Genomic DNA, 144179 nt, shown 5'->3' on the forward strand with positions numbered 1-144179 from the left:
CAACCCTCCTAATGACCCTCCTAGGCTTTAAAGCCTTGGTCATTTGGGATTCATCAAGGTCAACTCTAGGGGTGACTCCCCTTGTGACCTTGGTGATGATCTTCTTAGCCCTAGGTCTTGTTCCATAATTGAATGGAACATTATGATAAGCGGGCTTGACCACTTGAGACTTAGGTTTGTGACCCAAACCTCTCATGTCCTTGGGCTTTGATTTTTGACCCTTAGACCCTAGAGTTGACTTCTCCAAATTCTTAAGAGCCTTTTCTAAAGTGTCAAGTCTTGACCTCAAGACTTGATTTTCCTTCTTTAATACCTCAAGCTTTAATTTTCAATTTTTCTTTGAGGTATTCCTAGGCATATGTCTAGTTGTTTTGGGATTCCTATCTAGGTTTTCCTTAACCTTAGATGAGTTAACTCTAGGGTTGGCATTTCTAGCATTGTCCTTATCTAGGCTAACATGTTTGGCACATAAGCACATGTATCGGTTTCTATGGTTATCATGCTTATCATTATTGACAATTGCAATAAAACTACTAGCATGTGTCTTATTAGAATTGCAAGAATGTGCCTTAAAGGATACCTTAGGGTTTGCCTTAGCTCCCCCCATAGATGTGCTTGGTCTCTTGTCCTTGTGAGGTTGCCTCCCCCTTGGACATTGACTCCTATAATGTCCCCTTTGCTTGCATTGGAAGCACACCACGTGCTCCTTGCCCTTGCGTATCGGGACTCCGGCTTCCTTGACTTTTGGTGCCGGTGGAGTCTTCCTAATCCTCTTTGGACATTTACTTTTGTAATGTCCATATTCCCTACACTCAAAGCACATTATATGTAATTTACTTGAAATTAAGTTGCTTGAGTTACCTAGGGTTGAGGATGGATATAAGCTCTCTCCTTCATCCCTTCCGGAGGTAGAGGCTTCTTCTTCTTGCTCCAGTCTTGAAGAAGAACTCTCCTCCTCTTCTTCCTTAGATGTTGAGTAGCCCTCAACTTCCAATTCCATACCTCCATGATGTGAGCTACTTGGCTCACTTGACTCCTCTTCATGACTTGAATTGGAGCTCTCCTCATGGAACTTAGCCAAGTTGTTCCACAACTCCTTGGCATCGTTGTATCTACCTATCTTACACAAGATATCATTAGGTAATGAAAATTCAAAGATTTTCGTTACCTCGTTGTTGATTATGGATTGGTGGATTTGTTCCTTCGTCGACTTCTTCTTCTCGAGAGGTTCTCCTTCTTTATCCACCGGAGGAATAAAACCTACTTGTACACAATTCCAATTTACTAGGTTAGTCATAAGAAAATATTTCATTCTTACCTTCCAAAATGCGAAGTCATCGCGATCGTAGAAGGGTGGAATCGTGACGTCTTCTCCAAGTTGATCCATTCTCTAGCTCGTGCTCCCCCGGATGTTAATCCGACGAAGAGCGACCTCGCTCTGATACCACTTGTTAGGACCTTCGGACGCGGCTAGAGAGGGAGGGTGTGAATAGCCGACCCCAAATTCACGTTTCTTCCTACAATTTTAGTTAGCGCAGCGGAAATAAAAGATAGAAATGAAACAGAAGAATATCAAACCTCAAACGCGACGATATAACGAGGTTCGGAGATGATACTCCTACTCCTCGGCGTGTCCGTAAGGTGGACGAATCCTATCAATCCGTCGGTGGATGAGACCCCAGAAAACCGGCTAATAAAAACTCCTTCTGGGTGGAGAAACCTCGCCATAATCTCTCTTGCAACAGCAAGATAGGAGTACAATGATAAAGCAAGAAGCCAAGAACAATATGAATGTAAAAACACTAGTTTCCTTGCCTTCTCATCGACTGGTGATGAAGCAACCACTTCACTGATGCCAACAACAGCAGCAACTGATCAGTTGAAGTCCAGCCGAGGGAAGCTCACACGAAGCTTCAGCAGTGGAGAGCTCAGCAAAGCTCAGATCGCAGGAGCAAGAAGAAGTTAGCAGCTTGTAGAGGCCCTCCACCTCTTGATTTATATGAACCTGCGAAGAAGACAAAGAAGAAGAGAATCTGCCGCGTTGTGACTCAGCGGCTGACCGATCAAAGCTATGGCCCGATCGGTCCAGAGATCGATGCGTGGACCGATCAGGGCTAGCCGATCGGTCCCTGCATCGATCCCAACTCTCACAGGGTTGGTTGCCGAGCCCCGATCGGTCCGTGGGACCGATCAAAGATAGGATCGGTCCACGCACCGATCCCTATTATTTTCTCGAATCCCATCGCTTCCGACGGTCACCGCACCGATCGATAACCCATAGAAAGTCGTCAGTTACTGATCGGTCACGAGACCGATCAGATAACTAAGGTATCACTGGATCGGTTGACAGACCGATCCAGACAGCCAAAGTATCACTAGATCGGTCAACAGACCGATCCAATGCCTCTGTTGGTTTTAGAGCTTCCCAGCCCTAAACCTTAAAGCCTTTCTAGTCTAGAGAACGAGCTACCGAGCTCTCTCTGACCTAGTCCGGAGAACGAGCTACCGAGCCCTCTCTGACTCCATCGTCCGGGTCAGAGAACGAGCTACCGAGCCCTCTCTGACCTAGTCTGGAGAACGAGCTGCCGAGCCCTCTCCGACTTCGTCCGGTCCAGAGAACGAGCTACCGAGCCCTCTCTGACCTAGTCCGGAGAACGGGCTACCGAGCCCTCTCTGACCTAGTCCGGAGAACGAGCTACCGAGCCCTCTCCGACTTCGTCCGGTCCAGAGAACAAGTTACCGAGCCCTCTCTGACCTAATCCGAAGAACAAGCTACCGAGCCCTCTCCGACTCCATCCAGTCCAGAAAACGAGCTACCGAGCCCTCTCCGACCTCCCATGCCAAGCTTCCATACTTGGACTTTTCCCCGTGCCAAGCTCCCTGCTTGGACTTTTCCCGTGCCAAGCTCCCTGCTTGGACTTTTCCGTGCCAAGTCTCCATACTTGGACTTTTCCCGTGCCAAGCTCCCTGCTTGGACTTTTCCGTGCCAAGTCTCCATACTTGGACTTTTCCCGAATCAGGTCAACCCAAGTCGGGTCAACCAGGTCAACCTTGACCAAAGGTTGCACCCACAATCCCCCAAGTTCCTATTCTTGTCAAACATCAAAATACAACTTCTCTATTCTTGTCAAACATCAAAATATACCTCGAGTCAGGTCAACTCGAGTCGGGTCACCCAGGTCAACCTTGACCTAAGGTTGCACCAACAGTAGGTACCTCTAAAGGAGCCATCGGGGTCTGAGAGTCCGACGCGCCTGCAGTATCCTGAGTCTGTCCCTAACTGACAGGCTCAACCCCAGTAGGCATCTCTGGCAAGTCCAGAGATCCCAAGGTCCTCGTACGTGGCCGTCCAGCACCACATCTCGCAGCTATTCGTGTAGATCTCCTCATATCTATTAAGTTATATCACAGATATTACTACAAGTATAACAATTACAAAATAACATCATACCTATTTGCTAACTGGAGATGTTCCGTCGTTGTCCAGTCCCCAATTGACCTTAAAATTCCGAACGAGAAAATCGACCGAAACCCATACAAATCTAAAAATAAGTACCTAAGTTTTCTAGCAAACTTGGGCTAACCCAAAAATCCAAAACACCCAAAAGCAGGTATTCATAACCTCGCTCTGATACCAAATAAATTAGTATCAGATAAATCTCGAAAAGCTGTAACACGAAAATCAAACAAGTATCGCCAACCTGGGTCTGATACCAAATAAATTGTCATGCCCTGGGGGAGTCCCTGTCCGAAGAAATTTTGGCAGCATCTCCCCTGTACGGCTGACAATCTGAAACTGTCTACAATGCCCTCTAGGCCACATATACCTCGGCCAACACGGCCGGAACAATAACAATAATATAAGGCAATCACCCACGCAGTTAATAGTTAATAAACTAGAACAGTGATAAGAGGACTCAAAAACAACTCTACTCAACTACACCCATAAAGCACAAACCCGATGCCCTACTCCACTACACCCATAAAGCTCAAATCCGACGATAAAATCAACTCACCTCTTCTGCCGTCTAAGCAGACATGTAGTAAAACAAATCCAAATAAAACTCATAGACAATATCCATAAAGTAAACTAATACAAGTCCATATGTCAAAAGCAAAATAAGTCTAATAAAGAAGAACCAAAAGACCAACAAACGTCCTCGTGGACTGCAGGGGACTAGCGACTGGAATTCTCCGTACAGCATCAATTTGAAAATAGCAACGGAGGAGGGTGTGAGTCTATCACTCAGCGGGTAACAACTGATATGCATAATAAAGGAAATAACAACCAGCACTAATCATGCGTACAGTCTCCTGATACAAGAAGGATAAATGCAACTGAGATAAGCAGGAGAAAACTGTACTAACCAGGACCAGGGTATAAGTATAATAGGGTCGTCAGACCGAGAAGTATCAAAATCCTGTATGCATGTCAATCATATGCATCCTTATAAATGCAGCAAGTAAATGCCGTAAACACAAGCAATAAATGCATCATGCATATGATGTCAATGTCATGGTCACCCCTGACGCCAGTCAGCCATCTCACACACAATGGTGAGACCGAGTGGGTAGGGCTGTGACAACCATGCACTCTGCCATCACTGCTCCTGATGAGTGACCAAGTGGACGGGATGCTGTCGGAGTACACCTATCCTGCTACCCCAAATCATAAATGGGGGAGCTCAATGCTCTCATCTTCCGGTACACAATGACGGAGAGGAATCTCTGCCGGCTACCACGCTACGTCACACTGCCCATGAGCAGACCAACGGAGCCAAACAAAATCCAACCGTCTGCCGGCTACCACGTTGCTACACTAGACCAGCGGAGCCAAACAGAGCAGAACTGTCTGCCGGCTACCACGCTGAGTCACCAGACCAACAGAGCCAAACAGCAGAACTGCCACACACCTGTCTGATATACCACTAACCCATGAGTGGTGGTGTGTGCAGATACATGTAACTGGCGATGTGCTCGACAATAATAGAGCAGACTATCGCACAGCATGCAATCATGCGAGATGATGCATGACACTAAACATGGCAATATCCTGAACAATATAGCAATATCCGTATATAAATATAAAATGTGTACCATAGGACAATGAACCAAATCAAAGGTACACAGATCAGATAAGGTATCAAAAAAAAACCCTAGGTCATGAACATAATAAATAACATGGTTGTGTCACTACCTCTATAATCATGTATACTAACATGATGTGCATAACAAATAAACAAACAAGCATGTAACAGATCGGGTAGTGATCAACCGAAGCAAATAAGAAACACAATCATTGCTATTTATTAAAAATATTACTATGCATATCAAATGACATAAAGTCAAAGTACCCACCTCCAATAGAAAAGTCCAATCTGGTCTAAATACGACGTCAAGATACTCGTCTCGCGTCAAAGTCCTGTGTCACCAATATAAATATATTTTATTTAGCTATAATTTACATAAATAACTAAATAAAATTCTTAAGAACTATTTAGGGCAAAACCCTAAACCAACCTCCTCGACCTGCCTAAATTAAATCCAAATCATACCTAATTCAATCCATACCTCTAATCAAGCTATACATGATCATCTAACTACAAAACATATCAAATCCCTACCCCCTTACCTCGATTCGCAGTCGTGCTTTGTATCAGAATCCAAGGTTTGTTGCTAGAATACTTCACAACAAAGCCTTCCTCTCCCTCACAGCCCCTGAATGTTGATGCACAGTACACAACACCCTGCTGCAAATCCTTCCCTACGGTTCAGTTCAAGGTGAAGTCAAGATAGAGATCACAAATGCAACAACAATAACCTAATCTTACCTCAACAGGGACCTAGGACACAGAGGAAAGGCTCGGCAGAACCTGGTGGTCGGTGATAGTGAGGTACAGAGGTGAGGCGGCGGCTGTAACCCAAAACTAGGGCATGGCACAGTAAGGGAAGAGAGAAGAGATGTCCAGCGATGGGCAGAGAGCGCACAGCGGGTTACGATCGGCTCTCGTCGCTAGGACAGAGGGAAGGGGCTCTGCCCGACGATCGACGCTAGGGCTCGGGCACAGAGGAGGAAACACTTCGGTGAGGCGTCTGCGGTAGGGCGCCGACACTAAAGATCACCACTGCAAGGGGTGAGGGGCGACGATGGCTAGCTATGGCACAGCGGTGGCAATAAGAAGAGGATGAGGAATGAGAGGTAGGCTCAGGGGAGGAAGAAGGAGAAGAGAAGAGATGGGCACGGCTTTAATCGCGAGGCAAAATGGAACCGTCGCGGCACCGGTTAGGGTACGCGAGGAGAAGGCGCAGGCGGGCTCGGCACGCGGGGGGGTGGGGGGGGGGGGGAAGAAGCACGGGGAAAAGAAATAAAAAACAAAAAAAAAAGAGAAGAGGAAATATAAATAATTAAACATTTCCTCGTTAAACGGGGTAGCCTAAACAAACTTTTCCGGACCCCGTTTTTATCCCCGTTAACTCGTCCATACGAGCTCCGAAAAATTCTCGAAAAATTTACAAAAATTTCAGAAAATTCCCTTATTATTATCTACCCTTTTTCAGTATTTTACATTCGAGGTACTATTTCATTTTATACTTTCACTGCGGATCTATTGATAGATACTAGTAGTTCACATTCATTCATATCTCGGGTATTTCTGGGGAAAATCGGGAGACTGCTTACTCGTCGGACTCATGGGTTGACAGTATCTCTACCATCTGGTGAGATACTAGGTATCAGTCTAGAAGTCAAGGGATGTCCTTTAGACTTCAATGGTCAGACTTTTATAGTGGATCTATAGGTATTAGAAATTGTAGAATTTGATATTATATTGGACATGGATTGGCTGGCCATGAACCACGCCACAGTCGATTGCAGAGTGAGAGTAGTCGCATTCCGACCTCCCAGACTCCCATCATGGGTATTCATTGGGATCGGGGGTGATGGGATAGCAGTTATATCAGCAATGCAAGCGAGGAGATTATTGGCACAGGGTTGTCAGGGATATTTGCTGTCCATGGTTAAAGCTGATTCGGATGCATTACCATGGCTCTCGGATGTTCCTATTGTTCGAGAATTTCCAGATGTGTTCCCTGACGAGCTCCCCGGTTTGTCTCCTAACAAGCAAGTCGAGTTTATGATTGAGTTGGTTCCGAGAATTGCACCGGTATCCAAGACCCCTTATCGCATGGCACCAAAGGAGTTAGAGGAGCTGAAGGTTTAGTTGCAGGAGCTGTTGGACAGAGGATTTATCCATCCCAATGTTTCTCTGTGGGGAGCGCCAATACTCTTCGTTAGGAAGAAGGATGGGTCACTGAGATCATGTATTGATTACCGACAGCTGAATGCGATGACTGTTAAGAACAAATACCCATTGCCACGTATAGAGGATTTATTTGATTAGCTGAAGGATACCTGTGTATATTCTAAGATCGATTTGCGCTCAGGTTATCATCAACTGAGGGTTAGGGGTGCAGATATTCCGAAGACAGCATTTCGCACTCGTTATGGTCACTACGAGTTCTTGGTAATGCCATTTGGGCTTACCAATGCTCCAGCTGTGTTCATGGATCTGATGAACAGGGTGTTCCTTGAGTACCTAGATCAGTTTGTCATTGTGTTCATTGACGATATTTTGATATATTTCCGATCTGAGGAGGAACATAGGCGACATCTTCGCATAGTTTTGGAGACGCTACGGCGAGAACACCTCTATGCGAAGTTTAGCAAATGAACATTCTGGCTACCTTCGGTGGGTTTTCTTGGACACGTGGTATCCAGCAGAGGTATATCAGTCAATCCATAGAAGATTGAGGTCATCACCAGCTGGGAACAGCCGAGAACAGTATAGGAGATAAGTAGCTTCTTGGGATTAGCTGGGTATTATCGGAGGTTCGTCGAAGGTTTTTCCAGTATAGCCTTACGTTTGACACTATTAACCCGAAAGGGAGAGAAGTTTAGCTGGATAGAATCTTGTGAGCAGAGCTTCTAGGAGCTCAAGCGGAGGCTCAGTACAGCACCAGTGTTAGTACTTCCCTCTAGCATGGATGGGTGTGTACTTTTCACAGATGCGTCATACCAGGGATTAGGGGCAGTACTTATGCAGGACGAGCGAGTGGTGTTATATGCCTCATGTCAGCTGAAAGATCATGAGAGGAATTATCTGGTCCATGATTTGGCGTTGGCAACTATCATTTTCGCGCTGAAAATTTGGCGACATCATTTATATGGGATCACCTTTGAGATTTACACAAATCATAAGAACCTCAAGTATTTGTTTACCCAGAAGGAACTGAATCTATGACAGAGAAGATGGATGGAATTCTTGAAAGACTATGACTGCACAATTAACTATCACCCAGGGAAAATCAATGTGGTGGTCGATGCTTTGAGCAGGAAATCCCATGGAGTTTTGGCGTGCCACCGAGTTATGGTTACAGAATTGATGCAGAGCTTCTCTAAGTTGGGGTTGATAGAGCAGGCACAGATAGAGCGAGGCTTGTTAGTCACCATGGTTGCTCAGTCACCTATAGTGGAGCGTATCAAAGAGGCTCAGGCTATAGATCAGCATCTACAGTTTTTACGTAGCAGAGTTATCTCAGGACAACAAACAGAGTTTACCTTTGATGATAGTGGGATTCTATATTTCCATGGAAGATTATGTGTCCCCGAGTCGCATCCTATTCAGGAGGACTTATTATGGGAGGCACATCGATCTAGATTTGCGATTCATCCAGGAGGTACTCGCATGTACAGGGATTTGAAACGATCATACTAGTGGAATGGTATGAAGAAGGACATTGCGATATTTGTAGCACAATATTTGGTTTTCAGTATATAAAGGTGTAGCATCAGAGACCAGCTGGGTTATTCTAGAAGATAGAAATACCAGAATGGAAATGGGAGCATATCACGATGGACTTTGTGGTAGGGCTACCTCAGACCCGGAAGGGACATGATGTGATTTGGGTAATCGTTGATCGGTTAACCAAATCTGCACACTTTTTATCGATCCGTCAGACGGATTCGTTGGATCGATTGGCAGAGTTATACTGCAGAGATATCATCAGATTTCATGGTATACCTCTGAGTATTATATCAGATAGGGATCCACGATTTACCTCTCGATTTTGCCGGAGTCTCCAGCAGGCCATGGGTACGGAACTCCATTTTAGTACAGCGTTCCACCCTCAGACCAATGGGCAGTCGGAGCTTACTATCCAGACATTAGAGGATCTACTGAGATCTTGTGTTATGGATTTCGGTGATGGCTGGGAAGATCATTTGCACTTGGTGGAGTTTTCATATAATAACAGTTACCACTCAGCGATTCAGATGGCACCATTTGAGGCATTGTATGGCAGAGCATGTAGATCTCCTACTTTATGGGAAGAGGTTGGAGAATCATCAGTCTTGGGCACGCAATGTATTCAGCGAGATATAGAGTTGGTTGGCACCATCAGACGCAGAATGTCAGAAGCCTAGGACCGACAGAAAAGCTATGCAGATCAGAGACAGAGACCTTTGGAGTTTTCTGTGGATGATCATGTGTTCCTGCGAGTGTCTCCTACCAAGGGGGTTAGGAGATTTGGATTGAAAGGGAAGTTAGCTCCTCGTTACATCGGACCCTTTCAGACACTTGAGAGAATTGGTGAGGTAGCTTATTGATTGGCGCCGCCACCATCACTTGTCGGGGTGTATGATGTATTTCACATATCTATGTTGAGGAAGTGCGTGCCACACCCTACGCATATTTTGACAGATGTATCGATCTTCCTTCAGCCAGATGTAACATATGAGGAGGTTCCAGTACGAATATTGGATCGCAAGGAACGCCAGCTGCGGAATAAGAGCACCCGATTGGTCAAGGTTGGATGGGAGCATCATTTAGATGATGAGGCAACCTAGGAGCTGGAGGATGAGATCCGAGCGCGATACCCACATTTGTTTAATGAAGGTATGTAAAGTTATTTTATAAATGATAATGATTTTGCATGCTGTTTATCGTTTAATGCATTTATGTCATAAATTTGGGGACCAAATTTTTATTAGAGAGGGAGAATGTGAGATACGACAAAATAAATAATAAATGATTATAGGTGAATAACCTAAAATAATTTATGGGAATTTTTAGACATTTTTATGGATTTATTTGGAGGTCATATGACAGTGTTTAAGGGGATAAATTGTTAAGCTTAGGATGATAATAGGAATTACCATTTGAGGAGGATTAACTAAGGAGTATTGATAACACACTTAACTTAACCCTAGTCTTATAAGAAGCTACAGTACCGCAAGCCCTAAAACTCGCCCCACTCTCCTTCGCATCCACTCTGCTCGAAATCGCCGCTTCCTCTCGAGCTCACCCTATCCGCCGACGGCCTCAGCACCGACGCACACCGCGACCGATCCTCGGCGCCTGGTTGCGAGACGAGTCTTCAGTCCTCTCCACGCCTGATCGGAGGTCTCGTCTGTGGCATTCTCCTTCGAAACACCACTCCATGCAAAGAGTCCTCGGGCAGGTGAGCAAATCTGAGCTTGGTGGATACTGGAGACTGAATCGCCTGTCCCAGAGCTCGACGCTGGTTGAGGATTTGCATTCCAAGGAGATACCTCTTCTTCCCGAGCCTTAGAGCCCAGCCAATTTTTTCGTCTGGTTTCTCTCCGTCGCGATGGTGATTCTTGGCAGTGAGGTAGGTTGAGCGACACACTGTGAGGAGCTCGGCCAAGATTCTCCAGCAGCAAACCAACATCAGCGGACATCCCCAGCAGATGATTTTCGGCTGTGGGTCATTGGGTAAGCCATATTCAGTTTCGGATGTAGACCTGAAGTTCAAGTTATTAGGTTTCGGTAGGGGTTATGTGTTGATTGGGTGTGATTGTGTTGTTGGTAGCTCTATGAGAGCTCGAATCTGTGAATCTGCAGCATCGGGCAGCATCGGTGTGCTAGTGTCGGCGATCTCACCTTCCAGCAGGTAAAGCTGTAGATTTTCGAATTCCTAGTGTAGTTGAATACGTAATTATGCATTGGTATTTAGGGGACAAATGCGTGATTTGGGAATTCTAATTGTCATAGTGTGTGCTGGAATTGTGTGATCTGAAGATGTAAATTAGGGTTTGGGGTTGGTTTTGGAGTGGATCATTGTGGGTCTATTTGAATAATGAATGAACCCGAATTAGAATGCATGTTTTGAGTGTTGGCTTAGTTATTCAGTTCTGTATGTATATGGTTAAAAATTGATACGTTGATGTAGGACATTAATCGAGACGGAAGTCGGGACAAAGTTGACACTGGATTCAGCCTACACCTAGAGGCGAGTACTTCTTGACTTATTTCTTTAGCTATCGACCTTAGTGCATGAGTATTTATGGATTTCAGTAGACGCTTATCTTGACTCCACTCGTATTACTTCTTGTGCTTGATACCTTGTCCACTCAATCTTTGAGATGCTCAAATTCGTATCTATACAGTCTCTTGTTGTTATCCTTGATAATTAGCATATACTAGACACCATGTTACCTGTTTGGACTACTGTTTATTTATGCCTCGTATTGAGCATACAGCTTCATGTAGCATTCCTGTTATTTGTTATATATATATATATGATGACTGTTGCATTGTTAGCATCATGTCATTGCATGCATTGCCGACGACCTTGGTTCCCTTGTGGTTGAAACGGGCATTGGCCTGGGCCGCATGCTTGGCCACTCATGGGTAGTGGTAGAATGGAGCGTGTCGCATGTCCTGTCGTACCCCCCACTCATACACTCATTGGGTAGTGATAGCTGGAGTCGGGGGTAGCAGGGACCTCCGTCGCAGACGTGGCTATTCGGCTACTATGTAACTGTCCCCTCGGCCACTCGAGAGTAGTGGTAGCTGGAGTGGTGTATAGTCTATCATTGACCCGGCCTCTCGTCCATACTGGGGTCATGGTACTTGAGGGGTGGGCGGGAGTGACCATTCGTGCATACGCTATTTTTCTGTTATATTTGCTTATGCTGTTATATGCTTACTTATACAGTTCTGTTATCACATGCCTGTTATATATGCTTGGACACTTATCACCTTGTCAGTATACCTTCCTGTGATCTTGGTAGTATAGAGCAGTACTATAGCAGTTTATGTTACCTCTGACCCTACACTACTAGCCTAGGATATGGTATCAGGTATGGATTTATATACATTATTTATACAGTAGTATCTTCTATTTATCTTCCCGAGACTGTATCCTGTTGTATTCCAGGCTATTTATGTTACTCATGCATTATCTATTCTTTACTCACTGAGTCTTTATACTCACCACCTCGTACACTAGTAATTCCACCCTGTAGCCGGTAGTTGACGCCAGTACACTTGGAGGAGGATCCCGACTGCCGACCCCACGTCACTTCCAAGGATGGAGTTCTGCTTTTGTTTATCATTTTGGTTGTGAGTTGAATTTATGAACTTGGTATTGTAATAACCTATTTGTGGACTTGATGTTACTTTGTGATTGGTTTTGCTTTGTCGTGGAGTCAAGCCGGGCCGACCCGCGGTGAGTTCTTTTTGGTATTTTGTATTTGTTATCTACTTTCCGCTGTGTTTGAGTTTCCAGCCGTGTGGGCTACATATTATTTGTGTGGTTGTGGTTTATTCCAGCCGTGTTGGCTGTGTTTTGCATTTGTTTATCTGTTGGCTATGTATATTAGTTTTATATGTCACTGCTATAGGGGAGGTGTTGTCCAATTTTCGTCAGACAACCTTACTCTCGGGGCGTGACACTTGGTGTGATCTCCAGTCATGTGTCTGGAATATCCACTATCCAATATCCACTTTGTTTCCTCATCGAAACCTTCGGAAACGAGTGCAAACTTGTGGCTAGACTCGGGTTCAGACCCGTCTTCTGATTCACTCTCCGATTCTAGTTCGTACGCTATCAGTGCAAGATAGTTGGAGTGCTTCAATTCTTCACCGTCTGAGTCTTCCCTTGACGATTTGTCGCAAGTCACTTTCAGGGCTTTCTTCTTCTTAAGACTCGGGCAGTCGGTCTTATAGTGCCCCTTCTTGTTGCATCCAAAGCATGTAACGTTCTTGTTGTTAGAGTTAGAGGTGGAGTTGATCTTCTACAGGTCCTTGTTGGTGAAGTTCTTCTTTCTCCTGATGAACATCTTCCTTACCAAGTTCACCAGGTATTCTTCATCCTCTGAGTCTGGGTTAGACTCAACTTCAGGTTCCGGCTTGGTCCTGGATTTTTCTTTCAATGTTCCTGTAATAAGAGCAATACCTTTCTCAGTTTTTGGCATTAGTCTGTACGTGTAGCTCTAATTCACAAAAGAGTTCATCTAATTTTAATTTAGACAAATTCCTCGAAATCTTATAGGCATCCACAATGGATGTCCACAGTGCATTCTGAGGAAATGCGTTTAGAGCATACCTAATTATATCCCGGTTCTCCATCTGGTGGACGAATGTGTGAAGTCCGTTGATGATATCTTTTATCCTCACGTATAGTTGATTGGCAGTCTCACCTTCATGCATTTTTATATTAAATAGTTTATTCAAGTATAAATCTCTCTTTATTACCTTTGCGTCGTTGGTTCCCTCATGTAATTCTATGAGCTTGTCCCATAGTTTTTTAGCATTTTTGTGTGGGCTGGCGCGGTTTAGCTCTTCCTTGGTTAACCTGCACTGGATTGTGTTAAGGAATTTGAAATCAATCTGAGCCTTTTTCTTCATTTCTGGATTCTAATTCTCCGGGTCCATTGGAATTCCAGCATTGTCGACGGGCACCTTGTATCCTTTGGTGACATTAAACCATTAGTCATAGTCAGTTTTAAGGTACACCTCCATCCGCTTCTTTCACTATAGAATGTTGTCCCCGTTGAAGAGTGGGGGGCGTATGATGATGTACCCTTCAAGTTGTTCCATTTGAGTGCTAAAAGGATAAACTAAAGAAGGTACCAAGATTTAGGTCTTAGATTAGCAGAGTTTGAGATATATATATATATATATTAAAAAAATATAGAAGAATTTGAGAGGTGTTGCACCAATCTCAAATTAAAACCAAATGAAAAAATTATCTGAATAGGTAAAGTTTTACCAATTCAAATAGAATGCAAAAAAACAAAGAAATATAAAAATGATTCCCTCGGCTTGATTAGTGGTTGCACCAAATCAAAGCAAAATCGGCTCTGATACCACTTGTTAGATCGATACACACGTCAGAGAGGGGTGAATCACGTGATTTTTAAAAACTTGTTTTCTCATTTTTAAAATCACGAGTACACGCAGCGGAAAAAGAAAATAGATGAACAAAAATAAAATAGAGAGAACACAAGCGATTTACTTGGTTCGGAGCCTCTGATGACTCCTACTCCAAGACTCAGGTCTTACGGACCTATCGATAGGTAATCCACTAAAGACCTCTTTCGGTACCTCCGAAAGAGGGAATCGAGTACAAGAATAGGGACAATGTAACAGCCTATACTTCCCTTTTAAAGTAGTAGAATTAAGAATGCAACACTAATAAAAAAGTTACCAACAAAATGGAGAGCTCAATGTGTTGCTATCGATCTATTAAAGATGATTCGGACGTCCTGGAAGCATAGCTCAAAGGTAGATAGACTTTCTAGAGTAACAGCAGGAAGCAGAAGCAGTTAGATGCTCAATCGAATGCGTAGTAGCTCGTATGTGTGTTCTGTGTTGAAGTTTTCAGTGAGCAGGCTTATAAAGAGCATGGAAGGCGCTTTCTATAGTCATCGAAGGCACCTCCAACCTGAAAAACTCGATCCCGAACAGACCGGCACTTATCCACAACAAAGTCCAAATTTCATCCTGTGGAAGGTGCCTTCTATGAATAGTATGAATGCACCTTCCATCAAGCTTGAAGGCACCTTTGGATATTGTTCATCTGAAGGCAATTTTGTTCCTTTATCCTGCAAAACCACGTTAGTCCAATAAATAAAATAATAACCTACAAGATAAATGCTAGCACAATAATAATGAGCAGTATGAATTAGTTCTTGTCTTCCTAAGATCAGGAACTAGTCAAGGTCTCAGATTAAGGATCCAAAATGGACCTACCCTAAATCGACGCCTACTATCCCTCAATCGGGATGCATCCTCACAAGGTCACTCTCCTCCAGTGACTTACCTTAACTTACCAACTTGTTAGTTGTCCAGTCCACAGACCCAACTAGACTTCCTTGCCAGATATCTGATCATCTCATTGACCTATCTGGATTTCACACTAGCTATCCAGTCGACTCGTTGACTAGCTAAACTCGCATTAGCTATCCGTTCGGCCTGTCAACCTAGATGAACTTCGTACTAGCTATCCGGTCAGCCCGTTGACCTAGCTGAACTTCTTACTAGATATCCGGTTGGCCCATTAACCTATTTGGTTAATCTCCTGCACACTTGGTAAGATGGTTAGATCACAACAATACATACTTAACTTACTTATCATTCACCAAAATCTAAGTTAGACCGTTAGTGCAAACTGCACCAACAATAAGTGAGCATGCTCTCATGACCAACGACCTCTCGGTCGATGTTCCAGACTCTCGCCCCAGCGTGAGTTATAAGTGAGCATGCTCTCACGACCAACGACCTCTCGATCGGCTTCCCAGACTCTCACTCCAGTGCGAGTTATAGGCGACCATACTCTCATGACCAACGACCTCTCGGTCAATATTCCAGACTCTCACAATAGCGCGAGTTATAAGTAAGCATGCTCTCACAACCAATGATCTCTCGGTCAGCGTTCAGACCCTTGCCCTAGCGCGAGTTATAAATGAGCATGCTCTCATGACCAACGACCTCTCAGTCGACTTTCTAGACTCTCGCCCCAGCGTGAGTTATAAGTGAGCATGTTCTCACGAACAACGATCTCTCGGTCGACTTTCCAGACTCTTGCCCCAACGTGAGTTATAAGTGAGCATGCTCTCACGACCAATGACCTCTTAGTCGACTTTCTAGACTCTCACCCCAACGTGAGTTATAAGTGAGCATACTCTCACGACCAACGACCTCTCGGTCGACTTTCCAGACTCTCACCCCAGCACGAGTTATAAGTGAGCTTGCTCTCGTGACCAATGACCTCTTAGTTGGCTTTCCATATTCTTGCCCCAATGCGAGTTATAAGCCAACATGCCCTCGTAACCAACGACCTCTCAGTCGGGCTACTGACTTCCACCTCGGGGAAAGGTATGATCCAGCACTGCTCTTGCGAACACTTGTCAACAACCTAAGCATTGGATTGTCTTCATCTAGTCCAACATCACCGAGCCAATGGCAATACTATGACTCACCACCTTCACTAGGTCGATAGTAGCACGGTGACAAGGATATCAATTTTGGCAAAGATAATCAGCTACACTCTAGTTCCTTGTACGCAGGTGGAGTCACAAGTGTGCTAGGGTCTAGTCAGTCAGACTCGAGCCTCCTTCGACTAGACTTGGAGGGGAAGCTTGTGATACGATGCATAAAGGTGGGGCTCGATAAGGCCAGGCAGTCAAAAGTCAAGGGGGTGTGGCAGTCAAGGGTAGTCAATAGTTAAGGAGACGTGGCAGTCAACAGTCAGGAAAAAAGGGAGTTAGATTATCTCATGGCATCAGCCGCATAATTCCTGGTCGAGCATAGGCAAGGCAGGTCCCCCAGATCTGAGACCTAAGATGGAGCTTATACTAGTACCTAACCTACCCCCGACTGATCGGACTTTCCCAGCACAGGTCTGGTACTTTCACTAAGATAACTCCCGGTCGGCCCTTTAGCAATCAAGGCCTGAAAGATGGCTTCCTCGCTATAGCTCGTCCTCCTCATCATGACTTAAGCCGGGTGGTACATCTGAACAATCATTCCGAGTTGTTTGTAGCTAAACTAAGGCGGGACGGAAAGCGCTAAGTGACAATAATGTCAGGGAATCGTAACCTCCTGTCAGGGAGTAACTGTCATACGTCAGGAAATATTCCAGTGGTCTGCTATCATATGTGAACGGAATCTTCCTTCCACCAATAAGAGGTCACCGTACATCCTCTCTCACCTAACAGGTCTTAACACTCGACATTCTCTAACAACATGCAAGTTCTAAAGGTACGCAGCATCATATAAAAAGGGAGGTCCTCTTCCTTAGCCAGATACGTGCACATTCGCACTCATCTTCTACAATTTTTTTTCTTTGTATACTGTTCTTCTGGGGGAAAAGTATCTGACTTGAGCATCGGAGGGCCTGCACCGAGGACTTTTTCTTTGATTTCTGGTCTCTAACGCTCTGTGTGCTTGTCTGAGTGTGCGTAGAGCCTAAGTACTGCCAATTTCATCACCACTATCCCTGAGTTCCACGTGGGGGTCCATTTTCCGGTGCACATACGCTAGGTGTGTCAAAATCACCTCTCCGTCAACACTAGCACCATCTAAGTCGGCCTTCGTCTGACTCAAATTTCGGACAGAATCAATTGTCATTGTGTATGATACAATCAAAGCATACTATCTTCGTTGGAATTTAAAAGGAAGTCTTGGATCAAAATGGGCTAATGACATTCTTGGAATAAGTACTTTATGGCCTGCATTACTTCTAATAAGAATTTATCCTTCCAAAACATAATTTCTGAGCCTCGTCATGATCAATCTAGTATCATTGTATAATCCAAGTGAATGATCAATGTTCTACAACAGCATAACCGGAGTTCCAACCTTCAAGTTTAACTCATGATTCGGTACTCCAAAACATTTTATTCGATTTAAGAATTCAAAGGTATGCACATCATGGAGTAAATCAACATTTCTATTCAAGTAGCATGTCAAATCAAAACTTAAATACAACCTTCCCTTGGAATGGTTTAGAGATATCATGTATTCATTTATAGATTGAACGATATTTAGAGTCAGTGCCAAAATAGCCCTCTAAATATGCAGTCGCATATTGTTGCCTAAAGATAGAAACGTACTCTTAACTATTGTTGTATAAGATCATTGCAATCTTTCAGAAAAAGTTCATTAGGAATGTCGATTGTCGTATAACCATCATTTGGTTCTCTAATTTTTCCATCTCATAATCTAGCAATCCAATCTAAAAATTGCTTCATTTTAGCACATTCTTCATCAGGACCTGAATTCTGTAGTCGCATGTTTTTGTCAATTTCAAAATTATGCAATGTCTCCATAGATACGATAAGTTTAGATTTTATAATAAGCTCTGCAAGAGAACTCTCTTGTTTGATATTGTATGTTGATTTTGTAGGTCCCATGAAGGTCGGCTAGCAGGGGTGAATAGCCCTACAGTAAAAGTTAGTACTTTCTCTTGTTTCTAAACTTAGAAAGGATAAACACACATTAGGTAATTAAAAGCAATAACATAAAAGGAAAGTAAAAAACTCAAGGTTTACTTGGTTACAACCTGTGTGGTTGTTAATCCAAGACAAGTGCAAGCTTATTAAACAGAACTCCTTCGATGAAGGCAGACTAGCCTCTTACAAGCGTTGAAAGCACTAGTAACTAAACATAAGATTATAGATGTTTAAAATAAGTGTGTTCTACAAACTTCAAAGACCATGGCTCTATTTATAGCCCACTGGTCACAACTAGTCGTTTGCTAGTGTGGCAGCTCCTGAGCACCTGGACCTGGTATGGGCACCTGGACATAGTTCGAGCGCTTGGACCTACTTCAGACGCCTGGACCTGATCTGAGCGTCTAGGCCTGGTCTGGATGCCTGGACTTGGTCGCCTCAATCCACTCCGCAACGACTCTTCGTCAACTGTTTATCAGTTCCTAGGCGCTTGGACCCGGTCTGGGCACCTAGAGTCTTGCTAACGTGAACTCCAATCTAATCCTCGCTACAACGGCTTGAACAACTGGCCGTTACTGCTCCGGGCGGCTAGACCTAGTTCGAGCGCTTAGACACGGTCAACTCCAAAGTTGACCATTTTCTTGTCCGGTTGCTTGGGTGATTCTATTGCCATCCAGAGTTGAGCTCAATCGAATCCAACTTCAGCCTTCTCCTCGAGCAGCCTTCCTCCCCGACTTCTCATCCATTAAAAGCATCGTGCGTGTCCTTCTCATCCACCAATGTACTTTCCGTAGCTCCTCGCTCCTCGAATGCACTGAGTTCATCGACTCACTTCCCGTATCATTCTTCTTGCTAACTGTGTCTTCCGCTCGACTTCTTATGTTCCTAACTCTATGCACATTTAGACACAAGGCATCAAACTGCAGAGTCTAATTTAACTAGGTTGATCATATCAAAACTCACCTGGAATACTTACAATCTCTCCCTTTTTTATGTGTATTAACCTAAGTTAAATTAGAGTTAAAACAAAACAATAAAACATTTATTGACATTTATAACAAGACATACATTTGCATAAATTAAAAAAAATAAATAAAATAAATTTTCAATTCAAAATTGCAATAAATTCAATGACCTCCCGTAACTTAATCCTTAATTTTCTCTCCTTCTGATCACACCAAAAAATCAAGAAAAATACGAAGAATATTGATATATTTCTCTCCTTTTCTCTCCTTAATTGTTGGGGTTTGAAACAGAATTTCAGTAATTTATTTTTTTACAAAAAATAATTTTTGTAGACATAATTTTTAATCAATTAATCCAACAATTTAGGAAAAATAATTTAAAAAATATTTAAAAGTGTCAAACAAAATCCTAAAAATATTTGTCAATGACAACCATAAGCATTTGAAGACATAGAAAAAATTTCATATATAGAATATTTTTATTTTAATCATATTAAATATTTTTAAATAGATAGAGTTATTTTCGAAACTAAATTTTTACAAATAATTTTCTGGTCTTAAAAATTTGGCTAAATTTTTCTACAAATTTCTAATACAATGGTAAGTTTTTGAAAAAAAATAGATTTTTTTTAAAATTAATCTCTAAAAAAAAATTACATTCTACTTTTTTGATAAAAATTATATATTTGTCAAAAAAAATTTAATCTAATAGAAAGCAAACTTCATTATCACAAAAAATTAATATTTTCAAAACATTTTATTGTTAAATTTTTTTTAAAAGAAAAATCTAAATAATAATAATAATAGTCAAAGAAATTTTAAAAAAATTCTATTAGTAGATAACATCTGTATTTTTCATAGGAAAAAAATTTAACACAAAATATGAAAAGGAAGCATGTGAAATAATTAATTTTATAAATAATGTTAAAAATTAAAACAAAATTAATTTAAAACATGCATAAAAATTAATTTTAATCAAACTAAACCTAATTTAGGCACTCAAAATAGGTTACTACCTACTGAATTTATCAAATAATTTATTGGAATATATTTTATAACTACCACTATGCTATCTTAAATACCAACTAAGTCCTCCATTATTTCTAGAATATGAAATTCGTGAGAAATTGGAATTTAAGAATGCAGGGTCCTTTTTTAAAAATTTGATTTTCTCTTTTAGTTTTGTTTTTTCATCCTTAACTTTTTTAAAATTTTCTACTAAGGAAGCATAGTTCTTTTTTGACTCTAAATATTTTGACCTAGTTTTACATAACTATTTACTTAACATTTTTATACACTTGTATAGTTGATCGGAAGGAAAGTTACGTACTTCACTTACCATGTCGAACTTGTAGGTAGATGTTCTTCCTTCATCATTTCTCGCTTCTAAAGTGGCTTCATTGTCTTCAAGCAAGTATTCAGCTATTAGTATTGTTCCTGCAATCTCTTCAGTCTCAGAGTCTTCTGAAGACGAATCAATATCCATCGAGGAGTCGAATTCTGCTTCTTTTGGTTCTTTGTGAAGTTCCAAGAACTTTTCCAAAGTTCTTTGGCAAATTCTTAGGCGCCAATTCTTTCGAGTTCTTGAGCAGGTAGCACCCTCAGAAGATGGAACTTGGCCTTACTATTCACAATAAATTCATCGTGCTACTTGTTAATCCAATAATGCTCCTTGAGTTCTTTTTCATATTTACTTTTGGATACTTCAAACCCATATTTAATTGTTAATAAAATATTGAAATCAGTTTTAAAAAAATACCTCTATACATCGCTTCCAAAATGTGAACTCTCCCTCGAACACTGGTGGATAAACACTAGATCCAGTCATCTTTCTTTTGCTTTAGTTGGAGGTTAGTCCTTCTAAAGTGGTTGGGCTTTGATACCAATTGTAGGTCCCGTGAAAGTTAGTTAAAGGGGGGTGAATATCCCTGTAATAAAAGTTATCACTTTCTCTTGCTTCTAAACTTAGCAAGGACAAACACACATTAGATAATTAAAAATAATAACATAAAAGGAAAGTAAGAGACTCAAAGTTTACTTGGTTACAACATGGGTGATTGTTAATACAAGGCAAATGTAAGTTTACTAAACAGAACTCCTTCGATAAAGGTGGAGTAGCTTCTTACAAGCGTTGAAAGTACTAGAAACTAAACAGAAGATTTACATACGCTTAAAATGAGTGTGTTCTATAAACTTCAAAGATCAAGGCTCTATTTATAGCTCACTGATTACAACTAACCGTTTACTAACGTGGCAGCTCCTAAGTGCTTGGACTAGGTCTTTGCGCCTAGACTTGGTCGCCTAATGTCGTGACTGCAAACGCATGGTTATCATCAAGTAATAAAATTTATAAATGTCGATCCCACGAGGACTGAGGATTAAGCGCTAGTCGGTTCTGTACTTCGAGTTTGACTAGACAAGATCGATAAGTGTTTGTCTGGAGATTTTCAACTAATACCGTAAAGTAAAAGGAAGAAAAACGAGGAAGTCTTTAATTCAGAAAGTGTTCTAGGTCATTGGTTTGCTGTAATGGTGGATATTATGCTATGAATTCGTCCTTCCCTAGTTCTCTACTTATATGTTTGTAGGACAACCTAAGTCACTACCGAATCCCACCCCATGACGATGTATCAGAATACTCTCCATGTATGTCATCAAGTGAAAAAGTAATTTAGAGCGTCCAGATTTTCAGTAGAGTACCTCCTGTCACAAGGTCTCCCCCGGGTATACGTCTCTAGATTACATAGGTCACTTGCGTAGCATATGATTAGGGAAAGCCCATTACATCAAGTGAAAAACTAATCCATACATAGAATTATTCTCCCCTAGGAGGATATGACTCATATAGAAGGATAGTTACTTTAGATACTCAACTTTGAAACAAACATCCTAAAGCCATACTGAGGTATATTAGATCAGACACTCAAACGAGACAATAATTTATGCATCTATTTAATGAAAGTTCATATTCATGCTCAACTCTAGACACACAGCAATGTATCTAGTACAGAATTCAGATCTATGCATATAGAAATGCAATCTAGATATACAAATCCAAGTCCATAAAAGGTAATCTTCTTACAAGCATTTTATTAAATAGAATAAGTACATACAAACTTCATCAAACTAGGGAATTGACAATTCAATAGAGTTTATAACATCCAGACATTACAATTTCTACCTACGTCCTAGAATAGTAAAGATCTACTCCATAACAGATAGAAATGCAATCCAAAGACTCAAATATATAAAAATTTCCAAATCTCTAAAGAGGGAGTAGAAACTTATCCTTGATGTCAAGTGAAGCCTTTTGATGCGAATCTTGGAATGTCGATGAGGATGGAGCAGTAGAATGACCTCGAATCATCCAAATGACGACTTCAGATGTAGGGATTTGACCTAGATGGTCTCCTCCCATCCACCAAGCTTTCCCCTTAGGAAGGAGATGAAGTGCCCCTTTTATAAGGGTGATGCATGGGGTGGCCATGCCTCTAGTCACGACCAAACCGTCTCTTGGCTACCTGGTCGTGCCTAGAGGCACGGCCAGAGCCAAGTTAGCTCTAGCTCAAATAGCTTGGTCGTGTCGAGAGGCACGGCCAAAGCTCTCCTTTGGCTACTTAGTCGTGCTTTTTGGCACAGCTCAAGCAGAGGTTGCCCTGTTTTACCTTCATGGTCGTGCCATTTGGCACGGCGTATTCTTCAAAACTGAAAATCTGGAGACGTGGCCATGCTTCAAGGTGCAACCAAACCCATTCTAGCTCTGGAATGTGGCATGGGCAAGCTCTCTGGTCGTGCCTTTTAGCACGGCCAGAGCCATCCCTGCTCTGGATCTCTTCCTTAGTCGTGTCATTTGGCATGGCAGTCTTCCTTTCTTGTTCGTTCACTGTGCCCAATGGCATGGCCATCCCCTCCGAGCCATGCCTCAAGGCATGGCCAAGTCAAATTTGGTTCCTTAATGGTTGTTGCTTGCTCCTTTGCCTCGGGCACTCCATTCCTCGGCTTTTCTCTCCATGGGTAGACAAAGCTAGGTCCCGATCTTCATCAAATGATCTTCCTTTGCGCCTTTAGAATCCTTTTCCCACTCCAGACTGCTCCTGAAAATGAAAATAGACTCCGAACATATCTCTGAATGCAAGATAGTAATTATGCTGAAATTAATATGATACAGGGTGCAAAAGCATAGTGTTAGGATCTTCGGATGGCTAGAGAGGGGGGGTGTGAATAGCCTCCTCTAAAAGCTTAAAGAATTTCTTCCTACAAGTCGTTAGCGCAGCGGAAATATGCAAACGAAAATATAATACAAGAAAAAGAGACAAACACCACTAACACCAGTATGTACGAGGTTCGGGGATAACTTGCCCCTACTCCTCGGCGTGTCCGTAAGGTGGACGATCCCTTGATCTTTCGATAGATCACACCCCGGATAAATTCTGGCTAAAGATTTCCTCCTTCTCGGTGGAGTAACCTCTCCACAAAGTCTCAGAAGATATGTAAATAAAGCATAAGACTTACAATGATCAGTGGCTAAAGAGAATGAAGAATATGCTCACAGCCACGCGAAGACGACAGTGAAAGCAGAGCGCAAGAAGGAAGCAGCTTCTCAGCCAAGAGCTCAAAGCTTAGCACACTCGCTTGATCGACAGAGAGTTTTTCTCTTTTTTTTTCGAACATCTCTACATCCTTCTTCTTATGCATCTGCTTTTCCACTGCGTTCAGCCTGTACCGAATCGCTGTCAACCTGCACCGAATCGCTGCTGCAAGCTAATGCGTCGCCAATCACTCTTCCTCCTCATCTGGTTCTCTGAACTCACACCAATAGAACCCATGGTCTTCACAGGTGTCTCTGAGCTCGAACCAATAAGCAGGAGTCAAGCTGATTGCCAGCTGATCGCAGCCAGATCGCAGCCAGTAAACGTTGATGCTCCAATTGCACCATTTGCAGTGAAACACAGTAGAAAGAACACTTTGTCTTATTCTTCTGATGGAGCTTGATTTGAATTTAAGCATTGGCATGATACCTGCAACCTGCAGATTTAAAAAGCTCACAGCAGATGGTTAAATCAGACGAATTAGAAGTTGCAGAGAAACAGCAGAAACTACAGACATTATTGTGGATCGGTCAGCAGACTGATCCACAGACTTTTTGACCGATCAGGCTACAGCCTGATCGGTCCAGGAGGGCTCTGATCGGTCTGTGGACCGATCAGGCTATAGGTGGATCGGTCCACAGACTGATCCCCCTATCCTTTCTCCCGAACTCCGTTGCCTCCTGATCGATCTACAGACCGATCAGTAATTCTCGGTGAGTTCACAGAGAGTTACTGATTGGTTACTAATCGGTCTGGTGACCGATCAGATAACCATAGTATCACTGGATCGGTCAACAGACCAATCCAATGCCTATGTAGGTTTAGAGCTTCCCAGCCCTAAACCCTAAAGCCTTCCTGGTCTAGAGAACGAGCTACCGAGCCCTCTCTGACCTAGTATGGAGAACGAGCTACCGAGCCCTCTCCGACTCCGACCGGTCCAGAGAACGAGCTACCGTGCCCTCTCTGACCTAGTCCGGAGAACGAGCTACCGAGCCCTCTCCGACTTCGTCCGGTCCAGAGAACGAGCTACCGAGCCCTCTCTGACCTAGTCCCGAGAACGAGCTACCGAGCCCTCTCCGACTTCGTCCGGTCCATAGAACAAGCTACCGAGCCCTCTCCGACTTCGCGTGCCAAGTTTCCATACTTGGACTTTTCCCTTCCACCTGATCAACCTTGATCAGTAATCAATCTGAGTTTAATTAATATATGATACAAACTTAAATCAGTGTCAACATCAAAACAACAGCCAGGTCAGACTGTATCAACAATCTCCCCCTTTTTGTTGTTTGACAACACGATTTAAGTTTAGATCAGAAATGCTCATATTTCCATAATTTTAGGGGAATCAAGATCCTCCCCCTAAGACGGATACAACACTATGTAAGGAAGTCAATAATCCTCAAGGTTATCCTCTCCCCTAAAATCAAAACTTCATTCATCTCTAAACTTAGTCATCTTCTCCCCCTTTGTCAAACACCGAAAAGGTGCGAATTAGGTAATAAGACTTAAAGGACTCCCCCTTAACCCATACTGTCTCTTTCTTAATCCACATAGAATTCCCTCTAAGTGTATTATCGGACAGTAAATAAGAGACAATCAAGATATGACATATGAAAAGCATATAAATAGCCAATAAGAACTGAAACATAAAGAGAAGCAAGTAATAGAAAAACGAGTAGCATAAATATATGAAAACAGCTAATATCCAGGTCAGACACAAGTATCTATCAAACAGTATCCGAAACATAGGCAATCAAAATGACCAACATAAAACAAGGTGTATCAATCAACATCCTCAATATGAGGAGCATCATCATCATCAGCTGGAGGAATGAGTCCCTGAGGCGGCATGCTGCTGCTCGAGGGTGGATAGCACGAGTAATACTGCGGAGGTGGGTAGCTGGCCATCCATCCCAGAAGCACCTGCTGCATCACCAAATGCTGACTGCGTAGATCATCGTAATGCTGGTCAATCCGAACGCGCAGCCCATGGAGCTCAGCAGCCAGCAGCTCATCGTGCTGATCGATGCAGCTCTCCAGCTCAGCGATCTGCCAGCGCAGATCAGGATCTGCCTCTCCATACTCAGCAGCTGCAGGAGGAGGAGCAGCAATAGGAGAAGCATCAACCTGTCGTGGAGGTGCCCGTGGTAACTCACCCAGTGCTCTCCCATCCTTCCAACGAACCGCCCCATACTGTCCTATGATGCCAGACTTGGAAAATCCACGTTTTCCAAGTCTGCAGTCCTGCCTCACCATCTTGACTATCCTTCCCTTGGAGACATCAATCTGTAGGGTCTCGAGTCAATCCATAATTATATGCACATAAGGCATATAAACGGTGAAGCTGTTAGGCTCACTATAGGAGATGATAGACGAATAAATGCTCGACATGATGTCAAAATCAAGACGCCGACGCAATCCATAAAGCATCAGGCAGTGATATGGTCGGATCTCTGACAAGGGTTTAGATGTGATTGGCAGAAGGTAATTTGTGACAATCTTAAAGAGAATGTAATCTGGGGCAGATAGTCTCAGGGCTGCAAAGGTAGGAAAATCAACATCTAACTCATCTTGTCCACCCGGTCTAGGATGTCTGAAGAAATACTCATAAATGGAGTTAGATGAGACATCAAAGGGAGAAGGTAAGGGGTCTGGTAAATCAGGATATATGGAAAAGACATTTCCTGAACACCTCCGGCAAGCTAGATAATCAAAGAAGGCCGAGAAAGGGAAATCAATAGTTTGCTTAGTAACTCTAGTTCTATAATTAACATCATTAGTTTGATGAAGATTATTATAAAACTCAGATACTAAGTCGTAATTGATGTCCCGTTCTAAATAGACTAGAGAATCAAGTTTGTAATAGGCAAGTATTTCTGACACAGATGGACAAAATTCATCCATGAATTTTTGATCCACAGACCTACAAGGAAGCAGTTTGAAGGTTCTTTGTTGAAAAGCTTGTTCAAAGTGATGGTTTGGAAATCTTCCAGAAACGGATGGTTGAGGTCGGGAGGGAGCCTTAGATTTAGATTTCTCAGTTGACGACTTAGAGGTTCCCTCACTAACTTGTTTCTTCTTAAAGGTTAAAAATGTGACACGAACGGGGCAAATAGGTGAGCACGGAAGCCACCAACAACCGAGAACCAAGCCAAATTACAAAGATACGGTGAGAAATGAAAATGAAGTGCCAAAATGAGTAGAGCTCGGGGAGAATGAAGTTACCTTGGTGTCATTTATGTATCTTTCGGATAAAGGAGAGAAGAGTTGAGGCGTAGGAGGGTGTCGGCTAGGGCTTCGGCGTGCAATGGGAAGAGAAAGGATCGAGAAGAGTTAAGAGGGATGAGTGATCGATCCAGGTGCTGATATGATCAGACGGCTGTCCGATCAGGAGAGATCCTGAACGATCAGGGAACCTCCTGATTGGTCAGGGAATACCATGATCGGTCGGTGGACCGATCAGGGAACCTCCTGATCGGTCCCTGAACCGATCAGTAAACAAACAGAGAGTTTTGGATCGGTCGACAGACCGATCCAGCCTCTCCTGATCGGGCTGTAGACCGATTAGTGTCTGACAAATTGAAGATTCTCCATTCAGTAACTGAAATTCGTAGAAGTTTTCTATCGAAAATTCTGAAGATTCAGAACTCAAGAAGTTCAGAAACTTCCAAATTCAGAACCTAGAACCTGAAGAATCTACAAACATAAATATTTCCGAAAGATGAGCTCTTACGGTCTGAAATTGTTCAGAACCGGAAGGTTCCAAACATTAAAAAACTCAGACCAACTTCAAACGCATAGAGTTCAGACGTTTTGAACTTTAAGGTTTCAAAACCAGAAAAACTTCTGAAACTATGATCTATAGTGAACCAAGGTATTAATCAAGACTCAGGCTATTTATTACCTGGTTCAAAACACATCCTTGCTATGATCAGTTTCGAGTTTGTTAAAATATATCCAAATTGCTATCATTACTTCAACAACTTGTCCTATTTTCAATCAAAATCATGAAAGGTATTGATCAAAGGTATCAATCAACACATCAACCAAAGTTAGATAATTTCTAGGTAAAGGTCCAACCAAGTTTCCTTGGTTGGAATATATGAGTAAGATCTAGGAACCAGATACACATGAATTATGTAATGGTCTTCCCCATACTCGATTTATGTCTCTTCAACCTAATTATTCAAGGGATGCATGATACATTTTAAATAATTTGGCTGATCCTAGCATCTCGCCCCATTTCTAGCAAACAAAAATAATTTTTAAACCTTATAGTTTGTGTGAGATGTCCCCAAGTTGTCCAAATTAATTTCCCAATTTATCTTGTCATTTTAATTGTCCTTATTGATCATGATGAAGTCCTAATGGCCTATTGAGCCAAACACATTCCCAATTCTCTCCTTAAATGACTAAATACATTTTCCGGAAGGGGTTTGGTGAAAATATCGGCTAGTTTTGATTTTGACTCAACATATGTGAGCGCAATGTCTCACCTAGCTACGTGATCTCTAATGAAGTGATGACGCACTTCAATGTGTTTGGTCCTTGAATGATGGACTGGATTTTTTTTTAGGTTTATTGTGCTGATGTTGTCACACAACACTTGCACTCCCTTATACGAAAGCCCATAATCTTCTAGGGTGTGGATCATCCACAATAATTGTGATACACTCTCTCCCATGGTAATGTATTCAGCCTCGGTCGTGGAGAGAGCAACGCAATGTTGCTTCCGACTTGACCAACTAACCAATGATGAACCTAAAAATTGGCAACCCCCACTAGTGCTTTTCCGATCCAATTTGCACCCAGCATAATCGGAGTCGGTATAACCTATCAAATCAAAAGACTCAGTACGAGGGTACCAGAGACCTACTCTAATTGTGCCCTTAAGGTATCTCAGGATTCTCTTAACTGTAATTAAATGAGATTCCTTGGCACATACTTGATATCTAGCGCACATGCCCACAGCGAAAAGTATGTCCGGTCGACTAGCTGTGAGATATAGAAGACCACCGATCATGCTTCTATATTGTGTTAGATCAACTGGTTTTCCATTCTCATCATTGTAAAGGCGAGTGTTTGTCGCCATTGGAGTGGATACTTCCTTAGAGTCACTCATTTTGAATTTCTTGAGCATCTCTTGAGTGTATTTTGTCTGATAGACATAAATGTCATCTCGAGTTTGTTTGATTTCAAGTCCAAGAAAGAATGTCAATTCTCCCACCAGACTCATCTCAAACTCACTTTCCATGTGAGTGATAAATTTATTCAAATAACCTTTATTATTTGAGCCACAAATTATGTCATCGACATACACCTGGGCTACAAATATGTTTTCATCATCTCTATGCAGAAATAATGTTGGATCTATTTGACCTCTTACAAAACCCTTTTCTAGTAAGTAAATTGACAACCTTTCGTACCAAGCTCGAGGTGCTTGTTTAAGCCCATAAAGAGCTTTCTTGAGCTTGTACACGTGGTTTGGAGCTTCGGTATTCACAAACCCCGGTGGTTGTTCAACAAAGACCTCTTCTTTAATGAAACCATTTAAGAAGGCCGATTTAACATCCATTTGATAGAGCTTGAAGCCTCTATGTGCAGCAAAAGCTAGCATTAAACGAATGGACTCTAATCGGGCCACGGGAGCATAAGTCTCATCATAATCGAGGCCTTCGACTTGACTATAGCCCTTGGCTACAAGTCTTGCCTTGTTTCTTACGACTTCTCCCTTTTGGTTTAACTTATTTTTGAAGACTCATTTGGTTCCAATAATGGTGGTCTTCTTAGGTCTAGGAACTAAGTCCCACACTTGGCTCCTTTCAAATTGACCTAACTCATCTTGCATAGCTATGATCCAGTCAGGATCGTGCAATGCCTCACCAACTAATTTTGGTTCGATTTCTGAGATCAAGGCGACCTTATTAGACTCATTTCTAAAGAATGATCTAGTCCTAACCCCTTGTTGGATGTCTCCAACAATCTGGTCTTAGGGATGACTAGACGCTATCCTAGATTGCCTTGGTGTTGGCGGTGTCTCATGAGTGGTCTCACTAGGCACAGGCAAGGACTCAGTATCAGACAAGAGATCAGCCTGAGCCCTTTGTTGCCTTTGCTCATCATTATTGGAGTCAACTTCGACTCTTTCTATGTTTTGATCATTCAAACTTAGACTTCTAAGTTCAAATTGAATTTCTCCTACATCCCTCGATTGATCATTTGATTTAGGGATTTCTTCAAATGCTACGTCCGAGGACTCTTCAATCAATTTAGTCCTATTGTTGTAGACTCGATAGGCTTTGCTGATGAGAGAGTACCCGACCAGTATCCCTTTATCAGCCTTAGCCGTGAACTTTCCAAGATAATCCTTGGTGTTCAAGATAAACACCTTACAACCAAACATCCTAAGATGTTTAATTGTAGGGGGTTTCCCAAACCAAAGTTCATGGGGAGTCTTTCCTAAAAACCTATGTATCAAGACTCGGTTTTGCACATAGCAAGCTGTATTTACAGCTTCAGCCCATAAGTAGCTCGGTAGTGAGTACTCATTGAGCATGCTTCGTGCAGCCTCTTGCAAGACTCAGTTCTTTCTCTCCACAACCCCATTTTGCTGTGGGGTCCTTGGAGTAGAGAACTCATGCCTATATCCTTTTTCTTGACAAAATTCTAAAAATCTATGGTTTTGAAATTCTCCACCATGATCACTTCTAATTGTTTTAATTGTTGTTGATTTTTCATTTTCAGTTCTTCTACAAAAAGAAACAAAAATATCTATGGTTTGATCCTTATTTTTCAAAAAGAAAGTCCATGTATATCTAGTAAAATCATTAATGATCACTAAGCAGTATCTACTTCCATTCAATGAAATGATATTACTGCAATCAAATAAATCCATATGCAATAAATCTAAAGCAGTAGATGTACTTACAACGCTTTTACCTTTATGAGACGCTTTTGTTTGCTTACCCTTTTGACATGCATCACATAATTTTGTCTTTTGGTACTTGATGCTTGGTAGGCCTCGCACTAATCCTTTGTTGGCCAGCTTTCGAATATTCTTCATGTTCACATGGGCCAACCTCCTATGCCAAAGCCATGATTCTTCTTCTTTTGACATGAAACACTTAGCAGAGGCATTAGTAGCACTTTTAAAAGATACTTGATAAATGTTATCCACCCTTGTGCCTACTAGTACCGTGTCAAGTGTGTCAATGTGTTTGACCAGACATTGACTTGAATGAAACTCAATTGTGTAACCCGTATCACACAATTGGCTGACACTTACGAGATTAAAGGTCATCCCCTTGACTAGAAGGGCATTCTTGATTTGGAGACATTCGGATATATGAATGTCTCCAACTCCTATAACCTTAAGGCTACCATTATTACCAAACGACACATTACCTCTATTTTTATTTTGAAGGGTAGTAAAGAGTGACTTGTCCCCGGTCATGTGCTTGGAGCATCCACTATCAACAAACCAAGTTGATAGATGCTCCCCCTTGACCAATGCCTACAAGACATGAAAGATAGACATTTTAGGTACCCAAATCTTGGGACCTAATGTATCTACAATGAAAGACCTAGGAACCCATGCCTTGGTCACAACCTTCCTAGTCTCATGAACCCTAGAAGCATGTGATCTATGAAATTGGGTTCTAGACATTAGCGAAATGAAACTAGACTCCTTAGGTTGATATCCTAACCCAGCCTTGTTGTAGACCGCCCTTTGGGCATTTAGAATCATATCTAAGGTCTTAGAGCTAGTTGAGAATTTTTCAAGCATTTTCTTGAGTTTCTCAACTTCACCCTCTAAGGCTTTGTTTTCATCCTCAAGGGCCTCTTGATCAAGGTCATCAACCTCATCTTCCCTAAGGGCCCTCAAGTGCTCTACTTCATCTTTTAATGATTTAATTTGAGTTTTTGATTTCTTAAGTAAAGTAGATAAATGTGCAATGGTTTTATAACATTTTTCTAAATGAGGAGAAGTTACCTCTTCATCATCCGAAGATGATGAAGTCGCGGCTGAGGTATCACTCGTGTCACCATCACTCCCGGAATCCGGTTCCTCCCTTGCCATGAATGCTAATTGACGTGTGCTTTTCTCCTTCTTCTCTTCCTCCGACGAGCTTGAGGAGGATTCATCCCAAGTAGCTTTGAGAGCTTTCTTCTTCTTGACCCTTTCCTCCTTCTTCTTGAGTTTTGGACACTCACTCCGATAGTGTCCTTTCTTGCTACACTCAAAACAAGTGACATTAGTTTTATCAACATTTTGATCGATAGATTTACCTTTCCCTTTGTATCTCCGGCTCCTTCTCATGATTCTCCTTACAAAGTTGGTCATCTCGCTTGATGATGATCCACCTTCATCATCGGACTCGGAGGAGGATGAGGATGAAGGAATCTCTTTTTCCTTCTTCTTTGCTTTCTTCCTTCTTCCATCTTTGCTCTTTTCTCCTGCAACTAAGGCAATACCTTTCTCTTTTTAACCCTTGTTAGCAAATTCATAGAGTTCCATTTCACAAAAAAAATCATCTAATTTAACAATTGAAAGGTCCTTGGAGACCTTGTAGGCATCTACCATAGATGACCACAAGGCATTCCTCGGAAAGGCTTTGAGAGCATACCTTATAAGATCGCGATTCTCTACGCGTTCATCTACGGAATGAAGACCATTGATAATTTCTTTGAACCTTCCGTGTAGTTCACTTACCGTCTCGTTCTCCTTCATGGTGAGGTTTTGTAATTGATTTAAGAATAAATCTCTCTTGGCGATCCGAGAGTCTCGAGTTCCTTCTTGGAGCTCGATGAGCTTGTTCCACAAGTCTTTTGCGCTCATGAATAGACCTACCTTGATGAGTTGATCCTTGGCTATCCCACATTGTAGAGTGACCACTGCCTTGGCATCGGCTTGTCCTTTGCGAGTTTGCTCGGCGGACCACCTTGATGAGTCTAGTTCCTTACTTTCTTCGTCCTTCGGAGGTGTAAACCCTTCCTTGACGGAGAACCACATTGAGATGTCGGTCTTGAGATAATATTCCATGCGGCTCTTCCAATATTGAAAGTCTGCTCCGTCGAAGTAGGGTGGACGATTGGTGCTAAACCCTTCCTTCATAGCCATCTTCTTGCTCTTTAGGGTGTTAATCCGGATGAAGAGAACCTTGCTCTGATACCACTTGTTAGGATCTTCGGATGGCTAGAGAGGGGGGGTGTGAATAGCCTCCTCTAAAAGCTTAAAGAATTTCTTCCTACAAGTCGTTAGCGCAGCGGAAATATGCAAACGAAAATATAATACAAGAAAAAGAGACAAACACCACTAACACCAGTATGTACGAGGTTCGGGAATAACTTGCCCCTACTCCTCGGCGTGTCCGTAAGGTGGACGATCCCTTGATCTTTCGGTAGATCACACCCCGGATAAATTCCGACTAAAGATTTCCTCCTTCTCGGTGGAGTAACCTCTCCACAAAGTCTCAGAAGATATGTAAATAAAGCACAAGACTTACAATGATCAGTGGCTAAAGAGAATAAAGAATATGCTCACAGCCACGCGAAGACGACAGTGAAAGCAGAGCGCAAGAAGGAAGCAGCTTCTCAGCCAAGAGCTCAAAGCTTAGCACACTCGCTTGATCGACAGAGAGTTTTTCTCTCTTTTTTTCGAACATCTCTACATCCTTCTTCTTATGCCTCTGCTTTTCCACTGCGTTCAGCCTGTACCGAATCGCTGTCAACCTGCACCGAATCACTGCTGCAAGCTAAGGCGTCACCAATCACTCTTCCTCCTCATATGGTTCTCTGAACTCACACCAATAGAACCCATGGTCTTCACAGGTGTCTCTGAGCTCGAACCAATAAGCAGGAGTCAAGCTGATTGCCAGCTGATCGCAGCCAGATCGTAGCCAGTAAACGTTGATGCTCTAATTGCACCATTTGCAGCGAAACACAGTAGAAAGAACACTTTGTCTTATTCTTCTGATGGAGCTTGATTTGAATTTAAGCATTGGCATGATACCTGCAACCTGCAGATTTAAAAAGCTCACAGCAGATGGTTAAATCAGACGAATCAGAAGTTGCAGAGAAACAACAGAAACTACAGACATTATTGTGGATCGGTCAGCAGACCGATCCACAGCCTGATCAGCCCAAGAGGGCTTTGATCGGTCTGTGGACCGATCAGGCTATAGGTGGATCGGTCCACAGACCGATCCCCCTATCCTTTCTCCCGAACTTCGTTGCCTCCTGATCGATCTACAGACTGATCAGTAATTCTCGGTGAGTTCACGGAGAGTTACTGATTGGTTACTGATCGGTCTGGTGACCGATCAGATAACCATAGTATCACTGGATCGGTCAACAGACCGATCTAATGCCTATGTAGGTTTAGAGCTTCCCAACCCTAAACCCTAAAGCCTTCCTGGTCTAGAGAACGAGCTACCGAGCCCTCTCTGACCTAGTCCGGAGAACGAGCTACCGAGCCCTCTCCGACTCCGTCCGGTCCAGAGAACGAGCTACCGAGCCCTCTCTGACCTAGTCTGGAGAACGAGCTACCGAGCCCTCTCCGACTTCGTCCGGTCCAGAGAACGAGCTACCGAGCCCTCTCCGACTTCGTCCGGTCCAGAGAATGAGCTACCGAGCCCTCTCCGACTTCGCGTGCCAAGTTTCCATACTTGGACTTTTCCCTTCCACCTGATCAACCTTGATCAGTAATCAATCTGAGTTTAATTTATATCTGATACAAACTTAAATCAGTGTCAACATCAAAACAACAGCCAGGTCAAACTGTATCAACACATAGATCATAGACAATGAATATAAGAAGATGTGTGTTAAACCCTACAAAATAACATATATAATCTATGCACATCACACCCCCAGACTTAAACTTTTGCTTGTCCTTAAGCAAACTCTGCAATCTAGATTCATGACTTAAAATGTGTATACCTAATGATTTTATCCATTTCTATCAAACTAGAAAAATCAATGAGCATAATCAAGAATGGTCTAAAATAAAGTACTTGATTGTTATCAAATAAAATTCTACAATCTAGAAACATATGTAGGAATAAGTACATCATAATCCTTGGTGAATCAACTTAACTCTATCAAACAATATCAATAATGAACATGATCATAAATAGATTTAATCTTGGCCTATAAATAAGTTCTCCGTGCTCAGTGCAGATCGTGGCCTAAATTCCTCAAGTATTAACTCTTAATCCTAGTCAAGTCGTCATTAAACCATCTTTTCTTTTCATTCCCAACAGAAGCACTGCTTGGTTTATCTATCCTAAATCTACCCAAGGTCTAAAGAATGTGCTTGATATCAAGAGAAACCTAGTGTTCATTTCCCCAGTAACCTAACTCGGTTTCAAAGGGGCAAACAACTAGTTTCTACTCACGACAACAAATTTTTCAATCCCTTATTTCATAAATTTTTTTTCAATTACACATTTGTAAAGATGCAATTGGTGGGATTTACATTTTTCCAAATAATTTTTAATGATTCGAGCACCAATCTAATGACCAAGATGTAGTTAAGAAATCCCCATGAAAATTCAAGTACTCATCAAGTCTAATGAATCATGACTATTTTCAACTATCAAAATAAGGCAAGGTGTATAGAGATCCTCAAGCTAGACTATAACTAAATTCTTTCAATGGAAAACAATGCTCATGTCTTGCTATTAATGATAGAGAAAAGTAGATCACCAAACATACTAGCACTCATATCCTAACAACATGAATCTAAACTATAAACATGCGAAAAATTTTGTCATCAAACTAATGCCATGCTCATTTTATTTTACTAGAGATAGAAAAATAGATCACTAAATATACTAGCACTGAGAGGTGTAACTCATGAAATTTAAATAATAAATGTGCTAGTAGTTTACTCATGGACAAGTCAGCAGTAATGGTATGGATAGTGTAACTCAAAATGCCTCAAAACTTGAGAGAAAACTAATCTAAGAAAATAAAGTGCAACAATTTATCATCAAAATCTAAACTATAACCCAACCCAACGTATATGCATCTAAGTATGCATCCCCCCAAACTTAAATTTTTCATTAGCCCAATGAAAACAAAGTCAAATATGAAAGAGAGTTAAGGTTAAAGGAGATACCAAATGAGACGTGTCGTGTTAATTGGTCAATCATGTTCTGAAATTACTCCAGTATCCTCAAGCCTCCTAAACAATGTATCTTGAAAAAGAAGTATAGACAAGAAAAACTAAGTAAAGGGATAGGGTTAAGAAAACATAAAAGAAAATAAACTAAAATAATAACAAAAAAAAAGAAACTTGGGTTGCCTCCCAAGAAGTGCTTGTTTAAGGTCATTAGCTCGACCACCTCAATAAACTCATCGAAATCTCTCTCTTGGAGGGGTAAGATATTTCAACACTCACCTACCAAGGGCTCTTATTATGGAGAGAGCTTTTATGACAGGAGATAAAAAGTGAAGTATTGTTCTCTCCATCTTTGTCTCCTTAAAAGTTCTTTTAGGTGATCGAAGACAGTTCAGAATGAGTTTCCAAATTTTGACCCAAGAGAAATTTGTACATGCAAAAGAAAAACATACCTCCCATAAGCATGCGATATAAGAAAGAACTAGAACCATATTAAATTTGACAAAAATGAATGAAAAAATGAATCACATCCTACAAAATTGATTATAGGTACTTTTATGAATTTTTCTAAAAGATCACTAAAAATAATAACCTTACATTGCTGAGAGATACCTAAAAGTGCTAAACAAGTATATGTGACTTCTTCTGAATCAATTGATAGTTCTAGCTCTGGCTCAGGAGGTAGTATTATAACTAAAGTTTGTGATTCTTGAGACTCTGCCATCTCGGCATAAGTCCCTACACATTAATCCATAACATGTTCAACTCTCATACACTCAAAGGGTTGTGTGGACAAAAGAGGTGATTCTTGAGATACTGCTTCCAAAACATAGCTCCCTACACTTCCTTCCATATCACTAACATCATCACATACATTGCTGAACAATGCACAAAGATCAATATCATCTATAGGAGAATCAACAACATCACTTGCAGTCTTGAATTGATCTACCTCATCACAATCATCATCTAAAAATTCTATTCCACTACAATGCCCTATAAACCCAGGAGGTAGATCTGAAAACTTACTGACTACTGCATTATCATTACATTCCTCATCTAAAGAGTTCTCATCTTTATGCACATCAAGAAATCTACACTCAACCCTATTAAAATAATATAATTTGCCAAAGTCTTTGTTTTCATTGGCCCCCACTAGCCTTTGTGGAAAAGGAATTCTTAATGGGGGTCCTGAAAAGGAATGATCAATCTTTTCCTAAAATTTCCTTTGAGCTTGTGGTAGAGGTTCAACTTGTTTGTCTAGTGATGGTGTGAACAACCATTGAGGAAAAGGTACTTATGGCCTTTGGGCACTTTCTGGAGTAATGAAACTGAGATTTTTGTGGTCTTCTATTGTCTTCTCCTCAATTCTATATAAGTCTTTTTTTAGAAGTTCTTCATGATTCTTGTCACCTCTCAACTTAATATCATTACACTATTCACTAGACCTTGTCTGAGTAGGAGGGGGTCATGTTTGAACCATTTTGAAACTATACTATCAATCTTTGTCTCCAACTATTCGAACCCCTCATTCTGTGACTTGTGATTTTAAAAATTCTTGAATGGTTGAATTACATTTTGTTTGATAGACTCTTTTACCTTCATGGCTTGCACATTTGGAATTATCAGGAGAGAATCCATCAAACTATTATCTGACTATTCTTGGAGGTTCAATATCACTTGATCAATTAATGTATATGCTTCATCCACACTTTTGCTCATAAAAGAGCCTCCAGCTGATGAATCCAATAAAGATTTATTTGAGAAAGAAATCCCCATATAGAATATGTGCAATTGTAGCCACCTTTCTAAACCATGATGAGGGCACTGCCTTAGTAAACTTTTGAATCTCTCCCATGCTTCAAATAGTGATTCTCCATCTGCTTGAGAAAAATGCATTTCCTCATATACATTGTTCTACTTGAAAGGAAAAAATAATTTAGAAATTACTGCTCCAATTGTTCCCAATTTGTAATGCTTTGAGGATGGAGAGAATAAAACCAAGTCTTCAACCTATCCTTGATACTAAAAGGAAATGTATCAACCAAATGGCATCCGTTAAGATACCCTCACAATTTACCGTATCACAATGCTCCAAGAATATCTCAAGGTGCAGATATGGTCTTTTCGTTACTTCTCCTCCAAATTTGTGAACCCTGTATGATGTGGATGATACCTTCTCATCTTTCTTCTCCTCCTTGGATGTTGAGCACATGTCAATATCTAATTAGTCCTTCCCTTGGACCAATGAACCCTTCTCCTTGGGTTCCTCCACTCCTTGGAGTTGTGTAGTATCTTCATGGAGCGCAATCACCTTACTCCAAAGCTTATGAGCACTCTTGTACTCACCTACATTTAATACCACATTAGGAGGTAATAAATTAATTAAAATTCTAGTTACCTCCTAGTTTGCCTCTAATTGCTACCTTTGCTCCTCAGTCTAATAGCGAGGCCGGAGACGTTTTCCCTTCTTATCGGTTGGAGTCTTAAATAGCTCTTCCAATGTCATCAAATGGTTCCAATCCATTTAGAATCATGTCTCCAAGCACAACTTTCAATAGCCAAAGTCTTCACTCTCATATGGAGGTGAGATCGGGACGTCCCATCCGAGAGGTCCCTTCGACTCCATCTTCTTCTCTAGCGGTTGCTCCTTTGGCGATTAGTTGAACAAAGAGCGATCAACCTCTGATACCACTTGTTAGGACCTTGAAGCCACTAGGGGAGGGGGTGAATAGCTTGTCACCCAAATCGTCACTTCCTACGCTTATTAGTGTATAGCAAAAATACAAAACAAAACTAATAGAAAGCTAAACCTAGAGGCAATAACCAAGATAATCAAAACTCTAACACGTTTATGTAACGTGGTTCGGAAATCACTTAGTCATACTCCATGGATGTCCATAAGGTGGACGATCTCAATCCGTCAGTGGATGATTCCCCGAAGAACTTCCGGCTAGCTCGCATAGCTCCTTGTGGGTGGAGAAACCTCACCAGAACTCACACAAGAGCACTTAGAGACTCTAATTAGAGTTAACTACTACTAATTTTGTCAACCTTTTCCAAGCATCCCAAGCTCCATTAAATAGATCTCGGATGGAAACATCCAAGCAATGTTTCTACCACCAATCGACTGTCATACTTAACAGTCGACTGGCTTTCATGGATTTCGACCGTTACATGCTAACGACTCGATACCAGTCGATTGATGAAAACACCAGTCGACTGCTACAATAATGCTACAATAATGCTATAGTAATGCTACAGTAACATTGAAATTTTACCCTGAGTACAGTCTCTCATGCACTCGTCCTTTCCCGCGCAACTTAGACTTAGCCTTATACCTCCTCCAATAGTCTCACGTTCCTTGGATGCCTCCCTATCCTTCATGCCTTGATTTTTGGAGCTTCCATCAGTCTTATCATTGTTGTCAGGTCTTCCTTTGCCAAGAGACCGTGCCTCGTGGATTTCATCCATTGTCAAGTCATACTTGGACTTACGCTACCAAGACTACATGTTTGGACTTACACCACCAAGACTCTCCATTAGACTTTCCTCCTTTGCCAAGATCATACTTAGACTCTCCTTGTTGTACTTATATCCTGTACACTCACAATACATATCAAATACAACAATAAATATAACTTAAATATTTGCCCAAACATCAAAACCTAGGGTACCAAGATTGCTCCAACAAACTTCGCTACCACCAACCTTAAACTCCGTCTCTACCAAACATCCTGGTCCATTCTCTCTCCAATGAAGCTCTCTCTGTGGACCTCTCCACTAAATTGAACATCTTCGTCGAGATCTTTTTTTGGCACTCTTGTAATCCTTATCTTTATTTGGTTCGATCTTATTTTATAGGTTTTTACAAAATGAATAGAATTGAACGCACCATCTTTAAAGGTCTCCCACATTGTTTAATATTTTGCATCCTAGACCACTAGTGTCTCCTTTTCAAATGAAATTTTGATCACTTCCTCCTACAACAGGTTGGATTGCATTTTAGTTTTGACAATTGTTTGATTTAAGTACCAATGGATAGCTAGATAGATTGACTTTGATACCATAGGCAAAAGTCATGTTTTTTCCTTTATTTCATAGTATATGTGTAGTATTGAAAAGACACTAGAGGAGGGTGAATAGCATTCATCACTTTTTCAAAAATCATAAGAATAAGAAACAAAAAATAAATGATGGAAAGAAGCGCTAACACAAGTAGTTTTACCTAGTTCAGAGTCTTCAACGACTTATACTCCAAGGCTCATACTCGCTGAATACTTTCATTGGGCAATCACTATAAGCTCAAAAATATTACAAGAATTTAAGTACAATGTAATAAACTAAAATGTACCAACAACAAGTAGAGTCTAAGCTTTAGTATCGATTGTCGGAGCAGCCTTTCAATGTTGTGCAAAGCTTCTTGGAGCAGCGCGTGAGAATAAAAGTCAAAATAATTGATGTTGTGAAGCTTCTTGGAGTAGTGTGTGACAACAATGCCTTTATATAGGACCTCTCTGGGTGCCTAGAAATTAGAGTCACCCCCGAGCACCTAGAGTGTGCTGACATAGCTACACCTAATCAAAAGTTTATCCCTCAAACTTTATCTACCTCCGAGTGCCATCTGGGCGCTTGGACCACTAACGTGGGTTAGCCAACTAGTGAGCATCACCTTAGGCCATAGTCTAAGTGTCTATCCACTTATCCGAGCCCTCGAACCCTAGGACTCGTCCGAGCGCCTAGATATTCCTTTTCCAGTAATTGATTTTCTACAACACAAGGTTAGCACAACAAGCAATAATATGTAAAGTGGAGTAATTTTTTATAGTCTCCAGACTGTCCAGCCCTGATTTTGAGTTTTACTGAAACTCTAAGTCGGACCAACACATATTGTTCCCTCAATCAGAAATGCATCCTCATTGGATCTCTCCTCCAGTTGTTTACCTCTACTTACCATTTGTGAACTTAGTTGATCTTGATCTCTTGACCCACTAGGTCTTCTTGCTATATGCTCCACCTGGACTTCAGTCAATCATTTGGTTCTCCCTGACTCAACTGGACTTCATGCCAATTGTCTAGTCTTCTCTGACTCAACTAGACTTCTTTCTAATTGTCTGGTCCTCCTGACTTGACTGGACTTCAGCTTGGTGTTTGGTCCCTATATTAAGTCTTTCAGTCCTGCACACTTGATAATAAGATTAGACAACACAACTTCTAACTTAATCTATTTATCATTCATTAAAGCTTGAGTTAGATCATTAATGCTAACTACACCAACAATATGATCTCATGATATTTATTTTTTGTTTAATAAACATTTATATTTATTTGACGAGTGTCTTTATAACTATTTCTAGAGGAAGTCTTTATTAGAGTTTTGGAGGGATCATCCTTTTGTAAGTAGTTCTTCCCACTCGATTTTAATTATTAACATTCTTCTTTGTTTAATTAGGTATTTTTGAGAGATCTAATCATGAATAGTTGAGGCATACGGCATATGGCATATTTTTCTGAGGTTTCAGCATTTCATTATAGCACAGTATAGCAGATCAATTGTAGAATCAGTGATGAATAGACTGACCATTATAACTTGCTAATTACCTACATTTTTACTTCTCAATTGATCAAAGAGAGTATGTAATCTGATCAATCAATGTCACCAACAAAATATCATATTTTTTAAAGTCTTATACTTTTTGATGAATGAAACCTAAATTCTTCTCTTCGTTTTTGATGTGAAATCTTACCAGTTTATCTTCTTGACATTAAATGAAAGAACAATAGCATACATAGCACCTTTTAGTTTTTTTCGATATGTCTACATACTTCTGGTATTTACTCCTAAACCACATCGAGACTTTGACTTCTTTGTGATGAATAAACTATGATTCCTTTCCATAGCCTTCTATTGTTGATTTTTATAGCCAAAAAGTGATGGTTTTGGTCATGGTTTTAGATAATTATCATAAAATTTTATATTTTTAAATCATAAAATTGCTACAGACATGATTGAATTAATAACTTTGTATTATTTATTTATAGTCAAATTTGAGAAAGGTGAGTCATAGAGATATTTGTGTTGATACTAAATGTAAACTACTTTATTAGTCTGCTGATGAATTAGTTATTGCAGAAGGTTGAATTGTATCCACAAATCCAAATATAAAAGTGCATCACGTTATTCATGGTGGATCATGTTGGAAAGTTTGGGTTGATAAGGTTTTAGTGGAAAAGATAGACCTAATTTGACCAAATGATGAAATGCAGTTTCTCGATAACACAATAGGAAGCATGGTTGCATGTTTATCTAAATTTATAGTATTGTATAATTGATACATATGCTACTGATTTGTGTGGATTGGATATTTAATTATTGTTATCTAATAGTTAGTTTGTTAGAGATTTTACATCTTGTTTTGGATCTTCAGACCTTGTTTTGGTATAATGAACAATAATGACTTTTATTAATTTTGTGTGAATTAGATTTGCACTAAATTTGTTGTAAAATTTTGATTTATTATTTCCATCAATGAAATTAATTTTTTAATATAACTAGGACCATTAATAGCGCACATTTGTACACTGTGGATTAGAATATTAACTGTATGCATTTGCATGCTAGGGAAAATACATTTCATAGCGCACAACACACGTCGTGGAAAATATTATATGTGGCACGCAACACACATTGCGAATATTATTTTTCGCGAGGTGCGTTACACGCTGTGGATAATATTTTTCACAGTACACAAAGTACGCTATCAATAATCTAGAACTTTTAACAACTTTTAATTGAGCAAGTAGCATCACGGTTTACTGTGAGGAGACATCTTAAATAACACATGCCCCCACAACTCGGAGGAACGTAAAAAATATGATCGATTGAAAATCTATATTTTCTAGGAACAAATTCTCATGTATCTTTTTTCCAAACAAACTTCATTAGAAATTCAACATATGTTAATTCTCTTGCCTTCTTATTAGTTTCCATCCAAGTAAGAAGCATGCTCTGGTTAACAATAGGTCAATCTAGAACAGTATGGATTTCATCCAAATCTTAAAAAATAATACTTTATTCATTCAGAAGATGAAAGCTCAGATCCTCAGACAGCTCAACAGATGATCTCTATATTGAATATCAACTCCAAAAATTCTCAACGCAGACTCACACGGGGAAATATATTTGCAATCGTAGTATATATTAACTTCATCCACACGACCACGCGATTGTACCCTTTATTTATATAATTGAACAAACATTTTATAGCACAAGATTGGTTGCACCATTCAACATTCATATGAGCTTCGTACCAAATTAACAAATAACGTTTATGGGAAACAACAAATCTGTTATCAAGATTAACAACATTTTTTAGAATTGTTCGCCCATTATCTCTACGTCTATGACTTCGGTATCCTTCCTCATCAATTAATGTCACTTCAATAAACATTTTAGGAAAATATTTTGTGCAATATAATGACTGATCTCGTCCGGAAGCTGAGTCAGACGGACCGCCGGGTGAGGTGGCGAGAATGTTGACGAAGTCGCGACGTCCCGGAGGGGGGTGTGCTGAGATGGCTCCCGTGTTGACCAAGTATTCGAAAGTCCTCTGGTCAACGTTACCTGCAGCCAGCGACCGGGTTGACCCGGCCCCCGATACCTCGATGCTCGAGGCAGATCCAACGAATATATGAGTACAAGACTAAGCCATAAAATAATAAAATGCAGAGAGAATATGGACGGAAAACGTACCCTAGCCCAGGGGGGCGCCCTCGGATGGGACGCGGCTCGAGTTGTCAAAACCCGAAGAGTAGCTAACTCTGATCAGGCTGTAGAGCTGGATCTGACGACGAAGAGCTGAACGCGGCACAGGCACGAAAGACGAGCTACAGACCGGGATAAGACACTGGCACGCAGGCCGGGACGCTGGGTCGGCATGCAGGCCTGGACGCTGGGTCGGCATGCAGGCCGGGACGCTGGGTCGGCACGCAGGCCGGGACGCTGTATCGGCACGTAGGCCGGGACGCTGGGTCGGCACGCAGGCCGGGACGCTGTATCGGCACGCAGGCCAGAACCCGACACATATATAGGAGCCGCGCTAGGGTGGAATACAGTATACGAGCAAGATCGGCACAAGGTCCGAACACAATAACAGCATACAAACCGGGCACACAAACATGGCACACTGCTCGAAGGCATACGATGACGAGATAGCTGCCCCGTTTAAGCGTCGGAGTCTGAAAGACGGCGACAACTAGCCATAGCACGGAGGGGGCAGCGATTGCAACGTGAAGGCTCAGACTGTGGGGGTGAACAGTAGTGCCGACAACGTCTCCAAACGCTGCGACGTCGACACGGAGAAGGAGAAAGGGCTGCCGGCGCTCGCGATGGGGGTCATGGTGCGCATGGGGAGCGGAGAGGAGACGGTGGCTGGAAACCGCGGTCGGCGAGAGAGGAAGGAGGAGTTGCCGGCTTGGTAGCGGCGAACGAACGAAGCTGAGGAAGAAGGGAGGGGCTGGTGGCGTTCCCTATGGCGGCTCCGGCGAGCTGAGGCGTCTCCGGCGAGAGGAGAGGAGGCAGAGGGAAGGTGGCTCTGCGGCGGCTCCGGCGAGAGGAGAGGAGGCAGAGGGAAGGTGGTTCTGCGGCGGCTCCGGCGAGAGGAGGAGGATGAGAAGGAGAGGGAGCGGCGGCATCACTCCCCTGGTCCCTGTTCCGGGCAGCGGCCGGGAGAACTCGAAGGAGGAGACGGCTTCGTCGTTGGCGAGGGAGAGAAGCAGACGAGATGTTACTGGGCGTTGTCTATGCCATCGGCGATAAGAGGGAGATAGGGAGAGAGATAAAGGAAGAGTGGTGGCCGGAAGCCGGCGCCGGCGAGGCGCTCATCCGAAAGAGGAAGGAAAAGAAGTTTGCGGCCGAAAACAAAAACGCGAGCCCCCCCTTCTCTCCGGGTGAACAGTACCCTAAAAGGGACTGCTACAGTAAAATCCCTAGACTGCCCCTGCCTCCCTTTTCTAATTCCTCCTCTACCCCTCATATTATATCTGTATCACAAGCCTCCCCCTCAAGTCTAGTCGAAGGAGGCGCAAGTCCGACTGACTAGACCCATCCGAACAAAAAACAGAATCGCTACTGAACGCAGAGTCATATCTCAGGTCTGTCATATAACGTCGAACGAGTAGCTGAGACAATGTTAAGCATGTGACTCAAACAGAATCGAGCGAGCGACGAGAAATAATTCGAAATGCACGACAAGCAAACGGTCGATCAGATGCTGAGGGAGATCGAGAGATATTGCGAAGACGCTTGGACGAGGCCGAGAAGAGCGATCGAGCGATCAAGCGATTGCTGAGCGAGGCGAAAGGCGATGGAAGAGCGATGTTGAATGCACGACCGAAAAAATGTCATCCAAATAAATCATGACCAAGACGAGTAAAAGCCGTAAGTGCGACCGGGAAGGTACCTGCTGAGCGACGATAAATCACAACCGAGAAATAGAGGGACGGATAGATGAGCGAAGTCGTGAGCGCGATCAGGGAGGTGTCGACCGAGCAATAGTAAATTGCGACCTGGTAATAAAGAAAATGGTGGATATGCAAAATCGTGAGCACGACCGAGCCTGTGCCGACCTAGCGACAATAGGTCACGACCTAGCGAAAAAATATTGACCGAGCAACAGCAATGAGCGGAAACGTGAGCTGAGTACCGAGCAGAGCGACAAGTGAGCAGTTAGTGTCGAGCGAGTAACAGCGGTGAGTAAAAACATGAGCTGAGAGTGCCGAGCAGAGCGACAAGTGAATCAAGTGTAATGAGTGCCGGGCAAAACGACGAGTGAGGAGTGAGTATGATGAGCAGAGCGACGAGTAAGCGATGAGTGCCGACCCAGCCACAGCGGTGGGCGAAGCGCTAAGGATGAGTGCCGAACAGAGCGACGAAGCGTGCACGATGAGTGCCGAGCAGAGCGGCGAAGTGTGTACAATGAGTGCCGAGCAGAGCGACGAAGTGTGTACAATGAGTGCCGAGCAGAGCGATGAGTGAAGCAATGAATGCCGACTGAGCAACAGCGATGAGCGGAACATGGGAGTCGAGTGTCGTGCAGAGCAGCGAGCAGAGTGAGTATAATGGGTGCCGGGCAGAGCGGCAAGTGAGCAGAGCGAGTGCGGTGAATGTCAGGCAGAGCTGCGAGCAGAGCGATGAGTGCCGACCGAAAGGTCGTTGGGCGTGAGAACAGAACTCACTTATAACTCGCACTGGGGCGAGAGTCTGGAGGCGTGAGAGCATAGTTCACTTATAACTCGCATCGGGGTGAGAGTCTGGGACCCTGACCGGGAGGTGCTCTGGAGGTCTGACCAGTACTCGATCTGGAGACTTGACCCAGAAACAATCTGCAGGCCTGACAAAGAAGCAATTTGGAGGTCTGACCCAGCCTTGATCTGAAGGCCTGACCTAGAAACAATCTGAGGGCCTGACAAAGAAGCAGCTTGGAGGCCTGACCAGGAATTGATCTGAAGGTCTGACCAGGACTTGGTCTATAAGCCTGACAGGGAATTTGTCTGAAAGCCTGACCGGGGATTGGTCTGGAAGACAATGGGAATTAGTCTGATTGCCTAACCGAGAGATCGTTAGTGATACTCTAATCCAAGACCGGGGGTAATACTCTGGTCCGAGACCGGTGGTAATAGCTCAACCCCGAACGGGGGAGGATAAGCCTGGAAGCCCATAACAGCGAAACCTGTAGCAATATAAAGGGATAGAACCTTTATCATACCTTATCACAAAGTGATGTCAACCGACTGAGGATCCGTCTCGGTCCCTCAACTCCCAAATACCCGGGGAGCAAGGGGAGAAGAGAATAATCTGATCCATAACCGTCAGAAGTCTGGGACTACCAACCTGAAAGGTCGTTGGGCGTGAGAACAGAGCTCACTTTTAATTCTTGTATGGGAGCCGACCTGAAAGGTCGTTGGGCGTGAGAGCAGAGCTCACTTATAACTCGCCCTGAGGCGAGAGTCTGGGGCTACCGACCTGAAAGGTCGTTGGGCGTGAGAACAGAGCTCACTTTTAATTCTCGCATGGGAGCCGACCTGAAAGGTCGTTGGGCGTGAGAGCAGAGCTCACTTATAACTCGCCCTGAGGCGAGAGTCTGGGACTACCGACCTAAAAGGTCGTTGGGCGTGAGAACAGAGCTCACTTTTAATTCTCGCATGGGAGCCGACCTGAAAGGTCGTTGGGCGTGAGAGCAGAGCTCACTTATAACTCGCCCTGAGGCGAGAGTCTGGGGCTATCGACCTGAAAGGTAGTTGGGTGTGAGAACAGAGCTCACTTTTAATTCTCGCATGGGAGACGACCTGAAAGGTCGTTGGGCGTGAGAGCAGAGCTCACTTATAACTCGCCCTGAGGCGAGAGTCTGGGTGAGGATAAGCCTTGAAGCCCATAGAAACGAAACCTGTAGCAATATAAGGGGACAGAACCTTTATCATACCTGATCACAAAGTGATGTCAACCGACTGATGATCCGTCTCGGTCCCTCAACTCCCAAATACCCGGGGAGCAAGGGGAGAAGAGAATAATCTGAGCCATGACCGTCAGAAGTCTGGGACTACCGACCTGAAAGGTCGTTGGGCGTGAGAACAGAGCTCACTTTTAATTCTCGCATGGGAGCCGACCTGAAAGGTCGTTGGGCGTGAGAGCAGAGCTCACTTATAACTCGCACTGAGGCGAGAGTCTGGGACTACCGACCTGAAAGGTCGTTGGGCGTGAGAACAGAGCTCACTTTTAATTCTCGCATGGGAGCCGACCTGAAAGGTCATTGGGCGTGAGAGCAGAGCTCACTTATAACTCGCCATGAGGCGAGAGTCTGGGACTACCGACCTAAAAGGTCGTTGGGCGTGAGAACAGAACTCACTTTTAATTCTCGCATGGGAGCCGACCTGAAAGGTCGTTGGGCGTGAGAGCATAGCTCACTTATAACTCGCCCTGAGGCGAGAGTCTGGGGTTACCGACCTGAAAGGTCGTTGGGTGTGAGAACAGAACTCACTTTTAATTCTCGCATGGGAGCCGACCTGAAAGGTCGTTGGGCGTGAGAGCAGAGCTCACTTATAACTCGCCCTGAGGTGAGAGTCTGGGACTACCGACCTAAAAGGTCATTGGGCGTGAGAACAGAGCTCACTTTTAATTCTCGCATGGGAGCCGACCTGAAAGGTCGTTGGGCGTGAGAGCAGAGCTCACTTATAACTCGCACTGAGGCGAGAGTCTGGGATACTCCGGTCCGAGACCGGTGGCGATGGCGCTGGTCTGAGACTAGTAATGATACTCCGGTCCGAGACCGGTGGCGATGGCGCTGGTCCGAGACCAGTAATGATACTCCGGTCCGAGACCGGTGGCGATGGCGCCGGTCCGAGATCGGTGGCGATGGCGCTGGTCCGAGACCAGTAATAATACTCCGGTCCGAGACCAGTGGCGAAAACTCGACCCCGAACGGGGGAGATAAGAAATCTGATAAGCTGGTCTGAGACCAGTGAAAACCGCTCACCCCCGAACGGGGGAGGATAAGCCTTGAAGCTAGTAAAAGCGAAGCATGTAGCAGCATGAGGAAATAAAGCTTATGTCATACCTGATAGCGGTGTGGTGCCAACTGACTGCGGATTTGTCTCGATCCCTCAACTCCCGAATACCCGTGGAGCGAGGGGAGAAGATGATAATATGAGCCCTGACCGCCAAAGAGAATGAAACCCATGGCAATATAGGGGAGCAGAGTTCATAAAAGTAAAGGTAAGCATAGCACCGTGGGTGAAGGAAGACGAGCCTGTATACATAAGAAGATGCAAAACAGGTGGAGAATATAGAGCATATAATAGCAATAAGGTGAAATGCCTATAACAGTAAGAGGATGCAGAGCCTCATGGTGAAGGGTGCAGAGCCTGTAGCAGTAAAAGGATGCAGAGCCTCATGGTGAAGGGTGCAGAGCCTGTAGCACACATGATTGAGGAACTGGGCCCTTGGCCCCTGATCGGAGAGTAAGGTCCCTAGCCTGTAATCAAAGAGCGAGGCCCCTAGATCCTGATCAGGAAGTGGTACTGCAAGTCTATGATCGGGGAGCTGTGTCCCAAGTATATGAGTGGGAAGCTATGTCCCAAGTGTATGAGCGGGGAGCTGGGCCCCTAGTGTTCGATCAGAAATTGAAGGCTCTAGTCTTTGATCAAGGAACTAGGCTCTTACTCTTTTATCAGGGAAATATAGCAATTCCTATAATCGTAAAAAGAGAGCAGAGCTTGTAATCGTACCTGATTGGGAAGCTATGTCAACCGGCTAAGGGTTTGTCTCGGTCCCTTAACTCCCGAATACCCGTGGAGTCAGGGAAAAAACATAACGGAAAAACTAACCTGCAGCCAGCTAAAACTCCACTTGATCCCTCGACTCCCGAATACCGGTGGAGTGAGGATAGAAAATAATACGTGCATCGAGATCCTCCGGGATTATGATAATAGCAGAGAACCTCCCGACGTCATCCATCTTCACGTTCCAGAACAGGCTGTTGTGTTCCCACAGACGGCGCCAAATTTGATCCCGTCCGGAAGCTGAGTCAGACGGACTGCCGGGTGAGGTGGCGAGAATGTTGACGAAGTCGCGACGTCCCGGAGGGGGGTGTGCTGAGATGGCTCCCGTGTTGACCAAGTATTCGAAAGTCCTCTGGTCAACGCTACCTGCAGCCAGCGACCGGATTGACCCGGCCCCCGATACCTCGATGCTCGAGGCAGATCCAACGAATATATGAGTACAAGACTAAGCCATAAAATAATAAAATGCAGAGAGAATATGGACGGAAAACGTACCCTAGCCCAGGGGGGCGCCCTCGGATGGGACGCGGCTCGAGTTGTCACGACCCGGAAGAGTAGTTAACTCTGATCAGGCTGTAGAGCTGGATCTGACGACGAAGAGCTGAACGCGACACAGGCACGAAAGACGAGCTACAGACCGGGATAAGACACCGGCACGCAGGCCGGGACGCTGGGTCGGCATACAGGCCGGGACGCTAGGTCGGCACGCAGGCCGGGACGCTGGATAGGCACGCAGGCCGGGATGCTGGGTCGGTACGTAGGCCGGGACGCTGGGTCGGCACGCAGGCCGAGACGCTGGATCGGCACGTAGGCCGGGATGCTAGGTCGGCACGCAGGCCGGGACGCTGGGTCGGCACGCAGGCCGGGACGCTGGGTCTGCACGCAGGCCGGGACGCTGTATCGGCACGCAGGCCGGGACGCTGTATCGGCACGCAGGCCGGAACCCGACACATATATAGGAGCCGCGCTAGGGTGGAATACAGTATACGAGCAAGATCGGCACAAGGTCAGAACACAATATCAGCATACAGACCGGGCACACAAACATGGCACACAGCTCGAAGGCATACGACGACGAGATAGCTGCCCCGTATAAGCGTCGGAGTCTGAAAGACGGCGACAACTAGCCATAGCACGGAGGGGGCAGCGATTGCAATGTGAAGGCTCAGACTGTGGGGGTGAACAGTAGTGCCGCCAACGGCTCCGAACACTGCGACGTCGACACGGAGAAGGAGAAAGGGTTGCCGGCGCTCGCGATGGGGGTCATGGTGCGCACGGGGAGCAGAGAGGAGACGGCGGCTGGAAATCGCGGTCGGCGAGAGAGGAAGGAGGAGTTGCTGGCTTGGTAGCGGCGCACGAACGAAGCTGAGGAAGAAGGGAGGGGCTGGTGGCGTTCCCTATGGCGGCTCCGGCGAGCTGAGGCGTCTCCGGCGAGAGGAGAGGAGGCAGAGGGAAGGTGGCTCTGCGGCGGCTCCGGCGAGAGGAGAGGAGGCAGAGGGAAGGTGGTTCTGCGGCGGCTCCGGCGAGAGGAGGAGGATGAGAAGGAGAGGGAGCGGCGGCATCACTCCCCTGGTCCCTGTTCCGGGCAGCGGCCGGGAGAACTCGAAGGAGGAGACGGCTTCGTCGTTGGCGAGGGAGAGAAGCAGACGAGATGTTACTGGGCATTGTCTATGCCATCGGCGATAAGAGGGAGATAGGGAGAGAGATAAAGGAAGAGTGGTGGCCGGAAGCCGGCGCCGGCGAGGCGCTCATCCGAAAGAGGAAGGAAAAGAAGTTTGCGGCCGAAAACAAAAACGCGAGCCCCCCCTTCTTTCCGGTTGAACAGTACCCTAAAAAGGACTGCTATAGTAAAATCCCTAGAATGCCCCTGCCTCCCTTTTCTAATTCCTCCTCTACCCCTCATATTATATCCGTATCAATGATCATCAGACATGGACGGAGAATTCTTTCTTGACTCGCCGCATTGACCGTGCATCATTAGATCCCGTACGACACCGTAATAAATAGGATCATCTTTTTCATCTAGAATTTTGGCAGAAATGATACAATCAATTACCTCTGCTGCTGAATATTTGTCATCTTTACATAGCAAAGGCAAAATGTGGGCATGTGGTAATCCTCACTTTTGGAACTCCACCGTTTATTAAGAAAAAAATTATTATATTTACTAAAAATATTAATTTGCTAAAATTCAAAATAGTAGTACCTCACATATAATTGCAAAAAAAAAAAAAACCTACTTTAACAATTCCAAAGATTTTATTCTTTCGGAGATCTTTAATCAAGGCATCCAACTTTATTATAAAGATTCTGTAGATAATATTCGGAGGGTCTTCAGCAATAAATCTCACCTATGGTACTGATATGGTGAAGATATGCAGAATTCAACTCATTGATGCAACCTCAAAGACTCATCGAAATCTCCCACAATTAATGCAGCAACCTCTGAAGCAGAAGGAAGACTATATCTTCTTCTGTCCCTACCTCTTTTACCAATCATCTTTAATTTCACATGGAATCATCCTTCTAAATATTGTTTTCATCCAACATAACCTTTGAATCAGAAACTCTCCAAATGCAGACAGGATAAATATGACCAATTTCCGTAAAACTTTACTCCAACAATCATTGCATAAATCCGAAAACTCCCAACCTATAAGGTAGACAAAATAAAATCAACTATAAGTATAATATAAATTTATAGAAATGTATCGGATTCCCTTATCCAACGAAACATAAAGTAAAATAACAATGAAACATAGAGTAAAATATTAATTAGACCTCATTATTTCCAGAAACTTTATAGTCCTAAAACAGTCTTTAGTCGAAATTTCTTCCAAGATTGTTTGAGCAGATGACGTTGAAATAATGTTAATTGAATTTGGGATCTTGCAATCGACAGTAACCCTTAAAATGAATGTTGTATTAATATTTACTTTTATATATATATATAATGATTAAATATTAATAAAAAATTGAATAATTGAAATTACCTATTACTAAATTCCATGATTTCATCCAAATTCTCATTTACTTTGTTGATAGGAATTTGGAAAAAAAAAAATATTAATAATATATCTATTTTTAATAATCAAACATTTAAAGCTTGTGTAAGCATGTTTACATATTATTAGGTCTATTTATAAAAACTAAAATCACAAATAAATATTCACTTTGGTTGATAGATATTTGAAAAGAAAGTATTAATGTTATATTTATTTTTAATAATCAAACATCCAAAGTTTGTGTAAGCATATGATAGGTATTTGAAAAGAAAGTATTAATGATATATCTATTTTTAATAATTAAACATTTAAAGTTTTGTAAGCATATTTATAGATTATTAGGTTTATTTATAGAAAATAAAGTCACAAATAAATATTTATTTTGTTGATAGAAATTTGTAAAGACGGCATTAATGATATATCTATTTTAAATAATCAAACATTTAAAACTTTTTATAAAATTTCTCTTTTCATAAAAACTGAATTTAGGTTAGAAATTTCTACTTTTAGCAAATAACTCTATTTTTATTTTAGGCAGGGAATTTCTACTTTTATATATATACATAGAGTACTTCACCCATAAAATCTTTTGCTCTACACATTTAAAGAATGATAATAATCAGTTATGCATCTACTTTTTCCAAGTATGTCATAATATCATTGACAAAGTCTCCCCACAAAGCACATAATAGCCAACTATTCCTAAAAATAGTAAGATGTCAGTTTATTAAATACAATAATAAAAAAACTAAAAATAAAGTTAAACACACTTATTATGAATCTTCTAAGACAAAATCAATTGCTTTATAACACGGCCACCAAATTCTCTACTTTGTGGTGAGTCTCATACAACTATTTTACCAATGGCATCTTGAAAACAAAAACAAAAAATCATAATTAAGCTATAAGAAAAAATGTTAGATCAATTATTTATGAAACACAAAAATAAATTAACATACCAAAAAGTATGGTCTCATCAATATTTGTGTTCTTTAGTTCACTATAAGACTTGAATTTATACGTCATAGACGGAAATGTATCATCAAAAACTTTGCATGCATGAGTTTTTACGATAAAATTAATCTCATATTTGTTTGTTGTTGTCTTATACTTCATTCGATTTTCTGCAACAATGCTCTTTTTTATTGCAAATACATGACCTTCTTTAAGAATGTGTTTATTCTCTGCATGATCGGACGTTTTATTGTTCCATGTATGCGTTCACCCTGCAAAACTATAGATAGAGTATGTATTCATAAATATGTACAAAAATCAAATAAATATCTAAAGGAAAATAATTAGCATACCTCCTTATGAAAAACACATTCCAAGATAAAATCTTCATTATTTCCATATGTAGGTAGATCGTAACAATAAATCAAGTGGAGTTTCAGAGTCCACTGTACTTTTGAAAGGTTAACCTATCAGATGACATTAAACAGAGGAGCCATTTTTCTACCTAAAGTAATAATCATTCTAATTTAGTAGACATTAATTTTTTTAAACAGTACTATATATAGCACACAGAATCCTCACCCTCATTGATATTAAATCATGTAATGGAATCAAGATGAATCTTTGATTGCAATTTATATTTTCAAGCTGTGTAAGTATGTTTCTGGATTATTATGTCTATTTATAGAAATTGAAATAACAAATAAATATTACTTTGTTGACAGGAATTTGAAAAACAATATTAATGATATATCTATTTTTAATAATCAAATATTTAAAGCTTGTGTAAACATGTTTTCCAGATTATTAGGTCTGTTTATAGAAACTGAAGTCACAAATAAATATTCACTTTAGTTGATAGATATTTGAAAAGAAAGTATTAATGATATATCTATTGTTAATAATCAACATCTAAAGTTTGTGTAAGCATATGATAGGTATTTGAAAAGAAAATACTAATGATTTATGATCATGTCCGGGCACTGAGTCGACAGACGTTGGGGATGTGACGCTTTTGTTGACGGTGTATGGACCTCCGACTGGCGTGAGCCTCCAGTGAGAACCTGCAAAGATAAAATCGAGCCGGAAAGGGGTTCCCGGCGACGGCCCTCCAACGCTCAAGTCAGCTCCGGCGAGAAGAGATCGAGACAGAATAACGAGCATGAAGGCTAGCTACAGTAGATGAGAATGCATACCTCCGTCGAAGCCTGGGGTCTTTATATAAGACCCCTGGGAGGCGCGTGCACACTTTTCGAGGCGTGCGCGCTTCCCAAGACATACCTCAAAATGGATGTGTCAAAAAAGTATGTCTGGCGTCATACCGTAACTGTCCGAGCATATCTCTGCCCTGACAGCGGAAACTTCCACCGTACGATTCTCTGTTCGATCCGGTCGCCGATCATGCTGTTCGTCGACGACACATGTCTCGAGGAGGATATCACTAGTTGTCCCCTTCGTCCTCTTCCGCACCTTTTGTCTGTTACTAATCTGAATAGGAGAGATGCTTAGACTCACTATCGTCCGGGAAGGGACATGTACTGGAGCGAACGGAAGAGACGCTCGGCCCCTCGGCCACCCGGTAGTTTGGTGAATCATCACGGCTGAGCCAAGTGGGTCGTCTGCTCGGCTGAGGGTGACTGGCGCTGTCTTCTAAACCAAAGGAGTCCTACTTGGCTTGTGAGCGTCGGAAGCTCGGCATAACGGCCGAGATGTCAAAGCGCCGGCTCGGGCGCTACCCGCGCCGATCGCTCAAATAGGTTAACTTTGACCACGACCGCCACAGGGCCTCTGACCATCATCCGGGCGAGCCCCCCTTTCTTACCACCGGACGAATATATCTATTTTTAATAATCAAACATTTAAAATTATGTAAGCATATTTCTAGATTATTAGGTCTATTTATAAAAAATAAAGTCATAAATAAATATTTATTTTATTGATCGAAATTTACAAAGATAGTATTAATAATATATCTATTTTTAATAATTAAACATTTAAAATTTTCTATAAAATTTCTACTTTTCATAAAAACTGAGTTTATGTAAGAAATATATACTTTTAGCAAACAACTCTGCTTTTATTTTATATAGAAATTTCTAATTTTAGCAAACAATTATTTATTTTAGGTGAAAATTTTCTATTTTTTAGACAACTTTGCTTTTATATATAGAGAGTATTTCACCCATAAAACATGTTGCTCGACACATTTGAAGAATGATAACAAGCCGTTCTTCACCTACTTTTCCAATATGTCATGATGTCATTGACAAAGTCTCCTCACAAAGTACATGATAGCCAATTGTTCCTAAAAATAGTAAAATGCCAGCTTATTAAATACAGTAATCAAAAAACCAAAAATAAAGTTAAACATACTTACTATAAATTTTCTAAGACAAAATAAAGAAGCTTTGTAAGACGATCACCAAATTCTCTTCTTTGTGATGAGTTTCGTACAACTATTTTACCAATGACATCTCAAAAATAAAAATCATAAGTTAAAAGAAAAAAAAATGTTTGATCAATTAATTATGAAAGATAAAAATAAATTAACATACCAAAAAGTATTGTCTCATCAACATTTGTGTTCTTTAGTTCACTATAGGACTTGAATTCATACATCATACATGGAAACATATTATCAAAAATTTTGCATGCATGAGTTTTTGCGATAAAATTAATCTTGTATTTGTTTGTTGTTGTCTTATACTTCATTCTATTTTTCACAACAATACTATTGTTTATAGTAAATACATGATCTTCTTTAAGAATGTGTTTCATTCTCTCCATGACCGAACATGTTATTATTCCATGTGTTCACCGTACAAAAATATACACGGAGTATCTATTCATAAAAATGTAAAAAAAATAGATAAATACGTAAAAAATAATAATTAGCATACCTACTTATCATGAAAGACACATTTCGAGCTAAAATTTTCGTTGTTTCCATATGTAGGTAGATCATAACAATGAACCAAGCGGAGTTTCAGAGCCCACTGCATTTTCGAGGGGTTTGTACGATTGAGCACGTGAGAGGTGGGATGAATCACGTTATTTTAAAAATATTTTATTTTTCAAACTTTTAAACCGAGTGTGCAGCGGAAAAATAGTTGAGTATGAAAAAATAAAACAAAACACACGATTTACTTGGTTCTGAACCTTTGACGACTCATACTCCAAGACCTAGGCCCTTTGGACCTTTTAGATAGGTAATCCACTAAATTTGAATCTCGAATACAAAATACAAGGACAAGTGTAACACCCTACACTTTTCTATGCAAATATAACTATAAGCATGCAAAATAATTAATTTGTTACCAACACGAAGATGTCGAAATGGATGTGCTCGTGTGTTGGTGTCGATCTACCGACAGTAGTCTAATATAGTCAAGTAGTAGCACAGCAATATCACGAAGATGGAGTAGTCGGACAGTCAAGAATAAGCGTAGAAAAGTGTTATTAAATCTCCTGGTCGACCCCTCCTTTTAAACACAGTTGGAGACGCCTCCAATAGTTCAAGGCACCTCCAATGGCGCTTATTTGATCCAAAGGCTTTGGTCTTATCCGCGTGAGGATGCCTCCATCAGCTCTAATGGGCCTCTAATATGCTCCGAGGCGCCTCCAGTCCACTCTGAAGCACCTCCTCGTACAAGACCTTTATCTTCAAAACTTATCTGCGCGAGGCCGCCTCCGCCCTATCCATGACACCTTCAATTAGCTCTAAGGCACCTCCAGTCAATTCTGAGGTGCCTCAAGCACTGTTCATCCAAAATTAAATTTTGCACTTTACTCCTGTAAAATACATTAATCCAAATAATGAAAGCTAACATGCAAAATAAAGTTAGCACATTAAAAATAAGATGAAATAAAATTATTAATTAAATCCCATTTTACCAAGATCAGGATCTAGTCATGAATTCAAATTATACTCCCAAAATAGATCTAAGTTGGGCCAACGCCTACAGTCCCACTGGTGCTCATCCTCATTAGATATCTTTCCTCCAGTACTTACCATACTTATCAATTGCAGACTTACTCAATTCTTGACCCACCATGTCTTCCTATCAGACAGTGCCGGACCTGTGATTTTGGAGCCTGAGGCGAGCACAAAAAATGATGTCCTCAAAGTTTGACATTCATATATTTTTCAATCAATGTAAATATAACAACATTTTTAATTCTACAAATAAAAGATAAAAAAAATATATCATCCAAAACAATATGTCATTAGCAAATATTAATAAAGTCAAAATGATCCAAACAAAATATAAAATTCATCTTCAAAACCAATGTATGTCACTTGAATATTGCTCGCCTCGCAGTTTTAGAAGCGAAAGTATTGATTAAATGGGGGAGGGGGGAGGCCAAGTCATCAAGGTGAGCAGAAGAAAGTGAATCAACAGTCTTTGAGTCGTCAATGGGAGCAATAGCAGTGACGCAGAGTCGTAGAGGTAGAGCTGATGGTGAAACGGCGGAGGTAGCTTGCAACACTTCTGCCAATGCAGAGAGACGAACAGGATGTGGTATACGGAGAGGAGAAGCGAGAGCGTCTAGGGTAAAAAAATAAATAAAATAATATATATATATATAATCTACTGCTCGACGCGCACAGTTGCGAACTGTGTGCGTTGGGCAATAAATCAGATTTCATTGTTTTTTTTTATTTCGAATTAAAAAATAATTAAAATATATTTTTTAAAATTTTATTTGTAGAGTTCAGGCTTCCTAATTGGGTGATAATTTTTAAGTTAAATTTTTTTTTAAAGATTTTTACCTCTAAGGTTCAGGTTTCTCAATTGGATTATAATATTTAGTTAAAAGAAAAATTAAAAATGAAATAAATTTAAGTATTTACGGAGTATTGTAATATGTTGAGGGGATATATTAATGTATTAGAGATTTATATAACAAAATATTGATTTTTTTTTAATTCAAAATTTCTTTGTTTTTTTATTTTTTTAATTTTGAATTAAAAAATAATTAATATATTTTTTAAGATATATTTTCTAGGGTTCAGACTTTCCAATTGGGTTAGAATTTTCTTTTTTAAAATTTTACCTATAGGATTCAGGCTTCCTAATTGGATTATAGTATTTAGTAAAAAGAAAAAATTAAAAATAAAATAAATTTAAGTATTTAAGGAGTATTATAATATGTTTAGGGGATATACCTATGTATTAAGATTTTATATAAAGAAATCAAAATAATTAAAAAAAAGAGAGAGAGAGAGTTGATATGCTGCGCGATGCACAGTAGCGTCGCGGAGCATATCACAACTCTCATATATATATATATTATTTTTAAAATTTTGGTGCCCCTAAAATTTGTGGGCCCGAGGCACTTGCCTCACAATTTACATTAAAGGTCCGGACCTGCTATCAGATGTCTCATCTGGACTTTAACCAGTTGTTAGGTCTCACAGACCCAACTAGACTTCTTAACAGATATCAACCTATATGGATTCCCTACTAGTTATCAGGTCCTCTGTGTTGGTGCAATATCCCTTAGGTCAAGGTTGACTGGTTTGACCAAGCTTGAGTCTTGGTCATAGTTTCGATGTTTGACAATACATGTAGACACATGGACAATGCAGGTGTAGTTGTTCATATGAGAAGATTCTGATCAGGGACTGATCAGTGTGAATGAAGAAGAGTCAAGTAGGTATACCTGACTGGAAGGAAACCCTGGTGAGTGAAGCAGGTGAAAGTCCTAGTGAGTGAAGCTAGGCAGATGGAAATCCTGGTGAGTGAAGCCAGGTGAAAGTCCTAGTGAGTGAAGCTAGGCAGATGGAAATCCTGGTAAGTGAAGCTAGGTGAAAGTCCTAGTGAGTGAAGCTAGGCAGAAGAAAAACCCTAGTGAGTGAAGCTAGGTGAAAGCCCTGGTGAGTGAAGCCAGGCAAGGGAAAATCCAGATGGATCAAGGATGATCGGATATCTGGTGTTGGGAAGTTCTGGCAGGTCAAGGGAGTGACCAGATGCTAGGCATGATGGACCAACAGGTCAAGGTTGACCGGATGTTGGTTTGAGAGGCTTGGGATTTGGTTTTGGGAAAAAAACCAGGAGCTGGATCGATCAGTGGATCGATCCAGGCCTTTCCTAGCGAACAGAGAGCCTCTGAATCGATCAGTGGATCGATCCAGAGGTCCCAATCGATCAGCCGATCGATTGGGACGCTGCTGCTTCGCACGATAAGCGCTGGATAGATCCGTGGATCGATCCAGGCATTTTTCCAGAGCACAGAAGCGCTCTGGATCGATCCGTGAATCGATCCAAAGCCTCCCCGATCGATTGGGAGTTTTCGAATCGATCGGGATCAGACCGTTGCGTCGTATTTGAGCTGCAGGCGGGCGTCTCCTTCAGCAGTTCTTCACCGATTCATTTCAGATCTTCACCAGCTCCTCCACAGCTCTTCTCAAGCTCGAGATCGCCAGTTCTTGAAGGTTCTTGGAGTTTCTTCCAAGTCAAGAGGCGGATCAAAGCAAGGAGAAGAAACTAGGGTTAGGGCTTTTGCACTCATTGTAAGCTTGTGAGCTTGTATTTCATTACCTTTCCCTTTCTTCTTGTATTGAGTCTTGTAGGGCTTCTCCGCCCTTGGTAGTTACTATAAAGGAGAGTTTTATTAGTGGAGGGTGTGTGTGTAGGTGTGGATCCTTGGACTAGTCACCTCTTGTGAGGTGGATACCAAGTAAACCAACCGTGTTAGCGTTGTGTGATTTGTTTCTGTATTTTCCGCTGCACATATTCGAAGAAACAAGCAACGCCGAACACCGGGCACGCGACGAGCTATTCACCCCCCCCCCCCTCTAGCTACTTTTGGTCCTAACAAGTGGTATCAGAGCAAGGCCGCTCTTCACCGGAATCATCGCCGGAAGGGTCAAGTATAACAAGAAGAGCTAGAGGGTGAAGAAGTTGAAGCAAAATTGTCAAAGTCAAAGAAATTCAAAAGCTCAACTTCTACAATGGAATTCCGAGATGAGCTCGGATTCGACACGAGGGTGGCTCCACCATACACTTCCACAAGCTTCGATTCTTGGAAATCAAGAATCGAAAATTTTCTTATGATGGAGATAGAGCAATGGTTTGCTCTTATGGAAGGCTTCAAGGCTCCAACAAACTCCAAGGGCAAGCTTCTCAAGAAAAGCAAATGGAGCTCGGAACAAGTCCAAAGGTGCGAGGCCAATGACAAAGTGACCAAGCTTTTGGTAAATTTATTGTCAAGCACCATCCTTTGCAAAATTGGAGAATTTGAAGATGCAAAGGATTTATGGAGCAAATTGGCCAAGCTTCATGAAGAGATCCCCTCCACTGTACAAGAGCAAGAAGTATCCAGAGAGGGTGACTCTTTGGAGCAAGACCAAGAGGAGGACTCCGAGGTTGAGAGATGCTCAACCTCCGAAGAAGAAGCTTCATCCTCAAGGGAATGCATCGAAGGGAACAAGGAGGGAGCATACTCCTTGTTTCATATTCAAGATGATGAAGCCTCCACCTCTAGGATTGAGGGGGAGCGATCCTTGGTGACGCCGGATCAAGAAGAAGGAGAAGCTTCTACATCCGGGTCAAGAGACGAAGAGGAGGAAGAAGATTCTACCTCCACAAGTCAAGAAAAATCAAATGGAGGGGAATCAAGGTCCGATCAAGAGGAAGCTTCCACCTCCGGATCCAAAGGAAAAGATGCCACCCCTACAAGCAAAGGTATAAATATTTCAATTAATAATAAAAATCATATTATATGCTTTGAATGTAGGGAACATGGGCACTACAAGAGCAAGTGTCCTAAATTGACCAAGAAGAAGGGCCAAGTGGCACAAAAGGGCAAGATGAAGCCCAAGGAGACCATTCCCAACACAAAGAAGAGCAAGAAGCATATTATATGCTTCTCTTGCAATCAAAAGGGGCATTACCAAAGTCAATGCCCCAAGGGGAAGAAGATGGTCAAGGCTCAAGGAGGCACTAGTCAAGGGGGAGCCTCCAAGGTAAAGAAGAAGGTATCTTTTCTTGAGCCTAACCCTTTACATTATGGTAAAAAGCATGATAGTTCTAATTTTTATCCTTTTAATGCAATTTACCATAAGAATAGAAAGCATGAGGGCTTTAAGGAAAAGCATGTGGCCCTACATGCCAAAACTACCCAACCTAAGGTTAGGAAGGTAGATAGACACTTGGGCGGGAACACTAAGGATAATAGATACATGCCCAAGAACAAAAATGCTCATGGACCAAAACCTAAGGATTTAATGATAGAGAATCAAGTCTTGAGGTCAAGACTTGATAAAATGGAAAAGACCCTAAAAAGGATGGAAAATATCCTACAAGGGCAAAATGAGCAATACCTAGGGCTAGAAAAATCAAAGTCATCCAATGGCCATAGAGGGTTGGGATACAAACCAAAGGCTAAGAAGGATGTGCCCTCGTACCATAGAGTTCCATATAGTTATGGAACAAACCCTAGGTCCAGTGGTCAAGCCAAGAATACTAGGGAAGTCATCCCTAAGAGTATTTTTGCGATAAATGTGACTAAGACTTCTAAGAAGTCTAAGAAAGTCACTAACAAGGTCACAAGGGAGGCTATCCCTAGAGTTGACCTAGAAAATGTGACCAAGGCTTCTAAGAAGCCCAACAAGGTCACTAGGAAGGTATCTAGGGAAGTAATCCCTAGTGAGTACCTAGAGCATCCAAGGAGCACCAATAGGTGTTGGGTTCCTAGGAGCATCTTCTCTACCCCATAGATGGGTTAGAGAGTGTCAACTCCGATTAGAAGGGTAGTTAACCCAACTTTGAGGAAATTGACACTCAAGGAGCATTTTCAAGGTTTTTGTTAACTTTTGAAAATGAAATGAAATGATTATTTACTCCTTGAAAGAGTAAAATGTGCCTAATGGTGGAAAGATTGATTCTATCTAAAATGGCACAAATTGGGAAAACCTTGAGAAATACCAAGTTGGGATTTTGGTATTCTCTTGGAAATTTAAGGCAATCCGGGCCTTGGTTTATGTGATTACTCTTGATGAAAAATGGAATATGCCAACATTTGAGGACATGCTTAATTTTTTAAGTGGCATAAACAAATCAAGAGAAATAGAAATGTCAATTTAGGTTTTGACATTTCTGTGAAGCATTTAGGGCAATCTAGGTTAACTTTTTAAAGTTAAAACAAGTAGTATATTTAGAGTTTAGCTAAGTGGTTAAGGATACTTAGGCAGGTAATCTAGGTATATTTTATTTATGCTAAACCTTGCCATGATTGTTTGCCCATCATATGCCATGACATCATGTCTATTTTTGCATTCATGTCTTATTATGAAAAATCCAAAAATACCATGTCATGACATTCATACATCATGTAGTTATAGGACATTTTCTTTTGAAAAATTATTTCCTTTTGATGTATGCCATAACATAATCATGCATTAAGGTTAATTCCTTGTAATTAAGGACAAATGGCATTTAACAACACTTATTAACAAGTGACATCCTAGGTGGATGTCTAATATCTCTAAAATGCCTAGATAGATATGCATGATCCCTAGAATAGGGCAAAACCAAAATTTCACATCTCACAAAGACCTATAAGATGACTTGTATGTGTTTTAGTGCACATTAGATACAAGTGAGATGTTAGGATGATGAACAAAACTCAATATGTTGATTTAGTGCATTCTTTTGAGTTTTAAGTTCATCAAAACACATAGTTATGTGTTTTCCCATCATTGGGAAAGCTAATGTACAAGTCATGTGCATTAAGCCCAAGGAACATGGTGGGAAATTAGTTTTGAAAATGTTTTCAAAATGATTTTGGAAAACCTTGGTGAAGGCTATCTTTTGATAGTACTCACCATTGAATAGTTAAACATAAACTTGAAGAATACGCTAAAGTTTTAGCAAGTTTTCAAGGTTGTGTTAATCTTTGAAAATATGATGTATTTTCATAGAAAACTATTTTTCCATGATAAAGTATACCCTAAACAATGTCTACACGAAATTTCATGATTTTTGAATTTTTGTAGAATTTTCTAGGGGCCTCTGAAGGTGACTGAAATCATTTTTCAGCAACTATCAGACCTCAATCGATCCACCGATCGATTGAGGGTCTCAATCGATCAGTGGATCGATTGGGAGCAAGCTTCTCGTGAACAGAAGCTTACTGGATCGATCAGCCGATCGATCCACAAGGCCTGAATCGATCAGTGGATCGATTCAGCAAGGTTCAATCGATTGGAACCCAACTCCAATCGATCCAAGTTGCTGATTTTGGCTGGGAAGGCCTGATTTCAGCATTTTGAACCTATGTTAGTCTAGGTAACCATTCCAAACCCCTCAAAATACATTTGTATACATAAAAAGGGTGTTTTCGTGTTGAAAACAAGGATGGATTGGTTAAGGAAGACTATATTGAAGTCTAGGGTGAGGTTTGTTTCAAATTTTGAATATTTGAACCTCAAAGCTTCTAAATTTGGGTTTCCTAAAGGATTAGGGATTCCAAGTCATTGTTGGTGCAATGACAGAAGTTACCACCATGTCTTTAGGGGGAGGGACTCTTTAAAGGCATGAAAATTATTTTTCATGAACCTTGGAAGGTGGTTAACCTTTCGTTAAGTGGATAATGCTCAAGGATGGGCATTTGCCTACATTGAGGAAAAATGTAGGGTTAAGGATAAATGAAGGGTATGAGACCTTCATTTGGGTCATTAGACCATGTTAATGCTCCAGAGCGAGCATTATTTAAAAATGAAGGGAATGAGTCCTTCATTATCGTGTTGGTCACAACGAGTGAAGTTGTGAACAACGATGAACAACTCTTCAGGGGGAGAGTTTTTCAACAATGGGGCATTTGTTGAAGTGTGCCCAAAATTGAGGCACGGGTTGATGTGTGCTCAAAGATGGGTTGATGTGTGCCAATAGGGGGAGAATGTGTGGTTTAAGTTAGACCTTTATTACCTATGGGGGAGGTCATAGGGGGAGAATGAAGGGAACCAACATTCATACTTTGGCATGAATGGAGTTAAGGCTATAGGATTAGCTTAACTCAGAATGGTCCAAACTTAAAGGTATTGTCAAACATCAAAAAGGGGGAGATTGTTGGTGCAATATCCCTTAGGTCAAGGTTGACTGGTTTGACCAAGCTTGAGTCTTGGTCATAGTTTCGATGTTTGACAATACATGTAGACACATGGACAATGCAGGTGCAGTTGTTCATATGGGGAGATTCTGATCAGGGACTGATCAGTGTGAATGAAGAAGAGTCAAGTAGGTATACCTGACTGGAAGGAAACCCTGGTGAGTGAAGCCAGGTGAAAGTCCTAGTGAGTGAAGCTAGGCAGATGGAAATCTTGGTGAGTGAAGCCAGGTGAAAGTCCTAGTGAGTGAAGCTAGGCAGATGAAAATCCTAGTGAGTGAAGCTAGGCAGAAGGAAAACCCTAGTGAGTGAAGCTAGGTGAAAGCCTTGGTGAGTGAAGCCAGGCAAGGAAAAATCCAGATGGATCAAGGATGATCAGATATCTGGTGTTGGGAAGTTCTGGCAGGTCAAGGGAGTGACCAGATGCTAGGCATGATGGACCAACAGGTCAAGGTTGACCGGATGTTGGTTTGAGAGGCTTGGGACTTGGTTTTGGGCAAAAAACTAAGAGCTGGATCGATCAGTGGATCGATCCAGGCCTTTCCTAGCGAACAGAGAGCCTCTGAATCGATCAGTGGATCGATCCAGAGGTCCCAATCGATCAGCCGATCGATTGGGACGCTGCTGCTTCGCACGATAAGCGTTGGATAGATCCGTGGATCGATCCAGGCGTTTTTTCAGAGCACAGAAGCGCTCTGGATCGATCCGTGAATCGATCCAAAGCCTCCCCGATCGATTGGGAGTTTTCGAATCGATCGGGATCCGACCGTTGCGTCGTATTTGAGCTGCAGGCGGGCGTCTCCTTCAGCAGTTCTTCACCGATTCATTTCAGATCTTCACCAGCTCCTCCACAGCTCTTCTCAAGCTCGAGATCGCCAGTTCTTGAAGGTTCTTGGAGTTTCTTCCAAGTCAAGAGGCGGATCAAAGCAAGGAGAAGAAACTAGGGTTAGGGCTTTTGCACTCATTGTAGGCAGATGAAAATCCTAGTGAGTGAAGCTAGGCAGAAGGAAAATCCTAGTGAGTGAAGCTAGGTGAAAGCCCTGGTGAGTGAAGCTAGGCAAGGGAAAATCCAGATGGATCAAGGATGATCGGATATCTGGTGTTGGGAAGTTCTGGCAGGTCAAGGGAGTGACCAGATGCTAGGCATGATGGACCAACAGGTCAAGGTTGACCGGATGTTGGTTTGAGAGGCTTGGGACTTGGTTTTGGGAAAAAAACCAAGAGCTGGATCGATCAGTGGATCGATCCAGGCCTTTCCTAGCGAACAGAGAGCCTCTGAATCGATCAGTGGATCGATCCAGAGGTCCCAATCGATCAGCCGATCGATTGGGACGCTGCTGCTTCGCACGATAAGCGTTGGATAGATCCGTGGATCGATCCAGGCGTTTTTCCAGAGCACAGAAGCGCTCTGGATCGATCCGTGAATCGATCCAAAGCCTCCCCGATCGATTGGGAGTTTTCGAATCGATCGGGATCCGACCGTTGCGTCGTATTTAAGTTGTCTTCGGCACTTCTTCACCGATTCATTTCAGATCTTCACCAGCTCCTCCACAGCTCTTCTCAAGCTCGAGATCGCCAGTTCTTGAAGGTTCTTGGAGTTTCTTCCAAGTCAAGAGGCGGATCAAAGCAAGGAGAAGAAACTAGGGTTAGGGCTTTTGCACTCATTGTAAGCTTGTGAGCTTGTATTTCATTACCTTTCCCTTTCTTCTTGTATTGAGTCTTGTAGGGCTTCTCCGCCCTTGGTAGTTACCATAAAGGAGAGTTTTATTAGTGGAGGGTGTGTGTGTAGGTGCGGATCCTTGGACTAGTCACCTCTTGTGAGGTGGATACCAAGTAAACCAACCGTGTTAGCGTTGTGTGATTTGTTTCTGTATTTTCCGTTGCACATCTTCGAAGAAACAAGCAACGCCGAACACCGGGCACGCGACGAGCTATTCACCCCCCCCCCCCCTCCTCTAGCTACTTTTGGTCCTAACACTCTGGACTTAACGAGACTTCAGCCTAGTGTCATGTCTCATCAAATTTTTTAGTCTTGCACACTTGATAAACAACTTAGAATACAACAACTAATTTTAACCATTTGTCATAGATTAAAACACGTGAGCCTGATTATTAATGTTGACTAGACCAACAAGGTTAACTTCTAGGAAAACATTAAATAGAGAAGCCATTTTTCCACCTAAAGTAATAATCATTTTAATATAGTATACACTAATTTTTTATAGCACACAGATGATAGAACCCACCCTCATTGGTATTAAATAATGTGATGGAATTGAGGCGTCTTTGATTGCAATTTTATATTTTCAAGCTATGTAAGAGAGCGTTTGGGCTAGCTTTTGTTTATTTAAAAGTGATTTTTATAGAGATTATTTTAAAGTTAGTGAGAAGCTAAAGTATGAGTGTTTGGAAATAGAAGATAAAAGTTAATACAAAATAAAGTTGGATTGTTTGATGAATAAATACTTCCAAGTTTAATTTTTAGTTAAATGATAATAATATCCTTAAACTATATAAATTAATCTGTTTCAATTATTTAAATATAATTTTGATACACTATTTATTTATATAATTATTATTATTATATTTTAAATATTGTATCAAAATTATTTTTTTATAATGAAAAAATATATAAAAATAAAAAAAAATGACAAAATTTATATAAATACACAAAAATATGTATAAAAATTCTATAAATACAAATTCTATAAAAATATAAAATATTATTTTAAAAATAAATATCGCAGAAGTGTGGTGGTAATTATATAAATTAATAAATTTATTAAGGTAAAAATTATGATGATAATTATATAAAATGATAAATTTAATAAGGACATAAATGTCAACTTTTAATTTAATTATAAATAATAAAGCAGAAGAAAGAAAAAAAATATCAAATTCTTTTTTTTTTTTTTTTTTTTTTGCTTTTGAATACAAGTTACAAAAACTGAAGTAAAAGTTGAGATTCACAAATATTCAAAAGTTACAAAAGTTGACATTCTTGCTATTTATAGAAACTAAAGTCACAAATAAATATTCACTTTGGTTGAATCAAACATCTCAAGTTTGTTTAAGCATATGACAGGCATTTATAAAGAAATATTAATAATATATAGTATCGTATTTTTATCATTTTTTATTTATTCAAATTTTGCACACGTGAATAAACATCTAATGACAATTAGGGCCGCCAAACTTATTAAATTAGCTAAATCCTTCTGCCTCAGGCGGCTCCCCTGTCGCGGCACTCCGGCGTCGCAGGCAAGCTCTGCTGCATGCGCAGCTGCTCATAGAACCCCTTGATGAAGGCCTCCGCCTGAAGGTCCACAGCCTCCGGGCTCAGCCTCCCCGCCACCGGGCTCTGCCAGAACAGAGTCGCCGGCGACTCCGCCGCGCTCGCCAACGTCTCGAACTCCAAGGGCAACGCCTCCGCCGAAGCAGCGGCGGTCCGGTCTCCTCTCCGCCTTCCGGGGAGAAACTTGGAGAGGAAGAAAGAAACAGGGGAGGGGGTGCTGCTGCAGCTGAACTCCACGTAGTCGCGGCGGTGGAAGGATAAACTCGGTGGATCCACCGGAAATCTTCCCGAGTCAGGGCGGCGGTGGTGGTGGAGCAATAACTCTGTGATGGCTTTTCCGGCCAGCTTCCCGCGCTTGAGGAGGAGGTGGACCTCCATTAACAGCCTGTGCTTGCGGAAGCCTTTCCTGATCATGCCGCAGGCGGCGCAGATCACGTCCCACACCCGCCTCGCCAGCGAGGCGTCCATTTCAATCCCAGACGGTTTCTCTGAAAGATCTCGCCGGCGATCACCGACCAGTCGTCTTGCCGAATGAGGGAGGGGAAGAGCAGCGCAGGCATTTAAAGAGGACGAACGCTGTGCGGGTTGTGTGATAGGAAGGAAGGAAAACAAGTAAACACGAATAAAAAAAGGGAAAAATAATAGAAGTAAGAAACAGCTGTTTTCCTGACTGGAGTGAGGAGGCCTTTTTTACTTAGACAGCTAAAAGGTTGAACTTAGCCCCTTGCTTCATTGGACACGGCTCCTCTCTCCTGATCGCCATTTTTTTTTTTCCGTCCTTGCAAAAAGCCAAGACTAACGAGCCTTGGGCGATGCAATGTTAGGTGTATAATGGATAATTATGGATCTAAATTTAAATCTCAACTGTAATATATTATTAGGAATTTTTTTCTCCGATGAGAAACAGTAAGTCTAAGAATGAAAGTCATTTGGATAAGTTTTCATATGAGCACTAATTTATTCTAATAATCGATAATTTTTTTTTATAAAATTAAATCGATCATTTTTTATATTAATCTGTTTAAAAAATTGAACACCTGAATTAAAAACGAAATTAACGTTGTGCGGGTTAACACACTAAAAAAAACGGGGAAAAAGAAAAGGAGAACCACCTGTTCATCACGGGTGATTACTTCAGTGGCTTGGTGAAGTTTTATTACTTAGCCACTAAGGGACCCCTTGGCTTTCCTTGGACGGCTCCTCTCTCCTAATCACTTTTTTTTCCCCCTCTTTTCACAAACTAAAGTGGGCTTGTTTACTAATACTTATTTTTAATGTGACAGTGAACGAGTTAAATAGTTAAATTTGAAGAACTTATCGTTAAAGTGTAGACGATTCAAGTTGAGATGATAAATAGTTTGAAATTAAGCACCGAAGGAGTTAAACTAAACTAAACTAAACTAAATTAAATTGTGTGGTGTTAAACTTGTTTAATAAAATAATTGAGTTCAGCTTTGCCGAGTATATAAAAAAATTAAACTGTTGAAATAATTGTTTAAGTTTAACTTGAGTTTTTTTTATGAGCTTGAGTTTGATTCAAATTTGATTTGAGTTTAGTTCAAATTTGATTTGAGTTTGATTTACTTAGATATTGTTGAACTCTCAATTTACGTTGGTTAGATTATTTGAAAGTTTTACATTTTAAGTTTATTTGGTTGGTTATTGAGCTTGATAATATAAATTTGTTTGTTTATTTTGAAAGTTTCTTTATTTATTTAGTATGTTATAAGAGTTTTATTGATACATATGATTCACGAATATTGTTCATGAATATTATTCACAAATATTATTTATGAACGTTATTCATAAATATTGTTCATACAAAAGGTTGTTGTGATAGGACAAAATATCACCGTGATTTACTTATCTATCTCTTACTATGAGACCGACGATATTGGGTCATTTGGGATGAGCGATATCATATTTTTGCTCCAATAAATATTATTCAAGAATATTGTTCATGGACATTGTTCTTAAATATTAACAAACTGAACACATATATATTCAAACTTATTCATTTAGTTTAATAAATTATTTAGTAAATGAACATAAGTAAACTTTTACTAAATTACTTTGTCACGCCCCGGAGGAGTCCCTGTCCGAAGAAATTTTGGCAACATCTCTCCTGTACAACGGACAATCTGAAACTTTTTACATCGCCCTCTGGGCCACATATATCTCGGCCAACACGGCCGAAACAATAACAATAATATAAACAATCACCCACGCAGTTAATAATTTAACAAACTGTAACAGTGATAATAGGACTCAAAAACAACCCTACTCAACTACACCCATAAAGCACAAAACCAATGTCCTACTCCACTACACTAATAAAGCTCAAATCCGACGATAAAATCAACTTACCTCTTCTGCCATCCAAGCAGGCATGTAGTAAAACAAATCCAAATAAAAACTCATCGACAATATCCATATAAGATCCAAGTGTATCAAAATAGAATAAGTCTCAACATAGTCTAGTAAAGAAAAAAAAATAAATAAATAAACATCCTCGTGGACAGCAGGGGACTAGTGACTGGAATTCTCTGGACAACATCAATCTGAAAATAACAACAGAGGAGGGTGTGAGTCCAACACTCAACGGGTATCAACTGATATGCATAATAAAGAAAATAACAGGCAGCACTAATCATGCGTACCGTCTCCTGATACAAGAAGGATAAACGCAACTGAAACAAACAGGAGAAAACTGTACTAACCAGAACCAAGGTGTAAAATACGGTGCTCAAATAATAATTATATAATAAAGTTTAATGGACGAATAATTTTAACGGAATATTTAGAAATTTTTAGAAATTTTTGGGGATTTAATCGGAGCCCGTAGGACGTAGTTTGAGGGGATAAAATTATAGGCTTTGGAAAAGGTCTGTTTAGAATACCTATTTATTAGGGAGTTGATTGAGCAATAGACTTAGGTTTTAATTTCCCTAAACCTAAGTTCAAAATTATATAAAAACCTAATTTCCCTCTTCTCCTTGACCGTCGTATCTTCCCCGAGCCACCCCGCGATGTCGCCTCCCCGAGCCCTCATGCGCCGCCGCCTCGCCTCCTTCGCCGGTCTCCAGCCTCTTTCCTCCTCACTCGAGCAGCACAACCGACGACCTCTTCTCACGCGGCCACCACAGTCGTGATCGCTCCCTCATGCGAGCACCGCAGTGCCGCCTTCTCTGCCCTCGCCGAACCTCGCTCCCTCACGCAAGAACCACAAACGCCGCCGACCACCTCGACCCGTCGCCGACCGAGACCTAGGTTAAGGGGTGAATGAGTCTGCCGATCCTCCTTCCTCTTCACTAATCTGGATAAGGGGATTCTGATTTGATACGGGTGATTTGACGTTGGGTTGGTTTGGCACGATCTTCGCAGTGAATGCGGGTACTTCTTACTTTGATTCTGTAGTTCTTTGAACTTAGTGCATGAACTATTTTTGGATAAGGACTATTTTACCTTGACTCCACTCTTAGTTTCTTGCGCTTGATACTTCCACGCAATCTTTGAGAAATTCGTTTCATATCTATACAGTCTCTTGTTGTTGTCCATGATCAGTAGCAGATACTAAATATCATATTTGTATGCTTTAACTATTGTTTGTTTATGTACCGTATTGAGCATGTTGGCTTCATGTAGCATACCTGTTTCTGCTTATATATATACGATGACTGTTGCATTGTTCGCATCATGTCATTGCATGCATACCGCATCCTCGGCCACTCGAGAGAGTGGTAGCTGGAGTTGATGTCGCTTGTCCTGTCGTGTCGCACTCGGCCACTCGTGTGAGTGGTAGCTGGAGTACGAGCAGCAGGGACCCCATCGCAGATGTAGCTAGTTAGCTACTATGCAACTGTCCCCTCGGCCACTTGTGTGAGTGGTAGCTGGAGTGGTGTACAGTTTGTCACTGACCCGGCCTCTCGACCATACAGGGGTCATGGTGCAGAGAGGTGGGCGGGAGTGACCATCCGTACATACACTGTTGTTATTATATTTATTTTGGCTGCTGCTGTTTATATATGTTGTTATTGCTTACTTACTGCTGTTGTTCACATATGCTGATATGCTTACTTGTGTTGAGATATATTCTCATTGTAGATGTTTAGTCATTGTAAATTTGTATATACCTTGCTTATTACCTCTGTAGTATGAGCAGTACGGTAGCAGATTAGTACCAGTTCTGACCTACTATACCTAGCCTAGGATATGGTTTCAGGTATGAGCAGTTATTTTGGTTCTATTATAGTATCTGCTATTCTTCTTATAAGGTTGTATACTGTTGACACTCTTTACTTATATGTTATGTTCATGCACTATCTCTTTCCTTACCCGCTGAGTTCCAAATACTCACCACCCCACAAAATAGTTTTCTTTCGCCAGGTAACAGGTAGATGAGTCAGGGATGCTTGGAGAGTCTCGGCTGCCGGTCCCTCGTCACATTCGAGGATCATTTTATTTTTGGGTTTTGTCACTGTTTGGGTGGTATATTAATTTTGCATATTTTGCTTTTGAACAAGTCACTGTGGAATTTTGGAGTCAAGTCTAGTGATTTTAGGTATTTTGTTAGTGTCGTTGTTGGTCTTATGTTCATATTGTTTTGTGTTTTCCGCTGCGTTTACGTTGTTGTGTGTTTGCTTTTAGCCGTGTAAGCTTACTAAACTGCGTGGTTGTGTTTATTTCATTGTTGTCCAGCCGGGTAGGCTGAGTATATTAAACTGTATGTTATGTTGTTTCTATTGTGTATATATTCCAGCCGTATGTGGCTGATGTATATTTTGTATGTAGTAATGCTTCAGATTGTTACCCGTACAGTGAAGATATTGCCGAAATTTCTTTATACTAACCAGGACCAAGGTATAAGTACAACAGGGTCGTCAGACCGAGAGTGTCATAATCCTGTATGCATGTCAATCATATGCATCCATATAAATGCAGCAAGTAAATGCAGCAAACACAAGCAATAAATGCATCATGCATATGATGCAAATGTCATGGTCACCCCTGACGCCAGTCAGTCATGTCACACACAATGGTGAGACCGAGTGGGTAGAGCTATGACAACCGTGCACTCTGCCATCACTGCTCCTGATGAGTGACCGAGTGGACGGGATGCTGTCGGAGTACACCTATCCTCCTACCCCAAATCATAAATGGGGGAGTACAATGCTCTCATCTCCCGGTACACGATGACGGGGAGGAATCTCTGCCGGCTACCATGCTGCGTCACACTACCCATGAGCGGACCAACGGAGCCAAACAGAGTCCAACCGTCTGCCGGCTACCACGCTGCTACACTAAATCAGCGGAGCCAAACAGAGCAGAACTGTCTGCCGGCTACCACGCTGAGTCACCAGACCAACGGAGCCAAACAGCAGAACTATCACACACCTGTCTGATATACCACTAACCCATGAGTGGTGGTGTGTACGGATATATGTAACTGGCGATGTGCTCGACAATAATGGAGCAGACTATTGCACAGTATGCAATCATGCAAGATGATGCATGACACTAAACATGACAATATCATGAATAGCATAGAAAGATCCATATATAAATATAAAATGTGTACCACAGGACAATGTATCAAATGAAAGGTACACAGATCAGATAGGATACCAAATAAACCCTAGGTTCTGAACATAATGTATAATATGGTTGTGTCACTACCTCTAAAAGCATGTATGATCAGGTAAGTACAAACATGCAGTGCATAATAAGTAAACAAGCAAGCATGTAACAGATCATGCAGTGACCAACCGAAACAAATGGAAAACACAATCATTGTTATATGTTAAAAACATTATTATACATATCAAAAGACATAAGTCAAAGTACCCGCCTCCAATAAGAAAGGTCCAATACAGTCCAATCCGACGTCGAGATACTCGTCTCGCGTCAAAGTCCTGTGATATCAAACATACGTTTTTATTTAGCTACCATTCTAATAAATAGCTAAATAAAAAAATCTCTAACCCTGAATTAGGGCAAAACCCTAATTAACACATGAACATAAACCTAATTCACACTTAGTCAATTTGTATCCCTTATACACTGGCATGTTACAATTATCCAACCTACATGAATCGGCAAAATCACAAATCCATATTTAAAATTGTAACACAACTCCAATCCCTACTAAATCTGACATCAACCACGTCTTACCTAAATCGGTGTCAATCGCTTCCTCTTTGGCGATTCGTGTATCTGACCAGCAGCACTCTACTGTTGCACGCGATCCGGGAAACCCACTGCCGAAGTTGTGCAGTAAGAAACAATTGACCTCCAAGCCATATACTCAAATTAATTCTTATATAGATCAATCTTACCCAAAGTTGAAGTGGTTGCTGCAATGGAAATCTAGGGCTCGGCAGAACCTGATGGCCGACGTCGGTCGGAGGCGCACTGTGTATTGCGGCCAACAATCGGCTGAGAGGGGCGAGGGTGAAGTCGGCTAGGGCAGAGAGGAGTCTCGGCGGTGAACACAAACTAGGGCATAGCGTCGGCTAGGGCAAATTCGCCATGAGGGCTCGGGTGGTGTCGTCGGGCAGAGACGAGAAGGAGGAAGGCACTAAAGCAAAGAGAAGGGCTCTGCTCGGCGATCGAAGGAAAGGCTCGACCGGCGGTGCTCGCGCATCGCCGGTGCTTGAGACTAGAGCCGTCAATTTGGGTTGGGTCCGTCGGGTTGGCCTGCCCCGTCAAACAATTTAAGCGGGTTGGGTTGGAATTTTATCAACCCAAGTCCGCCGTGGGCCGACCTGCCTAGGCCTGCGACCCGCGCGGGTCGGCCCGCGGGTTGAAAAACACATGTAAGATAAGTTGTAGGCCAATTTATTATCTTTCTTTGTTATAATTTTGAAATAAAAATAGTACTTTTCATCCAACATAAGTACTCGTTTGTGTTCATTTATATTTAAAATACATGTTTATGTATACATTTAATTGTAGAAAATTTTTTCGAAGTAAAATGTTGAAGATATGAAATCTTTTTTAATTTTTTAAAAAATTTTTGATGGACCCGCGGGTTGGCCCGCCAAATCCGCAGCCCGCCTTAGAATGAGTTGGGTTGGAAATTTCCCAACCCGCCAAGTTGGCGGGTTGGCCCGCCCCGCCCTGCCAAATGGTTAACCTGCCACGGGTCGACCCGTCCCGCCACGGGTTGGCCCGTCTGACAGCTCTACTTGAGACAGGGAGGAAGAAGGGAGGCGGAGTCGGCACACAAGAGGAGAATCGGCTCGCGGCTCGCTAGGGAACAAGGAAGGTCGCTCGGCCGCGGAGAGGGAGAAAAGAAATGCCGACTTCTCTTGGTCCCGGGCTTATGCACGCATGGGAGAGGAGGAACCGCTGTGGGCGGTTAGGGTAAGGAGATCGCTCGGGTGAGGGCACGACGTCGCGGGAGAAAGGAAAACGGAGAGAAAAGGAAATAAAGAAAAGAAAGAAAAATAAAAAAATAAAAAGGAAAAGAAAACTTTTCCTCGTTTAAATGGGGTAACCCAAACAGGCTTTCCCGGGCCCCGTTTTTATCCCCGTTAACTCGTCCATACGAGTTCCGAAAAATTTCCGAAAAATTTTCAAAAATTTCGAAAAATTCCCTTATTATTATTATCTATTTTCCGGTATTTTACATACTTATTAAACTTGTTAATAGATTTTTCAAATTACTAAAGTTAGATAGAACGACACATATGAAATATACGTCCTATAAGATGATCTCAACCGTTTATTTAAGAGATGAGGTATATAAATACCTCTCTTTATTCAGTTCGGATCCTCTGCCCCGAAGGCACGTCTGTCCCCGTGTCCCAGTCAGAAAATGACAAAAAAAACGTGCAAAACACGTGCTCTGTGGAGCGCTCTCTACACTCGTCGAAGACCCTTTTCTCCCGAAATCAACTCTGTGCCCTAACCCAAAATCCAGCCAACCCTGCTGCTTCCGCTATCGTCGTCGAGCTCGACGACAGCCATCTCCGTCCCCTCCCCAACTCCAGCAGCCTGCGACGCCCTAAAACCTTTCCTCCCTAGCAACTCCAGCCCCTTTCTTTTACTGTGCTTTGCCCTAAAACTTTTCCTCCCCAAACCTTCGGCTACTCCAGCAGCCCGCAACGCCCCTTACATCTCCACCATCTCGGCGACTCCAGCAGCCATCTTGGCAACTCCAGCAGCTCCGGCTTCCCCTCCTTTCGTCGACTCCAGCAGGTCTGTATCTCCCTTCGTTGACAATTTTTAACTTTTTACAACCTTTTATTAGCTATCTCTACCACTTCACAGAGCATAATTCTACATGATTCAAATCAATTCAATTTGGAAAAATAAAAATCATCTCATGCAACTATCAAATCCAATAATAGTTAGTCTAATCAAATCCTTGCCTTTTGTTAATTTCTTTAGCATCAAAATGATCATGGCTCTTGCACAAATATGTGGTGATCTTTTGGAGAGATAAGCCAGTGGCTCTTTCCATTGTGCAAGCAAGATTGGTCGGATTAGCCCACTTTTCCGTAGGTTATATATTTACTTATGCAGCTTTCTTGATTGCCTCTACATCAGGAAAATTTGGTTAATTTAGTTATTTATTGAAGTTTTAGAAATGGTTATCCAATGAATGATTCATTTCAAAAAATATTCTTATATAATATCGAGGTGACAGACAACAAAAGGAGTGCAAAACAATTTCTTATGCTTCTGCAATAATATTAATCTAGTAGAAGATACCGCCTAAAACACTTAATGGAAATCCCTGGTGGCACTTAATGGTGATTATATTTATACATTATGACAACCAATTTTCTACCTACATTATCCACAATCCTACTTTACATAAGCACCTAGCAAATCTCCAAGGTGTTGATTGACACATTCATAGGTGAATCGCAATAAGGACTAAAATCACATAGGCTACCTTGATAAAATTCTCTATATACTCTTGTAATGTATGGTTGGTACAAATAGATCTTATTGTAATCACAAGAAATCTTGCAGTAACATGTTTGATAACGAAACATTAACCAAAAAAAATTACCATAATAGTTTTTTCCTCTTTATCAAAAATTTACCTTGACAAAATCACATGTTGGGAGACAGTTTGGTGTCAATTATCATTCTATTATCCTTTTTACCAAAAACTACAAATCTCTTGTGCCCTAAGTTCTTTCTTCGACAAGGCTTGTGTTATTTATATATATACACCTTTTATGCCACTGATGTAGCATAGGCTTTTGAAGAGATTGCATTGCATCTAAATCTGATAACTTAACGATTAAATCAATCCCCACTTTGTTAAGTCATGCCCAAGATAATATAGATATGATTTAACCAAAACAAGGAGCATGCTCTTTGTATATATAGGTCAGCTCTTGTTGTAGATTTTTTTAACGTTTGTTGTTGATTTTCTAATGATTGTCACTGGTTTTATGAAATGTAGTTTTTATTTTATGTATTGCTTAGATTTATAAGTATAATTTATATGTTATGAATGCTTGATTTAATCATTTAGTGATAGTAAAAATTATTTTGATATCACTTTCAGTGGACTAAATGCATAAAAATGTATAATTGTTGGTACTTTCAGTGAAGTTTATCAAATTTTTCATAAAAATATGTGATTTTTTATTACTTATCTAAATTGTTATTGTTTAGTTTAATTTTATCGAATCTAACTTTTTTGAGTATTAGGTTGTTATTGAATGACATCATCAAGTAACAGCAGCATCAACCATACCAAATTTGAAAATGTACGATGCAGGGACTGTGGACTAAATGCATTGGTGCTAGTCTCTAGATCAATCAAGAACCCAGGAAGATTATATTATGGATGTAAACAACATGGATGGTTAAAGTGGGTGAGATCTGATGCTGGACTAAATGAAGACACCAGTGATATACATTTTAGGATGTTGTCAAGAGTGGAGTCAAGGATAGAAAGGGAACACGTTACTTATCTTGGACATAATATGGAAAATTTGAATGTACCGCATATGGTCTGGATATTAGTAATAGTAAACTTAATTCTTTTGGTTGTATACTTGTTTTGTTTGTTAGTTGGCCTGGTTAAGTAGTGCTAGTGATGTAATGTATAATTATGAATGATGTTGACATTTTAATTTTTTTTTTGTTTATGAATGGATATTAATTATGTATCATTACTTCAGTTAGTTTTGTATATAAGCAAATGATGTCAACATTTGTAAGTGATGAGATTTGTTTCGTATATGCATTTGTAACAATCTTGAGATTTGTTTCTTTAATATTCAAGAATGAACTGAAAATATTGTTGTATTTTTTGCCCATCTTCTTTTCTGCGTTGTTGTAATTAAATCTCTCATCTCTGCTGAGATGATGTAAGTGCCAATTTTTATATGCAACAATTGTGTGTTGTTACAAATTTCTTCTCATTTTATTTCTACCTAAATTTCTTCATGCCCTTATTTACTTAAAATACTTGCCATGGAGATTGTACTCATGATAGGAAAACAACTTGCAACTCTGTAGTCCTTCCATTTGATGCTCTATTTTGTGCAATTTTCAATTTGTCTACTTTTTTTTTTGCTCGCTTCCCTCTTTGGAAGTTGTATTTATCTCTTCAACTTTAAACCATGTAATTTTTAGGTTTAAAATTTATGTCTTCATATGAGTGAATTGGAGTAAAGGTGATACTTTGGCTTGATTATCATATTGAAATCAACCTCACTGATGGCTTATGCACATAGATTATGAGTAGGTGATACTTTGGCTTTTTATGGTTTATGCACAAAAGCTATTGTTCACAATCTGAATGTCATTACATGATCAGAAATATGAGTACAGAAGCTATTTGTTCATTATCTGAATACCATTACATGATCAGAAACATGAGCATATAAGCTATTTGTTCACAATCCAATTGATTACCAATACATGATCAGAAATACATGACAATACAGAAGCTATTTGTTTACAATCCGATTGATTACCATTACATGATCAGACTACAGCACAGAAGCTATTTGTTCACAATCAAACTTGTACAAGTTTCATAGAACGCTCACTAAATAAATGTTGAAACTAGAAAGTTCACATAAAAATAATTAGACAAAATAAATCTGCATAAAAAATATGCAGCACAAAATATGGTAACCACAAAAGTTTCACAAAATATGCAGCACATAAGTTCTTGGCTTAGCCGTAAATGAAGTATGCGTATTTGAGTTTTGAGGAGCTTGCTTCATTACATATTTGTTTGCATTCCATTGTAACTTGATGCCGACGATGCCTATATTGACATCAATCACCCTTTGTGGTGTTATTTAGTTGATGTGCATTCCATTGTAGCAACATCCACACCATTGAAGCACCTAGAGAGAAAAAAAAACAAGGAAAGCCATGTAAGTCTACTAAAAATGACAGATGCTACTAAAAATTTATCAAATATCATATATATAACAAGAAAAGATACTAGAACTAGTGAAGTTTGATAAGCAGTGCATACTATACTATCACAATATTAGTGATGGCATATTATTATCATTATCGAGTTATATAACTACTAAAAATCATATATGTTACTGTAGAAATCATATATGATACGGTGGAGTTTTACAAGGCTTATTTGGGACCTAAATCATATCTAAATAAGGAGGCATTCAATCCAGCTAGTGGTAATTTACAGATAGTAGCAAGGTTACAGATAGAAATTTAACTCACCCTCTCATGTGCATGTTTACTAGAAATAAAGTTATGATAGGCAAATTGCTATCAATTTGGCAGAGTTCAAACTGTGCTAACAAGGTGTTAACAATAAATGTTTCCTCATTGATCGCCAAAAAATAAAATTGTGCTAACAAGGTGTTAACAAGCATACTGATACAACAAATTTAATCTTATGACAAATGGTTAAAAAAACAACAAAGGTGTAAACATGGTTAATTTCTTACCATCCTTCTCGATTATTTGTCTGAAAATAATCATTATCAGAGTGAACCTGAGATAGTTGTGTTGACAAAAGTGGTGGAAATTGAGTTTCGACCATACTCAAACCTTCAACACAGCTATAATTTGTAGGCTAAAACAATAAAATATAGTTTTAGATAGTGATAACATAATTATTTTAGTTAACATACTAAAGTAATCCTTAACTTGATTGATCATCCATTGACATTCTACACTTGGCATGCTCGATATACTTTCATAATGCTCTTCTACATCCTGTTATAAAAAAAAATAGAATGATTAATTCTATATACTTTCTCAAATGTAACGACAAAAAATAAACAACACTTTAGTAAGAATGGGGATGAAACCTTAACAATTGTTGAAGTTTGGTTAGTTCTTCTTGCTACTTTCCTTTTCTTTGAAATCTTATCTAAGCCACCTTTCAACCTCTTACCTGAAATTGTTTTCTTCTTTGTTTTAATTCCTTTGACTCCGAGAGAATTTCCTTCACCAATTTCGAATTCTCTTTCAATTGAGTGCTGGGCAGTTGGTTCATTAACTTGTAACCTCTCATCCACCATCTTAAACATACTCAACAAACCATCTTTAACAACCTTGTAAGTGTCTTCCCTCTCCGCTGCCTTGGTAACCAATTGAATATACAACCCACTTAATTCTTTATATCGCAAATTGGTGCAAACTTTTGGATCCAAACTACCTTTGTTCGCAATTAAATCAATAACTCCAATGTATCCATCTTTTGCTTTTCGTGTCCACCTTTTCAATATATACTCACTTGGGATCTTCATGATATTTTTCATTGTAAATATTTTCAAAATATGAGAACAAAAAATCTAGTAAAATCATATTTTCTACAAGTACACTCAATTTTTTGACTCGGTGAATCAAGTGTAACTATATGATGGTAACTCTTTTTGTAAGAAGTAACTTTATATTTTGTATGTGATCCAACATCTTCACAAATTTCTACACTAGAATCATGAGATTTGTACCACTCTTGTTCAAACAACTTGTATACCTCAGGAGTATAAATACAACTTGCATGCTTTAAAATTTGAATTGGATACAATAAACATGGAACACTTGTATTTGATTTAAAATCAGCTTTTAACTCCTCATATCGACGATCATCAAGTAGTCTTTGGAAGTGATTGAAAAAGTCTAAAAACTTGTGTTGATAAGTGGCGTATCTTTTCACAATACTATTCATGCTCTCACTTCTTTGGGTTGTAGTCATATCCGCACAAAACATTTGTCGCCCATAAACTAAAGCCCATTTTTCCTTTATGCGAAATAGACGTCTCAACCAATCATTGTCTTCAAGTGCATACTTGGTCAACATTATGTTCCAAGCTAAAATAAAATCTTCCTCTTCATTAAAATCATATATACATGCGGCAAAATCTTTAGTAAACTCTTTGAACTGAGAAAAAACTCTACTTAAATGTATTGCGACATTTTGATAAATGTGCCAAATACACAAACGATAATGTATTTTAGGCCATCTGGAAGCTAAAGCCTTTGTCATTGCTGCATCTTGATCTGTAAGAATAATTATTGGTTTTTTCTCACACATAGCCTTGATAAATGTATCAAACAACCATTCAAACGTCAAAGATGTTTCATCATATAATAAAGCTGCACCAAAAATTATGGATTGCTTATGATGATTAACACCTACAAACAACGCAATTGGGCGACCTTCATTATTCTTCCTGTAGGTTGTGTCAAAGCAAACAACATCTCCAAAATTTCCATAATCAGTTCTCATCTTAGCATCACACCAAAAAATATTAGTTATCAAATCATCTTCATCAACTTGAATAGCATAAAAAAAATTGGGATCATCGAATTGCATTTTCTGCAAAACCTCCAATACACCTCCTGTATCACCAACTCTCATATTTCTTGTTCTTTTGGATCGCAAGTAGTTTTTGTAATCTTCAGGAATAAAACCTAAATTCTCTCTCCCACATATTTGTCTCACCATAAGATCATGAGATGCTTTTGGGGGGATTCCCACATCACTTGCCATCTCAATATGTATCGCCGCAGAAGAAGATATATTCCTATGACATCTGTAGAGGTGAGTTTTGTTTGGACTTGAAAGATAATAATTATGCTCTTTAACAAATTGCTCCACAGTCAAGTTGCCTTTATTTCGACAACTAATCTTCATTTTAGCCTCACAATCAAATCTTGTTTCAGGACGACTTGATTTCACATAAACATCTCGTTTGTCTTTTCCCCTTTTTCCTTGTGCACTACAACAAAAAATTCTGTCAACTAATTTACCCAATTTATCATTGTGGCTTTTGCTCCTTCTTACGCCAAATCCAACTTGTTTAGCATATTTCAAATAAAATTCATAGGCTTCCTCTTCTGTCTTAAATTCCATACCCATTTTTGGTATCAATTCTTCTATGATAGATTAGTCAGAACTCATCAATAACATGGTAGAGTCCATATCCTCATTAATAACATCAAACTCATCATCCTGAGAGTCTTTGTTTACATCAAAACTCAACCTACGACAACTTGTAGATTCAACCAACGACAACTCCATGATAATTACAATTAGGCCTGAAAAAAAAATCAAGAAATGTATATTCATAATATTAGGTGCAAAAAGAACTTATGTAGTACCAAGAAAATGAATTGGAGCAATGCAAAAAGAACTTTTTCATAATTTCAGTCCATTAAGTCATGTTTAATCAATTTAATGCTCCCTAAACCTCTAAAGCGCTTGGGTAGCATTTAAGGATAAAGGAATACAGTAGCAATGCAACAATAGCATATTAAAATTTCCCACAACAAACTATCTAAACAGAAGTATGATAAATCATACCACAAATATATAGATCAAAATTTGAGGACTGCAGGTTCCAATTTCTTATGTTTGATTTTCACCCAAATCAAACTACAGAAACATAGATATCGGTTGGAGAAGGGGAGGAAGAATGGTAAAGGGGAGGAAGAAAAGTATACCAAGCTAGACGAAGATGAAGCTGCCAATGACCGTCAAGTTCGGGAGGAGACAGAGATGGTTGTCGTCGAGCTCGGGAGATCAAGCTGCTGGCGACCGTCTGTTTGAAACATCAATTTACGACTTAATTAAAGTTATAATAGCATCTTCATTGGAGGATAACTTGAAATAGCAAATGTCGAGCAGAAGGAATGGAGCTGTGGAATTTTTGGAGGACCTGCTAGAGTCGATGAAGGGAGGGGAAGCCAGAGTTGCTGGAGTCGATGAAACTAAATGCTGGAGTCGCCGAGATGGCGGAGATGTAAGGGGCATCGTGGGCTGCTAGAGTCACTGAGATGGTGGAGATGTAAGGGCCGTCGCGGGATGCTGGAGTCGCCGAGATGGCTGATGGAGTTGTCGAGATGGTTTGGGGAGGAAAGGTTTTAGGGGAAAGCACAGTAAAAGCAAGAGGCGTCATGGGTTTTGGGAGAGCAAAGCATAGAGATGGCGTCGACGGCGCCGGCGGAAGCAGCGGGGTTCGGCGGGAGGGATGCCTGGAGTTGGGGAGGGGGACGGAGATGGCTATCGTCGAGCTCGACGGTGACGGCGGAAACAGCGGGGTCGTCTGGATTTTGGGTTAGGGCACAGAGTTGATTTCGGGAGAAAAAGGTCTTCGGCGAGTGTAGAGAGCGCTCCACAAAGCACGTGTTTTGCACATTTTTTTTTGTCATTTTTTGACTGGGACACGGGGTCTGACGCGCCTTCGGGGCAATATATTTTCATTATGTTGTTTCCCTTATAAACCAAATATATTTTCTTAAAAAAGTCATCTTTTTAAATAAAAGTGAACTTTAAAAAATAATATTCAGAATATTTTTTATTTATTGCCTTTTATAATTCTCATTGTTGAAATTGCTTAATATTTCGTACTGGCCCTCAGTCACAGGAGCCCATTTAATGATTTGACACAGAGGCCCATTTGAGCCCATTTATTCCACGATCTAGGGTTTCCGTATAAATTCATCTCGAACGCTTCGTCACATCTCTCTCTCTCCTGCCACCACGGTCGTGTTGCTTGCCGTGAGCTTGGCACTTCCACAGCGAAGAAGGAACCAAAATGGCGGATTCGAAGGCGGTCACAATCAGGACAAGGAAGTTCATGACCAATCGACTCCTCTCCAGGAAGCAATTCGTCAGTTTTTTTCTTCCTTAAAATTCTAGTTCATTTTTGTTTTTTGGTGCGTGAAGGAGAACTTATTCACGGTTTAATGTGATTTTTTGGATTCTAGGTCATCGATGTGCTTCACCCGGGAAGAGCCAATGTCTCAAAGGTGGCGTTTTTAATTTTCGGGACTTTGTTTGGAGTTTTCTCGATCTGTTGTTTTATTTGGATTGGATATGGTGTAGGCAGAATTGAAAGAGAAGCTGGGGCACCTGTATGAAGTTAAAGATTCGAACACCATTTTCGTGTTCAAGTTCAGGACGCACTTCGGAGGAGGGAAGTCAACTGGTTTTGGTTTGATCTATGATACAGTTGAAAATGCAAAAAAGTATGAGCCCAAGTACAGGCTCATCCGGGTATGTGTTCATTAACTCCACTTCATTCTTGTTCATAATCTTATTTAATACTTGTCAGTTTGCTGTCGAAGATGTATACTGATTATGATCAGTTCTTTTGAATTTTAAACCTTTCATAAATTACTCTATGTTTTAGTTTGTAATCAAGATTCAGAATTCCTCGTTACTGATTCCTTTACAAAGTCATTAATCTGTGAATTTGATTAGTTAGTTAATATTGGAAAAATAACAAAAAATGATAAAAATGTTGTGGTGGATTGACTGATTGATATGAATTCCTTTGTGTGTAATAGTCTTTAGTAAAAGTTTTCTTCACCATTTAGAAAATTTTCATTGTTTGGAACAGTGTTTTAAATCGCGTAGCGTTGGTTCATAGCGTTTTTGTCTTGTCATTGCGTAGCGTAAATAGCGTAGTATATAGCGCAAGCTTTTCGTGCACGTCAATGTTTAAATTTTAAAAAATAAAATATACTTATATAAGTAAAATAAAATTAACATAACCTAAAATTAATCATAATAATTCATTACATGTCAAAATATCCCATACCAACAATTTAAAAAGTCTTATAATTAAAACAACATAACTTAAAAATAATCAGTATCATCCAACTCTATATCACTATCATCATCAATAGTGTCTATGGTTGGAAAATTTCCACTATCAAAAGTTGGAATTACTCCATAATTTTCAGCATCAAGATGATTATCTTCCACATCAACAAGACTCAACCTTGCTTGTTTGTCTTTGCTTCCACCTATTATATAAGAGATACAACATTTAAGAATCAATTATAGATGAAGTAGATATAAATAAATAATTTGCATATGCTTAGTGCTTACTTGAATTTTCAGCAACTCTTTTTTTTGAATTCGTAGGAGGAACTTCAACTATATCCTCAACATCTTCGACTCGCTTATCTGAGTCGAAAAGACTTTCAAAGGTATCAGATGGCACACTCACAATAGGATCACTTTCAAATAATTCATCATCTTCAAGCCATTTAGTAGTTACGGGGAGAACTGGACCTTCTTTCTCAGTTATCCATTCATCATCTGAATTAATTTCATCAACTACAATGGGATCAATCTTGTCTCTCCTCCTAATACTTCTCTCTCTAAGCTTGAAGTTATATTTCACAAACACCAACGCATTCAACTTTGCATGTTCAAGCCTATTTCTCTTTTTTGTATGAATCTAATATTACAAAAAAGAAAACATATATATATAAAAATAAACAATGATATGAAAATTATAAAACAATTAAAATTCAAGTAGAGTTAGAAACTTAGAATACTCACCGATTCAAAAGTGCTCCAATTTCTTTCACATCCCGAAGCACTACAAGTGAGACCAAGCACTCGAATTGCAAATGTAGTAAGCTCGGGTGTCTTACTTCCAAAACGTTCCCACCACGAGACTAATAAGTAATAACATTAAAAAAAATTACAAGAATGTATATAATTTTAAAATATGAATGCTAGTATAATTTTACAAGAACGGTTACAAGAAGAAAATTTTACTCGGAGTTCGCAACATTCTTGTTCGTTTTGCTATTGGAGTTCCAAATTCTCCTTCAACTTTATTATACAAGTCCAATTGGATGTCTACTTTAAGACGATCATCAAAAGACAACATCCTATCCATGCAAGTATACAATCCATCTCTAACTTCATCACAATAAGAAAATCTTTCTTCATAACGCAATTGCGGATTCAAATAGTACCCGTCCGCGTGTAGAGGATGATGAAGTTGTGGAGTCCATCGTGAATCAATTTTTTTCCAAATGGGTTTGTATTTTCTGTCAACTCCCCCACAATTAAATTTTATTGTCTCTTTTGCCTTATCCATAAGTTCATAAATATATCCCATGGCCGATCTCTCCTCCGAATCAACTTCCCTTAACACACTTACAAGAGGAACAACACTCTTAACACAAAATGCAACATGTGGCCAAAAGTTGGGATCATTAATAACAATTCTCTTCACGACCTTCCCCTGAGTTGTTTGAGATAGTGGTGAACTAACCCAATCTTCTGAAGCAAACATTTGTTCAAGTGGCCTTTTAACCTTATACATACTCTGAAGAGTGAGAAATGAAGTAGCAAAGCGAGTAACAGCGGGACGGAGAATTTCTTTACCGTTTGTATACTTTCTCATCAAAGAAAGTATAGTCCCATGACCATAAAGGAACTTCACAACCATCTTAGCATGCTCAATTGTGTCAGAAAAAATCTTCAACTTTGCAATATCCTCCAACATTAGATCAATGCAATGCGCCGCACAAGGTGTCCACCAAATTCTGTCTAGTCTCCATAATTTTTTTCCCCGCCTTAATGCAATTCGAAGCATTATCCATGACAATTTGAATTACATTTTCCTCTCCCACCTCATCAACAACATCATTAAGATATTTAAAGATCAATTTCCCATTTTTAATAGAATCTGATGCATCAATAGATTTCAAAAAGAAAGTGCCGGCGGGACTATTTACTAAAAAATTGATCAAACTTCTATTCTTTCCATCCGTCCAACCATCGGACATAATAGTGCATCCATATTTTTTCCATGCCTTTTTATGCTCCTCATATATTAGGTTGATGCCATCAACCTCAGCTTTAAGTATCCAAGTTCTTAACTCATGCATTGAAGGAGGCTTGAACCCTCTTCCATATTCCGCAATGCCCTCAACCATAGGCAGCCAATAAGGATCATTTACAACATTAAACGGAAGTGCGGCAGAGTAAATAAAACGACCAATTCTACGCTTCACATCAACCAACAAATCTTTTTTGTATGTCGAATTTAGGTTTGTTTGTCGAGGTTCGGAACTAACAAACCCATGAAGAGTACCTTTACCTTTTGATTCACCACTACCAGAACATCCAATTGAATTTCCCCCTACACTTCCAACTTTTGATGATTGCGTACTCATACTTTGGGGACCTTCACCGATCTCTCGTAACAATTCAGTTTGTTTACTTTTAGATGCTCTAATTTTGTCAAGTGATTCTCTAATTTCTTTCTTAATATCATCCGGAACACTAACACAAGATGCAACCCCTTTATGAGTTTGAGCTAAATGTTCCTTCAAGCAAGTAATCCCTCCATTCGATATATGATGACAAAATTTGCACCGAACAGCTTTTTCCCCTTGATTTTGATAACAATACTTCCAACCAATATCTTTTTTATCTTTTTTTGATAAATTCGTAGACATTGCAAATTCTAACTAGACAATCAAAATCCTAGAAAAACAAAAGAAAAAAATCAGAATAAATAATTAATTAATTAGAAACAAATCAGCAAAAAAAAAAAAAAATCAATCCAGGGCATCGATCGCTGGATCGATCCAGCGATCGATCCAGGGTCGAACAGAAAGGATCTGGATCGATCCAGCGACCGATCCAGATCCTTTCTGTTCGACCCTGGATCGATCGCTGGATCGATCCAGATGCCCGACTTCTGGAAATCGCGAAATCGTTTTTGCTCCTTCGAGAAAAAAAACGAGAAGGAAAACCTAAACGAAGAAAACGAAAGGAAGGAGAAAAGCTTACCTCCAATCGCTGTCCCTCGCCACCACTCACAGGTCACCGCTCGCCGCTCGCTGCTCGCCGCCTGTCACCTCTGTAGTCTGCCCTACCTTCGCCTCTGCCACAGTCACGATTCGACTCACCTTTGCCCTAGCTATTGGTAAGCAATTTGTAATTTTAGCGTCCGCTATGGGGCGCTAAGGCATGATAGCGCACGCTATGTGCGCTATCGACGTTTTTGTCCCGAATAGCGTGGGCTATTCGGGACAATCGCGATTCAGCGAACGCTCTGCAGCGTTCGCTGGTCGTAGCGCGCGATAGCGCGCTATGTAGCGCGCTATTCGCCGCTATTGAATACACTGGTTTGGAAATAATTCTTAGTAAAAATCCAATAGCATTCTTCTTTCATGTTATGGTTTCAATTTCCTCATCTGGAATATGAGGGTGGTTATAATTGTTATTGTTGAAATATTTAAAGGGATTTAGGCTTTAGGTAGTTGGCCCATTACTTAGCACCTAGAAGGCGCCTAGGCAGGCGATTTTAAGTAGAAATTTAAATTAAGGATAACAGATATTAATGTATGTATGTATAAACATTGTATCATTAATCAACTGGAACATGTTTAAAGGGTAGTCCGGTGCATGAAGCTCCTGCCAATGTAGGGCTCCGAGGAAAGGTTAGACCATATTGAGTCTATTGTATGCAGCCTTACCGTGCATTTTGTAAGAAATTGATTCTGCGACTCGAATTCGTGACCTTTAGGTCACATAACATCAATTTTATTGAAACATATTTTCAATTACAAGTAAATAAGTTACTTAGACTTGTTTTGACCGCCTAGACATTCCATTCTACATAGAATCCTTTTTAAAATGCTCCAATTAGCTATTGGGCAAAGAAGTCCCCTGGTGAAACCGCTAAGGAAACCACTTTTTAAAACTGGAAATTATTATAAGATCCTAATTCCAAGGTTTCTTTAATATCCAAATCAATTGTGGTTGGATTTTCATATTCTGTTTGTGGAATTTTGGTATTCTAAATCTCGTTGCTTGTTTTCCAATCATAGGAACAAAATAGGAATCATGTAGATAATGGGATTATAATTCAAATTTCACAAAACTTTACAATTTGAAAGATTCTATTTTGATCCAAACTAATATCAAATCATATTAGAATTGTATAACGTTCTGATGAAATTGCTTTTCATTCAGTTCCTGCTCAACCCTTGTTATATAATAAAATTGTAGCATTGGCTAATTAAATTATATCATAGTAACAAATTTTCAGATTTGTGTAAGATTTTGTTCCTTTTTTTCTGGGAAAATTATTCTTGATATAAATTTCATATTATATATATATATTCATTATGGAGAAAGCTGGTAAAGATTGTAAGGTCATCCTTGGAGAAAGTTTAATTACCCAATATAGGTTAGTAGTGTTGGATATACGTCTCAAATATAGTATCAACAGAAAGAAAATATATATGACACCTAGAATTAAGTAGTGGAAGCTAAAAGATGGGAAGCAAAATATATTTAAGGAGAAAGTAGGAATACAAGCATTAGGTGAAATATACGGTAATTCTAATATGACATGGGATAAGATGGTATCAAAGGTGAAAATAGTAGCTAAAAGTATACTTAGTGAATTAAAGGGATATACACAACCAGGTAAAGAATCTTGGTGGTGGAATGAGAATGTGAAGGAAAAAGAATAGCTTATAAAGAACTATATATTTGTAAGAACGAGGAAAACTTAAAAAAAATATACAATAGCCAAGAAAGAAGCTAAAAGAATAATGAATGAAGTAAAGAATGAAACTTTTGATCGATTATATTAAAAATTGGGTACAAGAGAAGGGGAAAGAAATATTTATAGAATAGCTAGAGTGAGAGAAAGGAATACAAGAGATCTTATCAAATAAAATGTATTAAAGATGAATATAACAGGGTACTAGTAAACGATAGAGAAATAAAAGAGTGGTGGAAAAGGTATTTTCATCAACTTTTTAATAAAGGTTTTAGTGACCAACTTAATTTAGATAATTTAAGTAGGTCAAATGAGTATAGAAATTTAAATTTTTTATCGTAAAATTCAAACTTCAAAAGTAGAACAAGATTTAAATGAGATGCACAATGGAAAAGTTGTTGGACCAGATGATATTTTGATAGAAGTATGGAAGTGTATAGGAAATAAGTTATTTAATGACTTACAAAATTATTTAACATGATATTGAAAATGAAAAAAATGTCTGATCAATGGAGGATAAGTATTTTAGTTTCCTTGTATAAGAACAAGGGAGATGTACAAAATTGTGTAAATTATCTGGGTATTAAGTAATGAGTCATACCATAAAATTTTAGAAAAAAATAATAGAAAAAAGATTAAAAAAGGAGACTACGGTGACTGAAAATTAATTTGAGTTCATGCTTGAAAGATCGACAATAGAAGCTATACATCTTCTTACACAATTAATTGAAAACATATCTGGAGCAAAAATAAGATATACACATGGTATTCACTTAGAAAAAACGTATGATAGAATTCAAGGGAAATTATATGGATAATTCTAGAAAAGAGAGATGTTAGTATAACATATATTGAAGTAATTAAAGATATGTACAAGGATGTAACGACTAGAGTAAAAATTTCATGCAGAGGAACTTAAATATTTCCAATAAAGATAGGGTTATATCAAGGATTAACTCTAAGTCTCTATCCTTTTACACTAATTATGGATGAACTTACTGCACATATTCAAGACATAGTACCGTGATATATGTTATTTGCAGATGATATTGTTTTGGTAGATGAGACACGTGAAGAAGTAAATGCTAAACTAGAATTTTGGTGGGAAATACTAGAAGGGAAAGGTTTTAAACTTAGTAGAATAAAGACCGAATATATGGAATTTAAATTTAGCAATGGTAGATATAACGAGACAATTGTTAAGATAGGAGATGACGAGTTGTCCGAAATCAAGAGTTTTAGATATTTAGGATCATTTTGATTTTTGCAAAATGATGGAGGGATTGAGAGAGATTTTTTACATAGAATACAGACAGGATGGTTGAAATGGAGGAGAACGTCGGGTGTTTTATGTGATCGTAAAGTATCTCTAAAACATAAAAGAAAGTTCTACAAAATCAGTTAGATCAGCTATGTTATATGGAGCTGAATGTTGGACTATGACTCGAGCACATGAGCGGAAGATGAGTGTTACATAGATGAAAAAGTTAAGGTGAATTGTGTGGACATACGAGGATGGATAAAATAAGAAATGAGAGTATTAGAGAAAAAGTCAGAAGTTACATCTATTGAGGAAATACTCCGATAGATATGTTTAAGATGGTACAGACATGTACTTAGATGATCAATAAATGCTTCATTTAAGCGATGTGAAACTATGATAAACATGCATATAAAACAAGAAAGAGAAAGACCAAAAAAGATTTGGTTAGCAACAATAAAACAAGATAAAATTTATTTAAGTATAGATGATGATATAGTTTGAGATAGAGCTCAATGGCGTAAAATGATCCATATAGCTGATCCTACCTAGTGGGATAAGGTTTTGTTGTTGTTGTGGTGGTGGTGGTGGTGGTGTATATATTCATTATGGCACAATCTATTGTGTGTTTGTATTAAATTAGCTATAATTCCCTAATTATATTTATGTATCAACATTAATTCATAATAATACTAAATGAAGTTCTAATTGATATTTTCATTTGCAAGCATCCTATGGGAATGTGCCAGGCATTTTATCAATCACAACAGCATCCATCACCATGATAAAAGAAAACTTTAAAAAACATCTATAGCAAAAGATCATGCACATAGACATTAAACACAATTACACAAATAATCAGGGGAAATGTGAAAAAATGATGCGAGATCGAAAGGAGAGGAGGATCATCACAAGTCGATATCCCTTTTTTTTTTTTTTTGATGAAACACAATTCGATATCCTTAATGCTAGGTGAGGTGAAGTGGCTTGTCGGAGCTAGCATGGATTGGGTCGAGAGGCTCTGTAATGACCAGTACCAACAGCCATTTACTATTGGGATCTAGTTTAAATTAGTGATGAATCAAGGTTCATAAAATAAATGCATTTAAATTAAAAACCATGCGTTCTTAAATTAGTGTTGTCCTGTTATACCACACTAAATCAAATTTATGCAAAACCAACTCGCATAAGAAAAAATAGCCATGCTTATGAATCTTAGAACCCATGATTCTTCACTTAGCAAGGAAGAAGAAAGCATACCTGACTCATTCCTAATAAATTAACAAAGTAAATTTTAAAGATAATTTCTCTCTCTAGATCCCTTTTGCGAGAGAACCCCCCTATCGCCATTGATTCTGTACCTACTCACGTAGAGTTTCTTTTGACATTTTGTATCTCTTGGTAGAATGGGCTTGCCACAAAAGTGGAGAAATCAAGGAAGCAGATGAAGGAAAGGAAGAACAGGACAAAGAAAATTCGCGGTGTCAAGAAGGTGAGCTAAATGTAATTGCCATTTAAGATTTCAACGAAGTATAAGACTGCTTACCATCATAATCTATCATTTTCAGACAAAGGCTGGTGATGCTGCCAAGGCTGGAAAGAAGAAGTGAGCTAAATCAACTTTACTATTGTTGTATTTTTCGCTTGAAGTTATTCGCAAATATTCTCGTTGCATTCTAAGCCTCAGATTGTGGAACATTTTATGCGCCTTTTAGTTTAGAGTTGTGAGGTTTTTTCTTACTTTGGACAAGAATTTTAGAATTCTGACAATCATTTACTATGAAAAAGCCTTATTTACCTTGATCTAAGTCGGTTTGAACAAATTTACCAACCTTGTTCGTAGATAATATTTGGAATTGTTGGTACTAAATCTTCTTTACATCATGAAGAGATTCTAGGATTAGATTAAGGGAGGATAAGAGAGCTTTGATGAAGCATCCTTCAACAACCATGGACCAAGTTAGATGTCTCTTTCCTGTTTACTTCCTCTTTCCGAGCATCTATTGTTTCCTTTCGGTTTACTTGTTTTCCTTTGTGTTTCCACCCTTGTAAACATGACTAAAATTGTTACATAACTGAGGGGGGTTGCAAGTGCCTGGAAGCTACAGTGTGAATCACTGAGCAGCTGCAATGAACTTTAGGGGGTCCCCGCCAAGTTGGGCTCATCATGTGCTCAATGAACCTTTCTTTCTCCTAAAACGTGCTATTTATCATTATTTTAGTACAAGCCATCCCCTCAAATATTTTAGGGTAAAATTCAAGAGTGCTCCTAATTGCGGTAGCCATGGAGTAGTTACTATAATATGATGGAAAAGTAATCGATCTAATTTGGCCAAAAATTTATATGTAGAGTATATTTGTATTAGTTTTTTATAAGTTTGACTAAAATTATTTAAATTTAATTAAAATCATTTTTTGAGTGCCCTTAAACCTTCAATATTCTCAAAGTGCATACTAAAATTTGCCACTTAACTACTAACACTATCAATTCTCTAATGGAAAACCTAAAGCTTAGTACAAGCCATGCTACTTTTCCTCTAATAGAAAATTTTTAAGGTCTTTGCTCTTCACCTTTCTAACTACAAATACTACTCATTCTTCCGCAAGAGAATAACAAATGCTTGCCATATGTCAATAGTTAACAAGAAAAATTATGCTTATCTTTAGATGAAGGATATCGATATGTGTATGGGGTTTAAATGGTGGTCCATCGATGGAATAGCAATAGTGGCGGTGATGATGGTAGCATGGATTAGGTCGAAAAGGAAAGGAGAGATGATGATGGATGAGAATGGTTGGAAGATCTTGTTTCCATCATGCAAGTGGTAGTTAGGAGTTTCTTTGCAAGTACTTTAGAAAGGGTCGGTCCCTCGATGAGAATTCAATGATCTCATAAGGAAAAGCATTTCCTTAAATTTGTTTTAAAAATATTCTTAATTTTCACCTTTAAATGAATAAAATGATTGATTTAATAAAAAAATAATTTAAATATGCTTTTAAATAGGAATAAAAGGACATTCCTAATTATTCATATTATTAAAATATTAAAAGTGTGTTCATGTGCTTCATTTATTTAAATATTCTTTTATAGTCTATTTTAAGCCGGAGATATATTGTTCTAAGGTGTAAATTATTTTGATCAAAGTTATTTGGGCAAAAATTAAAAAGGTTCTTCAAATTCTATAAATCGTCAAAAGGGGTGCTCCTTTTTTTAAAAAAATAAATAAATAAATAAATAAATAAAAGGACACTTTGTAAGATATTTTATTTTCAAAATACCCATATTCAATTATTGTTGTAGTAACTACTCATAATTATTACAATATGTAGAAATTATTTTATAGTTGTTATAATATGTAGAAGTTACTATGTAGTTTTTACAGTATGTTTAAGATTTAGAGTTTATGTTTTAATTTGATTAAAGTAAAATAGATGATATTTCATATTGTAGCAACTACCAGTAGTTACTATACAGTCATAATTAAATCTTAAACTCTACACTATTATATCAAAATATTCTTTATTAATTTGGTCAAAATTATTTAAACTTTATCAAAATTATTTTAAAATAGTTATATAGAAACTACTAAATAGCTATTATAATACTGTAATAGTATTGTATTAGATGTTATATATTATAATAGTTATAAAATAACTTTTACACATTATAGTAATTGGTCGTAAATACTATAAGAAAATTGAAAATAAAGAACAATATTGCAGCACTTACTTGAAAGCTTCCACACTGTTATTTTAATTTGAGGATAAAATAATCTGATGGAATGTCCTTAAATTTTTTTTTAAGAAATGCATATTCAATGTTTTTCTCATTTGGATCCTCTTTTGATTTTTACCCAAGTTATTTTAAAGTCGATAAAAAGTATTTTTTAAAATATTAAATTATAAAAAGGATGTTATTTTAATATTTTTAATATAAAAAATCATCTAACTATAAGTTTTTTTTTTCATTATTCTTTATTATTTATAAAAAAAATTTTAAAGAGATAAACTTGAATTCGACTTGTAGAAATCAAAGTGTACCTCTTGAGGCCTCACACAATCTTTAGTGGAAGTGATATGACTAGTCCACCACCAACAACTAGAACAAAACACTATTAATCAATAAAAAGGAAAAAAAAAAGTTATGCTTAATTAATTAGTTACGCAAGGATCTTGCCAAATCATTCATTCCTCGAAGCAAATTAAAATAAAATTAAGATGGTAATTAGAAATTAATATATAGATTTTATTTATTGGATGGATCTACGCATGTACTTAAAGAGTGGCTTAAAATTTAGGGCATAAGATCACGATCTTGCTTCATAAGAAGGCACGAGAAGCACGTGAGAAAAAGGAAGTGGCCGTTGTCGGACACGTTTCACGTTCTTAATGGACAGGAGGAGAGGCGGGGAGATCCAGTAAACCGCTTCGTAGCTGCGTTGACAGCTGGACTAGGACGGCGGCGGCAGCGGCGGCTGTCTCACCATAAATAAATGGCTGCCGTTAAAGAGACGGTGGAGATTTTGGATCGTAAAAACTTCGTGAATTGATCGAGGAGCCCATGTAGATTTGTTTTTTTTTTTTTTTTAAATCACCTACTGTATTTTGATCATTTGCAAAGGACGCGTTGATTTGGGTGAGCTTCCCGTTTTATCCAGCTGAATCGATTTAAATTTACTTAATAAGATAATCGAGCGGAGTCAATCGAGCTTAAAATAAATCAAATTTTTAAAATGATCGTTTAAATTTGACTTAATTTATTTTTTATGAGTTTGATCTTATTTGAAATTTGATTTGAACTTGGCTCGTTTAGATATTATCGAGCTTTCAATTCAAGGTGACAAAAAGACGAATACGCTCGCCCCCATTACCCCCGCCAACCCTTCTCAAGGCCAACACGAAGGAGGTAAATCACGGACGACTACTAGCCTTTGGAATAGTGACTAGCACATAAGAAAGACATTTACCTCGGCTTTACCGAAATTCGAACCCCAGATCTTATGGTGGCAACACCTCATGCGCTAACTACCAGACCCATCCGAGGAGACTATCGAGCTTTCAATTCAATTGTGCAAAAAGGCGGGTCCCGCCGCCCAGCGGCCCCCTAGGCCTGGCCCCACAGGGATCCTAGGAGGAGGTAAATCAGCGGTGAATGCTGGCCCGGGTAAAGCGTGGTGTCTCCGGAATTTAACACAGCCGGCCCAGATTATTCATCCAGTGCGCGTCCGTGGACCTTCGACCCTACAACTCATTGTGCAAGGATGCCACACCTTAACCGGTTGATCCAGCCCGCGGGGGCATCGAGCTTTCAATTCAAGCTTGGCTTGAGCGTGGTTCGAGCTTGGTTTGAACTTGATTTGAGTTTGGTTCGTTTAGATTTTATCAAGTTCTTAATTCATGCTTATTTGAAATTTTTAGTTGTTTGATTGGTTATTAAGTTTGATAATTTAAACTTATTTATTTATTTTATTTTATTATTTATAACATATTGAAAAATTTTTTATTAATGAATATGGTTCGTAAACATTGTTCATGAATATTATTCACAAACGTTAACGAGCTAACCACATATGTGTTCAAGCTTGTTTGTTTAGTTTAACGAGCTATTCAAGCTTGTTTATTTAATTAATCTTGTGTATATTAAACGAACATAAATAAACTTTTATCAAGTCGAACATCAAATTTGTTCACGAGCGTTTGGTTCATTTATAATCATATATCTTGCTCCTTCTCTCTCCTCATGTACATGTGACCTCATCACATCTTCAACTCTCTTCCCGCTGTGTAACATTGAGTTTCGTATTTATCATACTACTTTTTGCTATTATATCACAATGTCATCCGGAACGAGACGTGAAATAAATAAGGGATGATATGGTTAGATTCCTTATCGTCTTAAAAATTTATGAGACTTAAAATGAGTTCAATCGGGTCTATCTAGATCAATTAATGAGTTTCAGTAAAATATGCTAATGAACTTAGACATATCTGATTTGATTCATTTTAAGTCCTGTAAATTTTTAAAATTATAAGGAGCTTAACGATCTCCATTACTTATTTTGACCTATCTGATTGTATTATAATATTATGCTAACTTTTAACTATAATGTAATTCTAATTTATAGGAAAATAAGTTCACATTTGACCTAATATGAATCAGTCCATATCCTGGTTTGATTCAAATTAAAAAAAAATTAATGACATATGTGTTGTCATTAAAAAAGCAAAAAAACAATGCTGACATATGTGTTGTCATTAAGAATACTCCACCGTGTTGTTAATAACTTAACACCATCTAATATCGTCATTGACAATGCTATCAAGTGAGGGTGACATCAAAGACTTCTATAAGTCATGCTAACATCTTATCCTTTAAGGATAAAGAAAACATTTAATTAAATATTTAAAATAGAGTTAATTTTATATTATTTTTAGTTAAATGTCAAATATACTATATAATTTTTAAAATCAAATTAAAAATACTAACTACAAAATTTATAATATTATCAATTTGTTTACGCTCAACTTAATATTGCCATCAGAATATAAATAAAAATATATTTTATTTACTATCAGACCAAAATTATGTAGTTTGTGTTAATTTTAAATTATTGAAACTTAAAATTTTCATCTGTAAGATATCAAATGACATATTTAAAATTATAAAATTATCAAAAAAGAAACACACCTAACTATTAGATTTCTCAGAAAATATACTTCTTTTTTTTTTTTTCCATTTTATCTCTCCCATCAATCATTAGGGCTTCCACATTAGTGGAAATTGTTGAGTGCTATAGCACTCAATTGGTGTTAAAATCAATATGAGATGGTGTTAAATCCAATACGTCATTGAAGGCGTTCAAATAGTTGAAGGCGTTCAAAGGTTTTTTTTATAAAAATAAATTTGTCCTCCCATTTTTTTTTATTAAAAAAATTGGAAAATTTAAATTTTAAAATTAAAAACCAACTAATAAAATTGATTAGGCGGTATAGTTTTAATTTGATGAGGTTAAAATAACAAAATTGTCAAGTTAACGGCTAGTAAATCCACGGCTAGTTAACGACTATTTTAATAAAAAAAAAAATCAAATTTCATCTATAAATACTCATCATCTTACACAATTTATTTCAATCATACAAACACTTTCCCTCTAAAAATCTTCTCTATAATATTTTCCTCCGAAATGGATGAAAATAATTGAGAATTTTTTTAGAAAATGTTTTTTTCCCCAAATTCATAAATTCCATCAAATTATCTATATTTTCCTTATCCACCAAATTATCCACATAATCCATACCTACTAAATAATCCATATGGTCCATATCCACTAAATCATCCATATAATTCAAATCCATAAAATTATCCATCTAATTCACATACAACTGGTATGTCTTTTATATCTTTGACGGAAAATGAACCATTTGTTGGGACCTTAGATGGCTAGAGGGGGGTGAATAGCCTCTTTGAAAAACACTAAACAACAATTTCTTCAAGAACTTTGTTAGCACAGCGGAATTAGAAAACTAAAACAAGAAAACACAGCACACTAACTCAGAGATTTACGAGGTTCGGGGATAACTTGCCCCTACTCCTCGGCGTGTCCGTAAGGTGGACGAATCCTCTTGATCTTTCGGTAGATCACACCCCGGAAGCTATCCGGCTAAAGGATTCTCCTTCTCGGTGGAGTAACCTCTCCACAAAGTCTTTAACAGCAGTAAGAAATTAAGCACAAGACTTATAGTAGTGGCTCAAGTGAAATGATCAAAGGAAGCTCACAGCCACAATCAGCGAAGAACAAGCGCACTGCTTCAATCTTCCAGAGAGTTTTTCTCCACGGTGTTTTTCACAGCAAGAGCACAAAAAGCATTGTCCCGAGAGCCTCTCCTCTCCACCTTCATATGCCTCTCTGCTCTGTAGCGGATCTCTGCCAAACCTGCAGCAAATCCCTGCAAATCCCTGCAACCGTCCACGACGTCGCCAATCACGCTTCTTTCTTGTCTGATTGTCTCAGCTCCCACCAATGGCATCCTCGTTTCCACTGGTACCTCTGAGCTTGAACCTATCAGCACAAGTCAAGCTGATTTCGACCAAACGGCTGCCAGCAGATCGCAAACGAGACGTTGCTACCAAAACTGGTTTGTCCGCAGCGAGACACAGCAAAAGCTTTTTGTTGCCTTCTACTAATGATCCTTAATTTGAATTCACCCAACATCGTAATCTGTAACCTGAAACTTCGAGAAAACTTGCAGCAGATGGTTAGAAACGAAATAGGTAAAAGCAATTGCGAATCAGAAACAATAAGAGAAAGCGCATGCAAAACAAGCCATACTGTGGATCGGTCAGCAGACCGATCCACGCTTCTATTTATCGTCACTGATGACCGATCAGGTGCTTGTCTGATCGGTCCCAAGACCGATCCACCCCTTCACGCGAATCGGTCTGTGGACCGATCAGGACTCAGCTGGATCGGTCCGTAAGACCGATCAGTATCCACTCAGCGCTACTGAGGATCATCTGATCGGTCCCCGGACCGATCAGTATCCACTCAGTGTGCTACTGAGTGTTATCTGATCGGTCCCCGGACCGATCAGTATACACTCAGTGTGCTACTGAGTGTTGCCTGATCGGTCCCCGGACCGATCAGGCAACTGGATCGGTCTGCAGACCGATCCAAAACTGTGAGTCTCGAGTCAAGCTTCCAAGCTTGCTGCCCTCACCCCTGACGGTCCAGAGAGCGTGCTACCGAACCCTCTCCGACATACATGCCAAGCTTCCACACTTGGGCTTCCCAATTGCCTGGTTTCACTCACCAGGACTTTCCAACTGCCTAACATCCCAGTTAGGACTTTCCCACTGCCTGGCTTCACTCACCAGGACTTTCCCGTGCCAAGCTCCTCGCTTGGACTTTTCCCAATCAGGTCAATCAGGTTAACCAAGTCAACCTTGATTAGTAATTAGTCTGAGTTAATTTAATATCTGATTCAAACTTAAATGAGTGTCAACATCAAAACAACATCCAGGTCAGACTGTATCAACAATCTCCCCCTTTTTGTTGTTTGACAACACAATTTAAGTTTAGATCAGAAAAATTCTCATATCCATAATTTCAGGGAAATTAAGATCTCCCCCTAAGATGGATATAACTCAGTTACTTTCTCTTTTTTTCTTTATTGATTCAAAGAGGTCAAATCGTCTCTGAACTTAATTATTTTCTCCCCCTTTGTCAAACACCGAAAAGGTGTAAAATAATGAATAAGACTGACAAGCACCTCCCCCTTTTAACCAATAACGCCCCAATCTTAATCCAAAAAAAAAACACGGTATATGAAAAACAATGGCATATGAAACATCATAAGTGTATCATGAATAGTGAAGCATCATAAATAGCATGAATATAAGAAACACAGCTAACATCCAGTTCAGATAAATGTATCAAAGACATAGTATCAACAAAACAATCAAAACATAGAAAATGTCAGCCAACATCCTCATCAAGAGGATCATCCGCAGCATCAGCTGGAAGAGTGGAATCCTGAAGAGGCATGCTGCTGCCTGAGGGTAGCTCGCCCGCGGAGTGCTGAGGAGGTGGATGGCCGGCCATCCATCCTAGAAATGCCTGATGTGTCGCCAACTGCTGTCTCTGTAGAGTATCGAAGCGCTGATCAATCTGGAGGCGCAGGCCATCGAACTCTGCAGCCACCATCTCCTCGTGGCGGTCAAACCGGCTCTCCAGCTCAGCGATCTGCCAGCGCAGATCTGGATCCTCCTCGCCATATGCAGCAGCAGCAGGAGGACGAGCAACCTGTCGTGGAAGTGGTAGCTCACCCAGTGCCCTCCCATCCTTCCACCTAACCGGCCCATCCTGACTTAGGATTCCGGACTTGGAAAACGCACGTTTCCCAAGTCGACAATCCTGCCTGACCATCTTCACTATCCTTCCCCTAGAGACGTCAATACCCATGGACTCGAGCCAATCAGTAATTATATGCCCAAAAGGCATATAGATGTTGTCGCCGCTCGGTTCACTATGGGATATGATAGACATATAGACACTCGACATAATATCAAAATCTAGACGTCGACGTAACCCATAAAGCATCAGACAGTGATATGGTCGAATTTCTGCCAACGGTTTAGAGGTGATAGGTAGAAGACATTGTGTGACAACTTTGAAAAGGATGTAGTCAGGAGCAGAGAGTCTAAGGGCTGCAAATGTAGGAAAGTCGTCATCTAACTCATCTAAACCATCCAGTCTCGGATGACCAAAAAAGTACTCATAGATTGAGTCAGAAGAGACATTAAGAGGATGAGGTATGGGTTCAGGCAAAACAGGATAGATGGAGAACACCGTCCCCGAACACAAACGACAACCTAAATACCCAAAGAAGTCAATTATGTTGAGATCAACGTTTTGCTTAGCCACTCTTGTCCTATAACTACCATCAGGAGTCTGATGAAGGTTGTTATAGAATTCAGATACTAGATCAAAGTTGATGTCCCTTTCTAGAAAAACCAACGAATCGAGCTTGTAGTAGGCAATGGTTTCTAAAATAGAGGGACAAGATTCCTGCATGAACTTCTTATCAACAGATCGACAAGGGAGTAATTTGAAAGTCCTCTCCTTAAATGATTTTTCAAATTTTTGGTTGGGGAATCTCCCCGAACTAGCCGGTTGAGGTCGGGAGGTAGCAGGAGCTTTGGACTTGGATTTGGATTTCTCGGTTGGTTCCTTAGAGGTACCCTCACCACTAGTGGGTTTCTTCCTAACCATTTGGACAATGGGAAACAAAGAGAGAGCACCGGAGCCACCAACAAATAAGAACCGAGACAAACACAACAACAGAAGATGAGAAATGAAAACACAATGCCAAGTTCTATAGAGGTAGGAGTTACCTTGGAGCCATGGAACTCTCGGCTAGTGCTTCCGAGGGCTGGAGCTTCGGCGTGCAAGGAGAAGAGAAAGGGTGGGCTGGTGGGAAGAATCGGCTAGGGTTCGCGTGAATGAGGGAAAGAGGGATCGGGAGGTTTTAAGGGTTAAGATGGGTGTACAGTGAAGAAATGATCGGACGGTTGTCCGATCGGAGTATCGACGCCGATCGGTCACCGATCGATCAGAACCTCCGATCGGCCTCGTGGACCGATCGGAAGGTGATCAGCAGTAGCATTCGGAAGCCCGATCGGTCACCGGATCGAGGAACTTCCGATCGGTCCGTAGACCGATCGAGATCGAACAAGATAAGCCCCTAAGTCACGGCCTTAACCATGGAACCACCGATCGGTCTATGGACCGATCGAAGAGCCTTATCGCGATCAGATTATCCCGATCGGTCCTTGGACCGATCGGTGAGTCGCACAAAAATAACCTGATCGGTCCTCGGACCGATCAGGATTCTGAAAGATTGGGAAGTTTTGGATCGGTCTGTCGACCGATCCATCTTCTCCTGATCGGGCTGTAGCCCGATCAGTGTCTGATACTGAAATTTTCAGTGATTTCAGTAACCGAAATCCTTTGATAGTTCGTAGAAGTTTCTCCAGTAAAACTTTCAAAATCAATATCTAGAACCCTGAGAATCTACAAGCATAACTATGTCCTAACGATGGGCTCTTATGGTGTGAATTTGTTTATAATTTGAGACTTTCATATTCGACTACAAACACTGAGATTTCAGACAAGTTTCAAGTTTGTCAAAATAGACAACTTGTCCTAATTTGCAATCAAGGCATGAAAGCTGAAATTCTTGATTCTTGTTATGTTTAGTTTCAAGTTTGTCAAAATATATTCAATTTATTATTATTTCCTTTAATAACCTATCGTTTTATCAATCAAAAGTCATGACATGAACCAAACAACAATACCAATCAACACATTAACCATCAACCATGATTAGAAAAATTTCTAGGCAAATGTCCAACCAAGATTCCTTGGTTGGAATATATGAGTAAGATCTAGGAACCAAATACACATGAATTATGTAATGGCCTTCCCCATACTCAATTAATGTCTCTTCAACCTAATTATTCAAGGGATGCATAATACATTTTGAATAAATTGGTTGTTCCTAGCATCTCACCCCATTTCTAGCAACCAAAAACAATTTGTTAAACCTTATCGTTTGTGTGAGATGTCCCCAAATTGCCCAAATCAGTTTCCCAATTACTCTTGTCATTTTAATAGTCCTTATTGATCATGGTGAAGTTCTAATGACCTAAGGAGCCAAACATATTCCCAACTCCCTCCTTAAATGACTAAATTCATTCTCCGGAAGGGGTTTTGTGAAGATATCGGCTAGGTTTGACTTTGACTCAACATATGTGAGCACAATGTCTCCCCTAGTTACGTGATCTCTTATGAAGTGATGACGCACTTCAATGTGTTTGGTCCTCGAATGATGGACTGGATTTTTAGTTAGGTTGATTGTGCTAATGTTGTCGCATAGCACTTGTACACCCTTATAAGAGAGTCCATAATCCTCTAGGGTGTGTATCATCCACAACAACTGTGATACACTCTCTCCCATGACAATATATTCAGCCTCGGTCGTGGAGAGAGCAACACAATGTTGCTTCCGACTTGACCAACTAACTAAACATGAACCTAAAAATTGGCAACCCCCACTCGTACTTTTCCGATCCAATTTGCACCCAGCATAATCGGAGTCGGTATAACCTATCAAGTCAAATGATTCAGTACGAGGGTACCAAAGACCTACTCTAATTGTGCCTTTAAGGTATCTCAGAATTCTCTTAACTGCAATTAAGTGAGATTCCTTGGCACAGACTTGATACCTAGCGCACATGCCCACAGCAAAGAGTATGTCCGGTCGACTAGCTGTGAGATATAGAAGACTACCGATCATGCTTCTATATTGCGTTAGATCAACTGATTTTCCACTCTCATCATTGTCAAGACGAGTGCTCGTCGCCATAGGAGTGGATACTTCCTTAGAATCACTCATTTTGAATTTCTTAAGCATCTCTTGAGTGTATTTTGCTTGATGGACATAAATGCCATCTCTAGTTTGTTTGATTTCTAGTCCAAGGAAGAATGTCAATTCTCCCACAAGACTCATTTCAAACTCACTTTCCATGTGAGTGATAAATTCATTTAAATAGCCCTTGTTATTTGAGCCACAAATTATGTCATCGACATATACTTGGGCTACAAAAATATTTTCACCATCTCGACGAAGAAATAGTGTTGGGTCTATTTGACCCCTTACAAAACCCTTTTCTAATAGATAAGTCGACAACCTTTCGTACCAAGCTCGAGGTGCTTGTTTTAGCCCATAAAGAGCTTTCTTGAGCTTGAACACGTGGTTTGGAGCTTCGGTATTCACAAACCCCGGTGGTTGTTCAACGTAGACTTCTTCTTTAATGAAACCATTTAAGAAGGCCGATTTAACGTCCATTTGATAGAGCTTGAAACCTCTATGTGCAGCAAAAGCTAGCATTGAACGAATGGACTCCAATCGTGCCACAGAGCATAGGTCTCATCATAATCGAGGCCTTCAACTTGACTATAGCCCTTGGCTACTAGTCTTGCCTTGTTTCTTACTACCTCTCCCTTTTGGTTTAACTTATTTTTGAAGACCCATTTAGTTCCAATAATGGTGGTCTTCTTAGGTCTAGGAACCAAGTCCCACACTTGGCTTCTTTCAAATTGACCTAACTCATCTTGCATAGCTATGACCCAATCAGGATCATGCAATGCCTCATCAACTAGTTTAGGTTCGATTTCTGAGATCAAAGCAACCTCATTCGACTCATTTCTGAAGAATGATCTAGTCCTAACCCCTTGTTGGATGTCTCCCACAATCTGGTCTTGTGGATGACTAGAGACTATCCTAGATTGCCTTGGAGTTGGCGGTGCCTCATGAGTGGTCTCACTCGGCACAGGCAAGAGATCAGATTGAGCCCTTTCTTGCCTTTGCTCATCATCTTCAGAGTCAACTTCGACTCTTCCAATGTTTTGATCATTCAAACTTAGATTTCTAAGTTCGAATTGAATTTCTCCTACATCCCTTGATTGATCATTTGATTTAGGGATTTCTTCAAATGCTACGTCTAAGGACTCTTCAATCAATTTAGTCCTCTCATTGTAGACTCGATAGGCTTTGCTGGTAAGAGAGTACCCGACCAGTATCCCTTGATCAGCCTTAGCCGTGAACTTCCCAAGATGGCCCTTGGTGTTTAAGATAAACACTTTACAACCAAACACCCTAAGATGTTTAATTGTAGGCGGTTTCTCAAACCAAAGTTCATGGGGAGTCTTTCCTAAAAACCTATGTATTAAAACTCGATTTTGCACATAGCAAGCTGTATTCACAGCTTCAGCCCATAAGTAGTTCGGTAGTGAGTACTCATGAAGCATGCTTCGTGCAGCCTCTTGTAGGACTCGGTTCTTTCTCTCCACAACCCCATTTTGCTGTGGGGTCCTTGGAGTAGAGAACTCATGCCTATATCCCTTTTCTTGACAAAACTCTAAAAACCTATGATTTTGAAATTCCCCACCATGATCACTTCTAATGGTTTTAATTGTTGTCGATTTTTCATTTTCAGTTCTTCTACAAAAGGAAATAAAAATATCTATAGTTTGGTCCTTATGTTTCAAGAAGAAAGTCCATGTGTATCTAGTAAAATCATCAACGATTACCAAACAATATCTACTTCCATTCAATGATATTACACTACTGCAATCAAATAGGTCCATGTGCAATAAATCTAAAGCAATAGATGTACTTACATTGCTTTTACCTTTATGGACAGCTTTTGTTTGCTTACCCTTTTGACATGCATCACATAGTTTGGTCTTGTGGAACTTGATGCTTGGTAAGCCTCGCACTAATCCTTGGTTGGCCAACTTCCAGATGTTCTTCATGTTTACATGTGCCAATCTTCTATGCCATAACCAAGACTCTTCTTCTTTCGACATGAAACACTTAATCAAAGCATTAGTAGCACTTTTAAATGATACTTGATAAATATTGTCAACCCTTGTGCCTACTAGTACCGTGTCAAGTGTGTCAATGTGTTTAACCAAACATTGACTTGAATGAAATTCAATTGTGTAACCCGTATCACACAATTGACTGACACTTAGGAGATTAAAAGTCATCCCTTGACTAGAAGGACATTCTTGATATGAAGACATTCGGATATATGAATGTCTCCAATTCCTACAACCTTAAGGCTACCATTATTACCAAAAGACACATTACCTCTACTTTTGTTTTGAATGGTAGTAAACAGTGATTTGTTCCCAGTCATGTGCTTGGAGCATCCACTATCAACAAACCAAGTTGATAGATGCTCCCCCTCGACCAATGCCTACAATACACGAAAAATAGAGGTTTTAGGTACCCAAATCTTGGGACCTAATGCTTCTACAACGAAAGACCTAGGAACCCATGCCTTGGTCATACCTTTCCTAGTTCCATGAACTCTAGAAACATGTGATCTACTATTTTGAGTTCTAGACATTAGAGAAATGAAACTCGACTCCTTGGGTTGATACCCTAACCCGGCTTTGTTGTAAACCGCCCTTTGGGCATTTAGAATCATGTCTAGAGTCTTAGAGCTAGTTGAGAATTTCTCAAGCATTTTCTTGAGTTTCTCAACCTCACCCTTTAAGGCCTTGTTCTCATCCTCAAGGACTTCTAGATGTAGGTCATCGACCTCATCTTCCCTAAGGGTCCTTAAGGTTTTTACTTCTTCTTTCAACAATTTATTTTCTGTTTTTGACTTTTTAAGCAATGTAGATAAGTGAGTGATAGTTTTATAACACTTTTCTATATGAGAAGGTTACCTCTTCATCATCCGAAGATGATGAAGCCGTGGTTGAAGCGCTTGAGTCATCACTCTCGGATTCGGACTCTTCCCTTGCCATGAGTGCCAATTGCCGAGTGCTCTTTTCCATCTTCTCTTCTTCCTCCGATGAGCTTGATGAGGACTCATCCCAAGTGGCCTTGAGGGCCTTCTTCTTCTTGGCTCTTTCCTCCTTCCTTTTGACTCGTTCCTCCTTCCTCTTTAGTTTCGGACACTCGCTCCGAATGTGTCCTTTCTTGCTACACTCATAACATGTAACATTAGATTTATCAAAATTTTGATCATTAGTTTTACCTTTTCCTTTGTATCTTCGGCCTCTTCTCATAATCCTCCTTACGAAGTTCGCCATCTCGCTTGATGATGATCCACTTTCATCATCGGATTCGGAAGAAGAGGTGGATGAGGAAATCTCCTTTTCTTTCTTCTTTCCTTCTTCCTTCTTCCATCCTTGCTCTTTGGTCCTGCAAATAAAGCAATACCCTTCTCTTTTGACCTTTGTTAGCAAGCTCATGAAGTTCCATCTCACAGAAAAATTCATCTAGTTTAACAATGGAAAGATCCTTGGATACCTTGTAGGCATCTACCATGGATGACCACAAGGCATTCCTAGGAAAAGATTTAAGAGCGTACCTTACTAAGTCACGGTTTTCTACCCGTTCATCCACGGAGTGGAGACCATTGATGATCTCCTTGAATCTCCCATGAAGTTCACTCACCGTTTCATTGTCCTTCATGGTTAGATTTTGGAGCTGATTCAAGAATAGGTCCCTCTTGGCAATCCGAGAATCCCGAGTTCCCTCTTGGAGCTCGATGAGTTTGTTCCATAGGTCTCTTGCACTTGAGAACGGACCTACCTTGACGAGTTGGTCCTTGGCGATTCCACATTGCAAGGTGACCATAGCCTTGGCATCGGCTTGTGCTTTGTGGAGTTGTTCGGTAGACCACTTTGACGACTCGAGTTCCTTACCTTCTTCATCCTTTGGTGGTGTGAAACCTTCCTTGACTGAGAACCACATGGCTATGTCGGTTTTGAGGTAGTACTCCATGCGGCCCTTCCAATATTGAAAATCTGCTCCTTCGAAGTAAGGTGGACGGTTGGTGCTAAATCCCTCCTTCATGGCCATTGTTTTGCTCTTCGGGTTGTTAAGCCGAAATGAAGAGCACCAGGCTCTGATACCACTTGTTGGGACCTTAGATGGCTAGAGGGGGGTGAATAGCCTCTTTGAAAAACACTAAACAACAATTTCTTCAAGAACTTTGTTAGCACAGCGGAATTAGAAAACTAGAACAAGAAAACACAGCACACTAACTCAGAGATTTACGAGGTTCGGGGATAACTTGCCCCTACTCCTCGGCGTGTCCGTAAGGTGGACGAATCCTCTTGATCTTTCGGTAGATCACACCCCGGAAGCTATCCGGCTAAAGGATTCTCCTTCTCGGTGGAGTAACCTCTCCACAAAGTCTTTAACAGCAGTAAGAAATTAAGCACAAGACTTACAGTAGTGGCTCAAGTGAAATGATCAAAGGAAGCTCACAGCCACAATCAACAAGCACACTGCTTCAATCTTCCAGAGAGTTTTTCTCCACGGTGTTTTTCACAGCAAGAGCACAAAAAGCATTGTCCCGAGAGCCTCTCCTCTCCACCTTCATATGCCTCTCTGCTCTGTAGCGGATCTCTGCCAAACCTGCAGCAAATCCCTGCAAATCCCTGCAACCGTCCACGACGTCGCCAATCACGCTTCTTTCTTGTCTGATTGTCTCAGCTCCCACCAATGGCATCCTCGTTTCCACTGGTACCTCTGAGCTTGAACCTATCAGCACAAGTCAAGCTGATTTCGACCAAACGGCTGCCAGCAGATCGCAAACGAGACGTTGCTACCAAAACTGGTTTGTCCGCAGCGAGACACAGCAAAAGCTTTTTGTTGCCTTCTACTAATGATCCTTAATTTGAATTCACCCAACATCGTAATCTGTAACCTGAAACTTCGAGAAAACTTGCAGCAGATGGTTAGAAACGAAATGGGTAAAAGCAATTGCGAATCAGAAACAATAAGAGAAAGCGCATGCAAAACAAGCCATACTGTGGATCGGTCAGCAGACCGATCCACGCTTCTATTTATCATCACTGATCGGTCTGGGGACCGATCAGGTGCTTGTCTGATCGGTCCCAAGACCGATCCACCCCTTCACGCGAATCGGTCTGTGGACCGATCAGGACTCAGCTGGATCGGTCCGTAAGACCGATCAGTATCCACTCAGCGCTACTGAGGATCATCTGATCGGTCCCCGGACCGATCAGTATCCACTCAGTGTGCTACTGAGTGTTGCCTGATCGGTCCCCGGACCGATCAGGAAACTGGATCGGTCCCCAGACCGATCAGCCATGCCATCGTGCCACTGGATCGGTCTGCAGACCGATCCAAAACTGTGAGTCTCGAGTCAAGCTTCCAAGCTTGCTGCCCTCACCCCTGACGGTCCAGAGAGCGTGCTACCGAACCCTCTCCGACATACATGCCAAGCTTCCACACTTGGGCTTCCCAATTGCCTGGTTTCACTCACCAGGACTTTCCAACTGCCTAACATCCCAGTTAGGACTTTCCCACTGCCTGGCTTCACTCACCAGGACTTTCCCGTGCCAAGCTTCTCGCTTGGACTTTTCCCAATCAGGTCAATCAGGTTAACCAAGTCAACCTTGATTAGTAATTAGTCTGAGTTAATTTAATATCTGATTCAAACTTAAATGAGTGTCAACATCAAAACAACATCCAGGTCAGACTGTATCAACACCATTTACTCTGACTTTTATTCCGGAAACTCAATTGTCTAACTGTGAATCCCCAATTGAACTTGCAAATTTGGAGAAGGTGGATTCTAGTGCTGTGGATAGAAGACAATGGTTAACATAGAGTAAGGTTGAAGACAAGATTTTAGCGAGATCGTTCATCACTATCAGTGATAATCCAATCATCGACAATGATCAGAAGGTGTGCACTTTCTAGAGACGTGTTGCAAGCTACTATAACGAGAATCGTCCTCCAGGTACACTTAGCAGAATTATAAGTGTTATATGATCGCACTGACACAATATCATTCAAAAAGAGATATATCGCTTCAACGCAAATTACTATAGTGTTTATAGTGTGTATCGTAGCGGCTACAGTGATAAGGATACATTATGGCTTGCGTATAAAAAATACATCGAGCGATATTGCATTTAATCTCGAGCATATGTAGAAAATTGCAAAAGACTCTCCAATGTTTACTCCACTGTCCGTTGATCACCTTGTTGGCACGAAGAAGGCAAGGACTTTAGAGTCAGGGGCAAGCAATACCTCATCTAACTAAGATGCGAGTCTATTTATAGACCTAAATGAAGAAGAAACTCATCCAATATGTCAAAAGACAGCAAAAAGAAAAGGAAAAGGAAAAATGAAATCAGACATTTAAGATATGACAACAAATTTAGACAATATGTTTACAAAGTTTACTGAGTATATAAGTATAAAAATGATTGAAGTTGAAATAAAATAAAAACAACTCAAAGTTGAGGAAATGAAAGCAAAAGCTATCGAGATAAAAGCAAAAGTTGCCTTAGCCAAAGTTCAACTAAATGAATACACAATCCTTTCGAAGGATACTTTACACATGACAAAGGGAAAATTTATCATCTATGAACATTTATATCAAGAGATTAGGGGGAAATGAAATACGTAATTTTCATTTATTATAATTTTTAATTATTATACTTTTAATTAATGTAATTTTTTATTATTGTACTTTTCAATTCATGTAATTTTCTATTATTATACTTTTTCAATTAATGTACAATTTCTAGTCAATTAATATAGCCGGTATATAGTCATTATAATATAGCCGTTGACAAGAAAAAAATAAATAGACACCTTGTGCTCTACAATTTTTCATTTTAAGAACATACCATTTGACAAACACATAAACTTGAATTTGTTTTTTCTAAAATGTCTCAATATTCAAGTAACACCAGCTCTGACTCGATAAGTTAAAATGAAGTCTAAGTTGAAGTTGTTGACAAAGGTTATGAACCGGGGAATGAGCTAATATTATTAATACTTCAACAAAGATGACAAATAGTTGAAGTATATCAAAGTAATAATAAGATGCGATGAAAAAGAAGGTTCATCCAAAGAAATCGTGAAGTCGGGTATACGAGGCTTTTCAATGATTATTTATCCACAAACCCGGTGTATCTAGATCAAATATTTTGAAGATGATTTCACATGCGAAGAGATTTATTTTGTCAGATAGTGAATGTACTTTAGAGTCATTCATTGTATTTTTAGCAGAGGGACGATGCTGCAAGAAGAAAAGGTTTGTTACCACTAAAAAAATGCACGACTACGATTCACCAATTGACTTATGGAGTCCTAGCCGACCATCTCAATGAGTACCTATGCATGGGTGAATCAACCATCATCAAGTGTATTTTCAAGTTCTGCGTTTATGTGGTTGAATTATTTGGTGATCGATACTTGAGAAGACCAAATGCTGCCATTGTTCAACGTTTTCTTCAAATGCATGATGAGAGGCAAAACTTCCTTGGAATGTTGGGCAACCGTGATTGCATGCATTGTGAATGAAAAAATTGTCCAATTGCTTGGAAAGACTAATTTACAAGAAGTCATGGATCACCAATGATTGTGCTTGAAGCGGTCGCGTCTCAATACTTGTGAATATGATATGCATTCTTTGATGTCAAAGGTTCACATAATGATATTAATGTATTGTACGAATCTCCTATATTCAATAACGTCTTGCAAGGAAATACCCCGGAGATTAATTTTACGATAAATGAGACTCAATATAAGAATAGATATTATCTAACAGATGAAATATATCCAGAATGAACTACTTTTGTTAAGATTTTTTTCTTGTCCGGAAGATTCTAAGAGGAGGTTGTTTAAGGAAAGACAAGAGGTTGTAAAAAAAATGTTGAATGAGTATTTGGAGTGCTTCAAGCTTGATGGGAAATTGTCAGAGGTCCAGCTCGTTATTGGTACAAAAAAAGTTAAAACATATTATGTTAGCATATGCATTATTTATGATGAACCCGCACAACTCATTCAAGGCTCAAACCAAGGTTTCATGATTATCTCTGGACAAATTCTGAATTATGTGATAGTCATGTGTATCACCAACTTCGTATCGACTTAATTGAACATATTTGATCATAATATAACAACAATCATTGAGTTAATATTTTATAGTTTCTTTATATTTAATTTATATGTTGTTTTTTAATTTTATGCAAGTGTGATTTTTTATATATTGTACCTTCATTTTAAATTTATAATAATATTTTATTTAAAAAAAATGATACTCATAAAATAAGGGAATTTTTTTTAACATAATAAATATATTTAGAAATATTATTATTATTTATTTTAAATAATAATCATTTAAATTATGTAAATAAAATTTAAATTATATTTATTTAATAAGAAATAAGAATAAAGATGAATGAGTGGACAGCCAGACTCACAGATAATGAGTGTTAATGTTAAAATGAATATGAGAATGAATATATTAATATAATGTATATGTGGCATGTAGACCCCCCAGTAATGAGTGTTAATGTTAAAATGAATGTGAGAGAATAAAGGTGTTAATATAATATATGTGTGACATGTGGACCATATATTTTTTATGAGATAGTAGATATTAGAAGACCTACCAATACGGATACTCTCATAGTAAGAGTCATCTCAATCATAATTGAGAACTTAGGGAAAAAAACAGATCTTGAATATTTTTTTAAAAAATAATTTTAATTTTTAAAAATAAAATTTTAAGTAAAATTTACTTTTTTTAAATTGAGATTGAAAATTATTTATTAAAATTTTATATTTAAGATTTATTAAATATATTTTAATTGATAAAATTATTAAATTATTTAAAAAATTATTAATGATTTTTATAAGGTTTAGTATTTCAATGTTATTTTTAATTTGAATTTATTATTTCTTTCAAAAAAAAATATTTCTAAAAATACATTTTAATCATAAATATCAAATAACATATCATATATTTTTTTAAAAAAATATTAATATTCAAATATTGTTTTCTTTTAAAAACTCAACAATTTTAATTTTTCTACTTATATAACAAATTAAAATTATTTTTATATATTATATATTTTAATTTGTGCAAGTCTATTTGTAAGATCGAGAATATAATTCAAATAATTGATCCATAAAAAGGCTAACAGTTTACTTTATATCGAATTGTATAAAGGAGCCTATTTTCTATTCTTATTTAGGAAAAGGAACAAATAGGGTGAGTATTATAAATCAATTTAGCTGATTAATTATTTAGCTCTATGAAATTTTTTCAGTGTTTATAAAAATAAATCTGGAAGTACGTATGATAAGCAGTTCAGAATTCTAACATCTATTGGTTATACATCCCATTTTAAGAAAAAATTTCTATAAATATATCAAAATTAAAAATCAAACCAAGAATATCTAGATAATAATTTAAATCTTCTATTACGGCACTGTAATCTCGGGAACAACGGAGTTTATCATCCATTCATAATATCATCCATTTGAGGGGAGAGGCACGGATCACTGGAAAGGGAGAAAAGAATATCAAAATATTACAAGAGAAAAGAAATGTACTAGAACCGGTGCAACGACACTTAGACGTGCCGAATTCAGTAATATATATATATATATATATATATATATATATATATATATAATAAAAATAATTTAAATTAAAAATAATTTTTAAATAAAAATTAAATATAAATACTTTTAAAGTATTAAAAATCATAGGTCCCAATATTAATTTAATTAGCTCTTGAATCTCGATGTCAATTATAGTAAAAGATGTCTGGCAGTTGTAGGTATATATGATAATGACCCTAGAGGTTCGGGGGTTAAATTTTGACGAGGAATTTCATCTTTGTTAAACCTCCACTCATGCGTTTCTGGTTTGAGTTCATATATGTACCTCTCTTCGTATCCATGAGACCGGCTCTAGGGAAAATTGATGTGACAATTATATATATTTTTTAATTATAGTAAAAAATGATTGATCAATTTATAATCGATTCTCTTATCTCATTATGATAAATTTATTATCCTTTAATTCAACTGGACACTCGTGTGGGCAAATATAAACCTTAATATGGTAAAAGATGATTCGTTTGCCCTATAACGCCCCTGTCAATCCATCCCTAGACTAATATAAAGGAGGTAAATCATGGATGACTATTAACTATTAACACAAATGACAAGATATGAAGAAGGCATGCTCGAACACGTCCAATTTTGACAAATATAAGCCTTAATAATGGCAAAAAAGGTGAATACGTTCGCCCCCAACGCTCCCGCCAACCCGTCCTAGGGCCAACACGGAGGAGGTAAATCACGGGCGGCTATTAGCCTTTGGAATAGTGACTAGCACATAAGGGAGACATTTACTTCGGATTTGTCGAGATTCGAACCCCAGATCTCATGATGACAACACCTTATGCGCTAGCCACTAGACCCACACGAGGGGACAAAAATATAAACCTTAATGATGAAAAAAGATGAATACGTTCACCTCAGCGTTTTCGTCAATCCGTCCCAAAATCAACACGGAGGAGGAGGTAAAATATAAACCTAATGAACATTGATTGTGGTGCTATGTATATTAAATGCGGCCTTGAGTTCCTCGTCACTCTTAGCCCCGCACTATGACAGAATGGTAAATTACGGTGTCAGAAAGCTACCTACTACGGAGGTACTTCAGCTCAGAATCACACGTTCCCTGGGATTCAACCTCTATGTGGCAGCAACGCTTCTATTAGGTATAATCTTGAATAGCTCACGGAGATACCGTATTGTATTAAAGAATAATACAGGATTTTAAAGAACAACAATAATAGTGTATAATTTTCTAAAATTAATATGAGGGAAAATTTACATGTAGTCCCTATTGGTAAATACAATTTTGCATGCACTCTCCATTGAAAAAATTCTTTATTTTCACTCCCTAGTTTAATATATTTACCTAATTGCCCCTGATATTTTAAGTATAAAAAGTCTAAAAATGAGTATAAATTCTCTTAAATTCAGTACATTAAACTAGAATCTAGTATATTTTCTATCAAATTGAGTACGATTCTTTTTCCACCTCAATTGGATGGAAAATATACTAGATTTTCTTTAAATGATACTCAATTGGATGAAAAATATATTAGATTTTCTTTAAATGATACTCAATTGGATAAAAAAATATACTAGATTTTTTTCAAATGGTACTGAATTTAGGAGGAATTATATTAAATAGGAAAAAAGTCGTACTCAATTAAATAGAAAATATACTTCATTCTAGTTTAAAATGCTGAATTTAATAGGAATTATACTCATTTTTAGACTATTTATACCTAAAAAATATGAAGGGCAATTTTAATAGAAAGTATACTCAAATATACTAGATTTTCTTTAACTCAATTGGATAGAAAATATACTAGATTTTCTTTTTACATGGTGCTGAACTTAAAATGAATTATATTAAAATAGGAAAAAATATACTCAATTTAATATAAAATATACTCGATTCTAATATAAAGTGTTGAATTTAAGAGAAATTATACTCATTTTTGGACCTTTTGTATCTAAAAACCTGAGGGGCAATTAGGTCACAATATTTGTATGAGGGAATTGAAGCAAATAAACTTTGCATGTAGGAAGTAGAAATAAAATTTTTTATGAATAGAGATTACATGTAAAATTTAAATTATCATTGAAAATTTTTCTCTACTTTACCATTAATATGACTATGGTGCTACATATAATATTGCAGTGGTATTGCCTTTTTTAAACCCAGTATCAGTGTATCACAGCAGCGGATGCAAGAGATAAAATGAAAATAAATACGCCCTATAAGATATCTAAAAATTAGAGGAGAATTTTATAATTTTTAATGCGTTTTCGTTTAATACTTGAATTTTCATCAAAGTCACAATTAACCTTATTATTATGCCAAAAATGAATGTGATTAAGGACTAATTAAGCTGCCATAATTAGCGTCGCTCCAAAAGCAGCTTTTGGCTGCTTCAATAAAAGGCCCGCGAGGCCAAGAACAGAGACGCCCAGCTCTCTCTCTCTCTCTCTCTCTCGGCCCTTGGCGACCGCTCTCTCTCTCTCTCTTGCCGCTTCTCCTTTCCTTGCACTGACAAGCTCTGCTTCACACTTAGAACACACGCGACGACGCGAGCGACAGAGAGAGTGAGGGGTGGAGGGCGACTGGCGAGGAAGAGAGGTGACGAGGTGGAGGGAGAACGGCGGAAGGTACTCTTTTTTTTTCTTCTCAGGACAAAGGAATGAAAAGGGCAAAAGGCCTTCCGCCTCCCCTCGTCGCCAAGGTCTCCTTTTGACCGTTCCGATAGCTACTTCTCCTTGTTTTCCATGAGCGTTTTCTAGCGTTTTTTTTTTGTTCCTCCCAAAATCTCTCCTTTTCTGGAAAAGCAATGGCAGAGGAGAAGAAGCCGCTCGACTGGAACACCGCGGAGGAGAAGAAGCTCGAGCTGAGGCTTGGCCTCCCTGGAGAAGGAGAGGACTGGTCGCCGTCGCCGGAGAAGGGAAAAAAGTTTACCCCTCTTGAGGCCTCCCTTTCCCTCGGGCACGTCTCCAAGGTGCCAAGAAGCAACAATTTCACTGCTTCCCCTGCAACCAAAAGAGAAGGTCTCTTGATTCTCTTCTTCTTCCTCCTTTTTAGCAGAGACAGCTAAGCCCTAATACAGAATAGTTCATTAGAATCTTGCTCTTGTTGTAGCTTTTCAGCAGCCGAAGCAGCTTGAGTTCATGCAGTTGCAGAAAGCAAAGGAGAAGGCGTGTGATGGCTTATTACAGAACAGTTCTCATGCAAGGTAGAATTAACTGGATTTAACTCCGTGTTTTAGTTAGAAGAGGAGCCGTGCAACGGTAAAGTTGCTGCCATGCGATCTTGAGGTCACATATTCATGTCTTGGAAATAACCTCTTGCAAAATGCAAGCTAAGGTTGCTATCCAATATGGTATTATTCTTCCAGGAGATCCGGACTAAGAAGCTTAGTCCACTAGACTGCCCTTTAACTCGTGTTTTAGTTATTCTAGCAATTCCTTTGTTTTGTTTGGTAGGGGTATTTCTAGTTTTTGTGTTTTCAGGTCATGTTATATTTCTTGTTTGATCATTTTTATCGTAAAATAAAGACAGGTAAATCAGAATGTTGCTTTCTTTCGTGCCGGTTTGGTTGAGTTTTCAAATGGTGCACCCTACTTTCGTATTTAGGCAAAAATCAAAAGGGTGCCCTTTTTATATTGAAATCGTCATACCCCTTTTTAATTTATTATCAAAAAATCATCTCATTCCACGTTAGTACATTTTACTTTCCGAAACTATCCTTATTTTTTATTTATAGCGGCTACAACATGGACATTTCTAACTATAGTTCATAGCTGTTAGAACATACACTTCAACTTTGATTATGAGTCAATATTATGTTATAACAACACTTCGATTCTGATCAACACTAATAATACTGTATTGTAACATCTACAGTTTATAACTCTTGTAATATGAACACTTCATCTTTGCTCAACACAGGTCAACATAGGTCAATATTTTTGGTCAATACTAGTTAGTATTATGTTGTAGCAGTTACAAGATCGTGGTTGTTATTGCGTAGCAACTATGATCTTATAGCTATTATAATAATGCCAAAATATGGGCATTTTAAAATGTGTAGAGGTAAGATGGGGCACCCTTTTAATTTTTGCCCTTTATATTTTTTAACTTCACGCCACTAGTTTAAGCTCAAATAAGGCGCCTTCTCTTCTATGCGCTCGAGATATCCTTGATTCAAAGAACTAAACCCCTATCTTGTTAAACTTGCTTATGCTAGGGAATTGTGATAGCGAGAAGTATGTTTATATTTTTTAGCCAAAATGTGCCATTATTCTTGATGCCTCAAAAGATGTCATTTTGGTTAGAAAATCATAGCAGAGCTTCCTTCAATCCTAGGAGTATTGAAAACATCAGTTCGGGATTATCGAGTAAAACAAAGTTGTTGATTGAAACTCCTTGATGGCTCATATTACACTCAAATATACCATGTTAAAATTGATACACTAATCATTTATCCTACAAGTTGAAACTTTTAAGAAAAAGACTAATTTATATATTCATATGGATCATTGTACTTGTTCATGTTGGACTGATAGACGTGGAGCATCGGCTTTGACAGACAGTGGTTAGAAAAACCTAAAAGTGGAGTGCGGCCTTTAGGAAATCTGCCTAGTGTCTTACCTATTCTCGTATAGTTTGATGCTGAAAGCCCTTTTGAAAGTGGAAGTATTTATCCTACTAGTCTTTCAATATGTTCTTATTGAAACAATTGGGCATAACAAAGTTTAACTCAAATTAATGTTCTGACCTAAAAACCTAAGAATCGGAACCCCAATCGACTTGCTCTCTTCATGGATCAACATGGCAAAATATTGTTTTTCGTCAGCAAATTCCATTTGGCAATCAAAGTTTTTTTTTTTTTGAATTTTAAGTTGCATTTAAGTGAGGACCAACTTGCACTTGCTTCTCTGTAGTAATAATATTCTCGATGTGCTTTGACAGTTTGCTAAAACTACTGTTGTGTTGGCAAAAGCAGAATCGCAGCCACACCTGTTGTCGGCTGGCCTCCGATCCGTTCTTTCAGAAAGAATCTTGCTGGAGCTCCTCAACTCTCCACCGAATCTCCCAACGAGAGCTCTAAGGCTGCAAAAAAGCCTGAGAATGAGAGGAAGAGCCTCTTCGTGAAAATTAACATGGATGGCATTCCGATTGGAAGAAAAGTAGACATCAAGGCCTACGATAGCTACGATAAACTATCGTTAGCTGTTGATGAGCTCTTCCAAGGCCTCATGGCAGGTATTTTACAAACTTATCGAAACTTTCACATTGCTTGCCTATATGTTTCCATCTCATCAATGAATCTTTCTTCTGTTATTTATTTAGCACAAATGGATCCACTTGCTCTTGGTACACCAAAGATCTCCCAAGAAAAACAAGTGATTACTGGCTTATTAGATGGTACAGGTGAATTCACTCTGGCTTACGAAGACAATGAAGGGGATCGGATGTTGGTTGGTGATGTCCCTTGGGAGTAAGTCTTTTATCGCCCACCAAATGCTTTTGAATGAACTTACACTGACCCTATCTTTCTCCACTTGCAGCATGTTTGTTTTCACTGCCAAGAGATTGCGCGTTTTAAAGAGCTCCAATCTATCTACATCATCTGTAAGTGTAGATCTGCTTGCTTCGCGTAATGCCAAGTTTAGTTTATTGCGGAGCAGTTAACGTTTGTTTATTCGGTGCTTGTTCACCAGCTGGGAGCAGTCAGCAGGAAAAGATCAAATGGATCTTGATTTGCAACTTCAATGTTTAAAAGCTATCTGCAAGGGATGTTGTCTTTCCCTCGTCGTTTCCTACTTTTGTGTGTTTACTTTGATGAGTTTTCGCTGATGAGAGTTTCGGAGACAGAAAGTTTGTATTGAAAATGTAAATCCAACATTTGATACATCTCTAACTAAATATCATCCAAAGCATTCGTATATTGATTGCTGTTTGATTCCTCGTGTTTATTTTCATCACCTCCAGTCTTTTGGTGTGCAATCTGTGTAACATGGAACAGCATCTGCATGTCGGGCATGCTCGTGTATGGCAACCATCGAGCAATTTCCTCCTTTAGGGAAAGTGTTTTTGTCACTCTTCTTGTAGCCTTCATTTTCTTTGAGTGAAACTACACACTAGCTCTCGCTTTCACATCTTCGTATTTTTCTTTTTTTTTTCTATCGAAGACTACACCTTTCTCTTCGTTTTAGATCTTTACATGTATCAAGTGAATCGCTATGATGTTTGCTACAAGGAACATTCTTCAGCATCAGTCATCGGCATTTAGAACATACTTCATTTTAGCTAGGCTGATGCAAACTTGTTATTGTATTGCCATACATGCGCCGCGAAGATTTCTTTTTGAAGTTTCGATTGTGCAAGGAGAATCGCACAACCAGCGATGCAACTCATTCTACAAGTGTTTCCTTTATACCCAAAAAGCCTCTCGGAAAGAATCAAAGTCTCGAACATCTTCTATCAGCCAAGGAAGAAGAAGAACTCCTAAGGGGTATCTACCTGATCTCTAAAAATAACAATCAAATCTTATTTTACTAGATGGGATGAGATATATGAATCCTTCTACATCATTAGGATCGGATATATATTTAAATAAATTTTATCTTATTTTATTATTATTAATCAAGTCTTTTTTTTATCTTTATCTTTCTCGTCTGATGTACGTATTTATCATAGTTTCACATCGTCTAATCAGAACATTTATTGATCATCTAAGTATGTTCGTACTATTTTCAATGTGTCTCTAGGAGTTTTCCTTCAATAGATATAACTTTGATTTTTTTCTTTAATGCTCTCATTTCATTTTTAATTATCCTCGTATGTCCACATATTTACCTTAACATTCTCATCTCTATAACTCTTATCTTCTATTTATATGCTTGAGTCATAACTCAACATTCAACGTCATATAACATAGTAAGTCTAACTGTCATGTTGTATAACTTCCTTTTAAGTTTTAGAAGTATTTTATAATCACATAAAACATCTGTCACTCTCTTCCATTTCAACCATTCCGTTTGAATTCTATGTAAGACATCTCTCAATCGCTCTATCATTTTATAAAAATGATCCTAAATACCTAAAACTCTCAATTTCAGATAACTCATTATCTCATATTTTAACAATTATCTTATTACATCTAATATTGCTAAACTAAATTCTATATGTTATGTCTTTATTCTACTAAACTTAAACATTTCACTTCTAGTGTTTCTTGTCAAACTTCTAGTTTAATATTTACTCCTTCACATGTCTTGATCACGTCCGAAAGCGATGAAGGTGATTGGCTGGGAATGTGGCTCTTTTGTTGGCCAAACAAAGACTCCTTGCTGTCTCGCATAACACAGAGGACGTTAGTGCCGGGCCAGGGAGGGGGAGGGGGAGGGGGAAGGGGAAGGGGGGTCCCCGATGTTAGCCCTTCGATGCTCAAGTTAGTGAATGAGTTCTAAGAAGAAAATAGTGGGAAAACTATATCAACTAGCGTGTAGAACTATAGAGCATCGCATACCTTCAGTAGATGGAGACCCCTTTTTATAATGTCACTGTTATCTTTATACATGCATTCTAAAGCACTCCTAAGAAAGGCCATGCCATAAAGTGACTCTAACACTTTTTCTTAAATAAGTCCGTAAATATATGTGATTTGACAGGCTGGAAGCTTCAAAGGTGCGATTTGTCTATAAGATATTCTCTGTCCTTCGTGGCACAAACTTTCAAAAAAGAGTACAATGCTGTTGGGCCTCAGGGCCCACAATGGGCCTACCGGCCAGCTCGACTTATAGGTCGTAGTCAATAACTTAGTCTTCACTCAACTCCTTCATTTCCCTTGAAGGCACGACCTGTTGGATCGGTTTGTATGACCGATCGGCTGGGGTAGCTGGTCGAGTTAGTTAGCACTTAGCCTTAAGCTTTGTCCGCTTGTCATTGATTGAGACGTGATGTCCTGCCGATCAAAGGCTTGGTCGGCTGGGTTTCCTCTACTCATTACACTTTGTCTTCGTGTAAGGAGACATGAAGTTAGGCTATGAGGAATGGTCAACCATTCGAGGTCTGATCGGCTAGTCGGCCATTCAAGGTCTGATCGGCCGGTCGACCACTCAATGTCTAATCGGCTATGTTCCCACTCCTCTTGGTGATTTTGAAGGTTGACCACTTATTGACTTTGACTGCCTCGTCTGCTAATCTTCCAGGTTTTGACTTATCTCTTATCATCGCATCACAATCCTCCCCCTTAACTCTAGTTAAAGGAGGCTACAAGTCTGATATGATTGACTGGACCTTTAGTATTTTCTACTATATATATCCTCGACCGGGCATTTGTTTCTTAGTCATCGTTCGACTTTTAACAAATATTATCTTTGTTCATCATTACTTCGTGAATTCTTTATTCCCTGGTCGAGGGACTTGTAGTATGATGTCGTTCAACTCGACTACCAACGGTACTTAGTTGTTATCACCTTATGCTTCTTTTTCCTGAGCGGACTCCAATTCTCCATAGTGCTCCTTTATTAAGACTGACCCATTATAATTTCTCAGAAATCGACCAAATTCTCTATCACTAATGCCAAGCATGTTGAGCATGCTTTTTCATCATGAACCTGCTGATTACTCAATATCTCATAAATGCCCCATATGATTTACCGCCACATGTTGTACTCTTAAGCCGTCGAATATTCGATGTGACAGATGAGTATTGGGGTTTAATGTGATGCCAATTTTTTGAATTTTGATGACCCAAATTAAATCTTGTTTTTCCAAGGTATTAATCGGACGACTACGGATAACCAATACTAGGGTTTTTAAAGTCTTAGTTTTTCTTCACACTGTATTGCTTCACACATTGTCTTTATTTTCTTCCTTCTTGTTCTCTACTTGTTGCCGTTGGTGATCTGTGTCTAATAAGTTCCATCCTCCTTTCCATTTATTGATCTTTGCTCCCTCCTTTAAATGACTTCTTCATCTACTCCTCCTCATGCTGTACCTGGCTTGTGGTATACCTTCACTTCCTCTAATTTCAATGGAGAAGAAGTGGACCAGATGAAACTTATGTACAACTTTCTTTCCGATCATCAGATTGTCATTCCCTCGGCATATACCCGTCCTCATATACCTTTGGCTGGCTTTCTTACTTTTTTTTCAAGGATTAACTCTATGTTGGCCTTTGCTTTCCATTACACTCCTTTTTTCTGAAGTTTATAAATATTTCCATATTCCCCTCCAGCAACTAGTACCTAACTCTTTTAGGTTACTGTTCCATTTGTACCGAATCCTACTACATCCACGTATTTTTCATTACTTCTATTACCTAAAATAATTCGAGTCAGACGTCTTTCTCTTTCAAGCCTAGGTGGACGCTGTATATTTTGACAAAATGTTTTCGTCCAATAAGGGTTGAAAGTCTCATTATTTTTACCTCTGACTCCCCGACCGGGCAACCTTCCCAACCGGCTGGCAAATGAAGTTACCCAATCCTCTCGAGCTGGGTAAATATAGATGGGAGACGGTCTACCTTAAAGTTGCTGCTCAACTGGCTGGCTTAAAGTATCGTATCCACAAGTTGCTGCTTGAGGGAGTGTTATACACGTTTGGGCTAAGTACCATTCGCGTTTGACTGCCTGACTCTTTTGAGAGATTCTTCCCTCTGTTATTTTTAGATCTAACTGATTTCTTTTTCTTTTTTTGTAGCTAAAGTAACGTGGAAGGCTTTACTAAGTGAATCCGCCAAGATGACCAATGAGGAACTCGAGATTCATGGAGCGACCGAGCAGGAGAATCACGGGTTCCTGCTCCTTTGAAGGGCTAACCGACGAAGAAGGAGAAAGTCAGGTGGCGGGGAGTGACACCACTGCCAACACTGAGGAGCGGCCTCCAGAGCACCCTTCATTGGTGTCCATTGCCATTCCTTCAGAGTCCACTACTTCTATTGAGCCACTGATCCAACGACGGCGTCGTAAACTGCCCCGCCTAGCAAATCCTCCCCGATCGACGACATCTGCTCCACAAACTTCTATTGTCGTGTCGACCATTCAACCACCTTCTAACAGTGGAGAAAGCTCTACTTCTACGGTTCCCAAGAGAGAAGTCGGTTAGTCTACTCCCACTTCATCAGATCGAACTCTTTTTTTGACCGAGCTGTCGATCGGTGTTATCATCACTCAACCGATATCTTATTTGATGCCTTCACCAGGCGAACCAGCGCCTTCTTTCTCCACAATACCTTTAAGCCCTCTATCCAAATCAAAAAGCAAGTCTAGCTTGGAGCCCATTGGCTGAGGCATGCATAGGCATATCACAGCCATCCTCCGGCTACCTGCAGACAAATGGCGTCATCCAGACGCTAACAAGCCATGCTCCCTTGAGCACAAAATTAGAATTCAAGGTCCATTGGCCCAAACCTGGGCGGATGCCAGGGCCTGAGCAGCGATGATTCCACTAGAGGAATTGGTCGACCGCTTTAGTCAAAATTCCACTAGGGTAAACCTATTCAGTATTTAAACATTTATGTTTCTCTGTGTGCTTCACTTGAATGCCCTTTGATTTTAATAGTTTTAGGTGGACGGTCTTGTTAGTGTAATTTTCCTAGGTCAAAGTTGATCAGGTTGACTAAGTCTTAGTTGACTAGAGCTTGAGTTTTGATGTTTGACAATATGAGAGGAATGAGTCAAATAGAATACAGATGAATAGATATTTGATAATATATGAAGATTACTAGTATAATTGTCCATATGGGGATAGAACTTATCAAGAAATTGCTACTCACATTGCTCCCAAGATGTGATGCTATTAGCCAGTAAGGAAGTAAGCCACATTTTAGCCCGATCCCTCAAAGAAAATCCAAACAGCATTATTCTGATGGCCTATGCAGAGACATTATTCATCTTCATAGTCCCGCATATCTTATAAAAGACCTCAAGGTGTTGGTTTGGATCTTCATAGGTTCCTTTCCCAAATTGCTAATGTTGCACCATTGTAATAATTGCAGGTTTTATTTCAAAACGATTACCTTCAATGGTTGGTCTTGTTGGACCCCGTGGTAGTTTTGATGTGATCAACCAAGTTGGTTAGATCCTGCTTTGTGTTTAATCCCTGTGTATGAGTATGCAGGAGCTCAGGAGCATAGGAAGTCGAGCGGAAGACGCAGCTAGCGAGAAGGACGGCACGGGAAGGGAGCCGACGGGTTCGATGCGTCCGAAGGACGAGAGAGCTGTGGAAGAGTATACCGGTGGGCTAGAAGAACGTGCGCGGCGTTCGAGGGATGTTAAGCCGGGGAGGAAGGCTGCTCGAGGAGAAGGCCGGGAATTATGTTCGGGTGAGCCCTATTTCGGTTGGCCGCAATCACCCAAAAGAACGGAGCTTCGGAAGCCAAAGCGAAGAAGAAAAGGAGTCAAAAGAGGCTGAAATTACTGTAGCAGGAAGTTACTGTAGCTTGAAGGCGCCTTAAACATGCATTGAAGGTGCCTTCAACATTGAAGGCGTCTTCATTGCTTGTTGAAGGCACCTTGAGCCAGGTCAGAATGACTGTTCAAGCACCGGATAGAATTCTATCCACTCACCGAGCTGGAGGCGCCTTGGACCTTGTTGGCGCCTTGGACCCTCGGGATAGAATTTCCAGAGGCTATTTAAAGGCCCCTGGAGCTAGGAATTAAACATCAACTCAAGCATCCAACTTGTAATCAAATCCTAGCAACTAAGTGAGCATTCTAAGTGTAAAAAGGCTTCTCCGCCTACAGTAAAGGAGATTCTGCTAGTGGAGCTTTTCATCGCCCTGGATTAACAACCTCCTTGGTTGTAACCAGGTTAAATTCTGTTTTATTTTACTTTCCTGTTTTATTTGTATAGTTGCTATTTATTGAGTTGAAGCACGAGAAGGGTATATTTTTATTGTTTACAGCAATTCACCCCCCTCTTGCCGGCCTCCGCTGCACCTACAATTGGTATCAGAGTCTGACCGCCTCAGAAGGACTAACCGCCGACTGAAGCATGAAGATCAAGATGATGGCCGGAACAAGCATTGATCCCTCGAAGTTCGACGGAGACTTCGCGACGTGGAAACAACAAATGGAGGTATATCTTAACACAGATTTTAATATTTTATCAATAATGAAATTTGGTTATGAAGCACCAAAGACAACGAATGGAGAAGAACTCGAGATGCACCTCTGGACCAAAAAGCAACGTGACGAGTCTATGGCAAACGCTCGAGCTGAATTTCACCTTCTAAGCGTACTACCAGATGAAGATCTCGATAGAATTGGCGACTACCAAAGTGCAAAATAACTTTGGAAAAAGTTCTTAAAACTCCACGAAGAACAAATTGAAATTGATCCGATGTCAGAAGAGTCCGAAACCAAGATAAGTACCATTACAGAACAAGAAACCGAACTCCAACTTAAAGACCTAGAATGCTCATCACAAATGAGCATCGATGAAGGGGAAGAATCTTCGGAAGAAAACAACTCAACAGGGGGAGAATCAACCACCGACAAGGTAAGTCAGGTATGGTCTCCACCTCTGAGCAAATTAATTGATTCAATTGAAATCTTGTCGAAAGATTTTTATGAATTACAAATTATTTTGTCGAAAGAATATTTTGAATTAAAAACTGAACAACTATTAAAAAATATTGAGTTAAAAGACACAATTTGTCAATTAAGAGATTTCGAAAAATTAACAATAGAAAATATACAATTTTTTGCATGTTCAATATTTTTCACTACAATTATAAAAAACTGTGATTTGAGAAATTATGAGAAGCTAAAATGGAAATTTAAAAGTCATAGAGAATTTTGATTTGCAATGTTATTTAGACGCGCTTTTCAGAGAAGAAAATTAAACAGAAAATTTCCTTATGCGGCTTTGACTAGAAAGTGGTTGTTGCTCCAATAACCAAGAAGACATAGTACCTCGCCACTAACTGGAAGCCAAATATAGAAATGAAAGGTTTAATTAATTTTCTGGTAAAAGCATTAAAGTTAGAACTGATTAATGCTTTGTAAGTTTTTTTTAACATTCTAAAAAGTCAGAATTTTTTTTAAAATTTCTGGAAAAATTCATTTGACTTGAAAATTTTTGAAAAATTAAAAAATTTATCTTATTTAGATTTTTTTTCCCACAGTTTACTTAGGAATTATCTTTTGGAAAATTAATTTTGCTAAACACTTTTTATCACCTCATTTTTGCTGTGATCAAATGGAGAGAGAAAGGTACAAGTTAGTGAGAAAGGTACAAGTTAAGGGGGAGTTAGGAAATTTAAAAATTTTAATATTTTTTTCCTAAAATGTGTTGCAATTTTATTTATTGGAAAATTTATGCTTAACATGCTAGTTTAGTAATTTTTCTTTAAAATTACTTTTTGTGTCTATTCTTACCCTAACTTGAACTTGGGTTGATGCACATCAAAAAGGGGGAGATTGTTGGACCCCGTGGTAGTTTTGATGTGATCAACCAAGTTGGTTAGGTCCTACTTTGTGTTTGATCCCTGTATTTGAGTGTGCAGGAGCTTAGGAGCATAGGAAGTCAAGCGGAAGACGCAGCTAGTGAGAAAGATGGCATGCGAAGGGAGCCGACGGGCTCGGTGCGTCCGAAGGACGAGAGAGCTGTGGAAGAGTATACCGGTGGGCGAGAAGAACGTGCGCGGTGTTCGAGGGACGTTAAGCCGGCGAGGAAGGCTGCTCGAGGAGAAGGTCGGGAATTAGATTCGAGTGAGCCCTTTTCGGTTGGCTGCAATCACCCAAAAGAACGGAGCTTCAGAAGCCAAAGCGAAGAAGAAAAGGAGTCAAAAGAGGTTGAAATTACTGTAGCAAGAAGTTACTGTAGCTTGAAGGCGCCTTAAACATGCATTGAAGGCGCCTTCAACATTGAAGGCGCCTACAACATTGAAGGCACCTTCATTGCTTATTAAAGGTGCCTTGAGCCAGGTCAGAATGACCGTTCGAGCACCGGATAGAATTCTATCTACTCACCGAGCTGGAGGCGCCTTGGACCTTGTTGGAGACGCCTTGGACCCTCCGGATAGAATTTCCAGAGGCTATTTAAAGGCCCCTGGAGCTAGGAATTGAACATCAACTCAAGCATCCAACTTGTAATCAATTCCTAGCAACTAAGTGAGCGTTCTAAGTGTAAAAAGGCTTCTCCGCCTACAGTAAAGGAGATTCTGCTAGTGGAGCTTTTCATCGCCCTGAATTAATAACCTCCTTGGTTGTAACCAGGTTAAATTCTGTTTTATTTTACTTTCCTGTTTTATTTGTATAGTTGCTATTTATTGAGTTGAAGCACGAGAAGGGTATATTTTTATTGTTTACAGCAATTCACTCCCCTCTTGCCGACCTCCGCTGCACCTACAGGTCTCGTGATGCTTGACCTCAAGCCACGTGCATAAGGCACTGCATAGTACTTGAAAAGTCTATTTTTCATTTCTGAATATGATTGCTCTACTTGTTGCTTTTGTAAGTTCTTTCTTTTATGAAATGTCCTATCAATCTCAGGATCAATAGGATATAAATTTCTTGCAATATTAGTTCTACGCATACAAGAGCAATACTAATCAATCAAATCCAAAGAATAAAAGTACAGAAATTTGAAAATAGAGAAATATAGAATTTTAGAAATAAAAAATGAAATACAAGACAAGTGAAGTGCAGAAATTAAAATTGTAGAAATAGAAGTAAAAGAAAACAAAATGTATGTGTAAGTATATTTACAAAAAGAAAAGAAAAACTGAATTTAGACTAACTCTAAACGTCAATCGATAAGTACTATGTCAATCCCTAGCAATGACGCCAAAAACTTATTACGAAGCCGCAAGTGCACAACTACATCATCAATTATAAAAATATCGATCCTACAGGAATTGAGAACACCTAAATACTTGTATCTTGAATTAGCTAAACTAATGAGTTTTGGAAAAGAGTTTCTTGCATAAAAGTAAAGAACACAAACAAAGGAAAATAAACTAGAGATAAGAGAATTGAGGAAGTCTTGCATAGAAAAAGATTCTAGGGGTTTTGGTTTCAAAATGAAGGAACTTAATTTACTTGGACTCTTCTATTCCTATCATCAACTCTCATATATGTAAGAACCCTAACCAATGTACCAACACTAATCCACGACTATGTGTTAGAGTGTTATCCCTATTGTCATCCAACACATTTAAATGAAGATGGTAGCCCAAGAAGTCTGGTTAAGAGGGAATCTCTGTCACTAGGACCCTCCGATCATACATTGCTAGGTCACTCACATCATCTGTGTACACAGGATTAGGGAAAACCCATTAATAGTAGTTAAGATCTCCCTTGTGGGAGAATTACCTCTCTTTATCTAAATCAATCCTAGATGTCAAGTTACAAGAGGATCATTGTCACTAGGACCCTCCGGTTATACAATTTGGAGATCAATCCGTGCAAAGATAACAATCCATAGACATCCATCAAATCTAATATAAGAAATAAGCACAAAACCACACATACACATTAGATCTAACAAGAACAAGAATGAAAGCATCATTTAAATAGGGCATTGGCATAATCCAAGAGTTTTACATCAAATCCACATTCACATCTACTCCCTTGTTCTTAGAACAGAAGATCTACTCCATAATAAGAGGAAAATTGATCTCAAAGACAAAGAACACTAATCTCCACATCCAAATCAAGAAAATAAAGAAGAGAAAACTTAGCGAGTGTCGATAAGTGATCTTCGGATTAATCCTTACTAATAGAGAGATAGAGAACTGGAATCTGGCCTTGGATCGTCTAGTTGAAGCCTCTTGGATGCTAGGTTCAGAGCTTTGAATTGTCTCCCCCAAAGGGGAAAACTTTGGAGGAACTACACAACCGTGCAAATCTACACGGCCTAAAGTTGTTGGCCACGTGAAATGCCTCACAACCGTGCCTGGGGGCACAATCGTGTTTTGGTTGCGTTTGGGCGAAGTGTCACGGTCGTGCCAAGAGGCACAACCCTACTCTACTATTTTCTCTACATGCTTCTCCTTAGCACGTGATCCTGTCCGAAATCTGAGTCAGAGGGACCGTCAGGTGAGGTGGATGAAATGTTGACCGAATTATGATGTCCTGAAGGGGAGTATGCTGAGATGACTTCTATGTTGACCAAGTCATCAGAAGTCCTCTAGTCAATGCTACCTGCAGACAGTGACCGGGTCGCCCCAGTCCCTGGTACCCCAATGCTCGAGGCAGATCTAACAAGTACGTAAGTAATAGATTAAGACACAGAATAATGAAATGAATGTAGAGTGAGTACGGAGAGCGTACCTTGGCCCAGGGGGGCACCCTCAGGTGGGACGCTGCTCGAGTTATTGTGACCTAGAAGAGCAGATGACTCTGAGTCGGATGAAGAGTTGGATTTAATGACAAAGAGCCGAACTCGGTGGCACGAAACCCGATGCGACCTCAGCACGCAGGCCGAGCTATGACATTGACATGTAGGCCGGGATAAGACATCGGCACGCAGGCTGGGATAAGGCATCAACACGCAGGCTGGGAGATGATAGCGGCACATAGGTCGGATAGTAATAACGACACAAAGGCCAAAACATGACACCCAAGCCAAATCAGTACGAAGGTCGAAACACAACATACATGCCAAATCGGCATGAAGGCCAGAACACAATGGAAGTGGAGATGGTCATATCAGTGATAGCAGGGCCTATGGCAGCGAGGGCTCAGAGGCCAGATCAATGTCGCAAACACATGTTAACATGGATCGGCTACTGGATCAACGTCGAAAATGTACGACAACATGGGTTGGAGGATAACAACGGCTATGGATGCCAAAAGGGAGGTGACCACTGGTAGTGGTGGCCCGGAGGCAGTAGTAAAAAGGGGGAGAGGGGATTGCTCTAGAGGTAGAAACAGTGCTAGATCTATGTTGAGAGCATCGGTAGCCATGCCGACAACTGATGTCTACTCGCCGAGGGCCGTGGAGCGGCACTGGGGTTATCACCGGAGCCACAGTAGGTGGCTGGAGTGCAGCGGGAAAGGAGGGAGAGCGGAGCCATGAGGCAGTCGTGGCCGCTCATGGTTAGCGGTGTCAGCGGGAGGGAGAAGCAGTGCTAGCGACAGCGTGGAGAAGAGAAAGGGGAGGAGGTTGCGGCGTTGAGAGAGGAATTCGCAATGGGGGTCGCGGTGCGCGCGTGGGGAAGAGAGGTCTGCTAGCGTCGGCAGAGAAGCGAGCATGAGAGGGAGGAGGCAGTGGCCGAAAGCGACAAGGGTGGCCCTTCACGACATCCCCTTGGTCGTGGTGTCGTGGAGAAGAGAAGTGACGGCGACGACAGGGTGGAGAGGAGAAGGCGGCTCCACGTGCTAGGCAATAGTGACGGCACGAGTCCGATGATGTTCCCATGAGGCTGTGATGGCCCGAGAGGGAAGAGGAGAGGAGCGGTGGCGACGTTGGTGGTGTACGAGATGAATGGCGTCGGCATTCGCGAGTTGGTGGCGGCAGAGCAGGAAAACCCACGAAGCAGAAAAAATGCCCCCCCTCCCTACGCTATAGTGTCTCATTTTTTGCTTAAAGCCCTAAACAGTGCAAAGATCGAAATTCCCCTCCCCCCCCTTAATTCCTCCTCTGCCCCTAAACTATATCCACATCACAAGCCTCCCCTTCAAGTCTAGTCGAAGGAGGCACAAGTCTGACTAGACCCTATTGGTGCAATCGACCTCCAAGGTTTTAATATCCGACAAATATGTTTAAGTAAGTTTAATGGAGCTTGATCATGAGAAGTCCTAGTCATGGCTAGGCAAGGGTGGGATGTCAACTGAGTGACTAGTCCTAACTGCGGTTAGGCAAGGAAAGTCATAGTTGTAGGCTAGGCAAGGGAAATCTCGTTAGATCGTGAAAGCCAGGTATATTCAATAAGTCTGGAGGACCTGATCCCTGGGTAGCCGAATACTGAGTCCTAGTTATAGGCTAGGGAAGGAAAATCTTAGTAGATCGTGAAAGCCAGATGGATAGGTCTGAAGGACCTGATCCTTGGGTAGCCGAATACTGAGTCTTGGTGAGTGAAGCCAAGTGGAAAAAAAATCCTAGGGGGTGGTAATCTTAGGTTCTAGTGAGTAAAACCAAATGGAGAAAATCCTAGGGGGAGATAACCTTAGGTAATGAGAACTCTTGGAGGAGTGAACTCCAAGCAAGGTTGATCGACTGATCTTGGTGATTCTAAGTTTAGTTTTACCATAGCATTCTGTATTACTATTATTGCTGCTGGCTAATGTAGTATTGCAGGAAAGGCCTTAGTGGATCAGGTAATCAAACACTGAGCAGAGAAAGTCCAAACAAGTCTAGAGGACCAATGTTTGGTAGGTAAGTTGAGGTAAGCAACTACAAGAGTGATAGTGAGGTCGTGTTCCTATTAGGAACAACCTATGATCGCTGATCCAACTGAAGAAACCGGGAAGGTTTCCAAGTTGAGATCAATATAGTTCTACTATATATGTTAGGACCTTGACGTCCGCTAGAGGGGGGTGAATAGCGTCTCACCCAAATCGTCGCTTCCTACAATGGTTAGTGTGCACAGCGGAAATACAAGATAAACACTAACAATAGAAAGCAAACCTAACACGTTGATTTAACGTGGTTCGGAGATAAAGCTCCTACTCCACGGCTGTCCGTAAGGTGGACGATCCCGATCCGTCGGTGGATGATTCCCCGGAGAACTTCCGGCTAGCTCGCGTAGCTCCTTGTGGGTGGAGAAACCTCGCCACAACCTCGTACAAGCACGCTAGATCACTTGGGCACTTGGAGACTCTAATTAGGGTTAACCACCACTAATTTCGTCAACTTCAACCAAGCTTCCAATGCTTGGTTATATAGGCCACGGGTTAGAAAACCCCGCCTACCAGTCGACTGCCAAAACATGCAGTCGACTGCCCTTCGTGGAAATTCGACCGTTGCAGCCCAACGGCTCGATACCAACCCTCTGTTCGCTACCAGTCGACTGCACCAGTCGACTGATGAAACCACCAGTCGACTGCTACAGTAACGCTACAGTACTGCTACAGTAAACCCTAATTTTGAGATTTTACCCCGAGTACATTCACTCAGCACTCGTTCTCGCCCGACCAACCTAGACCTAGCTTTCTAGCCTCCTCCATCAGCCTTGCGTCCCTCGGATGCCTCCCCATCCTTCACGTCTTGCCTTCTGGAGCTTCCATCGGCCTTGTCATTGTTGTCGGGTCTTCCTTTGTCAAGAGGTCGCACCTCCGGGACTTCATCCATTGCCAAGTCACACTTGGACTTACGTTGCCAAGACTACATACTTGGACTTACACCGCCAAGACTCATCCTTGGACTTTCCTCCTTTGCCAAGATCACACTTGGACTTACGTTGCCAAGACTACATGCTTGGACTTACACTGCCAAGACTCACCCTTGGAATTTCCTTGTTGTACCTGTATCCTGCACACTCACAATGCATATCAAATACAACAATAAACCTAACTTAAACCTTTGCCCAAACATTAAAACCTAGGGTACCCAGATTGCTCCAACAATCTCCCACTTTTTGATGTTTGACAACCCGTTTAAGTTAGGGAAACAATATAGCAATACATATGCAAATAAATATATGTAATCTACACATGCATAAATCATGGAACCTAATCGTAGGCTCCCCCTTCACCTAAGCTCCCCCTTGAGCTAGGATTTCTTGCAAAGGTATATAAGTTTCTCACTTAAACCTAAACTTCTCCCCCTTTGCCATACATCAAAAAGAGCTTCAACAATATCCCAATTATTGGACTCTTTGACCTCTAATGATCATAAACATCATGTATTAATCCCCCATAAGATTACATACATGTTCACCACTCTTTTGGTCATTTTCTAATGCTTGAAAAACATTTTCAGACCGTATCAGTTGACTGAAAGAAGTACCAGTCGACTGCCCCTATGAAAACGAGCTTACAGAGACATTCTGTGCTCGTGAACAGTGTTACCAGTCGACTGGTAACTGTACCAGTCGACTGGTATACTATTCATGGCAAAATCAGCCTTTTCTGGCCAACTTCAGAAATGCGTCAGAAATTTCACAGACCTCCAAAAATTCCCAAATTTTGTGGAGAGGTCTATTATATTAATATATACTTGGGAAAAATATATATATAAATATATCTATCATCAATCCCAAGATTGACACAAAACACAAAACTAGCTAAAAAGTTCGATTGAACCTTGACCTAAAGTCCTAGTTTTGGCTTTCTCTTGATGTATTTTCCCATACTAACCCACAATGCATCCCTAGCATTGGTTTATATGGAATCTATACATCCAAAACCAATTATCATGCTATATGACCCCAATGTCATATTTTCAAGCATGAAACACAACCCATGTGTGCCAATTCCCTAGGTTTGAGACTCAAGTCCGTCTCCAAACCACTTGGCACATTCCATGACCTAACCTAGACTCCCAAGTAAAACCCACTTGAGATCCATTGGTCATGGGTCCCAAATTGACTCTTTGAGCTCCCCCTAGAGCTCTTAGCCTTAGCCACCTCCCTAGGTGACTCATCCACAATGGCTAGGCCATTTCGGTGCACCTCCGGTGACACTTGGCCAACAGATCTAACTTTCTTAACCTTGGACACTTTGTCTTTGGTTAATTTCTTCTTGTCCTTAACCTTGGACATCCCATCATTGCCATAATTATATGCCACCCTAGCATATTCCTTCTTATTGGCCTTAGATGACTCTCTCTTATCCTTGGTCACACCTCCCTTACCAATGTCATGTGCTACCTTAGCACTTGACCTCCTTTTGATCTTGGAAAAGATTTTTTATGTTTTCAAAGAGTAACTCCTCCTAAAAACATGGTCAAACTTCTATCATTGCACCAACAATGACTTGAGGTTCTTAAAAAATTAGGAAAACCAAAACTCGAAGTTTTGAGGTTCAAAATTCAATAATGAAACTAAACCTCAACCGAAACTTCACTTTAGTTTTTCTTAACCAATCCATACTTGTTTTCATCATGAAAACTCATGTAGACATTATTTATGGTATACTTTATCAGGGAAAAATAGTTTTCTATGAAAATACTTTCTATTTTCAAAGATTGACACAAATTTGAAAACTCTTGAAAACTTCAATGTTTTCTCCTAATTTGTGTCTAACTTTTCAATGATGATTACTATCAAAAGATAGCCTTCACAAAGGTTTTTCAAAACCAATATCCAACCACGTTCTTTGGGCTCAATGCACATGACTTGTACATTAGCTTTCTCAATGATTGGAAGACACATAACTATGTGTTTTGATGAACCTAAAACTCAACAAGATGCACTAGATCAACATCTTGAGTTTTGTTCACTATCTTAACATCTCACTTGTATCTAACGTGTATTAAAACACATACAAGTCACCTTATAGTTCTTTGTGAGATGTATATTTGGTCTTGCCCTAAACTAAGGGATCCTGCATCTCTATCTAGGCATTGTAAAAATCATGATCATCCATCTAGGTTGTCACTTGATATGATCCCTCTTGTTGGGACACTTCCATACATAATAAATGTCTTTTGTCCTTAATTACAAGGAAATTGACATACTACATGATGATTAATGGCATACATCAAAATAAATAATTTTCAAAAGTAAAGCATGTTATAGCTACATGATGTATGTATGACATGACATGGTATTTTTTTATTTTTTATAATAAAATGTGAATGCTAAATATGATGTCATGACATATGATGGGAAAACAATCATGGCAAGTTAGCATAAATAAAATTTACCTAGATTACCTATCTAAGTATTCTTAACCCTAGCTAACTCAAAATTTAACCCTAGATTGCCTAATTTCATCAAGAAAATGTCAAACCCCAACTTGACATTTCTTTAATTTCTTTCTAAATTTGTGTCATTTTAAATTAACCAAATTCCTCAAAGTATAACACATTTTACACTTTCCAAGAGTAAATGAAATCAAATTAAGACTTAGATTTGCCTTTAACCTTCTAAGAAAATGTCAAAACCCTAACTTGGCATTTCTTATCCTTTTCTAAATGTGTCGATTTAAATTAAGTTCAAACACTCAAAGTTTGACACATTTCACTCTTCCAAAGAGTAAACATCTTACATTAGGACCTAGATTTTCCTTTAATTACCCTAAGAAGATACCAAACCCCCAATTTGGTATTTCTTATGTTTTTCCACATTGTGCCAATTTAATTCAAACATAATTCCTTAAGATTTGACACATGTTACTCTTTCCAAGAGTGACAATTTGAATTAAGGTTTACATTTCCCTTAATTCCATAAGAAAATGTCGAATTCCAAATTTGGCATTACTTTTGCTTCTCTCTAGTGTGTCAATTTAAATTATATTTAACTCCTCCAATTTTGACACATTTTGCTCTTCAAAGTTTTAATCACATTTGATTAAAACATGAGTTTTCTCTTAATTCCTTAAGAAAGTATCAAAATTCTAACTTAATTTTTCTTATACTTTTCTTAAGTGTGCCAAGTTAGATTAAATTCAACTCTTCAAATTTTGGCACATATATTACTCTTTCAAAGAGTAACCCTACAATCCTTTTCATTTTCAAAGGTTAACAATAACCTTGAAAATGCTCTGAAGTGTCAACTTTAACAAGTTTGGGTTAACTACCCTTCCAATTGGAGTTGACACTCTCTAAACCTATCTAGGGTGTAGAGAATATGCTCCTAGGAACCCACAACCTATTGGTGCTCCTTGGATGCTCTAGGTACTTACTAGGGATGACTTCCCTAGATACCTTCCTAAGGACCTTTCTAGGCTTCTTAGAAGCCTTGGTCACCTCTACTAGGTCACTTCTAGGAATAACTTCCCTTGTAACCTTCTTTGAAACTTTATTAGGCCTTTTTGGAGCCTTAGTCACCTTTACTAGATCAACTTTAGGGATGACCTCCCTTGCGACCTTCTTTGTGACTTTGTTAGACTTCTTAGAACTCTTAGTCACATTTGTCTTGTCAAAAGTACTCTTAGGGATTCCTTCCCTAGTATCTTTGACTTGACCTCTACACCTAGGGTTGGCCCCATAGCTATATGGAACCCTATGAAAGGAAGTCACATCCTCCTTGACTTTAGGTTTGTATCCCAAACCCCTATCGCCATTGGATGACTCTTGTCTAGCTTTTCTAGGTTATGCTCATTTTGACCCCTAAGCATGTTTTCCATTCTTGCTAAGGTCCTTTCTAAATTATCAAGTCTTGTCCTCAAGACTTGATTTTCACTCCATAAATCCCTAGATTTTGGTTTTTCATTTAATCTTTGAGCATTTCTATTTCTAGGCTTATATCTAAAATCCTTGATGTTATTGCCTAAGTTGTTATTTACCTTCCTAACTTTAGGTGTGGTAAATCCAGCATGAGGAGGAATATATTTATCCTTAAGGTTATCATGCCTCCTATTCTCATGATAAATAGCATTAAGATGATAAGAGTAATTTCTAGCATGCTTTTTATCATGTGTGTCACGCCCCAGAGGAGTCCCTGTCCGAAGAAATTTCGACAGCACCTCCCCTGTACGGGTGACAATCTGAAGCATTTCTACAGGCATAATATACATCAGCCACATGCGGCTGGAATATACACACAACCACGCAGTTAAATATATATAATCAGCCTACACGGCTGAAACAAAATCAATACAGTGGATAAACATAAAATACAAGCCCATACAAAACCAAATAAAACACTGCTAGCCAGCTAGGCTTACACCACACAACCAAAACAACACTCCGAACACAAAACCGGAACACAAAGCTAAGTACACAAATACATATACCAAAAATAACAATAAACAAAGGCAGAGACAGGGCTTCTGATGTGACGTGGGGACCGGCAGCCAGGATACTCCAAGCGTCTCCATAAATAACCTAGTATCTGAAAAAGATAGTGTCCACGGGGGTGAGTTCAACAACTCAGCAGATACCTAGTTGACATGTATAGTAAACTATAACAAATAGTAATAACTATGGAGTACAGTCTCCTGAACAAAAGAAGGTAATGCATAATAGAAAAGACTGAAGAGTACTGTACTCACCAGGGCCACCTATCAGAATAATCAGGTCGTCAGATCGGAAGTGTCATAAATCCTGTATGCATGTCAAACATATGCATCCATCCAAATGTAGCATATAAGTGCAGCAAACACAAGCAGTAAATGCATAAATGTGTATGATGCCAATGATGCGTCCTGGTCACCTCTGACGCAAGTCAGTCATCTCACACACAATAGTGAGGCCGCGTAGGTAGGGCTGTGACAACCGTGCACTCTACCATCACTATACCTGATGAGTGAGTGAGTGGACGGGATGCTGTCGGAGTACTCCTGTCCTTTGACCCCAAATCATAAATGGGGGAGCTCAATGCTCTCATCTCCCGGTACACGATGACGGGGAGGTATCTCTGCCGGCTACCACGCTGAGTCACCTGACCAACGGAGCCAAACAGAGTCCACCGTCTGCCGACTACTACGCTGCTACACTAAATGCCAGCGGAGCCAAACAGAGCGGACCACGCTGAGTCCTCAGACCAACGGAGCCAAACAGCAGAACCGCCACACACCTGCCTGATATACCACTAATCCATGAGTGGTGGTGTGTGCAGTATATGTAACTGGCGATGTGCTCTACCATAGTGGTGCCGACAATCGCGCAGCATGCAATCATGATGCATGACACTAAGCATAGCAAATAACTGATCAGCATAACCATATCCATATATATAACATGAGTATCGTAGTATCGATGGTCAAATACGAAGAACTAAAGTACACAGGTCAGATAGGATATCAAAAACCTAGGTCCTGAACATAACAAGCATGGTATGTCACTACTTCTCTGAGCATATATATAATCATGTGGGTACTAGCATAAAATGCATAACAGGTGAGCTAACAAGCATGTAACAGGTATCCAGTAGTGACGTACCGAAACAATGACAACCATAATTATTACTAAAGGTTATAACCTACTAAGCATATCAACAAGACATTATCTAAAAGATAAGTCAAGGTACCCGCCTCCAATAGAAGGGTCCAATCCGATCCAAATCCGACGTCGAGATGCTCGTCTCGCGTTAAAGTCCTGTAAATCATTTAATATACAGTTTAGCTAATCTTATAAGCAACAACTAGCTAAACTAAAAACTCAATCCTAATTCGGTTAAGTATTCTCGTTTAATTCCACCTAACAATCCAAATCAAATTAGATAATTAATCCATCCTTAATCCATCGAACAATTCCTTAACTTTCTCAAATTAATCACTAAATCAAATCTCATCATTCTATCACATACTCCAATTGAATTAATATAGAAGTAAACTAATAACCCAAATGGAAATATGTAAGGAACATATCACCCTCTTTAGGAATTTAAAGAGAGAGATCACAGAAACAAACTCACCTGAATTTTTGAACCATGATCGGATATCACACCTCAGCAACAGCTTAGTCTCATAGATATCAAAACCTAGAAATCAAGCAACCATACCCATGACCTGCTTCCACATCTAAATCAGCGTAATTAAATTTATGAATCTTGGAAATCACAAACACAACCTACCCAATTCAGTGCGCTCTATTATTGACTTTTGGCTGGAACAATAGTTGCTGGAAACTCTGTGCCAGAGCTGTGGATCACCCACGTACAGAGATTGCCGAAGCTAGGTGAAAGTGATGCCCTCCGAATCAAATAACTCTAAACCCACATTGATCATGGATCAGCCACTTAAACAATCTACCAGGATTAGTTGATTACCTCCAACATGACCGCAAGGTAGTGGATGCCTGGCCAAAGCTAGGGCACAGCGACATCAACGATCAACCGATGGGGAAGAGGGCTCCAACAACCGACTAGAGAGGCAAGTAGTCGACGGCGATGCCAAACCAGGGCACGAACACAAGAAGGGAACTCGGTAGCTAGGGCACAAGCGCTATGCAAAAGAGAGGTGCTCGGCTGCCGGCGCTAGGGCTGAGGAACCGCGGCTGCGTTGCTCGGGTCCAGAGTTGGCGGCGGCATCGACACACAAGGGTGATAGTGGTCGGCGATGATGCTGCTCGGCGCTAGAGGGTGGCTCGGCTTCACAGAGAAGAGGAAAAGGGAGATAGCCGGCGCCGGTTAGATCGCGAGGAGAAGGAAGAGGCGTGAGGCTTGGCCATTGCTCTCATACCGGAGGGGAAGGAGATGAAGGCTCGGCGCTGCACATTGGAGAGGATCGGAATGGAGAGGAAGGGAAAAGGAAACTGCCGGTGTCGCATGGGTTAGGGCACGGGGTCGGGGGAAATCGGGAGAGGGAAGCGGCGTGGGAGAGGAGAAGAAATTAAATAAAAAGAAAAAAGGAAAAGAAAAGGAAAAGGAAAAGAAAAAAATTAACTTTTCCTCACTTAAATGGGTAGCTTAAACAGGCTTTTCCCAGGACCCACTTTTATCCCCTTAAACTCGCCCATACAAGCTCTGAAAAATTCCCAAAAAAATTTCTAAAAATTTCAGAAATTTCCCTTATCATTATTCGTCATTTTTTTCCGGTATTTTACATTCTCCCCCACTAATAAAAATTTGGTCCCAAAATTTCATTATCTACCATCAGCAACCACTAACAATAGGTAAAGAGTATAAATGATGAACGGTAAATTAAATCACACACCTCAAGTAAAAAGATGGGATATCGAGCTCGGATAGTATCCTCGAGCTCTTAAGTAGCCTCCTCGTCCGTATGATGCTGCCATCCGACTTTAACCAGCCGGATTGTCTTGTTCCGCAACTGACGCTCTTTCCGGTCCTAAAATCCATACCGGAATCTCCTCATAAGTGACGTCAGGCTGAACGGAAACTGAGATATCTGTCAGCATATGTGTCAGGTCAGGTACGTATCTCCTCAGCATAGATACGTGGAATACATTGTGAACTCCTGCCAGGAACGGTGGTGGTGCCAACCAGTAAACTACCGTTCCAATCCTTTCCGAGATCTGGAAAGGTCCAATGTATCGCGGGCTAGCTTACCTCTGAGGTCAATCTCTTCACCCCTTTCATGGGTGAAACTCGCAGAAATACATAGTCGCAAATGGAGAACTCTAAGAGTCTCCAACTTCGGTCAGCATAACTCTACTGACAGTCTTATGCCTCTGACATCCTCCGTCTGATAGTATGAACCACTCTGCCTCCTACTGAGCTCTATGAGGTCCCAACAGCTGGGCCTTCCCAACCTCATCCCAGAGGGTGGGTGTCCGACAACGCTTCAAACGGTGGCATCTGCATAGCCGAATGATGGCTATTGTTGTAGGCAAACTCTGCCAATGACAAATGGTCCTCCCAACTGCCTCCAAAATCCAATACACAACTTTAGCAAGTCCTCTAGAGTCTGAATGGTCCACTCTGACTGTCCATCTGTATGCGGATGGAAAGCTGTACTAAAACGGAGCTAAGTGCCCAAGGTCTGCCGCAAACTCCGCCAGAAACGAGACGTGAACCGAGGGTCTCTATCCGAAATAATACTCAATGGGCCACCACACTTCCGCTGCGCAACTCTGATGATTTCTCGACAATACCGCTCTACCAATCGATCCAGGAAACAAATCCTCCGGATCATTAAGAAATACGCGGATTTGGTTAATCGATCAACGATTACCCAAATCGCGTCATGACCTCGTCGTGTCCTAGGCAAATCCACTTTAAAGTCCATGGTAATGTGTTCCCATTTCCACTCAGGAATAGGAATCTGCTGAAGTAAGCCGACATGTCTCTGGTGCTCGGCCTTCACTTGCTGACAGACAAGACATCTAGCTACAAAATCTGCGATGCCTTCCTTCATGTCGTTCCATCAATAGAAACACCTCAAATCTTGGTACACACGGGTACTGCCTGGGTGGACAACAAATCATGAGCTATGAGCCTCCGGAAGTAACTTCTATAAGACTGGATGAGACTGAAGTACGCAAAATCTGCCTCGGAAGTGTATAACACCCTTCTCGTCTCGTGTGAACTCGGTCTGCTGCCCGGAAGCTATCGGGCTGCAAATAAACTGCAAATACTGATCAACAGCCTAGGGCTCTCGGATCCTCGTCCTGATCGACGACTGAGCAACCATGGTAACAAGAATACCCTGCTTTGTCCATACCTACTCCTCAAGGTCTAACTCGAAGAAACCCTGAACCAAGTCTGTAACTGAAACTCGGTGGCAAGCTAAAGTCCCTCTGGACTTCCTGCTAAGTGTATCGGCAACCACATTAGCTCTCCCTGGGTGATAACTAATGGTACAATCATAATCCTTCAGAAACTCCATCCATCTCCTCTGTCGGAGATTAAGTTCCTTCTAAGTAAACAGATATTTGAGACTCTTATGGTCAGTGAGAATCTCAAATGTAACGCCATATAAATAATGTCGCCAAATCTTCATGGCAAAAATAATAGCGACTTGCTCCAGATCATGTACAGGGTAGTTCTTCTCATGCTCCTTCAACCGACGAGAAGCATAGGAGACTACTCTATCGTGCTGCCTCATAACATCGCTCAAACCCTGAATAGACGCGTCGGTGTAGAGCACGAATCCGTCATCTCCAGAAGGTATAACCAACAATCGGAGCCGACACCAGTCTCCGCTTCAGCTCCTGGAAGCTGGTCTTGCAATCCCCAGTCCAAGTGAACTTCACGCCTTTCCTGGTCAGGCGTGTAAGTAGCATAACAATCCGTGAGAAACCCTCAACGTATCTCCAGAAATATCGAGCCAAACAAAGGAAGTTGCGAGTCTCCTGTACTACTCCCAACGATAACAACCTCTGTCTCCTGTGAAACCACGGTACACTTCTACTGGTGCCCGTGTGTCTCAAACATCTCACAGGAGACTACCAAAATACGCACTACTGATCTTCACCTATAGATGTTTCCGTCAAAACATCTCTAGAACTATGCGAAAATGGTGTACGTGACTCACCTCAGATCCAAAATAGATCACAACATCGTCAACAAGACAATGAAAACCGATCCAAACATCCTAGGGATCGAGTCCATGCTAACATATAGGGCACCGCAAGCCATAATGGTAAAGCCAAGACACATAATGTCCGTATCACAGACATTCCTAACCATAAGATCCTCAACAATAAATAGATCTGATCACCAACGATATAAATACCAAAGAATATATCCTCCAGTGTGAGAGCAACGCTCCATCACACGAAATATCATATATGTGGGAGCAACGCTCTACCACAAGAAATCCTCCATATGTGGGAGCAACGCTCAACCACAAATAATCTGAAATAGGTATCTGTAATAAATATGGGAGCAATGCTCCGCTACAAACAATCCGCAATATGTGGGAGCAACGCTCCACCACAAACAATCCCTAAATATGTGGGAGCTACGCTCTACCACAACAATCCAGAATATGTGGGAGCTACGCTCTACCACAAACAAACAATAATATGTGGGAGCTACGCTCCACCACAACAATACATAAGTGCCCAAAGCACCTAACTATCTAGCTAGAGACTGCACGAGATCTCTCTACCACAGATCACTGTGGGTAGCCTAGGGTATAACCACCCAGTAAGCAAATCAAATCTATCATCCTCCTAGTGGGTCGGTCACCCACTAATAGGAGAATTAGTTGACAGGGTAATACAACCAATGTCATAATATAGACATTTAACATTCTACATTCCACATAAATAGACTCATCATGATGCTACCAACCATACACCTAACACACGTGCACACACAACATAGGTATGATCAACATAATCCTCTAATTAGTGCACACCCAACATACTCACAATATAGGTGTAAATCACCGTGATATCTCAAACAATACATACGGAACCCGTGTGCATATATCATCGTAGGTAAAATCAACAATACCCCTCAAACAACACTCACATGGCATACATACACCTATGCCAAGAATATAATCAATGTATACTTCCAATAAGGCATACTAAACCCAGGTGCACTCACAAATCACACATAATCAACAAGATACCTCAGATACCACACCAAACACATATGTACATATCACAATACTGATGTAGTCGACAAGATACTTCCAACATGACACTCACTTCCATGTGCACATACCACGACACAGATTTAAATCGATAAGATACCTCCAATATATCAATCAGACACGTACAGCTAACTAAAAAGCTATAATCCACAAGGAACCTACAATAACCATATCTAGATGTGACTACTCACACTACCTGCATATGAACTATCATCATAGAACACCTACAACTCATAATAATCATATGTACACCACATAGATATGCAGAATCAGCATATTTAATCCAATCAACTTGATATTCCATATGCTACCTTCTATGTTATCCAACTAGGTGCATACAGTCTAAAATAAAAGTACAAGTCCAAATAGGATACATCGATCCTCTATAGACTGACCAAACCGATAATGGTATACGGCTAATTCAGTCTTTTCCACATCAGTACAAGTCATGTACCCAAATGTACTCTAGATATCTAACTAAGCACAAATAATCAAAAGGTTCGAACCTCTAAAAAATAGAGTATGATTGTCCTCTACTGATCAAACCAACAAAACTAAATCAGTCATCTACTAACTAATCAAGAATACCTTAATCCTCCACAAGCAACTAAGGTATATCAATACACGACTACCCAAATCAACAAGTGTAAATCAGACTTATACTGACCAATCTAACAAGAGTAAACCAATATTTACTGATGAAATTAACTGAGGTAATATGGTATTCTACTGGCTAAGTCAGCATGAATATATAGATACTATCCACTATCCAGCTAATAATAGTAGAGGCTGGTATGTGCCTCAATCTGCTAACCAACTAGTAATAACAGAAGCTAAAAACTACTGGTGTATGATATGATAAATCACCAGAAACTGTAACCCTTAATCTCTATCAAGGTCGATCATTATCAGGGTTTTACCTAATACATAAAATATATGCTATCTCAACTAGACAGGTACTAGTAAAGAGTGCAAATACATGTCATAAACTATAATAG

General features: G+C 40.0%; 4 protein-coding genes and 1 pseudogene across 7 annotated transcripts; 3 read left to right on the forward strand and 2 right to left on the reverse strand.

Annotated features, from left to right (window-relative positions):
- The first annotated feature begins 37753 nt into the window (after positions 1-37753).
- LOC121968822 lies at positions 37754-37819 on the forward strand (annotated as a pseudogene).
- Positions 37820-67572: 29753 nt separating this feature from the next.
- Positions 67573-68112, reverse strand: LOC122054985. The gene has a single exon (XM_042616390.1). The coding sequence runs from the start codon at positions 68110-68112 to the stop codon at positions 67573-67575; it is 540 nt and encodes a 179-aa protein (XP_042472324.1).
- An 11698-nt stretch (positions 68113-79810) lies between these two features.
- LOC122054986 (protein FAR1-RELATED SEQUENCE 5-like) lies at positions 79811-81982 on the reverse strand. Its single transcript, XM_042616391.1, has 3 exons — positions 80971-81982; positions 80012-80275; positions 79811-79830 (listed from the first exon to the last, which is right to left on the reverse strand). The coding sequence occupies exons 1-3, from the start codon at positions 81980-81982 to the stop codon at positions 79811-79813; spliced, it is 1296 nt and encodes a 431-aa protein (XP_042472325.1).
- A 1590-nt stretch (positions 81983-83572) lies between these two features.
- Positions 83573-92471, forward strand: LOC122056690 (40S ribosomal protein S24-1-like). Its single transcript, XM_042618760.1, has 5 exons — positions 83573-83735; positions 83833-83874; positions 83951-84121; positions 92069-92155; positions 92232-92471. Exons 1-5 carry the CDS (start codon positions 83661-83663, stop codon positions 92271-92273), a joined length of 417 nt encoding a protein of 138 aa, XP_042474694.1. The 5' UTR covers positions 83573-83660; the 3' UTR covers positions 92274-92471.
- Positions 92472-115617: 23146 nt separating this feature from the next.
- Positions 115618-119109, forward strand: LOC122056691 (auxin-responsive protein IAA16-like). Of its 4 annotated transcripts, none has more exons than XM_042618762.1 (7): positions 115618-115886; positions 115990-116205; positions 116297-116390; positions 118161-118423; positions 118511-118658; positions 118729-118792; positions 118882-119109. In XM_042618762.1, exons 2-7 carry the CDS (start codon positions 115992-115994, stop codon positions 118918-118920), a joined length of 822 nt encoding a protein of 273 aa, XP_042474696.1. In that variant the 5' UTR covers positions 115618-115886; positions 115990-115991; the 3' UTR covers positions 118921-119109. The 4 variants fall into 4 exon arrangements, with proteins under 4 accessions (XP_042474696.1, XP_042474697.1, XP_042474695.1 ...); XM_042618763.1 differs by having other exon boundaries at positions 115618-115812; XM_042618761.1 differs by having other exon boundaries at positions 115618-116205.
- Positions 119110-144179: the final 25070 nt, after the last annotated feature.

Source organism: Zingiber officinale, chromosome 3B (genome assembly GCF_018446385.1).
Source record: "Zingiber officinale cultivar Zhangliang chromosome 3B, Zo_v1.1, whole genome shotgun sequence".
Taxonomy (NCBI): Eukaryota; Viridiplantae; Streptophyta; class Magnoliopsida; order Zingiberales; family Zingiberaceae; genus Zingiber; species Zingiber officinale.

Excerpts from the sequence above, each read along its gene's own strand:
- LOC122056691 (XM_042618761.1), top strand. The coding sequence starts at position 115,992 with ATGGCAGAGGAGAAGAAGCCGCTCGACTGGAACACCGCGGAGGAGAAG. Across the intron at positions 118,424-118,510 it reads CTTCCAAGGCCTCATGGCAG|CACAAATGGATCCACTTGCT; the intron begins GTATTTTACAAA and ends TTATTTATTTAG. Across the intron at positions 118,793-118,881 it reads CCAATCTATCTACATCATCT|CTGGGAGCAGTCAGCAGGAA; the intron begins GTAAGTGTAGAT and ends CTTGTTCACCAG.
- LOC122054986 (XM_042616391.1), bottom strand. The coding sequence starts at position 81,982 with ATGGGTATGGAATTTAAGACAGAAGAGGAAGCCTATGAATTTTATTTG. Across the intron at positions 80,276-80,970 it reads TACTAAAGATTTTGCCGCAT|GTAGTTTGGATCCAAAAGTT; the intron begins GTATATATGATT and ends TTGCGAACAAAG. Across the intron at positions 79,831-80,011 it reads AAAGAAGAAAACAATTTCAG|GATGTAGAAGAGCATTATGA; the intron begins GTAAGAGGTTGA and ends TTTTTATAACAG.
- LOC122056690 (XM_042618760.1), top strand. The coding sequence starts at position 83,661 with ATGGCGGATTCGAAGGCGGTCACAATCAGGACAAGGAAGTTCATGACC. Across the intron at positions 83,736-83,832 it reads TCCTCTCCAGGAAGCAATTC|GTCATCGATGTGCTTCACCC; the intron begins GTCAGTTTTTTT and ends TTTGGATTCTAG. Across the intron at positions 84,122-92,068 it reads CCAAGTACAGGCTCATCCGG|AATGGGCTTGCCACAAAAGT; the intron begins GTATGTGTTCAT and ends ATCTCTTGGTAG.
- LOC122054985 (XM_042616390.1), bottom strand. The coding sequence starts at position 68,112 with ATGGACGCCTCGCTGGCGAGGCGGGTGTGGGACGTGATCTGCGCCGCC.